We start from the raw sequence: 144,179 nt of genomic DNA on the forward strand, positions 1-144,179 counted from the left end.
CAGGGATGAAACAATTCAACCATTCAGAATCCTGTCCCTGAGCTGAAAGGGGTTTCCTTGAGTGCAGTCTCTTCTCATATTCACAACCGCTTGGCGAAGGAGATGTTATTATATCCACATCAGAGATAAAGAAGGCTTGGAGAGTGAATTCAAAATGTCCCCACAGCCAGAACTTCGTAGAACTGACTCTAGCACTTTGCCCTCCCTGATTCCAGACACCAACCTGGAAGCTCTGTAATGTGGACTGCATACAAACTTTGACAGTGGTGGATCAGGGTTCAGATCCCTGGTGCTCTGCTAGCTCTGTGACCTTAGCTGGCCTGCATGATCACAGCATTGTGAGGAAAGGTGCTTATGTTTATGCACCGCTAGTCATGCACCTTGCTCTGAGCTAAATGCTTTCTGCAAGTTATCACATTCACCCTTCACTCTAACCCCATCATGTAGGCACTATTATAAGTCACAATTGGCAAATGAGAGAAATAGTCTGAAATAACCTGGAAAAGGGCCCAATGCATGGGAGATATTCAATAAATATTAGTTCTCCTTCTTTCCATATACAGATCAGAGCACGGTGTTAAGTCCTAAACAAGTCTGTGTTTCATAATATTGTCCTGGGAAATCTTCGGAGTGGTCCCTTTTCCTAATGAATATGCCGCCTCCTCCAGTTTTTCTAAAGGCTCAAGGATTGCTTGTAGAATACTACGGTGTTTATTAATTTTTTTTTTTAAATGGCCAGAATCCCTCCCACTTTCTTGAAACCATTTTGTGCATGCTGTGGTTGTGGCCATGCGTGAGAAACAGCAGGTGGTGCCAGATGACAGATGGTGTGGGAGCCCGTTTCCCGGTGGGAGGGGGCGCGAGCGGGCGGGCGGGCGGGCGGACAGCTGCCGGGAGCCCGCGCGCTGGCGCCTCGCTCTCAGAAGCTCGCTATCCAGACGCACGCAAGGCGCTGTCCTTTCAGCACCACAAGCTCCGGCTGAGGAGGCAGGACTCCTGGCCGTCCTCCTCCTCTTCACACTGGTTTGAATCTGCTCCGACCCCCAAGAGTGCTGCGCGGTAAGTAGGCATTCGTTTTTGCTGTAACCACTCCCCAATATCCTCCAACCCTTGCCCATCCCTTTCACCCCGACAACAACCCTATTTTGTCTAATAACGTTCCAATCAGCGGGATTGACCAGAAAAATTCAGTTGTGCTGGGATTCTGGGGGTGGGGTGAGAACACGGTTTGACTTCCAAGGGAGCTGGAAAGAAATAAATGTGATTTGTTTATTTAGTTGGCAATCTTGGAATACGGGGGTTGCTAACTTTCCGTGGAACCAAAAAAAAAAAAAAAAAAAATGGCCCTTTGCTATTGAGGAAATGGAGGCATTCCATGGCTGAATAACAGGATCAGGTTCAAGCCAGTCCTTTTTTGTTTTAAGAAATTGTATCTCCTGTACAACCTACATGTTGTGTAAAAGGGTATACTACACATAGAGGCATTGAATGTATTTATTGTATTTTCAGGAGATTAATGGGGAAAAAAAACAAAATATAATAAAATAGCAATCAAGGTGGTAAGGTGAAATTTATCATACTGCAGGATGACCCAGAATAATAGGACTTTTTTTTTTTGTCGCTAAGAATTAGCTTTCCACTGAGATTATGTGATTATGTTAGCTGTGGTGTCTTGGCTATATTTTTAAGGTTGTATATTTTGTGTGTAAGACTGGGATTCTCCTTGAGTTTCTCAAATTTGAAAGCTGGTAAGTGCCATTGGCAGGTGGCATTTCTTGATGATTAAAGAAGTTTTCCTGGATAATAGGGATCATGTCAGGAAATCTAGTGGAAGATCCATGCCTGATGTCTACGCTGAAGCTGCCACAGTGGAGCTGTTGAGGGCAGCGCTGTCTTCTTCGTCGCCAGCCCTCTTTCCTGCCTCACTCCCCACTGTAACTAGAATTCTCCTGCTTGTCTTAGGTCTGGTCTGGGAAGAAAGGCGTCAGAATGGTGAAGCTGAACAGTAACCCCAGTGAGAAGGGAGCCAAACCACCTTCGGTTGAGGATGGCTTCCAGACCGTCCCTCTCATCACTCCCCTGGAGGTTAATCACTTACAGCTGCCTGCTCCGGAAAAGGTAAAGCAGGTGCTCTGTTCCTCATCAGCAGCCCCTGTGCTCCCCTCATCTCAGGAAATAAAGCAGAAAAAAAAAAATTCCACCTCCCTCAAACCCTTTCATTCCCTTATCGGCCAGATACGTTCCCTTTCTTGTAAAATGTAGTTATTCCTCCTAGAGACATGGCACCTCTTACGTTATTTCAGATTTATGGTAAGTGCTTGTTCATGTTTTTGTTCACATACGCAGGCAAAAAAATTAATCTTTCGTTTTAAAAGTTTTATCATAGTGAATGAATACTAATACGCTTCTAGATTTGAAGAAAAAGAAAATGGTCTTGATTATTTGGGGAAGATGTTTTAAAAATTGACTGTTACAAATCTGAGGACAGAGAATTGGATGCAGTCCAACAAGCATTTAGTTTGCACCTGCTAAAGCCCTGTTCCTACCCTGGAAGTTGGTTATAAAAACACACGTTACAAAATCCCTCATCATTATAAGACTTAAATTAATATAAAGCATCATGGTAAATGCAATGCCTGAGCATTATGAAGATTGTGAGATCACTGGGGTGGAAACAACTAAATTCTGTTGTGGCAGAGAGGGAACTGGGAGGACAGCCGAGGTCAGCTGCAGAGGGGAACATTTGAATTTGGCTTTTAAAGGTGAGTAAAATCCTCCCAGGTAGGCCATTGGAGGGAAAGGCATTTAAGGCAAAGGGCACAAGTGTGCAAAGAATGGAGGGCGTTTGGGAAATAGCATGACTGGAATAGAGTGTGTTTTGGGGAGGCGTGGCTGGAAATGAGTGACTGGCTGATGGCACATCTCCTGACATGGGAGTAGTCGATGAAGAATGGAGGTGAGCATTTATACAAAAGTGGGGGAGTTATTCTATGAGCACAGGTGGGAGAAGTGATATTAAGATCCCTCTGAGAGAACTTGGGATTTTATAATGTGAGCTTTTGCATGCCATAAAAGATAGATTAGGAGGCAAATGATGAAGTTCCCTAGCTGAAGAGTGAACAATGGATCATTCCATTTGTTTGATTTTCTCATTGGCATCTCTAGGAGGGCATTGTGTGTCTTAACCAATTGGCTCTATCCAATGAACAGAAGAGAAGCCAAAGCTAGATAAAGGGCCTGGCTGATTGGCTGAGGGTTGAGTCATCTGTTTTGAAAGTGCAGAGGTTGTCAATATGAAAATATGCATAGGGGTTCCGGAAATAAAGAATCACTGAGCCATCCTGAGAAACTGATAAGGCCTTTTGAAAATAAAATTTGCTAACAGGCAGTTAGTGCTAAAGAAATGTGAAGGAGTAATATTAATTGGGTATTAGTTACCTGTATAGCAGAGGTTCTCAGTTTGTGACTGTATATTAGCATTAACTGGGGAACCTTTGAAAATCTTGATACCTAGGCCACACCCCAGAACAATTATATCAGAATCTCTGGGGGGTGAGACCCAAGCATCACTATTAATTAAACCTTCCCAGGTGGACTCCTGTGTGCTGCCAAAGTTGAGAACCACTGTGCTAGATGCACAATACCTGGGGATTATACATCCATCCACGTTCTCAGGCAAATGGTGGAGGAGGATCAGAGAAATTTTATGATTTATTGAAACCCACAGAGGAGTAAGTGGCAATGCTGGAATTTGATTGCAGATGTAGTGGAAATTGAGGAGAAGCAGAGGGGATATTTGCTCAAGGTTTTGGGAAGTTTTAGGAAGAATCTTTCCCCTTTAGTCTCAAGGATCTTTACGTCCCTAAGAGGCATGCAAGGAAAAGGGACTGTGGTGAGGTTACCTCTCCCCTTAACTCTACACACACCTGCGGGTCATTCAGAGATATCATGGTCTCTGTCACCCCTTACTCCTCACCCCATGTCCCACCTCCAAGGACTTCTTTCTCTCCTTGAGACAAGAAATGTGCCTGATAACCACTAAGCCAGTCCAGATGTGCCAGAAAACTGCCCCAAAGCCTGAAGAAGATAAGTACATTATAGACTTGCATGCATGGGAAGGGAAACCAGTGCATCCTGACGGGTGAGAATCTGTGAACGGACACATCCCCCGGGGCACCTCTCAGACTTTGGCAGGTGTTCTTGACAGAGTCTTCATGCAGGTGGACCTCAGTGTCCTCTGTGCAGTGAGGAGGACCACACCTACTTCATGCTAGTCGGGGCAGTGTTAGATCTGGCCTTATATAGACAGTGCCTGGCACAAAACCAACCGTAAGAGAATAATAACTTATCATTTTCATGTGCTACTTGGGCTAGATTCTAAGTCAGAGGTACACACATACACACACACACAGAATTTTCTTTCATCCTTTCAGTAGTTAATAGGATCTAATAAGGGAATTGCTCCTTTAATCCAGTTTTTAAAGATGATGAAACTCAAGCATGGTGGTAAAAGTCACTTCCCAAATCCCAGAGTTGGTAAGCCTCCTGGAGAACCCAGATCCCAGGCAGTGCTGTTCTAGAAACTTCCACCTCAGCAGGAATAGGGGGCCAGCTAGCTCAGCCTCAGCCTCCTCATGGGTAGAGGGGGCACTCAACTTTACAGGGCTTTAGAGAAGGCGAGGAGAGGTCTGGCACATTTGTCAGCTCTCTCATTAGGTCCAGCCACATGGTGAGGGTTTAAAACTAAAAAGGTTATTGGAAAGACGTATATTAGACCCCAATATATTGACTTTTCTTCCTAAAAATGTAAAATACAGAGTGTGCTTTGGCATGTAATACTGACAATTATTTCTATATTTGTCCACTGAATACTCTTTGTATGGAATGTGAGCTTCTGGGGGAAAGGTTTTGGAGGCTAAGTGGAGAGGCTGAGTATGTCTGAAGCTCTTGCTCTGGGCTAGAAATGGGCCATGCAGGGCATTCACAGCTATGGTTTCAGTTAATCTTCCCAGAAATCCTATGAGGTGGGTGTTAGTGCACCCATTTCACTGGTGGGGAAACTGAGGCTCAGATCAATAGACTTTCCCAAGCTTCACAGAGAGAGTGGAAGAGCTGAGTTTGGAAGCCCAGGGCCCCTGACACCTTGGTTTCCCCTTCTGCACATTGCTGCCTTCAATAACGAGAAGCTTCCCACCCCAGGCAGTGCTTCCTCAGACTCTACATCCCTTCATCTCTGGCCGAGGCTCCCTGTTGCGCTGTCTTGGACCTGCAGGTGAGGCCTGGGGCCATCCTGGAAAGAGGGCATCATGGACTCCAGTGCCCCCCCACCCCCCAATGCTGGAGGAGCTGTGCCTGTCTTGGGAGAGGAGGCCTCTCCTAAGGTGGTTGTTCCCCACCTCTTCCATCACTCTGAGCAGTCCTCCACACCACACCTATGGTAGTGCCCCCAGAGTTGTGATCAGTCCTTCTCCCTTGGAAAGCCTTTGCAGTGCTCCCCACAGGGTAGAGTCCTCCCCACAGGGTAGAGTCCTCCAGTCCTGACCTTGACACTCCAGGTCCTCCATCACCTGCTGCACCGGCTTCCATCCCTACCACGTCTCACTTGGTACCTTGAACACCAGCGTGGCAGAGCTACCTCGAGCCTTTGTTCTCAACCAGGGGTGAGTCCCCTCCCCACTAGAGGGACGTTTGGCTGTGTCTGGAGACACTTTTTGGTTGTGACAATGGGGGGCTGCTTTGGGCCAGAAATGCTGGTAAATGCCCTACAATGCACAAAATGCCGCCCCTGAAGAATTGTCCTGCCCAAAATGTCTACAGTGCTGAGGCTGAAAAACCAGCCCTGGAATTTTCCATACTTTCCAGGGTGTTTCTTGCTCCCTCCTCCTTGCCCAGGCCATTCCTTCTGCCCAGAATGCCCTGCTTGTCCCTTTTCCTGTCTGATAAGCAGTGGTCATGGCAGCTCTCCTGGACACCCTCCCTGGCCATTCATAATCATAGCAAAGCTTATACTCACTATGATGGAAGGAACTCACTCATCCAGCATTTCTATGGGGCACCTTCTACATGCTGGGCACTATGTTAGGCTATACATACACAGCCAGGAAAAATCAGGCATGATCATTGCTTTCATGGAGCTTCTAGTCCCAGTGGGAAAGAGGGTCTTCAAACAGGCCAGCACACAAATAGAAGTTCAGAGATGCAACTTGTAAGATGGGCTATTAAGAAAAGAATAAGGTGCTAGATTGTAAAGGCTAAGACTTAAGAGGGCTTAATTATGGTGGAACAGTGGTCAGGGAAGGTCCTTCTGCAGAAGGAGCCCTGGCTGAGAGCTGGAGAGTGGGTAGGTGAGGGGGGTAAGGCAGAGGGGTCAGCATGCGGACAGACCCCGAGGGGAGAAGAAGGGCAGTCAGGAGGTCGAGTTGCCTGGGTGCGCTGAGTGAGCGGGAGGGATGTGGTGCACGAGGTGCAGTGGACACCAGTTCATGTGGTACATTTTTGGAAGGGCTTTAAGGAAGTCGAGTAACAGAATCAGATTTCCCTTTTAGGAAGACCCCTCTGGCTGCTGTGGGCTACCCTACGGCCTGATCTCTTCTTCCTCCTTTCTTCCAATCCATCTTCCAAATGAGGCAGCACCAGAGAAGTTTCCCCCAAATAGAGGCTACCGGGTTTCTAGCTGCACCCTCCCCTCCATGAGTCGGGGAAGAGAAGAGTGGAGGGCAGGAGATAACTGGAAAGTCTCTGCTGTTTGTGATTGGCGATAGAAATGCGGAGATGGACAGATTGCTTATGACAGTGCTGGGTCAGCCCTGAGGAGCTTTTCCCGCTGGGCCTGAGGGTCCTGGCTCTGTCTCATCTCTGTAGCCTTGGTTCTGGCATACGGTGGGAGACCGGAAATGATGGCTGAATGAGACCCCTGGCCCCTTGCCTAGTGTAAGGGTAGGCTTAGTTAATCCATTTAAATCTAAGCAGTTTGGTAGCTCTTTCTGGGCCATGGGAGCAAACTCTTGAGAAGTTGGAACACCAATCTGTAGATACCAAATTCCAGGATGTGCCTTTGGTTTATTTACGTGACCATGATAACCCAGATAAGTGCACAACCCCTCTATGAGGTCATGACCAGTGTGTCCATATGAAAACAGGCTCAGATGAGAAGTAAAATACTATCCTAGGACACACCAAAAGAAAACAGTGCAGCCAAGATCTGTACCCAGGAGTCTGGGAAATGCTGGCTAAAGGATGGTTAGTCCCCTGAAAGCAAGCCAGATAGGCACAACCCTCCTGGCAAAGGCTCAGATGAATCATGTATTCAGCAAAGCCAGCTGCGAGGCTCTAGGCAGTTTGTTCCTTTCCTTTCTACTGATTACTAAATCTTTACACGTCCCACAGGAGGTTGGCTCACCTGCTTGTGGGAGGAAAGGAATGCAGACATTAAAAGATCAATTATTAATGTTCGGCACACTTCACATTTTGTGTGGTAGACCACATGTGCTTTGTTGTCCTAGAGGCTTGTATTCAAATCTCAGCTACAGTATTCATGTACTGTGTGACTTTAGGCAAGTTGCTTGGTATCTCTGGGCCTTTTTTTTCTTTCTGTGAAATGAGCATAATAGCTACCTAACAGGGTTACTGTGAGAAAACAAGTGAAAATTATCTAATGACACAAACATGGGGCTCAGTGATAGTTTCCTTTCTCTCCTTGGATATTCAGACTGTGTCTCCCTAAAGTGATATTTTTGGAGGATGACTATAAAAGTAAAACTTGCTGAGAAGGATGGGATAATGGTGGAGGTTCAGGGGCTCGATGGGAAAGAAAGGAGCGAAGGAGATGCTGCTCCTGTCACTGACTCCTGCATGCCTTCTTGGTCTTTGTCGTGGCTTCACCAGAGGGTTTATTTTTCTCCCTGATACACAGGATCAGAGAACCATCAGTTTTTCCCTGGGAAGCAGAAAATGCTCATCCCTGCAGATTCCAGGATGATAGAGTCCGCTTGTTCTGCTCTTCAGGGGCTCCCAAGAGACAGATTGTGCATCACCCCAAATTGGAGCAAAGGCTCTGACTAGGTGATTCCAACAAATAGAAAGTGACCAATGAGCAGGTTAAAAATTCTTTGTAATTTAAAACATAATAATTTTAAATGGAACATAACATTTTACATATCTGATTGGCAATAAATAAATAAAGTGATAATGCCTGGTGTTGCTAACGCTAGGGGAAAGCAGATCTTCCTGTTGCACTCTGGTTGGTTATATAATTTGATGCAGTGGTTTTTAGAGGGTATTTGGACATTGCTTATAAATTAAAGCTGCATATCCCATTTGATTGGTATGTTGCTACTGGCGGCAGAAATTTATCCTATGGATATATTTTTCAAATCTGCAAAGCCATATATGTATGTGGAGATTGGAGTGGTTAAACAAATGTTCCATGAGACTGAAGTGGTTAAATAAACCGTAGTGCATGGATGTGGAAAAGTAAGCAATTGTTATAAGGATGAGACAGATTTGCTTGTGTTTGTGCTAATGTGGAAAAAGCAACAGACACATTGCTCCTTTAAAACAACTTTGAAGAATGTAGCATGGAGCCCCATTTGTGGAAATATGGGTGTATGTTTCATTCTTATAACTCATAAAACAGTCTTGAAAAGACACACAAAAAGCCATCGAATGGTTAGGGACTATGGATGGGGTGGTTAGGGACTACAGATGGGGTGGTTGGGGCCCATTTGAAGACTATATGTATGTATATACATATAATTCTACAAGTTTCATATTTATTTTTTTTACCATGAGAATATATCAAATTATATATATATATATATATTTAAAAATCACCTCCATTTCACAGATGGTGAAGCAATCTCAGAGAGCTGCAGTGCCTTACTTGCTTATGTTCGCGCACAGAGAGACAGTGAGCCAGCGAGCCAGTGTCCCTGCAAATAAAGGGTGGCCTATATAAGGGCGCATGCATTGTAACAATGCAGTTGGAATTCGAATCCTAATTCTACCACCTACTTGCTGTGTGACCCTAAGCAAGTTTACTAACCGCTCTGTCCCTCTGTTTTCTTGTTAAAATGAGGACAGTAGTATCTTCCTTTAAGAAGTGTTTACAGGGTAAAATGAGAAAATGCATATCGAATGTTTATCACAGTACCTGGCACAGAGTAAGTGCTTAATGCAAGGTTGTTGTCATGATTGTTGTTACCATCATCATCATCAATTCAGTCCCATTGTCAGGATCATTTTTCTTAGAGTGCACAGGGGTGCAAGAAGGGTTGAACAGTGAGGTGGGCTGGGCTTCTGCCCTGTAGAGAATGGGTCTGGATGGCAGAGCTATGGCCCTTGCTGTAGGGACTCCAGCCCAGGCAACTAGCCTCTGCTCAGAGCAGGAGCTGGCAGTCCCTGTAGGACCCAGTGAAGAGTCCCTCATCTTCCCCAGCTATATGCCTTGTCACAGAGTTGAAGAGTCAGAGACTCTCTGGGCTAGTCCATCCATATGTGGCCTTCCTGGCCAATATTCCATTCTGCCCTGAGAAATCAAAGGCCCAGCAAGGAAAAGAGATTTGAGCCCACAGAAAGCGCCCTGGACTGGGAGTCAGCAAGTCCATACTGGAGTCCTTGCTGAGTGACCGGCAGCAAATCCCTCCCCTCTCTGGGCTTCCATGTTCCCATCTGTGGATTGGTGGGACTGGACAATACTACCACTAATGTTCTTTGAACACCTATATCTTACTTGTGTTCTGGGCCTAGTACCAAACTTCAAGGGCCCAGGGAGAGACTCAGACCCAAAGAGAAGGAGTATGAGTTGAGGAGTGAGGTGGTAAATGGGAGAAGGTTCCCAGCTATGTACCCAGGCCCCACTAGGGGTAGCTTTACCTTGTCTCTTTAGGTGCAGGATTCACTCATTAGGGCATTCATTCAATAGCATTGATAGAGCATCAGGTGCCACAGGATCAGAGTTTGAGTGCTATGATTTTTGAATGATGACCTTACTAGTGGCAACTGATCTGAGCCAGAAGCCCAGGCTCAAGCCTTGAGTCAGCCCATTAGTGGTTATGTGAGGTTGTGCAGTCATTTCTGCTCCCTGAGACTCCGGCTCTTGTTAAATGGGGATACTCTCTCCTTCCTCAGAGTGATTGAAAGGATTGGCTGAGATATAGGATGTAAAGCTTTTGGTACAGTGCCAGGCACATAGCAGGTACCTTAAAAATTATAGAAAAGGGCATCATGTTCTTCAGTTTGAATACCAGCTCAACCGCTTACCTATCATTTGATCATAGGCAAGTGACTGAAGTCTCTGAGGCTAAATTTCCTCATCTGAAAGATGGGAATAATAATGATCTTACAGCAGAGATGTGAGGGTCAGAGAGAATGCTACAAGTGGGGGAATGGGTATGAGACTTTGTGAGTACACATGAGTAGCACTGTGTCTGGCACACAGGAGGTGCTCAGAGGCTAGCCCTTCATTGTCCTGCTCCTAACTTCTTTCTTTGCTGAAAGAATGAGCTGAAAGGTACAGCTTAGATCTATTTCTGGCCTGTGCCAGTCCAGCTCATAAAAATACAATTATGCTCCTTGTCAGCACTTCTGCACTTTTATTTATTGTTCCTGCCAATCCTAGAGCCTCTTTGTGTGGGAACCTCTTCATTATTGATAATCCTGGGAAGTAGTATTTTAAATTTTTATGATCTATACTTTGCGCCATCTGAACCAACATGTATTATCTGGCCTTGCCAGCGAAGGGGGAATATATCCAGACAAGGGGTCCTTTCGGGATGAATAATTTATCCCATTTTCACAACGCCAATTATGTTAAATTATGTTCTTCATATCAACTGCCAACAGAACAATAGGGACTGATGTATTGATATGAAAAGAAAACATTTATTTCTGTGCCTAAATTCAAAACCATATTTGAAAACCAGGAGTTTCATTCTTCCAAGTATCTATAAAGCCCTACTTTTAATAAAAACAAGTAGAAAGAATTTTTCCTCCCCTCTTCCCACTTTTTCATTACATTTCATATATTAATCAAGTAGCTCAGAGCTCCATTTCGCTCCATTTTTTTTCAACTGCAGAAAATAGAACCTTTTTACCAAATTTGTTTTCTCTTTTCTCTCTTTTTTGCATAAGCAAGCTGATTCCTCCAAGGTACAATTAATAATGATTGGCTAACATTTCTTATGCTTTCTCCTTCATAGTACTAAAAAAAGTCACTGTTACTATGTCTCCTTTTATAGAAAGGATCCGTTTCTGGCACCAGTCCACGGGAACAGCACACCACGCTTCATGACATGCCCAATAGCTGGTTGATTCCAGTAACTGTAGGGCTGTTTTTTCTTGCTTTCTGCATCTCTCTAGTGTATCTCCATTGTGCCAGAGGCTTCTCCTCTACTTGTAATGCCTGCCTGGAAAGCCACTCTCTGGCTTATAAACCTTCTTTAGCTCCTCACTGATCTCAAGTCCATCTTTAACATGCGAGGCAAGGCATGCAGAGCCTCGGCTTACCCCTCACTTCACCTGCTGTTCCCAGTCCACTCAGAACTACGTCTTTGTGGTCCTCCCAGGTCCAGCCTCCTGGGTGTCTTCTGAATGTTTGCTGGCTGGTGCTCTCTTAGTCTAGAAAGCTCTTTTTATTTGGATTTTGGGAGGCAAGGAGGGAAGCATGGAAGATGGTCAGAGCAAATGTTCATGGAGAGAGGATGATGCTCTGGACTAGGGCAGTATAACTGGACAAATGGGTTTATTTGAGAGAAAGTTTTGAAGAAGCGGAGACTAGTGGTGGGATGGGTTTGGAGACTGAAGGGAAGGGAGGGATCATGGGAGACTCCTGTATGTGACTTGACATAAACATGGCTTATCATGCTGCTATTTTCTTAGCTAGGGATTACACAAGGAAGAGAATGTCAAGGGCAAGATGGTTGGGGAAGGTGAGTCAGGGAACCCAAGAGCTTTGCTGTGGACATGATAAATTCAGGTGTGTCTGTCCAAGGGCAAACAGCCAGTAGGGTAATCTGAATGCTGAATAGGGTTGGAATTGGAGATATAAATTTGAGACGTACAAGAATAAAGATGGAGCTTGAAGTGATAGGAGTAAGAACCTTCAGAAAGAATTTGAAGGAAAGAAGTATCCCATGACCTAACCCTGAGAAGTTCTAGTGCTGAGGGGTTAAGCAGAGTGGGTGGGACTTGAGGAGGAAGCCAAGGAGGGATGGTCAGTGAGCAGGAAGAGGACCAGGGGCCTGGGAGGAGGACCTCTATGGAGGAGTGAGTGAGCACGCCTGCCAAACCTGACCGAGAGCTCAAAAAAGACCAGTCCAGAGGACTGCCCGTTTGTTCCAGGCAAACAGGCACTGACCTGCTTTTGATGTGGAGAAGGGGTTCTAATAAGCTAATATTTCCTTGGGGCAAAGGTCAAATATTACCTGGGTTGCTTTTGGAGAAAGAATGGCTTAGCTAAAGGGAGGAGCAGATAACTGAGGATGGACATGGGGTCAGGGCCCCCTTGTCTGTCGGCCTAGTTTGAACCTGGTGGTTTGGGAAGTGTTCTGAAGCCAAAAGAAGTGTTTTCATTAGAGACTCATTCAGAGCATAAGCAACATCACTTAGGTGTTCAGGGCAAAGCAGGACGTGGAGGGCTATGACCCCAATTCTACTAAACTCAGCATCTCTCCTATTGCTGTAAAAGGTAATTGGGATACTATATATATGTGTTTGTGTGTGTGTGTGTGTGTGTGTGTGTGTGTTATATGTATGTACTATATATAGCATATATATTTGTTTAGATAATATAAAATTATTTTATTTATATTGAACTTAATATAAATGAAATCACACAGGATATAAAAAATGTTTTGCATCAGATTTCTTCAGTTCAATGTAATGCCTGTGAGATTCACCCATGTGTGTAGCATTGCTGTGTAACATTCCATCTTATGAATAAACCACAATTTATCCATTCTCCTGTTAATAGACATTTGAGTTGTTCTCAGTTTGGGCTATCATGAAAAAAAGTGGTTGTGAATATTTTTGTATGTAGCTTTGGGTGGATCCATCATTTTCTGTGGTGATTTTTTTTTTTTTTTTTTTTGCTGGTGCCAAGAATATCTATTGCTTTTGTTATGATTTTAGTGCTTGGCCATCTTACTAAATTCTAATAGTTTTTCAGTTCATTTTTCTTGGAACACACTTGTATCAGATAGAAAGCTTTTCACACCAAGTATCAGAAAACCCAGCATAAATTGGATTAAGGCCCAAAGAGTAAGATTTGACTCCCCCACCCCTGCCCCATGCCTGCAGGGTTCACTGTGGGTCTGGTTTCAGGCATGGCCTGATCCAGAGGGCAGATGTCATCAGGGCTCACATCCATTTCTGCAGGTTCCTCTTGACTCTGTCCTCTTTTATATTCTGCCTTTGACCTCATCCTGGCTCCTCCTCATAGTAGCAACAAGTGCATCAACTGTTTCAGAATGAGGTTCTCACTGTACAATCTGGAGGAAGACCATACTCTTTAGGGAACACTCATAAAGAGCAAGGAGGCTTCTTCCCCCAAGTTTCCAGTTAGTATTGCCTCATATACTTTGATCCAAATTGGATAACACGTGCATCTCTGAGCCAATCAAATTTTGTGATCAGAAGAACAGTATGTTTTGATTGGCCCAACCTGATTAGGGACCATCCCTACCCTCAAGGAAGGCAACAATTCCACCAAACTACATGGCCATCACATAGGACAGGGCTCTTGAAAGGAGGATTGGGGGCTTTTGATTGAAGAAGGGAATGGATACGAGAGAAGGAACCACAAAATATTTATTATGGCAATTATAGCAGAATGGTATGCCTATAATGGTTATTCATTGTCTCATTTCAGCAGTAATATTTGTTTAGCTTTGTCCCTGTCTCAACATGTTGACTGATGCATGAGGTCTTCTAAATTTACATGGAATGATATAAATGGTCTAGAGCTCTTTGAGAAGTTTTGAGAAAGATGTCTATAAAATAGAAGGGCAGAGGGGAAGACTAAGCAGCAAATGTTTCTTGACATTTGATGTGTGATGCTTGAGATGACTCTGATGGCTAAGGATCTAGAAATGAAGAAGTCTAGTTAAGAGATGGTTGAGATGGACTTGATAATGTGGGGAGGAATTTTAGTTTTTCTGTTTTTATGTAACCAGTTACCAAAGCTTTAGTACTTCAAAATAACACAAATTTATCACCTCACAGGTCAGAAACCTCACAGGTTTTTATAGGTCAGAAGTCCAGTCACAGTTTAGGTGGATTGTCTGCTCAGGAGGGTCTCACAGTTCTCGAGTCAGTGTATCAGCCGGGCTGCATTTTACCTGATGCTTGGGGTCCTTTTCCAAGCTCATGCCAATTATTGGCAGAATTCAGTTACTTGTGGTTGTAGGACTGAAGTGCCATTTTCTTGCATGACCTTACTATTGGCCCAGGTCATTTTCAGCTCCTGGAGTCCACCCTCAGGCACTGGCTGCATAGCCCTCTCCAGCGTGTTGGCTTACTTCCTGAAGGCCAGAAGGAGCCTCTCTCTCCAGTCTGCTGTGATGGAGTTTTAGATGGCATAACATACTCCTGGGAGGGACTGTGCCATCATATTCATGGGTCCTGTCCACACTCTTGAGGAAGGAGATTATATGGGGGTGGGGATAGGGTGCAAAGTTTGGGGACTATCTTTGAATGCTGTCTAGCATAAAAGTCAAAGGCAATTACTGCCCCAAGTTGTATGGGTTACATAGCACACTGACCAGGAAATTCACTAAGCTTAGAAATAGATACTGAGTTGTATTATAATACATGTATTATATATAAATATATAATACATGTATATATAAATATATATATATATTTTTATATATATAAATAATATATGTATATATATATATATATATAAATTTATATATACATATAACATGAAGAATTGGGAGAAGAAATTATGATTTCCAGTCTGTAAATATTTTTAAAAATGATCAGACATCTAAATTTTCTATACATTTCATAACCTGCCAGTTGGTCTAGTACTGTCTCAACAATTTTTAATCATTACAATTTGTAGAGTGTCTTTTAAGTTCACAAAACACTAGTATATTTCATTTGGCCCTTCCCGGAATATTGTGCATTTCTAATAGAAACAGCTAGCCTATGGAGGTCACACAGCCATCTCTAAAGGGCTTCCCTGGTGGCTCAGCTGGTAAAGAATCCACCTGCAAAGCAGGAGACCCCAGTTTGATTCCTAGCTCAGGAAGCCCCCAGGAGAAGGGATGTGCTGTGCTGTGTTTAGTCACTGGAGAAGGGATAGGCTCCCCACTCCAGTGTTCTTGGGCTTCCCTGGTGGCTCAGGCAGTAAAGAATCTGCCTGCAATGTGGGAGACCTAGGTTCCATCCCTGGGTTGGGAAGATCCTCTGGAGGAGGGCATGGTGACGCACTCCAGTATTCTTGCCTGGAGAATCCCCGTGGACAGAGGAGCCTAGCGGGGTTGCAGTCCATGGGGTTTCAAAGAGCTGGACATGACTGAGCGGCTAAGCACACAGCACAGGCTATGGGCTGTGCTTTTGCATTTGCCCTTGTAGTTATATTAGCTCTCAGTTCTTACTTACACATCGAAGTTCATGTGGCACCAAAGCATCCAAATGTGTAGACTACATGCTGTTTCACACTCTTGTTTCTTAAACCATGTGGTTCACTTTGCATAAAATGTCTTGGCTTGTTCACTCACGAAAACTGTATTCATCCTTGAAAGCCTCCTTTTTTAGACCATGCTTGAAGAGCATCACTCTTGAGAAATCCTTGTGTTGTTGTGTAAGGACTGGATAGGGAGGGCCTACAGATTGACATGTGCAAGTCAGGCCCAAACTGCATCTGCTTCAGACATCTATTGGAAAAACATTTGGCAGCACTCAGAGGCAGTGTTCAAAAAAGCATTTATTATTGAATAAACGATGTGAGTGCTTGACTTATAGTGACTCATTTAAGCCTTCTAAAAACCCAACCAGGTAGTTATGGTTATTTCCCCATTTAGTGGATGAGAAAACCAAGACACAGCAGGCTCAGTGCTGGAGTTGGGATTCAAACACATTGTGCGGTCTTTCACCTCCCTACAGTAGTGACAATGTCAGTGTCTGCCCCACAACACAGAATTAAGTGAGATGGTGCCTCTCAAGTGCCCAGTGCCTGCCATATAGTACATTTGCAAAGCGTGAGGGATATTTTTTTACTTGCGGCAAGGAGGCTTCTGTTTTCTTCTTCTTTTGAGCAGGAGATAGAAAAAAATCGAACATTCTCTGACCCCATTCTCCCCCCAAATCCCTCACCCTTGTTTGACTGTATCATTTCTTTGTTTAAGGAAGCCAGGGATCACTTTTTATTTGGAGGAGCAGAATTGAAAGAGGGTGGGGCACAGGTACAGAATTTACATCTGCAAATGAATTCCATGTGTCAGGGAGGGGGCAGTGTTTTCCAAGTGCCACACAGGAGATGTCCAATCATGGAAGTTCCTCCCCTACCCCTTCCTTCTTGAGCTGTATTTTGTCCACAGTATGCCTCAGAGACCTTAAAGAGCATTCTTCATAGAATTCTTGCAGGAGTCCATACACTTGACTATCACTTCTAGGAAAACTCGGGGTGAAAGTTTTCAGTGAAAATTCCGTTAATTTAAGCTCTAATGAGAAGACTGATCACGGTTAGAAGATTGCTTCCTTTGAGCTGTGTTACCTTGGATATGTGACTTGGCAGCTCTGTGCCTCAGTTTCCCTTTCAGGAGAATGGAAATAGTAGTGGTTTGTGGATAAGGTATATGGAGAGCTTGATTTAGCCCTGGCACATAATAAATTATTCCAAAAATATTGCCCATTATCATCTCATTTAACCCTCAAAACAATCTTGTTAAATAGGGGTTACGATTATGATCATTGTCCTTACTTTACAGGTGAGACCCCAAGGCTCAGACAGTTCCTGTGTTCCACATGACACTGTGGCATGCAGCAGTAGTTATTGATTATCTGTGAACTTTCTTTTTTTCTTCCACTTTGCCTACACAGTGGGATGAAGTTCCATAAATGTCTTGGCAGGTTGACAGCTTATCACGAAAAGATATTAGCCACCTCTGCAAAATATTCAGACTTCAGAAAAATAAGATGATACAATAGATTCAATAGACCTTTATATTTCATTTTGTGGAAGTCTCTAAATTAATTTGGAATTAAGTATATGTGCAAAAGTTTAGCTACAAGATGTTCATCATAACTTGCTTAGATAATCCAAATTGTGGAAACAACCTACATGTTCAGCAGTCAATACTGGTTAGAGTAATTGTAGTTACACATACAATGAAATATTAAGGACATCAAAAGGCAAACTGAAATCATATATTTGTCTACATGGAAAAAAATGTTAGTGCAGTGTTGTGTGATAAAATGAAGTGCCAGTCCATTTCACAAAAGTATATTTGTATAAATAGCTAATACATAAATACAATATAATGCATACATATGCATGTAAAAACGTCTGAAAAGGTGTGACCAGAATTGTCACCTATGGTTGTCTCTGTTGGAATGGGAAAATATGGATAATCTGAATTTTTAATTTTCTTGTGTGTGTTTGAGGAAGTGTGTGTTTTCTGATCTTTATGCAATATATAGTAAGTTCTAATTACTAAAAAAAAAAGGAACAGAAAACTCTTCCAAGTATTTATGTGTGCTAACACTGGTTGATCATTTTAGGTGATTGTGAAGACAAGAACAGAATATCAGCCTGAACAGAAGAACAAAGGGAAGTTCCGGGTGCCGAAAATTGCTGAATTTACGGTCAGTGTCTTGATGGTGTAACAGAACGATTGCATATCAGTCACTGAGTCTAGTCAAATAACAAATCTCTGCCTCTTGAGGATGAATTAGCCTCTCTCTTGCCCAGAAATGTTCAGACAATCTGATAATTGTTAAATGTGTCTCATTTCTTCTTTTATTTCTGGTCCCTGTCTCTCTGCCTTTCTGTCACAGTCTCCAGGAAATGTGATGGAAATGTGTAAAGAAATGCAAATTGTAGACAGTGGGTGATTGCAACAAATACAAAAAAGACAAAGGGAGAGAAAAGTTGACTTAGTGGTAAAAAATTGATGGTTGAATTTCTATTTCTTGGTGGAGGGGTTACTAGGAGAACTGAGGAGTATATATCACTGTGATGAATTGCATGAAGTAGCCATGAAACCTACTCTGCAAGGATGTATGGAGGAACCTCAGGAGAGTACCATGGGGAAGTCACGTAGGACTTAGGTGGCTGAGGAGAGCACAGCTTGTGCAAAGGCCCTGAGGCTGGAGGGGAGTTGGACCCAACACTGAAGAGGCATAAGGGCGGTGAATCTGGGCTCTGGGAGAGGCGTGGGGAGCAGGCAGAGAGGAGGCAGGAGGAATGGGCAGAGGGCAGACAATCCTAGGCCTCATATGCTGTATGGAGGAATTTGGGTTTTTAAGAAGAAACCTTAGAAGGACTTCAGGTAACAGAAGGACATGATTACAGTTGGTTTTTAGAAAACACAGATTGGCTTTTACATGAGTAACAGAGTGTAGTGGGCAAGAGGGACCGTGAGGAGACTGTTGGGCTACTGCATTTGTCCACATTCAAACACCAGCAGTGGCTTAGAGAAGGATGGTGAGTGGATTAGAGACCTAAAAGATATTTTGGAGGCAAAATCTGCCATGGAGGCAGTAGAATAAGTGGTTCTGTAGAAGGATGCCGGAGCAGCCTGGCTGGGTTTGAGCTCTTATTTCTGCCTCATACCAGCCATGTGGCCACAAGCAAGTCAATTGTTGCTGTTGTTTGGTTGCCAAGTCATGTCCGACTCTTTCCAGCCCCATAGTCTGTAGCCCACCAGGTTCCTCTATTCATGGAATTTCCCAGGCAAGAACCTGGAGTGGGTAGCCATTTCCTTCTCCAGGAGGTCTTCCTGACCCAGGGATCAAATCCACGTCTCCTGCATCTCCTGCATTGGCAGGTGAATTCTTTACCACTGATCCACTTGGGAAGTCCAAGCAAGTCAGTAAACCTCACTTACCGAAGGGCGATACTGGAAGGTTACTGTGAGGATGATGTACAGGTACATGCAAAGCAGATGAAGTACATGACTAATCGCAGCTACTTTGTGTCAACTGTGGCTCAGGGGCTTTGGACGTGAAAACCGTCCTTGGTTGCTTGTCTGGGGATTGGAGTAGGTATGCGGGTGCATATACTGGTCTGCTTCTGTCCCTGTCTTTCTCCCTGCTAAATCTGTATTAGAGCAGCTGGGTGTGTGAGCCTGGGAGGGAGTACGGCACCTCTGTGTACATCCCCCAGCATGTGGGGCTTCCCTGGATGTTGACCCCCTCTTAGAGGGCAAGGATTGCTTTTATTTCGGACTGCGGCTTTAGTGTCTGGCACACAGCATGGGCCCAGTGAACTTGGACCTGGCCTGAACTGCGTGCAGGTACCTACCTGCAAGGGCCAGCAGGTAGCCATGCGGGGAGGGTGGGAGAATCTTGGTACACAATGTATGGGCACCAGGCCAGGGAGTAAAGCTGACCTGTCCTCCTAGCAGGAGAGATCGTTGGAAATATGTTCAGATTCATGAGCACAAATGTTTACTGCAGTGTTATTCGTAAACTCAAAGCATTGGAACAATGCTTTGAGTTTTCAGCAACTTTCTCATGATTCCATATGTAAGGCCACATGCATAGGATGGACTAGTTCAACAATTTTTTAAGAACCACTTTTACGGGGTGAGTAGTTTACTCTGAATTATGGGCTCATGAGATATTTTCTTCTTTCTTTTACTTTCCCAATTTCACAAGAGCATGACTTGTTACAATAATCAGAAAAAAATTAGAAGCATTTAAAAATTTTGCTTGTTTTACCAAATAGAGTGTTACAGTTTTTGATGGAATTAATCCTTATTTAGCAATCATTTAAAATGATGGTTATGAAGACATGTGATAATTTGGGCAGATACTTATTATAGAGGAGGTTGAGTGAAAAAAAGCAGAGAGTAAAATTGTATGTTTTCTATGATTGGAATTATGAAAAAACCACATGTATATAGAGGAAAGAAATGTCTCAGAATGTCATCTGTGTCTGTGTCATCAGCAGTGGTGTTGGGAACACGTTTTGTTTTTGTTTCCTCTCTGTTGATAACTTCTGGTGATGTGACTGTTTTATCATACGGTAAAACATCACATCATATCATGGGGCCCACAGGTCCCTGAGAGGCTGATGTAGTCCTGCGGCCCACGGGTCCCTGAGAGGCTGATATAGTCCTGTTTTTTTTTTTCAAGAGGAACTTTAGCTCAGAGCAGCAATGCAACCTGCTCTCCCAGGAGCAAGTGGCCGGGACTTTCTGTTCATCCACGCGGCCGGCCATAGGTAACTATGGGTTAGAGCAGAGATGAGTCAGCCGGTGAGAAAAAATGAGTAGTTCATCAGGGATCAGGGCCTGTGAAGCCTGCCCCTACCCCACAACTTGACTCATTTGGTCCTGGTGGTGGGAAAAAAGGGTGCTGGGATTCGGGTCAGTCCTTTGTCAGCACTGGTGTGGGTGGAGGGCCCCGCCACTCGGAACAAAGTGGAAGGAATGGAGCAAATTTGTTTGCTTTTGTAAAGCTGTGAGCATCCATTTGCCCAGCTTTTCACTTCCTTAATGAGAGCTCCCCCTGGGCCGCATGGAGGATGTTTCTACTGGGGTGATGGTTGATGCCACAGTCTAAGGAGAAGGCTTGTGGTGCCTGAGAGGAGTCTGAGGGTCTGAGCGTCAGCTGCAGGGGGACTTGGGCATCCAGGTGGGCTATTATGGAGGTGAACTTGCAGGACTTGTTCCTGGTTGGAGAATCAGGGGCTCTATCAGGAGCTCCTGGGTGCTTGGCTTGGCTGACTGGATAGGAGATGGGGGACTGGACAGTGGGGAGCACATTGAGTGGAGGGTATGTGGGTACCATGGGAGAGGTGGGTGGGGGAGGCAGTCTGGCCACCCTTGGATATAACTGGTCTGGGGCTCAGGATGGAAATTGAGGCTAGGGAACTGGAGCTTGAAGTCAGAGAATTCCCAGTTCATTTTAGAGAGCTTAAGGCTGATAAACAATGGCCAGGCGCCCCCTCCAGGATATCATCCATGGCAGAAGTAACCATGGGGATGACAAAGATGCATCAGACCCTCATTCCAGTACCTTCGAGGAGGCGGAACAGCTTGTGACTTCACAGCTCAAATCTGACCTGGGGAGATCAGCTCATAGCAATTGTACCGTGAGAGAGAATGAGAGGAGAGAGCAGGGAGGGAGGGATGAATGGAGAAAGATTGAAAGAATCGCCTGGAATTTTTTTTTTTTTTAACATGAAGGCTCTTGCAGTCATTGCCAAGGATCACCGACTTGTGAGACGTTCATCAGGCTTCTTTGAGAAGATGGGAGCCTGCAGAGAGAAGCCCCACCTTCTTTCTTAGTCCTGGGAGCTGGAGTTTCTTCTGAAGCTGATTTTGCTGTGGAAGGAGCTGTTTGTCCCCAGGCTCACCTGAGAGAAGAAACCTGAGTCTTGCATTTGGAAGCTGTGCTAAGCTGGGGAGAGGTAGTCTAGGGAACACCTGCACTTTGGAACTAGATTCACCTGGCAACTCAGGTCATGTCCCTGTTACCTCTTAGCTTCAAGACCTTGGGAATTCTCTTCACCTCTCTGAGCTCTTGATTCCTTATCAATTAACTGAGACACAGTCTTGACATAGCCCGAAGTGTAAGTTCTTGGAGCACTCTAGTTCTCAACAAATGATCATTTTATTCTCTTCCTGTTCAGATCCCGTTCCTTCATCCTGGGTTCTTAGCTTCCTGCCTAATTAGCTGGATTTTGACAATTGGTTGAGACAGACCTGGTCCTCCCTTTCCTGGCTTTTCCTCTTGGGAAAGTGGCTGGATAAACCTGGAGGAACTGTTCTAAGAGTAGCCAGTTCAATGTCAGAACCCATGGGCTGCCTTGGGCTCTCTGCAGTGACCTCGGGAGCCTCCTCTTTGCCTCTCGGGGAATGCAGGCAGTATTTTTTTGGTAAGTTACTTCTCAACACATCAGTTATAACATGAATAATCCTAGTACTAGTTAAAAATGCCTTTATATCCACTTTTCAGGTTGGCGACAACCTTATGTACTCCTACTCTTATTATTATCAGTACCACTTTTATTATTATATTATCACTACTCTTATTATTACCTCCATTTTATGGATGAAGAGAATGATGCTCAAAGAAGTGTCTGGCCAGGCCACGCAGTGAGGACATTTAAGGACAAGTAAGAACCCAGAACTATGGCTCCATAACCCATTTTCTCTGCTATACCTCGATGACACCCTGCCCAGCTGTGGCTTGCCTGACTTCTTCCCTTTCTGCCCTTTCTCCCTTTCTTCTTTGTCTTTATCAAATTTACTCTGGGCTGCACTGGATGTGTTGCTGGGAGACACACAGAGGTGCAATACAAAAGCATTGCTCTGGAGGAGCTTGCAAACGTGTGGTTTAGACAAGAACATGCCAGCCAACTTCTTGTCTGTGTCCTTGTAGGGTCACCTCCTCTGAGATGCCTCCCCTGATCTTCCAAGTCTGATGCCTCCTCTGAGCTCTGCAGTCATAAGGGGGGCATGCATACTACTGTGCTGTCGCTACTCTGGTACCTTCAGCCCCATTTCAGCCCCTGGTCCCTGGAGGGTAGCGTCACAGTGGCCCACTCATGTCTTCTCAGTTCTCAGAAGAGGGTATAGTATAGAGTGAGTGTCAGGGGTGTTGCAACTTGAGCCCCACCAAGTCTTTTGGGACCGCCTCAGCAGTTTTCATTCCAATCCCTAAGAAAGGCAATCCCAAAGAATGCTCAAACTACCGCACAATTGCGCTCATCTCACACGCTAGTAAGGTAATGCTCAAAATTCTCCAAGCCAGGCTTCAGCAATACATGAACTGAGAACTTCCAGATGTTCAAGCTGGTTTTAGAAAAGGCAGAGGAACCAGAGATCAAATTGCCAATATCTGCTGGATCATCGAAAAAGCAAGAGAGTTCCAGAAAAACATCTATTTCTGCATTATTGACTACGCCAAGGCCTTCGACTATGTGGATCACAATAAACTGCGGAAAATTCTGAAGGAGATGGGAATACCAGACCACCTGACCTGCCTCTTGAGAAACCTGTATGCAGGTCAGGAAGCAACAGTTAGAACTGGACATGGAACAACAGACTGGTTCCAAATAGGGAAAGGAGTACGTCAAGGCTGTATATTGTCACCTTGCTTATTTAACTTATATGCAGAGTACATAATGAATAATGCTGGACTGGAAGAAGCACAAACTGGAATCAAGATTGCCGGGAGAAATATCAATAACCTCAGATATGCAGATGACACCACCCTTATGGCAGAGAGTGAAGAGGAACTAAAAAGCCTCTTGATGAAAGTGAAAGAAGAGAGTGAAAAAGTTGGTTTAAAGCTTAACATTCAGAAAACTAAGATCATGGCATTCTGTCCCATCACCTCATGGGAAAATAGATGGGGAGACAGTGGAAACAGTGTCAGACTTTATTTTTTGGGCTCCAAAATCACTGCAGATGGTGACTGCAGCTATGAAATTAAAAGACGCTCACTCCTTGGAAGGAAAGTTATGACCAACCTAGATAGCATACTGAAAAACAGAGACATTACTTTGCTAACAAAGGTCCATCTAGTCAAGGCTTTGGTTTTTCCAGTGGTCATGTATGGATGTGAAAGTTGGACTGTGAAGAAAGCTGAGCACCGAAAAATTGATGCTTTTGAACTGTGGTGTTGGAGAAGACTCTTGAGAGTCCCTTGGACTGCAAGGAGATCCAACCAGTCCATCGTAAAGGAGATCAGTCCTGGGTGTTCATTGGAAGGACTGATGCTGAAGCTGAAACTCCAATACTTTGGCCACCTCATGGGAAGAGCTGACTCATTGGAAAAGACCCTGATGCTGGGAGGGATTGGGGGCAGGAGGAAAAGGGGACAACAGAGGATGAGATGGCTGGATGGCATCACCGACTCGATGGGCATGAGTTTGAGTAGACTCCAGGGGTTTGTGATGGACAGGGAGGCCTGGCGTGCTGTGATTCATGGGGTCGCAAAGAGTCGAACACGACTGAGCGACTGAACTGAACTAACTGAACAGCATCCATCCTTGATAATGCATCCCGAGTCAGGATTCAGAAAACCTGCCCCTGGTGACTATGACATGGGCAAACTCAGACTGGAGGGTGTCCAGGTACATGGGGAAAGATCCTGAGGGTGCCTGCAGAACAGACCCTGAGCACAGTCAGTGGGGAGCATGCAGAATGCAAGGGACGCATCAGTGCAAAGGGACCAGAGCTCACCATTCCTGTCAGGTGAATGGACACATTAACATGAAACTGGTGGGGGAAAGTTAGAAGTGAGAAGCTGGCAGTTTTTAAAGAGTTGGTGTCTGTGGCCCGTTACTAAAAACAAGCAGCAACAGCACACCAACAAAACAGAAAGAAACAGATACCCATTTGAAGGTTCAGGACTAATATTATAGGATATTGACTTACTGTTCCATCCATTTGTCGATCCACTCAGCGTGAGGCTTGTGCTCTGCTTTCGACCTGACCCGTGGTTGGCACTGTGTAAGATATCCCACTGTATGACCCCAGCACACCAGGCTGGTGAGATTGTCACCCTGCTGGCAGGTGAGGCGAACAGGCTCACAGAGGCCGGGCATTTCCCCCTAGTTCCATGCCCAGGAGGCTGTGGAGCCAGGCTGCACGTGCAGGCCGTAAGCAGGGGCCTTGGCTGCGTGTAAGGGGCGAGGGAAGCTGCCGCCGGGGGAAGGGGAGCCCAGCTACCAGAAATCACAGCCAGGGGCTGCTGCTGGGCCCATCGAGCAGCCAGTCACCTCTTTCCTTCTTCTCTTCCTCTTCTGGCCAAAGGTTGGGGATGTTGGCACTCTGTCTCAGGCCACAACTCTGCTCACCTTCCCCCCAATACTACACAGTGAAATGCCAGAACCAGTTTCCCCAGGAGAGTGGCCACATCTGACAGCTGGCAGAGTCCAGGCCCCTCTCCCCGCTGCAAGACTCTGGGAACCATGCTTTCTGCTCTGGTCTCTGTCCCCACTCATCATCTTCTGGCCCAGCCTCCTTCCAGCTCCCTCTGCCTATTTTCTCAGCCCCCTCCTGCCCATTTTTCTCTCTCCCCAAAGGAAGGCTCTTCCTAATGCGTGTATCCTGTGACGACATTGCCGTCCTTCTGACCATCCCACGGCTTCCACAGGCACCCTCACCTGCCCTAAGTCCTGGTCCTTTCCTCGTAACATATGTCGTATGCCTCCCCGTCTCTGCCCGCCTCCACCATTGGGCAAACTCCCTTCTCATCCCTCAGCACCCAACTCAAACGGCCCTGCCTGGGAAGGCTTGCCTGCCCACCCATGCGCAGTCTGTCCTTCCCCCTCGGGGCTCCCGTACCTGCTGTATAACCCTCCAGTGACAGTGTTGGCATCAACTTTACCTGCTGTGTCTCCCACCGACTTAAGGGTATGTTCTTCATCTTTGCACCCCAAAAGCCTAGTGAATGCTTGGCCACCCTAGGCACCAAATGATATCTTTAATAAATGAGCAGGTAAATGAACAAACAAACAAACAAACAAAAAAAATCCCCATGGTTGATGGAAGAACTCCATGCTGATAAACACCAGAGCTCTGGCTGCCTCATCTCAATATCTTTATTTAAAATTGGGGCCATATCTTTGCTTCTAAGCTTCTTGCTGATGACACATTCTCATAGATATCCTCTTCTTGATATCACCTTCCCCGGGAGGTGAGACCTCTTTTATAGCTTTACCATTTGCTTCTTCCAGTTTTTCATCAAAATCCCAGGGGCTGCCTTCCATTGACGGGATTCTAATATTTGCTGACAGCAGCAAATGGAGATAAGCGATTTTACTTTATTATCTGTTGTCTTGGTTTTTATTGCTCTCTTATTTTTTTAATTTTGAGAAACACTTTAGGTAAGTTATTAAAAACACTGCCTGCTGGGTTAGGAGCAGAGTCATTATCTGGCACAAAGAGAATTTGCATGTGAGTGCTTGGTGGAAAAAAAAGGCTGCAAGAGTGTTTGATGTTTATTATTGCACTTCTGGCTAGGATTTTATTGAAAATCAGAACAAAGATGCAAGCCTGTGTTTATGGCTGGGTGCTTTCTCTTGGCCTCGTGAAATTGTACTATTGGAGTAACCTTGAGAAACATTTATTATTGAGAATTGAAAAGCGAATGCAGCTTATCTATTTATTTATTTTTTTACAAAACGTTTCCCTGGGAGAGAAAACGTCTGTGGCGCTGTCTCAGGTGGAATGTGCTCAGGGTGCGAGGCACACGCAAGCACTGAGTGATTCAATGACAGCTCCACTCCAGAGCCTGATGGCTGGGCTGCTTTTATTGCCAGGTTCTCATTCTCGGTGATTCGAACACTGGTACGTAAATGCTGTAATAAAGCAAGTTACTTGTTAGTAAGTTTAGTATAGAAGACTCCTAGAATTTAGTGAGTATTCTTATTTCCTATGGGACTCCTGAGGGAGTTGGCTGATTTAAAGTCTGCACACGAGTTGTTAAACTGTTGGAAGTTTGTAACCAAGCTTTGGGAGAATATTTATACCACGGAAATGAGCAAACACTAAATCATGCATCACCCTCCTTTCCCAGCCCAGGGCAATTAACCAGCACGCTTGTGTGAAGGGCAATATGGAAAAGGGGAAATCCGTGAGTTGGAGGTTTGACACTGTGGGTTTGTACGAACTACAGCAAGTCATTTCATGTCTCTGAACCTGCATTTCCCAAGCTGTAAAAGGAGACAATGCTGTCTGCATTATAGGCCTGGCCTGAGGACAAAGTGAGGTAACATAAGCGCCACAGAAGCTTCAGAAACGTGAATTTCCTCCTGTCGTCATGATAGTTTCATTTCTGGGAAGCGGGTCGTGCGACTGGATGGAATGCTTCCACCAAGGGTGGGCCGCACTGGGGAGCCACACCTGGCTCCATCTCACTAGGCCCTCCGCCTCAACACCCTGGCTCAGTTCTCTCTCCTCGCCCACCCTTTCCACCAGGCCAGCTTTTGGCCTTCCGGTGCCATCCCCCTTCCCCTTTCCACCTCTGTGTACCTAGGACGGCCATCAGATCTTGCTTGAGACCCTTGGTGGCGCCCACTTCCTGTCGGCAGCAGCGTGAGGTTTTCGGCACGGCACTGCAGGCTGTCCCAAAGGCGGGCCTTGCTGCGTCCGTCTGCCATTCCCTGTGTTCTCAGCGTTCAGACCTCTCCCAGTTCTACAAAGCCCCGCCTCCTTTCACCTCTCCTGGCCTTTGCCCATGCAGTTTCCTCTGGCCTGTGACCCAGACCAGACGTCACCTCCTTCTGAAACTTACCCCTGATTCCCCACGTCACTTTCTCACCTGGAGTCCTAGAGTCCCAGCCTTTCCTGCACCCATCACTCCCCCGAGAGGGCACATTGACTTCACCTGGAGTTCCCGTGATACCTGGTTGGGTTGCTGAAAGTAGTGAAGGGCTTCATAAAGTTTTCTCACATCCCCTGCTGGGATAATAAAAGGAAGATAGATGTTCATGGAAAGTAAAACAAGATTTAAAAATATTATTTTTTTTACTTGATTGATTTCATTGAGCTCTTATTATGTGCTGTGTAGTTTGCTAGTCATTTTCCATTTTATTTTTACTCTAACTCATGAAGTAGGCATTGTTTTTGATGTACAGGTAAGGGAACTGAGGATCAGAGAGGTTAGTTAAGACGCTCAACGTCACACAGCTAATAAGGTACAGAGTCAGGCTTTCTGGCTCAGAGGGGTATGTTTGTCTATGATGTGCTTATATGTTTGTGTGTGTGTTCTTTTGTCTGTATCAGCTTCCAAATCAGGAAACCCCGCACATATGGGGAATTGGCTAAATTAAACCAAACTTCAAAGTGGTTTACTAGAATACTAAAATTTTGCTGCCTATCCCTGTTATTTGCCAAGCATTAGGCCAATTTTTCTTTGGCTCTCTTTTTTCCTTCTCTTTGAATACCCTGTTTGGCCAAGGCCTAAAAGCATTGATCCAAAGGAAAAAAGAGAAGCAAACATTTCCCAAGGGAGAAATGCTGTTTTCCCCATGGCTTGCCATGAGGCTTGCCTCCTGACCCCCTCACACAGTGGGAGGCTTAATCTCCTGACGTGCTCACTCTCTGGGCCTCTGCTGCTGTAATGCATGATTATTTTAAATGGGACTTAAAAAAAATTATGATATTTAAGCTCCTGGAACTGCCAGAGGAAGACAGGTCCTAACAAAGTGATTGTCTGTGCACCACCACGTTCTATAATTATAGGAAAACTAGTCGTCATAGCAACTGCCACAGAGGCCTGGCTTCCTCCCGGAGATGCTGGCAGGCTCCTCAGCTCTGTGATGCGAGCTGCTGCGGGGGAGTCTGTTTCTCCGGAGGGAGTCAGCTCTCTCTCGGGCAGGAATCGTGAACCCGTCCTACGTCTCCACACCCTGAGCGCGGTCTCACTACGCAGTCGGGCAGACCGCAGCCCGAACGCGGGTTTGAGAGCTCCCTGGCTGTGTGAGCACGTCACCCTACCTCTCTGAGCCTCCGTTTCCTCTTTAGGCAAATGAGTAAGCTTGCCACTGCCCGCCTCTGAGGGTTGTTCTAATAGCTGTGTTTAGGATGTGCCGGGCAGAGAGCCTGGCACACAGACACTCAGATATATATATATTAGACATCTTCCCCTTCACCTCTTCACTGTTAGCAAATGAAAAAAGAAAAATATTGAATTAGAGAAGTATGGATGTTTTCATAATCTTTTTTATTATTATTAATTTTGTTAGCATTTGTATCTAGAAAAACAAGTAAATAGAAATTCTAGGCTGAATAATTTATATCAAGGAGAGAGGTGAAAAGAGGGGAGCGAGAAAAAAGCAAATGAATATTCAGCTAGATGAAGCTAAATTTGCTGTACTTTTTCTTATCTTTTTTCTTTAATTTTTATTTTACTTTGGAACATAGTTGGTTAACAATATTGTTTTAGTTTCAGGTGTCCAGCAAAGTGGTGTATCTTCTTTTTCAAATTCTTTTATCTAAAAAGAAATGACACAAATGAACTTACTTACAAAAACAGAAAGAAACTCACAGAAAATGAACTTATGATTGCTGGGGGGGAAGGGATAGTTAGGGAGTTTGGGAAGGTCATGTACTCACTGCTATATTCAAAATGGATAACCAGCAAGGATCTATTACTATAAGTCCTTGTGCTATACAGTAGGTCCTTGTCAGTTATCTTATTTTAAATACAGCAATGTATACATGTCAATCCCTCACTTCCAGTCTCGCCCTATCCCCACTCCTTCCCCACTGGTAACCATTACGTTCCTTCTCTAAGTCTGTGAGTCTGCTTTGTAAATAAGTTCATTTCTGTCTTTTTTTTTTTTTTTTAAAGATTCCGTATATAAGTGATATCATATGATATTTGTCTTTCTGTGTCTGACTTCACTTAGTATGATAATCTCTAGGTCCATCCATGTGAAACTGATATTTAAAATTCCTCCAACATTTTTTTAAAATTGCATTTCTCTGAGGCTAAGAAAAAAGATATCTGATCTCTAAAAAAATTCTAACCTGAGTAAGGAAACCTGGTTTCCAGTCCTAGTCCCTGAGCTTCAGTTTTCTCGTCTGTAAAATGAAGAAATTGGGTGGGGTGGTCCCCAAGGGATCTTCTGTCTGAGATGTTAAAGACCGTGCTTTCCAGCAAGGATGGCTTTGTTCCCCAGGAGACATTTCTGGCGGTCACCAGTCTGTGTGTGTGTCTGCATGTATCTGTGCTACTGGTATCTAGTGGGTTAAGGAAGGCCAGAGATGCTGTTAAATAACTTGTGATGAACAGGACAGCTCCCCACAATGAAGCATTACCCTACCTAAAATACCAATAGTGCTGAGGCCGAGAAAAACTTGGTCCAGGATTTATCACTGTATTTATTGGTCTGAAAATGGGAATTATGCCCCTGTCACCCCACCATGACATGTCAGATTTGTTGAATATTCAGTTTCTTATCCTAGCTGTCTCCTGGAGATTTGAAGCCCTAGAAAAATTAGTAAAGGTAACAACAAGACCTCTCAAGGTCCTAAGGGACTTGATAAAATACAAGATAGTCACTTCTGTGGGCAAAATGAATTCTTTTGAATTTTCTTTTCCCTTGGTACCGCATAACACTTAATGTATCAAAGGTGATTGTTCACGGGCAAAGTAAAATGTACACGATGCAATTTTAAATCCATAAATAGCTTTATTGTTTTTATAGGTAGGATAAAAATAAGTCATGTATATATTTCCACTGCATCCCTCACTTTTCAGCCTGTCTTTGATTTTGACATTCCAGGCCCTAGCCAGTGTCTGTCTCTTCTGAGAGTCATGTGTGACCACTTTTCCCTCCTGCTTAAAGCCCTTCTGAGGCTTCCCCTGGCCTTCAAGGGTGAAATCTAAACTCCTTAGTCTACTGTCCCCGGTCCTCAGAAGCTCTTTCTCATCTCTTCAGCCTCCTCTCCTTTCTCACTTCACACCCCTCCCACCAGCCTAAATTACTCATGGAATGCTGGACAGGGTCTGTCCTATCCTGTGTCCACTCCTCCAAAAGCTGTTTCTTCCACCCTGAATGCTTTTTCTCTCTGCTGTGGTCTAGCATGCACCTTTTCAACTCATAGGCTGGCTCACGCATCCCCTTCTGGGTGTAGCCTGTTCTAACAGCCCCTCTTCTCTTCCCCACTGTCAGCAATGGGCTTGCCCCTTCTTCCTCTAGGACCTCACTCGTTGGGAAGTTTGTCAACTTGATCTCCTCCGTGCAGTTGTTTTCTTAACATGTGTTTTCTATGGCCCTATGAAAGCCTGGACTCTTGAGGACAGACACCACCCTTGGTTCACTTCTGAATCCACTACTATGACTATCGACCCTGGGACCTTAGGGGTCAGTAACTTTTAAAATATGAGTAAGAATTGGATGAAGGTACTCAATGGTACAAACGTCCATTTATAAAAAGATAAATACTAGAGGTGTAATGTACAACTGGATAAATATAATTAACATTGTGGTATGTTATATATGAAAGTTGGTAAGAGAGTAAATCCTAAGAGTATTCATCACAAGGAGAAACTTTTCTTTTAATTTGTATTCATACAGGATGATGGATGTTCACTAAATTTATTGTAGCAGTCATTACATAAGGTATGTAAGTCAGATGATTATGCCGTACACCTGAAACTCATTCAGTGCTATATGTCAATTACATCTCAGTAAAACGGAGAAATCAATAAAGCAAAAGTTTTGGAGATTTTGTGTAGGAAATGTCCAGTGAAGAGGACTCAGATTGCTGGGTAGAGAAAACTTTACACAGATAAGAAGTTGAAGATAATTAAAATTTGCTTTAAACCATAAAAAAATAATACATATAGTACATGCACAAAATTCCAACATAGAAAGACAAAAACTGAAAAAAAATCTCCCGTTCTCTCCATAATCCTTTTCATCCAAACTATCCATTGTCCATGTCTGTGCTATCCAAATTGAAAGCTTCTAGCCATGTGTGGCTATATATATTTAAATTAATAGAAATAAACTAAAATTCAAAATTTAATTCCTGAGCCACACAAGCCACATTTTAAGTGCTCAATAATCATGTGAGCCTCGCAGCTACCATACTGGACAGATTTACAGGGCATTACCATATTGTAGAAGCTCTATTGAATAGCCCGGGAACATCTCCTTATGTTTCTATCCAGAGGCATTTTTTACACATCAGCATATACATATATATTTACATGTGCATATGCACATTTGATATTCTTTTCCTCAGATGAGACCATTTTATATACGTTCTTCTTTACCTTGCTTTTTTTTTCCTCTCAATAATGTGTCTCAGATATCTTTCCACATCAGCACACTGGGCTCCTTTTTATTCTTGTTAGTGACTGTAGACTGAGGAGTTTTGCAATCTTTCTCAATCAGCCCCCCATTGTTTTAGCTTTCAGTCTTTTGCTGCTAAGAGCTCTGCTTCAATAAATTTCCTAGTATGTGTTTTCACACACACACACACACACACACACCCCTTTCATATATTTTTACAAGTATATTTGTAAGGTATGAGAATCTTTATTGTAAAAGCTTCCAGAGTGAACGTGAGTCTTCAATTTTAATAAATTTTGCTAAATTACCTTCCAAAAAGTTCCCAAGAATCTATACACCCTCCTTTGTGCCTACGAATGTGTTTTTCCCCACGTTGCCAGCATCTGTTTTAATTAAGTTTAGCAGTTTCACTGGAAGATTGGATATATTTCCTTGGGATAAACAGTTAATGGAAAAGAATATAAAAAAATGTCTATAGCGTATAATGGAGTCACTTTGCTCTACAAGGGATTGGCACAACATTGTAAATCAACTGTACTTCAAAAATTAAATTAAATTTTAAAGAAAGTTTCATCAACCTGATGGGTAGAAAATGGCTCTTCACCTTTGCTTCGGCTTGTATGTCTTTCATTACTGGTGAGAGCGTTCCTTTTCCCGCATACCAATTGACTGATGCATCCTTCCTGGAACACATCCTACTTGGTCAGACCACTTGCAAATCACTTCCTAGTGATTGGCATGGCCTCTTCCAGAAGCTGAGAACTTAGTCATTCTCACTTATTTAGTATTGTCTCAGTTGTCCTTGGCCTTTTTGTTTTGTTTGTGGTACAACTTCTTTCTTCAGCCTGCAGTATTTCTTTCTTTTGCTTTAACTCAAATTAATCACAGACTCCACAAGGCTTAAAGGAAATTATGGGTACATTTGACACTATAAAAATTAAAGCCTTCTCTCACCATAAACTCATGTTTTCTTCTGCTACTTTTGTGATTTTATGTTAATGTTTGGATTCATCTGGAATTTGTAAACAGTAGAGTAGGAGTCAGTCCAATTTTACTTCTTTTTGAATGGCAGTTTGACAGTTGATCTATGATTATTCCTTAATCCTTCCTCTCTTTGACTTGACATGTCACATTTTTTAGACATTGCATATCCATTTGAGTTTACTTCTCTGCTCTTCCATGGATCTGACAGTTATTTGCTGTCAATAACTGAGACAATGCCAAATTATTTCAATTAATAGTTTTATAATACTTCTTATAATACTTCTTAAAAATCTGTATTCTTCTACTTTTTAACAACTCTCAATCCATTCTTGTACACTTACTTTTCCAGATACATATTAATGTATCTTTAGGTCCAAAAACTCCTGTTAACTTTTAAATTTGGGTTACATGAATTCAAAGATTAACTTGAAGAGGACTACATCTTTATTTAATCTATTTATTTTTAAAAAATTTATATTGGACTATAGTTCATTTACAATGTTGTGTTGCTTTCTGTGGTACAACAAAGTAGGTCAGTTATACATATACATATACATATAACCACTCTTTTTAAGATTTTGTTCCCATATAGGTCGTTATAGAGTATGGAGTAGAGTTCCCCATGCTGTATAGTAGGCCCTTATTAGTTTTCTACATATGGTAGTGAATATATGTCAATCCCAAATTCCCAATTTATCCCTCCCCCCGCTTTCACCCCTGGTGACCATGACTGTTTTCTACATCTATAATTCTATTTCTGTTTTGTACAATTTTTTAGACTCTATGCATGAGATATCAAATAAGATTTAATTTTGCATATGTTAAAATCTCCTTTTGAGGTTCTCAGTTAAACTTTAAAATCATCTTTACAGTTCTTATTAAATTTATTCCAAAGTATTTTACCTAATTTTTGTTGGTATCATAAAAGGCCCTTTTCTGTTACATTTGCTAACTTTACTTTTATTAAGTTATTACTTATACTTAATAAAGATGCTTTGAATTTTGTACTTTTATTTGCCACCACACAGTTACCAATTTCTCTTATCGTTTCTAATAATTTTTCTAAAAATTTGATTCTTTTTCTTTTCTACATATATAATTGTATCTTCTGTCCATAATACTAATATTGCTTCCTTTTTGGTATGTTTAGTTTTCTTATGTTATTTCCTCTTTGAAATTATTAGGCTCCTAATGTCATTTTTTTAATCTAATTGCACTGGTCAGTACTTTAGATCTACTGTTTCTAGCATTTCACCATGTAAATTTTGATGTTTTTTTTCCCCCTCAAAAGCCCTTTCTGCATTTATGGAGATGATCATATGGTTCATTTTCTTTAATCTGGTAAATTATACTGATAGACTTTTAAATATTAATTCACTCTTACATTTCCTATTTGGTCATTGTGTATCACTGAATTCTGTTTGCTAATATATTATTTAAAACTGTTACTTTAAGAATAATGTAAAGTTTTGTTGAGCTTTGTGTGTGTGTGTGTGTGTATGTGCCATTTTTGTCAGGTTAAGGTTATTAGAGTTCTGCTGTTTTTGTAAAGAGAATGTACATGCCTTTTCCTTTCTCCATGCTCTATAAAATTGGAAGAGGCCAAGAAATAATGATTCATTGAGCCTTTTATAAAACAAAGTTAACCCATAAAATCACTTGGCTTAGTGTTATTGGGAGGGTGTGGGTCATTTTCAGTAAATAAGTGGAGAGTTATTAAAAACAAACAAATTCCATTTGTACCCAGCTATCTCTCTAAAGCTTTAAACGGTGACATACGAAGTGCACTCATTGACAGTCTCCTAACTGTAGCTCCCTTTAGTAATTTTTCTTGTAGTGGCCCCGTTCAGTCAACATGTAGACAGTAGCCACCATGTCCCCAGCCTTGAGGAAGGTGTATAGGTGGTTCATGGAAGTACCAGGCACGGCCCTCAATCTAATGTTCCCGGGATGCTGGCACACAGCTGAAACCTCCATTTGTGTGAATTTGATTTGAAAGCAATATCATTTATCATTGAATATTAATAGAGCTCGGGGCGCTGTGTTTACAGATCACCCTTTAGGCACACATTAGTCATCTTTGGATCGAGACTACAACTTCTCATTCCAAGCTGCACACAGAGATGCAAGGAATTGTCTTTCCTTTCTGTTTTTGAGGGGCTTTCCTGGTAGTTTGGAGAAGGAAATGGCAACCCACTCCAGTATTCTTGCCTGGAGAATCCCAGGGACAGAGGAGCCTGGTGGGCTGCCGTCTATGGGGTCTCAGTCGGACACGACTGAAGCGACTTAGCAGCAGCAGCAGCAGCAGGCTGGTAGCTCAGACGGTAAAGAGTCCGCCTACAATGCAGGAGACCTAGGTTCTATTCGTGGGTCGGGAAGATCCCCTGGAGAAGGAAATGGCAACCCACTCCAGTGTTCTTGCCTGGGAAATCCCATGGACAGAGCAGCCTGGCGGGCTACAGTTTATGGGTTGCAGAGAGTGGGACACGACTGAGCGACTAACACACTTTCTGTGTCCGAGCCTGCCCCAGTTCTGACACTGGCCAGCAGTGTGCGTAGCCTGGTAGACCTAACTTATCACGGGCTTTCCCCATGTGAACCACTTCTCTTTACCTCCCTGAACTTCAGGCTTTTTAATCTGTAAGATAGAGGTACTAATCTTGTTTTGTGATACTTAAATGTGACAAGATATGTAAAGTATTGAAATACATTTGGCACCCAGTCATTTTATCTCTCTCTCTTTATTTTTGGTTTTTCCCAAAGTAACTCAGTCCTGGGCTGTGAAGAAGACACTCATGGAATACTTGTTTAGGTCTGGACTATTTTTAGAGCCTTTGCCTGGGTCTCCTACCTCACAGTTTCATCCCCTCCAATTAAATCTCCACCCATCCATCCAATTCATTTTAAAACAATGGAGCCATATCAGTGAATACCAGATATCAAATAGCTGTTAGCTCTCCAATGCTCAGAATAAACCCTTTAGTCTGACAGCCATGCTCCTTCTTGAGCTTGCCTGTGTTTACCTTCTAAGCTTCATCTTTCATGTACCGCCCACACCTCCACATCTTTGCACAGGCTGTCCTCTCTGCCTGAATTACTCTTTCTCCATCTCCTCCCAGGCTGGCTTAGGAGCCCCTTTTCCATCACAGTGCTTTCTCCATCACAGTGCTCGCCTTACCTCCTGAGCTCTCCCGTAAGGGCAGAAGCCACACGTGTCATCCTGCATCCCGTGTGTCTTGTCCTGGCCCTGCTCTGGACCAGATGTCCCACCAGGATCTGTTGTCGGGCACATGATTAGTCTTTGGGTTACACGGTAAAATATGGGTGAGATTTCCCCCATTTCAGTTTTCTGAGGAGCTCTGGGGACACAGTTCTTTAAAATATGAAAACGAGGCAGGAAAATCAATTGCATTTCTTGGCTGCAGGAGACTATGGAAAGCATGACTTTCCGGAGCATCCTAGGGCACAGTGCTATATTGGAGAGTAAGAGGCACCTTCCATTTTAACGTGGATTTAAGCAGGGCCCAGACTGGAACTCACTGAACCATTCAGCTGCCTACTGCTTGAGAAATATAGGAGCAGGGATGCTTGAAAAGCCTTGCACAGCTACTTTCTTCTTTTTAGGCAATAATGAACTGGCTAGGCAGTCTTGCCAATGATTTTACAGTTAAACACCCAGGCTCCAAGATGCCTCCTTCAATAAGTGGAAGGAGAGAGAAGGCTAGAAATATGACAGGGTAAGTAATTGATGGAACAGCTTTTGGGTTCCAGGCACTGGGCTTGCTGCATTTATCATCTCCTTTGACCTTTGTAACTGCTCTGTGATGGGGACATTATTGTAATCACTCTCTTTGAACAGAAGAAAGAAAAAAAAAGAAACAACCAAAAACCAAGAAGCCAGAGGATGAAAAAGAAGTGACTTGTGACTTCCCCATGGCCACACATATTAGATAGGAGCAATTTGTGCATCTTCTGAGCAATCAGTTTGTTTCTATCTTCTGGACTCTTGAATGTTACTGTGAATCCAGTTCCTGTCTTTGGCCTGGCTTCTAAAATGCACCAATGTATTGCACCCTTGCAGCAAGTACAGGCACTGTTATAACACCTGCTTCTGATGAATACCCATCCTTGTTCCATTTTGTTGTTGTTGTTCAGTCACTAAGTCATGTCTGACTCTTTGTGACCCCATGGATTGCAGCATACCAGGCTTCCCTGTCCTTCACCATCTCCCAGAGCTGGCTTAAACTCATGTCCATTGAGTCGATGATGGTATCCAGCCATCTCCTCCTCTGCTGCCCTCATCTCCTCTTGCCCTCAATCTTTCCCAGCATTAGGGTCTGTTCCTGATGTTCCATTACTGTGTTCCTATTTTCCTCATCTGTAAAATGGGGACAATAATTATAATACCTATCATAAAAGACTGCTGTAAAGACATAATGAGGACACCATATAAAATGCTTAGGGCAGAACCTAGCATATTGGGAGCACTTAGCAAATGTTAGTGATTACTAATCATGTAGCCTGTAAGCTCCCTTTAATTATTTCTGGAAAAAGTAGGAGTGTAATGAAAATAAGATGAATGAAACTAGTTAAGGGTGTTTATTTACTAAGCACTGATTTATCTTGCACCCACTGCAGTCAAACGCAGGGGCTACCAAGATGAATCCTCAAGGGCTGGGACCCCCAAGGAGCAAACAGCTCAGTCAAAATTCAAGTCCCACACAAGCTTTCTCAGCTGGCTTCTGGTTTCCCACCACGGAGCCTGTAGCTCAGAGCATCCTGCCCTCTCGGTATATCCTGTCTTGCTTTATTTTCTGTACCCAGGAAGCAGCCCTGACCTGAACCTCACTCCCCAGCCCCATGGTTTCCAGCAATCCTGCAAAGAGCAGCTTCACATATGTGAAGCACATTGACCCTCTGCTCTGGGTCACCAAGCCCAGCTCACCCTGCCAGGGGTGCTGGGAAGACACGGCCTGAGGTCACAGTTGAATAAGCTCCCAAACCAGGGACCCAGATTGCAGCCACTGTAGGGAACTCATTGAAGGAATGTGATTTCCTTAGGTTCCAAGCCTTTGCCTCCTTAATGCCCTGTGGAAAGCCTTGCAGTGTTGCAGGCTGGTTGCGTGTGTGGCTCTATGGGCGATTTACTCATCTGTGTAGAGTCAGAATAGTTTATAAGAGACGTGAACTTCCATTATGTGGAGCCAGGGAGAAGGGACAAAAGGCAAGGGCCTGTAACATGGTTTCCCAGTGAAACCATGGGAAAGTTAATTAAAGCTGTGACTCAACAGACCGTTTTGATGAAATTAAGAGGTCCAGGCATCCTGCTATTTTAGTGACAGGATGTCAAGCAGGTGGCTTTATGGGCAACTGCGTATGGAATGTACTTCAGTAACGATGGCAGTGATGATATCCAGCATTTCTGGGAGCTTTACACCCAGTGTCCTTGGGAGTCCTACCAATGTGCCTGGTAGTGAGTATTATGATCAATCCCATTTTTGCAGATAAGGAGACTGAGGCTCAGAGAGGTGTCCTCACCTGCTGAGGTCACACAGCCAGGATGTGGTGGAGCAGAGATTGGATCCAGGTCAGTGTGGTGCTAGGGCCTGGCTCGCTGTCTCACTGCCTGAAACTGCTTCCCTGTCAGATGTCTGTATCCCAGTCTCTGCAGAGCCACGAGTGGACTGTCACCCACCGTGGACCCTGGACCCTTGGATGCCTTTCATTTTCTTTTTTTTTTCATTTTCTTAATAATAAATAAAAGTCATAATCATTGCAGCAGTAAACAAACTTCATGATCTGTCTGCTCAGAGCCCATTTGCCTGCATGTTGGGACAGATTTGTAGCTACAATCCTTCCCTGTGAAAATAGCAAGGCTTGTGTGACATCTTAATTTACACAGTTTTACTACGTGCAAAATAACCCTGGCAAGATTTGTGAGGCCTTCTGTCCCGGACTGTTTTTCACAAAATGCTGGTGGTTGACCACATGGCAGTGGAAGCTCCAGGCCTCTCCTTGCCTAAAGCCCAGGTGTTTCGAGTAAATATTAGAATGAAGAGGTTCACCCTGGGCTGGTTGTGTGGCCCTGGGAAGTGCCCTCAGGAAGACAGGAATAATAACATCTTCAAGTAGTTGTGTTCAGTTCAGTTCAGTCGCTCAGTCATGCCCGACTCTTTGCGACCCCATGGACTGCAACACGCCAGGCTTCCCTGTCTATCACCAACTCCCAGAGTTTACTCAAACTCATGTCCATCGAGTCGGTGATGCCATCCAACTGTCTCATCCTCTGTCGTCCCCTTCTCCTCCTGCCTTCCATCTTTCCCAGCATCAGGGTCTTTTCAAATGAGTCAGTTTTTCACATCAGGTGGCCAAAGTACTGGAGTTTCAGCTTCAGCATCAGTCCTTCCAATGATATTCAGGACTGATTTCCTTTAGGATGGACTGGTTGGATCTCCTTGCAGTCCAAAGGACTCTCAAGAGTCTTCTCCAACACCACAGTTAAAAAGCATCAATTCTTTTGTGCTCAACTTTCTTTATAGTCCACTTCTCACATACATACATGACTACTGAAAAAACCACAGCTTTGACTAGATGGACCTTTGTTGGCAAAATAATGTCTCAGCTTTTTAATATGCTAAGTTGGCGATAACTTTTCTTCCAGGGAGCAAGCATCTCTTAATTTCATGGCTGCAGTCTGCAGTGATTTTGGAGCCCAAAAAGATAAAGTCTGCCACTGTTTCCCCATCTATTTGCCATGAAGTGATGGGACCGGATGCCTTGATCTTTGTTTTCTGAATGTTGAGTTTTAAGCCAACTTTTTCACTCTCCTCTTTCACTTTCATCAAAGAGTCTCCTTAGTTCTTCTTTGCTTTCTGCCATAAGGGTGGTGTCATCTGCATATCTGAGGTTATTGATATTTCTCCCGGCAATCTGGATTCCAGCTTGTGCTTCCTCCAGCCCAGCATTTCTCATGATGGATGTACTCTGCATGTAAGTTAAATAAGCGGGGTGGCAATATACGACCTTGTGTGGAGATTCAATAAAACAATGCATATAGAGCCTGGGGTGTGGCTTCTAGTAGTTGCTTAATAAATATTAGGTCCTCCTTCTCCATGACCCCCAATCCTTCCTCCATTGTAGATAGTACTTTCAGCTGTTTTCTAGAATGCACTCTAGACCCCTCTAATCCCCACCTTGCCTGACACAGTGTCACAGATATTCTTGGTGCACTGACTTTCCACTGACTTTCCACTCAGCCCCACACCAGTCACACTCCCCAGCTCATCCCCTTAGACCTGGGCACCTCCCTCTCAGAACAAATTGGGAGCATGTGCTGGTTTCAACCATTGCTGGCTGTTTGACCCTGGACCAACCACTTTTTGGAACCATATTTCCTGTTAAATAGGTTTTAAAAGACTGACTTTACAGAGTCATTGAAAGGTTTAGAATGAATAATGAAAGAAAGCATAGTGTTGTATCAGCTGCCCCCAGTTTGAAGATTGAGACATTTTACTTATGGACAGAATCTCTGTATTTTCTGGAAAAAGCAGAACACCAGTCACACGAGGGCCTCATTCCCATCCTTGACAATCGTCAGGGACTGGGCAGCTGCCCCATGTGGATGCGGCACGTCCCCTCCTCTCCCTCCAGTCCCCACGCCTGACCCTCTTCCCTCAGTTACCTGGCTTGCACAGAGTAGGTGACCAGGAAACATCAACTCCTCCCTTTGTTAGGTTGTTTCAATCTAGGTACGCTGGTTAAGGGGCTTCCCAGGTGGCGCTAGTGGTAAAGAACCTGCCTGCTGAGGCAGAAGACGAAAGAGACATGGGTTCGATCTCTGGGTTGGGAAGATCCCCTGGATGCGGGCATGGCAATCCACTCCAGTGTTCTTGCCTGGAGAATCCCTTGGACAGAGGAGCCTGGCAGGCTACAGTCCATGGGGTCACGACTGAAGTGACTGAGCATGCATACATGCATACTGGTTAAGATCTGTATTCTACATTTGCCTTTGTTAATCGACTGATAGAGACCCAACCTTGTGAAGTAAGCCAATCGACTGATAGAGACCCAACCTTGTGAAGTAAGCCCTCAGCTTCTCCAACCTGTATCAAGTTTACTCTCAAAGATCTTAATATCCTCTGATCCAAGTTGAGCAAGGGTTTGCACTTTCAAAATGAAAAAAATGCTTCAGGAGGTCAGAGATTTATCTTCTATGTAAACTGGGCCCCAGGCCCCCGTTTCTTCTTTCTAATGATTATGCCAATAGCAAATTAAATTGGAAAATGAGTTATTGCTTTGGAATGTTCCAATTTAAATTGTACTTTCTCTCTTTCAAGGGTTCCGCTGATATTAATGAATTTCTGGCTTTGGCCAGGTTCACGCTTCTGTACTGCCCCTCCCTCTGTGGGGAGTTGTCCTCTCCGGGTTCTGAAAGAGACCCTTGAATTATTGCTCGTATAAAGTTTGAGGCCACAGATGTTTCATTTTCCCTTTCCTTTCAGAAGGCAATTTACTCGACGGGATCCACTGGGGCCTTAAATAATAGGCTTCTTTAATGGATATTGGGGGGCTTTCATGGGGAACTGTCTAACCAGTATGATACATAATCTTTTTGGTTTGGGATAGAACCTTGTATTCCAAACAGCTAATCTGGTAGCATCCATTCCAGAGGAAGTGAGTAGCACACACAGCCTTGGGACTGATACCTGAGTTCAAAATCTACTTCATTCACTATTTGAATTTACTTAGGCAAATGACTTCGCTTCCTCCGGTCTTTGGTTCTTCATTTATAAAACAGGAAAAAATGATAAGACGTATCTTCTAGGTTTTAAAAATTATTAATAAGAAATAAATTACATAGTTCATTCATTCTTACTGTTCATCTTATCCCTTTCCAATGAAATCGTCTTGCTCATGGGAGCACAGTTCATAAGCAAAACCAACTCCTTCTCTAGGAACTGACCCCAGCTGAGGAGTTAAACAGAATACAAGCAGTAAATAGAACAGATGTTCACCCTCCGGACCTGTCTTGCCATTTTATGGCTGGCATTTCTACCTGAGAGATAACATTTCAATAGAAAGCATTCTGATACATTCACTTAGAAGCCACTTACTGAACACTGCTTCAGACCAAAGCCATGCAGGTGATCTGTATGACCTCATGTTGTCTTCCAAAGCCTCTGGGAACTAGGGATCACTGTAACTCCCATTTCATAGATGAATAAACTGAGCCCTGGAGATGTCACAGAACTTGTCTGAAGTCACCTGGGTAGCAGCAGTAGGCGCTGCCAGTGGAGAAGGTGTGTGTTCTCAGAGTCTGCACTGGCGCTGGTCTGGCTCTGGCTAGCAGTGATGGTTGCCTATTTCATAAACCCCAAAGGAAACAGTTTCTTTTCTTCTGACTAATTCAAACATCCAACAAAAAACACCATACATCTTTGTTTTGGTCCTTCTGGTTCATAGCTGTGTGCATGAGTCTGATGAGTCCCAAATAGGAGAATGAATTCCTTAGCACTGATTGAGTGGATGTGTCTGTTTGGTATGAAAAAAAAAATCGCTGAAATCGTGGACCAATGGGACAGTCAGAGGGCACACGGTTTTATATCCTGAGAGGTGTTCCTTCTTTCTGGGTCCTCAGGACACGTATCTCTGGGCACTGGCTCTGTGCCAGGTGTGTTTTCACTGAGTGATCTCGTATGATCTTTACACTGATGCTCCAAGGTAGTTATTAGGATCCCAGTTTCCAGTTGAGAAAGCTGAAACCAGGAAATGTAAAAAGGGAACCAAGAGGTGGTGGGATTAGAATACCAACATGGGCACTTCTTGCTTCCAACTCAAGGCTCTGGCCACCACCCCATTTTTCTCTCTTTATTGAGACAGAACGGGATGATGGATCCATCTGAGGCCACACTGAAACATACTTGGCTGACCTGGGAATGTGTGTACTTGGAGGGTAGATTCAGCTTCTAGGTGCGACTGCAATGTGAGAATGGTGAACTCTTGACCTAGTCAGCTGGCTGAAGGGGTCAGCCTACACACCCACAGCTGTAGATTGACAAGGGCTGGAGAGAGTTTTTAGTGTCAGTATCCTTCCACTCTTTCCTTCTGAGGTTCCTGCCAAGGAGATCTGAACATAAGGATGGACCCCAAATGGCAGATGAAGAGCTACCTTATTCACCTGCCAGGCATCCGATAATCGAAGAGGCAGCTTCTCCCCTGAGCACAGCTGGGCCTGAGGCTCAGGATGGGAGGCCCAGGTGGTTTTCTAGCTTCTCAGCCTGTTTTTCCCACCCTCACCCTGGGGAGGGATCTCATGCTGATGGATACTCACTGTCCCTGGAGGGAAAACTGAGGTGGAAGGCAGGAGGGAGAGTGTTTGTTCCTAATTCTGAGTGTCGGTCTCACCCAGTGATAACCTTGGTCAAGATGCTGCAGGTGAGGGGAAGGATGGATGGAAAAGAGATGGCACAGGCTCCTCCCATGTAGGAAGAGTGAGAATTTACCTCCATCCTGACCCATGAGGCAAGGAGTCAAAGAAGAGAGATGTTCATGGGGTCTGGGTGCTGGGGGCAGGAAGGGAAAGGTTTACAGCTGGAACCTGGTGCTGCTTTTAAGGCAGAGCGTCTGCAGTAACGTGTAACCTTTGCTGCCAGGCTCTGAAAAATAAGATCCAGGGGAAACCAAAAAGGGGACAGCAAGGGAGCCGTATCAGAGGTCACTGCGGAGGAGGATTCATTAGAAGGACTCACAGGACTCAGGGTGTAGCTGTAGGACAGCTGTGATTTGTTACAGTGAAGGGATACAAAGCATAGGCGGCAAAGGAAAAAGGTGCAGGGATCACGCCAGAGGAAAGCAGGCGGGAGCTGGTGGAGGCCTCTCCTCCGGGAGTCACACGGGACACGCTCCCGTTCCCCAGCAAGGGGTTGTGAGCACACGCATGGAGAGTAGTGGACCAGGGAACTAGCGAGATACTCAGTGCCCAGGGTTTCTGTTGGGAGCTGGGTCACATCAGCAGACTTGCATGTACCCAAGCTCTGGACTCCAGAAAACGCAGTGTTCAGCATAAACCATGTTGTTTGTAGAGTGTAGGCACAGCGAGTCCTTCTTACTAGTTCTGGGACTCATGGGAAAGGTTAGTTGCTCAGTCTGTCCGACTCTTTGCAACCCAGTGGACTGTAGCCCGCCAGGCTCCTCTGCCCATGGGATTCTCCAGGCAAGAGTACTGGAGAGGGTTGCCATTCTCTTCTCCAGGGGATCCTCCTGACCCAGGGATCAAAACTGGGTCTCCCGCATTACAGGCAGTTTCTTTACCATCTGAGCCATGAGGGAAGCATCATGGGAACCGTCCTGTTACCAAATTCCTGGGTGCCAACTAGCAAGTGGACCTTCACAAGGGAAGCAGTCTCAGGCCTGCTATGTTAACTGTGTTCTGTGAAAGCTCCTCCAGGACTCCTGCTAGGTAGGGAGTGTGTGTGTGTGTGTGTGTGTGTGTGTGTGTGTGTGTGCGCATGTATATATGTAGGGCGGAGGAGTGAGGAGGTGGAAGATCGGGTAGAGATCCCTTCCTTCTCATGGACACAAGTAGCGAGTTGAATGGAGGCAGAAATGCTGCCTCCCCCAAACGTGGCCACCTTCTGCACAGAGGCGATCCCTCTGCGTGTGCTGTTGTGTTACTGGCAGGCCTTGGCGCTCAGCCTTGCAGGAATTACAGGAATACGTGGAGAAGCTTATCTGGCTCAGAACCCCCCGCTGGCACCCAAGCGGTGCCACACATGGGAACTTGGAGAAGATGATTTCTAATTTTCCAAACCAATTTTGCTGACCTGATTTTTTTTTTTTATCAGTTCTTCTGCCAAGAAAGAGGATTGAGGAATGAAAGTAGCTTAACAGAACAGGCTGTTTGGGCTGCAGGGCTGGTGTCTCCATGGAGATGAAGATGCAGGCTGCGTCTGGACAAGGCTCGGCTGGCTGCAGTGAGGCAGTGATGCACCTCTGATTGTGGCCAGGATGTGTGTGGCCGGTACCCTGGGGGAGGGGACTGCCTGCCCGTGCTGGGCCTGGCTCTGGGCTGGCGAAAGCAAAGCGGTGTGAGACCTTCGAAGCTCATTCGTGTGCTCTTGGCGCTGAGACCCGGCTGAGAGCGGGGCTGGAGGCTGGTGAGGCACAGTCCTGGCCCTCGAGAGGCTCATGGTGTGGTGGAGCAGGCTGATGGATTTAGAAGTCATGATAACATGGAACAGCATGTGACAGTGGCCAGGATGGAGTTCGGGGGAGCCCAGAGAGACCCCCCTCCTGAGGGACAGGTCTGGGATGGCTTCCTGGGGTGTTGGGGAGACACCCTCCAGGGGAAGACAGTGGACGGGTGTGCCAGCAGCAGAGAGCCTGGGATTGTGTGTGTCTGTGTGTGTCTGTGTGACTGTGTTTCTCTGTCTCTGGGTGTTGGGGTGTGTGTGTGTCTGCGTGTGTGTGTGTCTGCGTGTGTGTGTGTCTCTGTGTGTGTGTGTCTGCATGTGTGTGTGTGTCTGCGTGTGTGTGTCTGCATGTGTGTGTGTGTCTGCGTGTGTGTGTGTCTCTGTGTGTGTGTGTCTGCATGTGTGTGTGTGTCTGCGTGTGTGTCTGCATGTGTGTGTGTGTCTGCGTGTGTGCATGTCTGTGTGCCTGCGTGTGTGCATGTCTGTGTGTCTGTGTGTGTGTGTTTGTGTCTGCGTGTGTGTGTCTGCATGTGTGTGTGTGTCTGCGTGTGTGGTGTGTCTGCATGTGTGTGTGTTTGTGTCTGTGTGTGTGTCTGTGTGTGTGTGTCTGCGTGTGTGCGTGTGTGTGTATGTGTGTCTGCGTGTGTGTGTATGTGTATGTGTGGGTCTCTCTGTCTGCATGTGTCTCTGTGTGTCTGTATTTGCCTGTGTGTGTATCTGTGTATCTGTGCATTTCTGTGTGTGTGGGAGAGGTCTCCTAGGGTCACAGCGGTTGGTGTTGTGGGACAGGTAAGCAGGACCAGAGGATCAAGGCAGTGCAGTGCCAAGGGACGAAGAAGTGTTTTAGGTCCATTCAGACCTGGCTTCTGGGTCTCGCTCTCCTACTGACGGCCTGGAAGTCCTGACGGCTCTACAACCTCTGCACCCTCCATCTCCTCGTCTGAGAAGCAGGAATATGGGCAGTACCCACTTTATGGGGCCCTGGGTGGGACTGAGTGAGACCCCCTTTGTGCTGAATATCTGACGCTCAGGGATGTACGGTCCTTGTTGCCTTCTGTTCAGAAGCCAAACAGAGGGTGTTGGCCCTTGTCTTGATCTGACTGTAGGCTCCAGGTCACCTGCATCCAAACCTCCTGGACTTAGGTTGAAATGCTGATTTCTGAGTGTTGCACAGACCAAAGGAACCCAGATCTCTGGGTGCAGGGCCCAGGACTAACACCTACTTTCAAGGCCCCGGAAGCTGAAAGAGCACCGCCCGCTCTCGAGGGGCTGTTGTCAGTCTGGGAGGTCAGGTCCCAGGTGACGTGATGCAGTGTAACACACAGTGGTCCTTGTGCTGAGGAAATAACTGAATTAAACTTAACTCTAGTAACGTGCAACCATAGCAACAGCATTGGGGGCAATAAGAAGCATTAGTTTATCATTTTTGCCTTTACATGACTGACTTGTCGTTTGCAGTACTCATCTTTGTTGCACTTCATGCAGTTTTGTGCAGCTTAGTGTAATGATTTGGAGTCATTTTGTAGATGAGAGACCTGTCTTGTTCTGGGATGGCCTGGACTCGGCTTGTGATGAAGTTCTACGTGATCAGAAAAAGTTGGATGGACCACGAATGGGTAAAATGAGAAGGAGCAGGGGGTTCAGGACTTATGCAGGGAGTCACGTGGACAGAAACAAATAGTAAGCACATAAAAACGGACTTGAGATGGTGGCAGAGTCATAACGGGTGTTTCTCTTCTTGGAGATCCTCTTGGATCTCCGAGACATTTTGTTCTTCTATCACAATACATTTTTAGTCAAAATAAACTCTAACACAGTTATAGATTTATTGGTAGAATACATATGGTTAGGTAGCTGGCTTCTGAGTTAGCATTCATACCTTCCCCACAGATTTGCCAGAACACAAAGTGATGTGTCTGTGTTCACTCTGGATGCTAACTGCGATCATTACCTTAGGCTGAAGTGAAGTGAAGTGAAGTTGCTCAGTCATGTCCGACTCTTTGTGACCCCATGGACTGTAGCCTACCAGGATCCTCTGTCCATGGGACTTTCCAGGCAAGAATACTGGAGAGGGTTACCATTTCCTTCTCCAGGAGATCTTCCCGACCCAGGGACTGAACAGGGTCTCTCGCATTGTAGGCAGATGCTTTACCGTCTGAGCCACCAGGAAAACTGGCTTGGGCTAGGCCTATGCTTTAGGGCTTCAGGCACGATCAAATTCTATTTCACAACAGCTGGTGGAAAGAAGTAAGCTGAAGATTTGAAAAGGCAATCAACTTGCCCAGGGCCAAAGCAAGTAAGAGTCGGAGCTGGACTTTAAGACGAGACCATCTGGAGACTCTACTCCATTCACTGTTTGGTGCTAGGGAGAGGGATAGGAGAGGGTGTCATTTGGGCAGAATTTATGGATTCGGCGATCCTCTCGCACTTTCTACTCAAGCCCTTTTGTCAGGATCTTTGGGGCTGAGCCAGGAGCAAGGCGCCGGGTGGCCTAATTCTGTCTCTAGAGGTTCCAGCTGTCACATACGGAAGATGAATATCTGTCGGGCAGCTCTGTTTTTATCTCTCCACAAAGTTTTATTTCTCCGATGTGAGTGATTCTATTGCTTTGAGGTTTCCAGGGTTTGCATTCTTCATAAAGAAGGACGGTTTATTGGGTATCATGGTGCTGAGATGGTGCAGTACATGAATGTTAATGAAGTTCATGTTTCTTAGCATAATGAGGGTCCTAGATCAGCGCCGTGGCTTGACAGACAGTGGGAGAGTTTTTTGTTTTTCTCTTCTCTCTTCCTCACTCCTGGGGTTTCATGTCTGCTGTGACATTATCTTCCTGGAATAAGTTTACCGTACACATCATCTTGCTTCATTGCACTGTTACAAACAAATGCAACTTCAGGACAGAGAAATATTTATCAAAAGGTCTGTTAAGGTAGTGTTTAGGGTTGAGGGCTTCAGAAGCTGATATTCCAAAATTCCAATCAGGCTCAGTTACTTCAGTAACCACCTGAGCTCAGACAAGTAACTTTATGCCTCTGTGCCTCAGTGTGCAAAGCTGTAAAATGGGTGTAATAATGAGGCTTATAGGGCTATCATGAGGATTAAAAGAGATATTATATAAGAAGCACTTGATACAGTACCCAGTACCTTACTGAGCAGTCAATAAGTGACTGCTAGTATCGGTTAAGCCCAGGGCCAGGACAAGACCAGGTAATTTACAGGCATCATCTCATGCAATCATCACACCAATCTTGTGGGGTGGAATTTTTGTTTCCATTCAACAGAAGAGGGAATAGGAATTCAGAGAGAAGAAGCATCTTGTGGAAGGTCACAGAGCTTATCAGAATCTGAAGCAGAATGGGAACCTTCTTGGGATGGGGCCACAGCTACTGCAGAAAACTGCATGGACATTGCCTAGAATGGCAAACCTAGTTCTCTCAGCCATCAGAGGAGTTTCTCATCTTTTCAGGGCACAGCAGGCAGACAAGGAGTTTGCTTCATGGGAAAAGCTAACCATTTCCCAGCATCAGACAGACTGCCTCAGATGGCTCAATGCAGTGATTTTATCCGGTTACTCCGTCAGGTGTGGAACAGTTAAAAGGGGCCCTAAAATTCACTCAAGGTGGTACTTTGTGCCAAAAATGAAGAAAGAGGTGTGGAATCAGAACGTGGGATGGGAAATCTGATCTGTGCCAAGTCATGAGCTGGACCACAGAGGCAAACAAGGTACAGTCTGGATAGTCATGACACAGTGGGCTGAGTGCTCTGTGATGACGGGAGAGCAAAGTGTGGTGAGAACACAAGTTAGCAAGGGGAGGCTTCCTAGAGGAGGTGAGATGTTGTGGGTCGGGTTTTGAAGCATGAATAGGAGTTCTGCAAGGGAAAAAGGGCTGGACATGTATACAGGAGAAATCTGCGTTGAGAAACGGCAGCCTTCCTGAGTGGTTGGAGCCCTTGAAGTGTGTGCTGAAGAGCGTGGCAGATGACACGGCAGGAAAGGGGATCACACATCTGTAGCCCCTACGCCAGGCGGTGTGGGAGGGCACCAGGTTAGCTTCCTGGGGCTGCCACAGCCAGTTGCCACACACTGGATGAATGCAACAGGAATTGATTCTTATGCAGTTCTGGAGATCAGAAAGTCAAAATCAAGGTGTTGGCAGGGCCAAGCTCTCTCTGAAGCCTCTAGGGAAGGATCTGTCCTTGCCTTTTCTAGCTTCTGGAGGCTCCAGGCATCCCTTGGCTCGTGGCTGCATCACTTCGCTCTCAGCCTCTCTAGCCCCACGCCCTTCTCTCCTCCCTGTGTTTGTCTCCCTCTGTGCGTCTCATGTAAGGGCACTTGTCCTTGGGTTTTGGGGCCCACCTGGACTGCCCTGGATGATTTCATCTCAGGATCCTTAGTTTAACTACATCCATACAGACCTCTTTTCCAAGTAAGATGATATTTGCAGATTCTGGTAATTAATATGTGGACCTATCTTTTAAGAGGTCATCATTCAACACACTACAGGGCTTCCCATGCACCATCTGATTTAATCCTCAGAACTCTAAGGGGCAGATACCATTACTAGTCCTCTGAACAGAAGTGGACACTTGTTGAAACAGATTAAAGGTAAACTTTAGGAGAGCAGGGACGTCCCTGCCTCAGCACTCTACTCTCAGCATGTGGAATTCTCTGGCACATTGTAGGTGCTCAGTTAATATTTAGTGAATAAATGCTTTATCAGGAACATATCATAGACTAAAAACCTAGGCCATACTTCATAGAGATAGACTTCTGACTGTATTACTTAATTATCTGTGTTACCTTGTGAAAACAATATAACCTCTCTGTACTTTAGTCAAAAGAAATGAAAAGGTACTACCTTATGGGGCTGTTGTAAGAATAAAATCATATACAGTGATGAGAAGAGTGCCTGGACACCAGTGCTTAGCAAACGGAATGTGAAGTATTACTGTACCTTGTCTCTAGGGAGGGGAGGGATACGGGTGGTGGTTAAGTAGAGTGCTCTGGGAGAATGTCTCAGGAGCTGTGAGCAGATGGGGCAGTGGCTAAATATCACCTGAAGACTTTGGGGAAGAGGAGAAACTTGGCCTAAGTCTAGAATGAACAGGGGCTTGATGGACTTGGGAGGGGAGGCTGACCTTCAGGGCAGAGGGACCAGTAGGCGCAAGAGCTTGGAGGTGGGGAAATGAGCATGCCATCAGGCAATAGAGGAGGGGTCATCGCAGAAGGGGCATGCTGAGCTTCCACCAGGAAGGGCCTTGTCTGCTGCGTAAGGGGTTCAGACTTGACCCTGTAGTTGTGACAGCTCATTCACGCGAAAGCCACATGCCGAGGTTGGTTCGTTAGAAAGTCTGGGGTGTTCAGGAAGCCAGGAGGCTGGAGCTCAGGGAAGCATTGAGGAAGCCGATGCATGGATGCTGGTCCCACCCAGGGAAGTTATGATGAAGATAGTGGAGAGAGACAAACACACCATGCTGGAGGCAGAAGCTCTGGGAGCTGGAGGCCGACCAGGGTGGGGTTCAAGGAGACCAGTGAGTGATGGCAGGATCGGCTGCAGGAAGGCAGGTTCCAGAGGCAGGTGGGCAGAGTGACTTCCCACCATGGCTGAGGCAAAGACACCAGGCTGGTTCTGGCATGGTGAGTTCAAGGTGTCCTTGAGGACATTGGCCAGACTTATCTTTTACTAAATGTGGGACCTTAAGCAAATCACCTTACCTCTTAGAGCCTCAGTTTCTCCATCAGCAAAACGGGGTTAAGAATTCTATTTGCTTCATGTGATGGTGGTCATGTTAATATACAGTAAGTTCCCAGTATTCCTCCTATACTTTGGGTACCTGATGCAAAGAACTGACTCGTTGGAAAAGACCCTGATGCTGGGAAAGATTGAAGGCCGGAGGAGAAGGAGACGACAGAGAATAAGATGGTTGGATGGTATCACTGATTCAATGGACATGAGTTTGAGCAAGCTCCGGAGTTGGTGATGGACAGGGAAGCCTGGTGTGCTGCAGTCCATGGGGTCACAAGGAGTAAGACACGACTGAGCGACTGAACTGAACTGACTGAATTTCCCAGTAACTCCCAGCACCTCTTGTTACTATGACAACCACTACTGCTACTGTTACCATTCTTTGGAGTGTGGACCACTGAGAATGGGCATGATGACTGAGGCGTCAGCACACCTTTGCCAGAGCACCTGGCTGCATGCTCTGTTGTAAGTTCCTCCTCTCTTCTCTCATTAAGTGAAAGTCACTCAGTTGTGTCCAACTTTTTACAACCCTATGGACTGCCCACCAGGCTTCTCTGTCCATGAAATTCTCCAGGCAACAAGACTGGAGTGGGTTGCCATTCTCTTCTCCTCTTCTCTCCTTAGTTCAGTTCAGTTCAGTCGTTCAGCCATGTCTGAATCTTTGTGACCCCATCGAATGCAGCACGCCAGGCCTCCCTGTCCATCACCAACTCCTGGAGTTTACTTAAACTCATGTCCATTGAGATGGTGATGCCATCCAACTGTCTCATCCTCTGTTGTCCCCTTCTCCTCCTGCCTTCAATCTTTCCCAGCATCAGGGTCTTTTCAAATGAGTCAGTTCTTCGCATCAGGTGGCCAAAGGATTGGAGTTTCAGCTTTAGCATCAGTCCTTCCAATGAATATTCAGGACTGATTTCCTTTAGGATTGACTGGTTGGATCTCCTTGCAGTCCAAGGAACTCTCAAGAGTCTTCTCCAACACCACAGTTCAAAAGCATCAATTCTTTGGTGCTCAGCTTTCTTTATAGTCCAACTCTCACATCCATACGTGACCAGGGGAAAAACCATAGCCTTGGCTAGATGGACCTTTGTTGACAAAGTAATGTCTCTGCTTTTTAATATGCTGTCTAGGTTGGTCATAGCTTTTCTTCCAGGGAGTAAGCTTCTTTTAATTTCATGGCTGCAGTCACCATCTGCAGTGATTTTGGAGCCCAGAAAAATAAAGTCAGCCACTGTTTCTACTGTTTCCCCATCTATTTGCCATGAAATGATGTGACCAGATGCCATGATCTTATTACTTTTCTGAATATTGAGCTTTAAGCCGACTTTTTCACTTTCCTCTTTCACTTTCATCAAGAGGCTCTTTAGTTCTTCTTTGCTTTCTGCCATAAGGGTGGTGTCATCTGCATATCTGAGGTTATTGATATTTCTCCCTGCAATCTTGATTCCAGTTTGTGCTTCATCCAGCCCAGAGTTTCTCATGATGTACTCTGCATATAATTTAAATAAGTAGGGTGACAATATACAGCCATGACATACTCCTTTCCCTATTTGGAACCAGTCTGTTGTTCCATGTCCAGTTCTAACTGTTGCTTTCTGACCTGCATACAGATTTCTCAAGAGGCAGGTCAGGTGGTCTAGTATTCCCATCTATCTCAGAATTTTCCAGTTTGTTGTGATCCACCGAGTCAAAGGCTTTGGCTTAGTAAAGCAGAAATAGATGTTTTTCTGTAACTCTTCTGCTTTTTCGATGATCCAACGGATGTTGGCAATTTGATCTCTGGTTCCTCTGCCTTTTCTAAAACCAACTTGAACATCTGGAAGTTCACAGTTCACGTATTGCTGAAGCCTGGCTTGGAGAATTTTGAGCATTACTTTACTAGTATATGAGATGAGTGCAATTGTGCGGTAGTTTGAGCATTCTTTGGCATTGCCTTTTTTTGGGATTGGAATGAAACTGACCTTTTCCAGTCCTGTGGCCACTGCTGAGTTTTCCAAATTTGCTGGCATATTAAGTGTAGCACTTTCACAGCATCATCTTTCAGGATTTGAAGTAGCTCAACTGGAATTCCAACACTTCCACTAGCTTTGTTCCCAGTGATGCTTCCTAAGGCTCACTTGACTTCACATTGCCGGATATCTGGCTCTAGGTGAGTGTTCATACCATTGTGATTATCTGGGTCATTAAGATCTTTTTTGTATATTCTGTGTATTCTTGCCACCTCTTCTTAATATCTTTTGCTTCTGTTAGGTCCATACCATTTCTGTCCTTTACTGTGCCCATCTTCACATGAAATGTTCCCTTGGTATCTCTAATTTTCTTGAAGAGATCTCTAGTCTTTCCTAATCTATTGTTCTCCTCTGTTTCTTTGTATTGATCACTGAGGAAGGCTTTCTTATCTCTCCTGGCTATTCTTTGGAACTCTGCATTCAGATGGGTATATCTTTCCTTTTCTCCTTTGCTTTTAGTTTCTCTTCTTTTCACAGCTATTTGTAAGGCCTCCTCAGACAGCCATTTTGCTTTTTAGCATTTCTTTTTCCTGGGGGATGGGCTTGATCCCTGTCTCCTGTACAATGTCATGAACCTCCATCCATGTTCATCAGGCACTCTGTCTATCAGATCTAGTCCCTTAAATCTATTTCTCACTTCCACTGTATAATCTTAAGGGATTTAATTTATGTCATACCTGAATGGTCTAGTGGTTTTTCCTACTTTCTCCAATTTAAGTCTGAGTTTTGCAATAAGGAGTTCATGATCTGCGCCACAGTCCACTCCCGGTCTTATTTTTGCTGACTATATAGAGCTTCTCCATCTTTGGCTGCAAAGAATATAATCAATCTAATATCAGTGTTGGCCATTGGGTGCTGTCCATGTGTAGAGTCTTCTCTTGTGTTGTTGGAAGAGGGTGTTTGCTATGACCAGTGCATTCTCTTGGCAAAACTCTATTAGCCTTTTCCCTGCTTCATTCCGTACTCTAAGGCCAAATTTGCCTGTTACTCCAGGTGTTTCTTGACTTTCTACAGTCCCTACGGGACTGGAATAGGACATCTTTTTTGGGTGTTAGTTCTGGAAGGTCTTGTAGGTCTTCATAGAACCATTCAACTTCAGCTTCTTAAGTATTACTGGTCAGGGCATAGACTTGGATTACCATGGTATTGAATGGTTTGCCTTGGAAACAAACAGAGATCATTCTGTCATTTTTGAGATTGCATCCAAGTACTGCATTTTGCACTCTTTTATTGACCATGATGACTACTCCTGACTTCTAAGGGATTCCTGCCCACAGTAGTAGATATAATGGTCATCTGAGTTCAATTCACCCATTTCAGTCCATTTTAGTTCGCTCATTCCTAAAATGTCCATTTTCACTCTTGCTATCTCCTGTTTGACCACTTCCAATTTACCTTGGTTCATGGCCCTAACATTTCAGGTTCCTATGCAATATTGCTCTTTACAGTATCAGACCTTGCTTCCATCACCAGTCACATCCACAACTGGGTGTTGTTTTTGCTTTGGCTCTGTCTCTTCATTCTTTCTGGAGTTATTTCTCCACTGATCTCTGGTAGCATATTGGGCACCTTCCGACCTGGGGAGTTCTTCTTTCAGTGTCCTATCTTTTTGCCTTTTCATGCTGTTCATGGGGCTCTCAAAGCAAGAATACTGAAGTGGTTCTCTCCATAACCTATGCTCAGAAGTTGCAGGAGGAATCTTGGGTAAGTCTTAGTTGAAGCTATCCCACACCTTGGTTCTTTCCAAGGTTAAGTGTCTTTAGTTTGAGCCTGTGTGTGGGTGGTGGAAGGGGTTGAGACTAGTGACTGGAGAAGAACAGATGTTACAGTGCCCCATCCCATCCCATGCGCATACAGTGTGATTTGTGGCAGGTTGCATATCTTTGGGTGTGTGTCTGGGGAGAGGGGTGCGCGAGCACGTTTGTGTGTGTGTGTGTGCACTCTGGGTATTAATTCAATTCAGCATTTCTATTCAGGAAATGCCGGTCCCCTCATGGAGTCAAGGTGCCGGGCACAGAGGAAAAGGATGAGATTGCTGGCTGCCCGAGGCACTCCCAGCAGGAGGCTAGAGGCTGGCAGGGGAGGCCTGGCTGAATGGGATGTGTCCAGGAAAGCACCGAATGGAAGCGGGAGGAAGCTGCTCCCCCGGGTCGGAGGAGGTGATCGTGGTCTCCACAAACCTGGCCTCCCCTCAGGGCTCTCTCCCCACCTCAGGCAACTCCTCCTCCCAGGCCCTGAGCTCCTCTTCCGTTTAGGCTTTGAGGCTGAGCCTCAAAGGCGGCTCTGGCCCAGGGGGTTCTTGTGTGGGGCTCCCCCTCCTGCCCCCGCCCCCTTATCCAGGCTCCTCTCCTGTTCACCATCCAGACCCTGCTCGGGTTTGGTTTTGTCATTTTTTAATCAGGTGATTTGCTTGTTCAGCGTCTGACCCTTCCTTGCTCTGCACTCCCCACATGCTGAGGGAATGAACGGATGAGCAGGGAGAAGGGGAGCAGGGAGGATCACATCTCCAAGGAAACTCTCAAATCCAGCGCCAGGAACTTGTTTATTTCTAATCCTGGGCTGTTGCATTCGAGAGGTAAAGCCAAGGGCTTTCCACCATCTGCAAGCAAGGAAGTTATATAAACCGAGCCAATTGATGTTGAAGTATGGCCGGCTTTCATGCTCAGAGGCTCTCTGTGGGGAAGGGGAGGGGCTTCTCTCCCAGGTCGTCTCGTCTACCCACAGCCCCCCGGGACCAGGCACTGGGACCTCCCCCTTCCATGAGGTTAATCCCTCTGAAAGGGAGAGTGTAGCTGCCTGCAGGGTGCCCTATGGAGACCCACCTTCAGGAAAAATCTCAGTCTGGCACCAGTCAGAAACCTCAGTGGTGTTCCCATCCCCCCACCCAGTAGCCAACACTGACTCGGTCATTAAGGATGAGAATCCAGACTCAGCTCAAACGTCCTCCTCCTCCGCAGAGTCAGCCCCTCCTCCTCCCTCTTCATATCACTCTCCTCACCTCCCAGGCCTCCTCAAGCTGTCGACCCCTTCCACTCTCACAATGCCAGGTCTGGTCTCAGCATTTAGATCATGCCCTGGTACATCAGCCTCCCCAGCAGCCTCCCTGCCTCCAGCCTTGCCCCTCCCAAATTATATATGCCTCTGTGTTCACTTCCCCCTTTTACCATCTTTCTGATCCTGTCAACTTTCCTGCTTAAAACCTTAAGGGGCTCTCTGTCAGCCTGGAGCTAAAGCCTAAGTTTTAGCCCGGCCCTTCTTTACCTGTTCTCTCCAACCCACCCACTGCCCCAGGCCCGTCTCCCCCTCACGTCCATCCTCTGGAGCAGCTGTGACAACCCGTATGGTGTTTCTCGAACAGCTCCAGTCTGCTCTGTGGCAGATGCGGCTTCTGCTGCTCAGACCCTTCTTCCTCCCCTGCCCTGGCATCCCTCCCTGAAGTCATTTCCGGAGTCACCTCCCCCAGGAGCCCTTCCCTGACCCCCCGCCCCCAGGCTGGTGAGGTCCGGTGGCCCCCCGGGCTGGTGCCCTCCCTCATGGCGCCACGCTTGTGCTCCAAGTGCCTCTGTCCTGGGCCCGTCTCTCCCTCGCCCTGTGGCCTGTGAGACCTCGAGGGAAGACTGGTGCCCAGCTCACAGCCCTGACCTCGCTGACCTCCACAGGCCCCTAAGCGATGACCGACCTCGACTTGTTTCAGAAGTTACCAAGGTTCAGTGTGGGGAGGCAGGCTTATCTTTGCCTAAAATGGCCTCCCATCCCCTCACTCTGGGCTGCGGAAGGCATGGCAGAAGTGAGCCTTGCTCGGGAGACTCCCCTGGGGTGGGCTGCTCTCCTGGCGTCCCGGCCAGCGTCAGACCCTTGACTCCTGTGGCCGTGCGGCGCACGCCCGCCCCACTCTGTGCCGCCCCTTCTTGACGCTTGCCTGCACATGGCAAACACCATGGGACTCTGAAATCAGTCTGGACGGAGCCGGGTCAGGATCGTTTAAAGCACTACCCAGGTGATTCTAAGCTCGAGACCCCTCAGACCCAGTCATCCTGGAGGAGTGGTTCTCATGTCTGGCTGGACACCGACGTCACCTGGACAGCGCCTTGGGCCCACCGGCCCTGACCTGACAGATCGGAGCGCACCGCGTGGTGGCCGTCCAGCCATCTGCCCTCCCTGTCTCCTTCTTCCCTCCCTCTCTTGTCCTTTTCCAGAAACACGTGCTATGCTCTGCTGGTCGAGCCTGAGTGCTGCGGTGAGTCAGACACTGCCCCTGCTGGTGCGGCTGTTAGCTCAGGGCCGTTAGGAATGAGAGAGCCCCCCCACCAACCCAAACACAAAAAGAAACCCACCGTAAGGGAACCTGTCCCATGGCCAGCCTGCAGGGCCTGCACCAGCTCCCAGCAGCTTCACCGGGCTGCCGGGGGCCAGAGCCGCTGGAGACGCCTGTGCTGGAGTCTTGTCCTGCTCCCGAGTCACAGAAAGGCCCGGCTCTCTGCTCACAGGCTGGAGCCGCGTGTGGCCATTAGGATGGGGGGCTGTCCGTGGGTTCTCCCAGACCCTGCATCAGGCTGGCGGTGGTGGCAGGGTGGGCAAAAGCTCTCGACTTTTTCTTTGCAAGTTCAAGGTCTGCACGCCCGTGGAGGTGCCTCTGAGCATGTCTGTCCCAGTCTTGGGGGAGCTCAGGTGACGGGGTGCTTGCAGGAGCTTCAGGTCCCTTTGACAGAATCAGCCGGAGCTCGGGGCATGTATTTTAAAGCTGAGGTAGGAGAAATTCCTTGGTGGCTCAGTGGCTAAGATTCCACACTCCCAGGACAGGGTGCCTGAGTTTGATTTCTGGTCAGAAAACAAGACCCCACATGCCATAACAAAGACTGAAGATCCCATGTGCTGCAAGTAAGACCCGGTGCAGCCAAACAAAGCAAAACGCTGAGGTAAAATCCACACGACGTAAAGTTAAGAGCGTTAGAGTGGAAACTCCAGTGGCACTGAGTACGTTCACGGTGTTGGGCTACTGTCACCTCCATCTAGTTCTGAAATGCCTTAGTACCCCAAAAGGAGACTCTGTCCCCGTCAGCAGGCATCTCCCCCGCTCCTGGCAACCTGCGGTCTGCCCTCTGTCTCTATGGATTCACTTATTCTGGATGTTTTATATAAATGGAACCATAGAGTATGTGGCCTTCATTTAGCATGTTTTCAAAGCCCACCCACATCTATATGAGAACCTCGTTCCTTTTTATGGCCGAATAATAGTCTGTTGTACAGATAGACCACAGTTTGTTTATCCATTTGTCAGTTGATAGACATTCGGGCTATTTCTACCTTTTGGTTACTGGGAAGACTGTGCATTTAAAATCCGTTATGTCTGTGCCCCAGATGCCTGCTCACTGGGCGCTCCTAGGTCCCCAGCGTTGGGCAGTGGTCTTGGGGGTCTCCTGTCCCTGTAGTAGTCATGCCATCCCTGGGGGCCTAAGTGGGATATGCATCTCTGGGGCACCTCTTGCTACAGTTCTGGCCCGTGACTTCTCTCTCTCCACAACTTGCCGGGGGACTCCAGTCTGCACGCTGTACCATCTCCCCCCTCAGCTGCCACACACCCCGGCCCTGGCCAGGAGGCTGACGAGTAAGCAACAGGCCGCAGCAGAGAGCTTGGAGAGGGGTCATGGAGAGGGCGGACAGCATGTTGTGTGCGCAGTCACTTGGAAATGAATTTCACCTGTCACCATATAAAAGGGAAAAATGCTTTTTCTCTGTACCCTTGCTTCTGACACCAAACGTGTGGTTTTTTCCCCACACCATGCAATTCTCCAATTCTTGGTGGAGGCTGACTGAATTCCCTATGACTTCACTCAATTCTGACATTAACTGTCCTACGTTAGCACACACCCCACAGGTCAGAGGCTCAGTCCCACAAGCCTGCATCCACTCAGATGCCACTCGCAAATCTCAGGCTATAAACTGGGGCTCTCCACCACTTCCCCCACAGGCTCAATGATTTGCTAGAATTGTTCACAGACCCCCGGAGAGCACTTTACTTACTGTTACTGATTTATTGTGAGGGATATTAAATGATACACATGAACAGCCAGATGAGGAAATACATGGGGCGAGGGCTGGAAGTCTCCTGAGCAAGGAGTTTCTGTCCCAGTGGAGTTTGGGGTGCGCCACCCTCAGGGGCATGGATGTGTTCTTGTTTACCAACCTGGAAGGTTTTAGAGCCCCTTCAGTTGGGTTTTCTGGAGCCTTCATGATTTATTAAAGCATTGGCCATTGGTGGTTAATTTGTTCTCCAGCCCCTCTTTCTTCCCTCCGAGGTGAGGGAGGCAGTTAAGTTACAACCTTCCTATCAGTGGTTTCTTCCCCAGCCTTAGGGGCCTTCCAAAAGTCACCTCATAACAAAATATAGCATTAACTCAGGTATAGTTGAAAGGGGTTATTATGAATAATAAAAGTTGCTCCTTTCACTTTTATGAATTGGAATTATTTCAGGAACTGGTCACAAAAACCAAATATTAGAACAAAAGATGCTGCTACCCTTCTCTTCTCATGTAGGAAATTATAAGGGTTTTAACTCCGTGCCAGGAGCTGGGAACAAGACCAAATAGATGTGTTTCTTATATCACAATACTCCGCTAACCTGAAACTTCATACCCACATGCAGAGGAATTTCATGGACAGTGTCTGCCCATAGGATTCAAATGATTTCATCCCATATCCATCTTCCTCTTTTCCTCTTCAGATTCCTTCCTTTCAGGATTTATAGCTGCTAACATATGACTCCTTTGGGAGCAATGCAGAATCCCATCTCTTCTTGTCCTTATAAACCATGACCTGAGGTGGGAAGGAGATAGGATAGGGACCCCCCCCACCCCAAGATGATTTTATTTTTCTTCCAAATCAAAATAAGCCTTCTCTCCATGACAGGAATTCTGCTATATTTCTAGGTCAACTGACTCAAAAGGCTACCAGCTTTGAAAGTAACGTAGAAAAAAATTCTGTGTATAATACTCAGAGTCCAGCATCAGGGAGGTTACCCTACCACTTTGCACACAGGTGGTGGCATGGGGCCAGAGCAAACCTGAAGTTGCCTCTGAAATTAGCCACTTCATCCTTTCCAGTAATGCCTGATGGTGCCTTTGGTTGGTTTGGTGTTGTATTTTTTAAAAGCTTGTTGATAATGGTCAAGAGCTGGGCTTTCACTGTGAGCAATTTTGGAGACCATTAGATGCTTCTGAGCAGAAAGAGGATATGACTTGACTTAGATTTTGAATGGAGTTCTCAGGTTACTGTGTGAATGCACATAGAGGTCGAGGAGGCCGCTACTGAGAAGGCAGTTGCAGTCCCACGGTAAGGGGTGATGATGGCTCTGGCCCCAGGGAAGCTGCCTGAGAGCGTAAGCAGCGATTCCATGATGCATGTGTTGGAGGCAGAAATGATAGCTTCTGCTGGTGGCTGGGAGGTAGAGCGTGAGGAAAAGAGAGTCAGAGAGAACTTCAAATTCTTTGGCCTGAGTGACTGCAAAGGTGGCATTGACTTTTTCTGAGATGGGGAAAGTATGGGTGGAGCAGGATGGGAGGGGAGCAGGGGTTTGAGAATGCAGTTCAGGTGAGTATTAGACATCCAAGTGGAGGCAGCATAAGCTTTGATATCTGAGATTGGAACTCAGTAGTGGCAGGGAGGTGGTGATCAAAGGCAGAATTACTGAAAGTGATGGCTTCATGATCAACCCCTGCCAATACAAAATTAACAGGGAAAGTACATGGGGAGGGGAACGGACCTCACACGTGGGGCCAAGACGGAGCTTCCGAGAATATCAGAAGACGGAGACACCAAGGCTCAAAGATTGCAGGTTGGTGACGGAGCTGAGACTGAGCTGGTTCTTGGGGTCCCTGGTCACCCCCTACCTTTTGTAACATACCAGGCTTCCTACCAGCTCCAGGTTTGGAAGGCTGCGTGTGTGGACAGAAAGCAGGAAAGCTGAGGCTAGAGCCTTCTGTTCTGTGTTTCTCCAGGTCACCATCCTCGTCAGCCTGGCCCTAGCTTTCCTCGCCTGCATCGTGTTCCTGGTGGTTTACAAAGCCTTCACTTATGACCACAGCTGCCCAGAGGGGTTTGTCTACAAGGTAAGGGGCTTCTGGCAGGGGAGTGGCTCCCGATGACCGTCCAGTTCAGTTCAAGGGTCAACATCTTTTCACTGGCATTGAAATTCTGGGTATGGTAACCTCCCTGCAAATTGTTTAAAACGTAGTATGTGTCTGAAGAAAATGGAAACACTCATTTGAAGATAACATGCACTCCAATGTTGATAGCAGCACTGTTTACAGTAGCCAAGACATAGAAGCAACCTATGTGTCCATCAATGCTGAATGAATAAAGATGTCACGTGTGTGTGATGTATATACACACACCTGTTTTATATCTGTTATACACACAATGGAATACTACTCAACCATAAATTAGAAAGAAAATTTGCCACTTATAGCAGCATGGGTGGACTTGAAGGGCATTATACTAAGTGAAATAAATCAGACAGAGAAATACAAATACTGTATGATATCACTTATATGTGGGATCTAAAAAATACAACAGCCTAGTAAATGTGACGTAAAAGAAACAGACTCACAGACGTAGAGAACACACTTCAGTTACCAGTGTGTAGAGGGAAGTGGAGAAAGGCAAGATAGAGGTAGAGGATTAAGAGGTATGAACTCCTGTGTATAAAATAATAAGCTATAATGATAGCTTGTACAGCATGGGGAGTAGAGAATATTTTATAACAACTATGAATGGAGTATAACCTTTAAAAACTGTGACTCCTGTTGTTATACACCTGAAACTTATGAAGTATTGTAAATCAAGTATACCTCAGTAAAAAAGAAAACTTTATGCACTCAATAAAGGCATTGAAATATGTTTTTTTAAAAAGTGTAAAGAAATATAGAAGTAACACCAAAGCAAAATTGATGGTGGCAATCTAAAATTATTTTCACTCTCTAAAATGCTGTATATTTACAATACATTTTGATGTGAAATTATAAAATCACAATTAAAAAGCCCTGTGTGTGGCAGGAAGTTTTCAGGCTTTCATGAAGCACTTGGCCTCCAGTAGGCAGTAGAGGGCGCTCTCCAGAGTGTGGGAAAGGGAGGCAGGCTGGCTTAGGACTACAAGTCAGAAGTAGATCACTCCGCCTTGGGGCGATCCTGGTTTAATGGCTGATTCCTTGTCCCTGCAGAGATGTGAAGACAGGGAGCAAAACTTCTGAGGTGGCCTCTCCCGTCTTGCAGCTGGGCCTCCTCCTCCCCCAATCTGATCGCACGCCTTCCCTTCAAAGACAGAACTGGCTGCAGGACCCCCAGCCCTCCCCCCGCCCCTCTGAGCCACAGGTTTCTCGCCTGCAGTGGGCACCCATGATGTCTGCCCACGGGATTTTGGAGAGAATTTAAGTAAAATCAAGACAGCAAAGGGCCTGCTAGAGAATGGGCTGGCAATAACTGTTAGAGGTAATAAAGCTAGAATCTAGTTCAGAGTTGACACGAATATTGATAAGTTACCACTTACTGAGTACCAATTAGATGTCACCTTCCTTCCTAGACATTTTCATAAATAGTATCTCAGTTGAGCTGTCCACCCGTTCTGAAAAGGAGGTTTCATTGCCCCCATTTTGCATCTGAGGAAACGGAGATTAAGGGCATTTTGTCTTGAGAGTTTTCCAAGACATCACTGCTGTTACGTTCCAAAGTGAGAGAATCAAATGGGGAATGTTCTGCCTTAAAAACACATGTCTTTTTGTTCTGCTACATCACTTCCTAAGATGACCTTCTTAGGCGTTAGAAGCTGGAGTCCTGAAAGACTAGCAATCACTATCGGTATTGGGTGGTCAGTAGGAGACAGTGGAATAAACTATGATGTGTCTGCATATGGAATTCCAAACAACTTCAACAGTGAGTAAGGGGGTCTCCAGACACGGAGAGAGAATACCCTCCGGGATAAGAGTGAAGGAAAAAAGGTGCTGTTTTTGAGTGAGGAAAGGGAAAGTGAATGATGTTTGCCTATATTTTCAGAAAGAAATTCTGGAAGGATAAATTAAAAAAAAACAACAACTAAGAAATATAGTGAGTCAGGTGGGCAGGGAGGGAACAGAACAAATAGGAATGAGGAGCCAAGGCTTCTCTGGCTTTATCTTGATATGCATTTGTCCTGGATGTGTGTCAGTGTTTGACATGTTTGTAAAAACTAAATTTAAAAAAAAGTCCTGAAATTAAAACCAAGCTAAAATCCAGCTGTATATCAAGTTGAGGACTAAACTTATCAAGAAAATAATTGCTCCAAATGACTGCATAATATAGTATACTGACTCTATGCCCTCAGTGGAATGTATTCTAAGGACACAGAGAGCTGCAGAGAAATGATACAGTCAAAATTCAGTAGTCTGTTACTCATCATATTGCTGTTATTTTGGGACCACTGGATTGATATTGTAGGATAATGCAAATATATAATTACATGTTGCTAGGAACCAAGGCTTTGATATAAGAAGAAAGAGTAATTAATATCCAATCAAAGAAAAGAAATGGACAGCAATTGGCTACAGGCAGTGGTCCAGTGAAGCAGTTAGGGGCTGGGTGAATCAGCCAGGTAAAGAGCTATCAACAGTGTCCAGTGTATCCCTACAGTTAGTAAGCAGAAGGCGTTGACCTTGAATTAGTATTGGCATCAGTTTCCTCCCTCCTTCCCTCCCTCCTTTTGCTTCCTTTCTTTCTCTCTCCCTCCTTCCCTTCCTTCATTTCTTCTCCTTTTATTGAGGTTTAATTGACATATAACATTGTATCAGTTTCAAGTGTTCAACATAATGATTAAATATTTGTAAATACTGCAGAATAAGCACCACTGTAAGTCAACATCCATCACTCTGCATAGTTACACATTTTTTTCTTGTGATGAAGAATTTTAAGACCTACTCTCTTAGCAACTTTCAAGTATCCACCTCAGTATTATTAACTGTAGTCACTGTGCTGTACATTACACCCCCAGGACATGCTCATTTTATAACTGGAAACTCGTACCTTTTGGTCCCCTTGACCCATTTCTCTTACCCCTTCTCTGCCTCTGGGAACGATTCCAGCATCCGGTTAGTTTCTTCTGGCTTCTTGTAGGTGGCAGCTTTGATGATGGTGATGGTGATGACATGAAGGAAGGTCTGACGAGTACCAGGCCCAGGCCAGATGCCATCCCCTGCCGGCTGGCTGCGAGCCAGGGATGGCCCGGGCCCCCAGATGGGGTGGCCTCATTGCAGGGCAGGTGGGAAGCGTTCGCTGAGCTCCTCCTGACTGTCTCTCTCTTCCCCAGCACAAGCGCTGTATCCCGGCCTCCCTGGATGCTTACTACTCATCCCAGGATCCCAGCTCCAGAAGCCGCTTCTACACGGTCATCAGCCACTACAGCGTGGCCAAGCAGAGCACCGCCCGGGCCATCGGGCCGTGGCTGTCAGCAGCTGCCGTCATCCACGAGCCCAAGCCGCCCAAGACCCAGGGCCATTAGAGGCCCCCGCCCAGCCAGCATGGGGAGTGGGGAGGGGAACCCCGCTGGCTAAGCCGAGCTCCAGTTACAAGACAACACTGTACTCCTGGGATATGGGGGCGGGGGTGGGGCCGGGGTGGGTGGGGGGAGCTCACCGAAAATCTCGTGCACTGGAGTTGTCTGAATCAGTATTTCTTTTTGTCCTTTGGTATCGTTGATTCGTCCCCGAGTCAGGCCCATGTACAAAGGCATGTTTCGTGTTGACTGTTCCCATATAAGATATTTTCAAAGCCACTGCTTATTATTTGTTAGGAAAACTTAAAAACAGGAAAGGAGAGAAAGAAAACGAACATGGAAGTCGTAGACTGGCTGCATCTGGAGTGTGTTGAAGGGTGGTGAAGAGCATAGACGTCCCGGGCGGCTCAGACTGGGGGAGATGGCTGCTTCAGGGTGGGCTTCGGAAGGTGCAGAATGCGAGTGAGGCAGGCGGTCTGCTCGCTTGGCCTCTGGCCTGCAGAGGAGGAACACTGAAAGTTAGGAACTGTCAAGTTAGGAAGAAGACTGAGTTTGGCATTTGTAAGGCCGGGTCGCCCACAACCCAGAGAGAAAAGCCTCAACCATGTGTGTTTTGCAAAGTGAGGATAAATTTGTCTGTATGGGCATCGGCACGGGGCTTGGGCTGCGGATGGGGATGCAGAGGATAGAGGCGAACACTGAACAGCGGGCAGGCTTTCTTTGCCTTTCTCTTGCGTTTCTAGCCCTACACTGGATGCTTTCCACGGTTAGGAGATGGCAGGGGTAGAAAGAGGAGGAAGGAGGGACTGCAGGATGAAGAAGGCAGGACGGGCAGGTGACGTTTGGCCAAGCTGTAAGCCCCGCACCCAAGTTTAACGTTTTTGTTGGTTTGTTGTTTCCCGAAATGATAATGACCAGGAAGAACATGAAGGGTCGTGACCAGGTGACAGCCAGGGAGGTTTTTGATTGGGTCTCAGCAATGCTAAGTCATTTTTTCTAAGGGAAACTGAGAACCGTGGCCGTCTCGTGCACACTTCACTGTGTTGACAGGAGCACAGGCCAAACTTTCCCATCTGCTTCTAGGAGCTTCTGACCAGGAGGCGACAGCTGGCATGGCCCAGGCCACACATTGCCTTGCACCCACATGAGGCACTCCCACACAGCTCTGCCACTAATGTTTTGGGGAGATCCCTTCTGTGTGGTGTTTGCTGTGGGCCCAGCAGAGCCAGAACTGGCTGGGAGAGTTGGCTATTTGAGATGTGATTCTGTTTTCCCATGAAGCTTGAACAGGGCATTTAAAGGGCATTTTTTCAGTGGCTTGCTATGATGCTGAAATCATCCTACACAACAGCTGGGTAATAAGACTAGCATAGCTCAAACTATTCTGCTAAAAGCTATCATTTGACTTTTCCTCTCCCCACCCCCACCCTCCAGTCACCTCGAGTCACCTGTAAATGCATTTGTCATCTAAAGTGGAATAACAAATTGTCCCTAGCGAAACTGCTGAGCGCTTTATAATTTTGTGGTGTATTTTTGTCAGTAGGTAGCAGAGGCTGAAGTATTTTTTGGTGTAATTCTTGAACTTTTCTGACAGGAAACAAATAAAGATAGATGTGTCTGAGAGTCTTGACCTTCCTTTGCATTTTTCTTCATCTTCTGCTCAGTGAGCCTGGTGGGGAAGATGCAGGGGGCAGGGTGTCCTGTTAGGCTGGGGCTGGAACTGATATGGGGGGACCTCCATCCTCCCCCTGTGGGGCCTGAAATGATGCTGAGGTCAGAGGCAAGGACCAAGAGATGCAGCTGGCTCTTGTCTTGCAGCCCAACATCCTTCATCCTGTGAGCATCTGCTGAGCAGCTGCAGAGGGCCAGGCTGTGCTGGGTATGGGGCACCCCGCCCCAGATGACACGTATTCACCCCCTGAAGTCTGGAGGTAGAGTAGGATGTGGAAACAGACATTGGCATTTGAAGAGTCTGAGATTGCCATCTGGCAGTTAGCCAACAGATTGAGAAGGATGCTGATGACGAAAAGGGATGAGTGGACCCTTTTCATAATGAGCCCACTTAAAGCTTATTATAACCTCAGCAGGTAGAGATTACTGGTCCCCATCTGACAGATTAAGACACTGAGGCTCAGGAGGATGGAGAGATGCCTGGGGCTCTAGCAGATGAGCTGAGATGCAAACTCAGGTGTGTGTGACTACTTTATCCCCCTTGACTGCTTTTATAAGACCCAGAGCAACACTGTCAAGGTTCATGCCTCAGGAAGTCAAGTCACACTTATAAAAGCAAACTAGCTTATTCTTTACCCGAATTAGCATCAGCAGTGAGTGTCAAGGATAGCAAACATTTAACAGCCCCTTGCTACATGCCACATACCATTAGAACTGCCCCGCAGCTCAAATGGGAAAGAATCTGCCTGCGATGCAGGAGAACTGGGTTTGATACCTGGGTTCAGTCCCTGGGTCGGGAAGATCCCTTGGAGAAGGGCATGGCAACCCACTCCGTTCTTGCCTGGAGAATCCCATGGACAGAGGAGCCTGGCGGGCTGCAGCCCAGGTGGTCACAAGGAGTGGGACCCGACTGAGTGACTGACACTGCTGCTGCCCCGTGCCAAGCAGGAAGTGCTTTGGGAGTCTTGGTTCCTGTAGCTCTTCCTCCAGTTTCATGAGTTGGGTACCCCCATCCTCAACACCACTGTCTTCATATGATCATCACCCCCATTTTGAGATGAAGGAGTGGAAGCTCAGAGCAGTGCATCATCTACAGAGGAGGCCTGTCGTTAGGAAGCAGCCGATTCCAACCCACACATTGAATACCAGTGTCTCAACAATGGTGCCATTCTACCAGCCCATCTCTGCACTTTGCTTGGGAGTTTCTAGTGTGTGTTCACAACTCTTCTCAGACTCAGATGGCAGGCCGTTGAGGGAGAGGCCAGGAGTGACTGGGGACAGAGATGAAGGCTGAGGCTCCAGGCTCAGTGCTGCCCCTGGGTGGTGGCCGTGCAGGCATGGCTGGGGGGATGGAGGAGGGGGTCACCTGACGCCTGCCCTTCGGGGCCTCACAGACTGCTGAGCACGAATGGGCCTTAGACAGCCCCACCTGCAACCGCAAGACCTGAGAGTGCGGTTTCAGGGCCCAGTGAGCTGGGCAGGCAGGGCTCTGGGCTGGCCTCCCACTTGCAGAGGCAGCCTCATCCATACGGCCAGTGTGTAAACACCCACTATTTTTCTCAATTACACAGAGTCAGCTAAAGACTTAATGAACACATGTTCAAACATTCTGTCATAAATGGATTTGCCACTCCATTGCCTCAAAAAAATAAACCGAAGCTATCTTTTCTCTGGAATGAGCAGGCTCTGTGAGTGTGTGGCTGAAGGAAGCGCGCACGTCAGGGACAGGAGGCATGGCAGAAATTTCTGGTTTGAGGAGAGGCCTGGGGCCATGTGCTATTCCTGGCAGAGTCAGAATTTTCTCATCAGGAAAAACAGGAGGATGCTTAACTCCTCCTACAAATGCCCAAAGAGTGGGAGATTAGTTCTAGGAGAGTTTAATCATGTGGGGTTTGGTTGGGGGAAGCTGCTCTGGGTTTTGGAGGGTGGGGTCTCGCAGGGCTCTGCTGGCTGACAAAGGGTTAAGCCTGGAAATGGTAAAGATAGCTCTTTGGTTCATAGAACAAGCTCTGTTTGGGGATTTTGCACTTTTGAATCTGCTCACCAGCAGTGGGGACCTCTCTCAAGACGCTCACAGTCTGTGGGAAGGGCAGGCACTCATCCCACGTGTGCACAGGTGGGAGCTGGCGCAGAAGTTCTCAGGAGGGGAGAGCGTGGCAGTGGGATGCCAGCAGGGGCTCTCGGAGGAGCTCGACTTCGACCTCAGCCTTGATCCATTACGTTTTGACAGGGAGAAATCAGAAGGTGCAGAGAAGACACCCCGGACTCATCCCACAGGCCCTGGGAACTGCGTCATTAAGGTGCTAAGGGAGACGGCCCAGGGCCGGGAGGTCTCCCCGCCGCCAGCGCCAGACCCCAAGGTTAAACAGGCACAGGAAGCTGTTCCACTGCCCTGGGGCTCGTGGTTCAGGCCGGGGGCCAGGGAGGGAGATAAATGATGATACAGTTGCTGCACTTTGGGGAGAGGCAGGGATGGTGCCTGGGGTGATCCCAGCCATCAGTCAGGTCTGAAGATATGAGGGAAAGGTACATTTTTCTGGCAAATTGAAAGACCACTTGTCGGAACTGCTGTCAATCACTTTATTTCCACCCCCTCACCCCTACAATGTGCTCTAATCCCAGGGGGTCTCTTCTGGAGGAAGAGGAAGAAATTCTCAATCACTTTCTCAACAAGTACACAACACAGTCTCTTTAGAAAAACAACATGCCCAAACCGTTGAGGGAAAAGGGTTGGTTTCCATGGCAACATCAATGCCAGGAGAGGCAGTCTGGCACGGCGGGGTGTTCATCTGACTCTGCTCTTTTGTCAGAAATGATGTGTTTCAGAGAACCCAGCCCCAGAGATCACGAGTCCAAGTTGCCTGGAGAGATGGCCACGGCCCTCTCGGACACCCTGCTCCTTCTCGTCTCCTCTCTTTCCGGATCTGTCCTTGTCTTTGTCTCTGCCTCTCTGTCTCCTTCAAGGGGGCGGTCTGGAGGTGTGGACTGGTGCTGTAATTTATGCTTCAATTTGAGGTTGCTGGTGAGCACTGTGCTGGGTTTGGGTCCGGTGTGGGGTTGGGTGTGTGGTAGAGAGCAAGACAGCTCAGAAGGAGCTCAGAAGAAACATGGCATTCAAATTCTGCTCCTCTTGGCTCTGGGGCCTTGGTTGGTTCCCTTCTTCTCTCTCTAAGCTGCAGTTTCCCCATCTCTAAAACAGTGATAATAATTTTTATCTGCCTCTTTTTGCAAAAAAAGCAATGAAATAATATATAAAGTTCTACCTATAGCAGGCACTCAATAAGTTGTAGCTGCTGTATCTTGAGTCTCTCTCAGACTCAGTTTCCTCACTTGTAAATTGGAGTTACTCATAAACAACCCCTCCCCCTCAGAGGGTTGCTGTGTCTTGAGACAAGGCAGTGGCTGTGAAGTGCTCATAGCAAAAGTCAGTTACCTCCCACCCGCCCTCATTTACTAGAGGAGTCTCATTGCTTCTCACTGTCCTTTTCGTGGACAGTTAGGAAATGATGGATGTATCGCAGTCCATGTATGCACAGACACCTCTCTCTCTTTCTCTCTCTCCATATTGCTATCTATCTACCTTCTATTATCTATCATCTATCTCTCTATCAAAATCAGATATACATTTATACCTCTGATTTCAATGCAAAACCAAAGGGTGTATTCTACCATCCTCTCTCTGCTTGATTGTAGCTTCTTTTTCTGATAGTGAGAAAGATGACTCTGTTATTTACAACATATTTACTTACTTTTTCATCTCTTGTATACATATAAAGTCATTTCAGATATGTGACGTTTTTGACATTTAGAATTTCTGACATCACTAGAGAGATGTTTTGAGTAATTAATTTGGTATTTTAGGATATACCATCTTGCTTTGTGTTTCATTGTAAAGACGTATATGTGTTAGTTGCTCATTCATGTCCGACTCTTTGCGACCCCATGGACAGCATCCTGCCAGGCTCCTCTGTCTATGGAATTCTCCAGGCAAGAATACTGGAGTGGGTTGCCTTTTCCTTCTCTAAAAGTCGTAAAACCACTTACTTTCTAAATGCTAACATTTTGGACAGAATCAGTGTATTGTGTTGGAGCAGGAAATGGCAACCCATTCCGGTATTCTTGCCTGGAGAATTCCATGGACAGAGGAATCTGGCGGGCTGCAGTCCATGGGGTCGCAGAGAGTTGGACATGGATGAAGGCGACTTAGCACAGTGCATTGTGTTATATTTAAGCTGAGTTTCTCAGGTCTCACCACTTACACTCAGAGTAGTGACAGGGTTTTAATAGCAATAGCACCTTAAATGTCATAGACACTTGCTCCCAACTGCTCATGGGATCTTCTGCCCCCTTGTGAAGACCCCTCTCCCCAGCCGAGGTGGACTCTCGCATGTGCTGGAGAACAGGTGTGAACCTACTGGGCTCGGTTCTCCACTGAGCTCCATGGATGTCCAGGACTTTTTAAACTGATGGACAAGGCCACTGATGCCCAGGGCCATGTATTACAGTTTCCTCGGGCTCTGCTGGTGTAAGGAGAGACGACGTCCTCTTCCCTTCGTATTTCACTCTGTTTCTGGGGCCCACCTAGGACGGCTGTGCTTCATGTGCCCTACAGAGTTTAACCGAATGGCTCATTCTTCTGCTGACAGTGCCTTTACCTCCTTCACACTCTACCTGGGACCCCAGCATGAATCCATGCAACTGCACTAAAAGGCAAGTTTGAGGAAAAGCTGTGACGCTGGGGTTGGAAGTAATTGGCCACCCACCATAACTGTTCTTATCTGCGCCTGTAGCAGACGATGACTCTATCGCATCAACTGTCTTCCTGAGCCCTGATGCAGCCATGTCATCTTCCCTTACAACAGTTCTCCACATCCCACTCTCATTCACTTTGATTCTGAGTGACAGAGATCACTGGTTCTACTGAAAACCCCAGGACTTCCTTCCATAGCCTGGAGTTGTCACCAGGATGGCCTCAATTGGTAAGGGGCTCTCTTTCCCAGACCCTCATTTCCAAGCCTGATTAGATACTAGTTTTCAGCATTTGAACGTGAATGGAAAGTGGCAGTGATGTGTGTCCCTCCTAGGATGGTGCTTGTAGGCAGGTGACACAGCTTCTCTAATCTCTCTTCCTTCCCTCTCCTCCCTGCTCTGTGATGTGGTGAAGCTGAGGACTCCTGGGGGGATGATGGAGATGCAAGGTGGGAGGAGCCCGGATCCCTGAATCCCCAGGTGGACGGCCATCTGCCTACACTGGGCTATTATATGAATGAAAGAGAACTTCCAAGATTTGGGGGTCTATTTCTTACAGTAAAAAGAATTACCATGACCAGTACAGGAAATCTGTTTTCCATCTGGCACCACCCTGTATTTAGGATAGGTTGTGACAAAGGCCAGGCACTCCTGCGGGGTCAGGCTTGGGACTCCAGCTCCATCCCCAGGTGAGCTCTCTCAGGGAAGCTCCCCAGCCTCCAAGCCCTCTCATCCATCAAACTCTTTTCAGTCCACACCTCCGGACTCATTTTTTCTGTGATCTCCCCAAACTGGATAGGATTCTCTACAGCAGTCCCTGCCCTCCCACACATACCAGTTCTGCCTGTCCCAGTGTCACAGAATGACTGCAACCTATTTTTGTCATCAAATTACTTGTCAGTGGTATCCTGGATGGGTGACTGAATGGATGGGTGAAAAAAATCAGCTCTATGCCAATAACTTTTACATGTCTGTTTCTAGTCCAGATCTCTCTATTGAGACTCACTCCAAGTATATTCTTTCTTTCTGGTCCTTGCTAACTGAATATCCTTGCGGGCACTTCAAGGTCAAAATGTCCTTTAGAGCCTTCATCATATTTCCCCCAAAGATGCTTTATGTCCCATGTCCTTTGAGTGGGGTGATGACTTCACCAGCTGCTCTGCTTTCTAGACCCAGGTGGCAGTTTTAATGTTCCCCTTTACATCAGTGAATATTGGATTGGCTGCTAAGTTCTGACCATTCCATTTTCAAAGTGGCTTGAGTCGGCCCCTTCCTTTGTCAGAATCTGAGTGTAGGTCCCTGACCTTGACATCAAATGCCCATCACAGTCTGACCCCCGGCTGCTCTCACCCGCTCATGCCTTCCATGGACCATGCCCCCCCAACCATGCACACTCAGTCCCACTGAACTGGGGCTTCCCAGCACCCACAATCTCATATGCCCTGTGAGCTGGGGCACTATGATGGAGACTGTTTCACTTTTTTTTGTTATTCCTTCTTCCATTCTTCTCACCACGCCCCACTAAATTGATAATTGTCTTTGTGCTCCTTTCATGGGAGAAGGATGAGGCAGCGAGGAAAACAGAAAGTGCTCTCCTGACCTTCTTGCATTTGTTTCCAAAATCCATACCACAGAGGGGAGATCACTCCTAGGTACACATGAAGTGTCTTGAAGAAATACACAGAAAATCTGTCTCATTCCAGAAAAGATTCTCTTGCCTGAAGGCAGCAGGGGATGGAGCAGAGAGGTTGGGGATCTCAGAGGGAGGAGGGGCCCTGCACACAGCTCTCCAGGAGGCCCCTCCCGCCAGGGCACCATGGCCCTGGAGAGGAAAGGGAACTGCGTGTCTGGGAGAGTGGTCAGTCACCCAGGAGACTGTCGGGGCCCACCTGCGGCTCCAGAGTAGACTGAAGAGATGGTCGAAACGGGCACACTGTGTCTCCAAGAGATGCCTCAGATCACAGGACCAGACTCCTCGCAGGGCTGAGGCAGCAGCTCCTGCTGGTGCAGCAGAATGAGGGCTCAAGGTAGGAGTTCATTGAGTTTTGGGAGAAAAGAGAGACCTTGCCCCCCTGCACTTTTGGAGTGAGGTACATCCCCTCTCTGCCCTTCTCATCATCTTCATCTCTTCGTGGTTTAAGGTCTTTCTCATCAGCCTCGTGGTACAGACTCACTCTGGCTGGATGAGCCCCTCCTCCGGGCCTTAAGAGCTCCTTGACTATTCCTCTATTGCACCCCTTGCTTTATAATCATTTATACACTCAGGAGAATACGTGGTCGGTATTCTTCTTCTTTCATTTCATAGGTGAAGAAACAGGCTCAGAAGGGTCAGTGCTGGGTTTGCCCCTCCCTGCTCTGCGGGCACCCTGGCCCGGAGTCTGTGCCTGCCCTTACCACCCTCCATCCTCCTTGCGGCCATCTGCCATCTGGTTTGGAGGCCCCTGGTCCTGCTCTCCTACAAGATTTCAGCATCCACCGCATCTCCACAGGCCAGCTCTTTTCCCCGCAGCTTTAAACAAACACATTTGATTAGGAGGATGTCTCTCTCTATGCCAGCAATTTATTCCCCTCCATGCAAATTTTCCCACTAATTAACAAAGAAAAAACAACACAATTCAGACCAGTGAGCTCTTGAAAGGGAAAATTAGGGCGCTTTCAGCAAATTGTGGCATCCAGAGTCCTGGGCTGGGAGTCAAACAGACTTGGATTTGAATCCCAGTTTCACTGCTCTCTGCCCACCAGCTCTGGACAGGTCACTTCGCCTCTCTGAGCCTCACTTTCCTCAATTTTGAAGTGGTGCTGCTGATCCCTACTCCACGGCATGGCTAGAAAGTTCATTTGAGAAAGAATCCAGGTGTTTGGGGAATTCTAAGGTACTCTGGCAGTAGGAAAAGAATAGTCCTTTAGATTAAATTGCAGAAAAACACACAAGTGTATCCTCTTAAGACCCTAGAGCATAGGGTCCCACTGCGGAAAACTTACCCATATCTGGTTGACTCTGCTGTGGACTAAAATGTGTCAGTCAGTTCAGTTGCTCAGTTGTGTCTGACTCTCTGTGACCCTATGAATCACAGCACGCCAGGCCTCCCTGTCCATCACAAACTCCCGGAGATTACTCAAACTCATGTCCATCGAGTCGGTGATGCCATCCAGCCATCTCATCCTCTGTCGCCTCCTTCTCCTCCTGCCCCCAAGCCCTCCAAGCATCAGGGACTTTTCCAATGAATCAACTCTTCGCATGAGGTGGCCAAAGTATTGGAGTTTCAGCTTCAGCATCAGTCCTTCCAATGAACACCCAGGACTAATCTTCAGGATGACTGGTTGGATCTCCTTGCAGTCCAAGGGACTCTCAAGAGTCTTCTCCAACACCATAGTTCAAAAGCATCAATTTTTTGGTGCTCAGCTTTCTTCACAGTCCAACTCTCACATCCATACATGACCACTGGAAAAACCATAGCCTTGACCAGATGGACCTTTGTTGGCAAAGTAATGTCTCTGCTTTTTAATATGCTGTCGAGGTTGGTCATAACTTTCCTTCCAAGGAGTAAGTGTCTTTTAATTTGATGGCTGCAGTCACCATCTGCAGTGATTTTGGAGCCCAAAAAAATAAAGTCTGACACTGTTTCCACTGTCTCCCCATCTATTTGCCATGAAGTAATGGGACCAGATGCCATGATCTTAGTTCCCCACCCCACCAAAAAAATGATTTATTACATGCGAGAGCCCCTAGCATCTCAGATTGTGATCTTATTTGGGAAAAGGTTCATTAGTGAGATAACCAAGTTAGAGTAAGGTGGCCCCTAATCCAATGTGACTAGTGTCCAAAAAGGAGGAGTTTGGACACAGAAACGCACACACGAGGTGAGCACCTGTGAAGGCAGAGGATTGGAGCAACGCATCTACAAACGAGACACACACAGACGGCCTGCAGATCTCCAGGATCCAGAGAGGGGAGGGGACAGATTCTCCCTCATGGCCCAGACCCCGTCAACCCACCCTGATCTCAGGCTTCCAGCCTTCAGAACGATGAGGACTGTATATTCCTGTTATTTTAAGCCACTCAGTCTGTTGCCCTAGCAAACTAATACAGACCTCAAAGCTGTGCCCTTTCCCTGAACTGCATGTAACAAACTATTCCCTGTGTAGTTGTTGCTGAAAATAAGCAGAACTCTGGGGGCTCTGGGGAACAGAAGTCTTTCTGGGTGACCCCCATTTCTTTTTTTTTCATTTGTGTCATATTTTATTTTTCTTCTTTCTTTTTTATTTTTTAAATTATGAAAATATGATAACACATTTACAGGAGACTTGGAAAATACAGAACAAAATTACATACAGTTCCACTATATATTGCAATTTTTTAAGTAGATAAATTAAGATTTTTGGTTGTAATTTGAATATCAAACTCTCAAAAATTAGTAGAATGAATAGACAGAAAAGTAGAAGGATATAATAGACCTGAAAAGCACTAGGAACCAATTCAACATAATTAAGATTTATACAATTTTCAGTACATAGCAGGATACAAATTCTACTCAGGTTCCCATAGACTATAGACCGGGAGACACCTGAACATATCCAGGAACGTAAAACAAGGTGCAAAAATTTCGGCCTAAACGTATTGAAATGATACAGAGTCGGTTCTTTTAGGAATTATGTTAGAAATCCATATCAAAAGATATTTGAAAATAGCCCACATATTTTCAAGTGCAGTGTGATGTTTACCAAGAAAGATCTTTGACTTAACTGTCAAAAGCCTCAATGAAGTTAAAAACTGAAAAAGCAAAAAAAAAAAAAAAATTAAATTAAATTAAAAAAAAAAAAAAAACTGAAAAAGCACAGAGAGCGACTGCAGAGAATAAGTCATTTAAGTGAGAAGTTAATGTCAAAGATACTTTAAAAAACCATATATTTGGAAATTAAATGTCTACATTTAAATGATGGATGTGTCTAACACAAGGAAATTTCCACAAGGAAATAGAAAATGTTTATAATAGAATAAAAATGAAAAGAGAATTCACCAGAATTTGTTGTAGGCAGTTGAAGCTTCTCAATGCAGCTAAATACAATATGGAATCTTGAATGAGTTATGAAAACAGATAATTGACACTAGTATAAAATTTTGTGAAATGTCAGCAAAATTTTTATTTAGTTAATAATACTGTATTACATGTTAACTTCCTGTTTGTTTTTTTTTTTACACCATAGTATTTCTTTATAGTCTTAGAATTTGATTAGAAGTTTCAAACCTCATTCAAACTTTTTTAAAATTGGTGAAATTATAAGCTTTTAGACTTTTAGCAGTAATACTAGATGCCAGAATAAATAAAACTATATTAAGGTTTTGAGTGAATATAAATTAGAAATCTAGCATTCTTTTCATACTAAGTAAAAGAAGTGGAACCAAAATGTCATAAATTTTTTAGCTAAGCAAAGATTCATGTTTTCTAAAATATATATTCTATTATACACACTATATATATGTATACAAAAGATTTTCTGCTCTACTTGATAAATAACAATAACAACAACAAAAAACAGATGGGGAAATTGGAAAACATAAACTAAATGAAATGAGAGCACTGAATATGAAATAGAAAAAGTGAAACAAACTAGATAAAAGATAATCAGGTAGTCCATTTATTTTAAAACATGCCTCCTGATTAGAGTCATATCTGGAGATTTGGAGGGAAAAAACAATACCTGGGCATTTTTATTTTTCAAAAAATGCCAAGCTAATTCTAATTGCATCTAGATTTTAAAACGTGATTATGATTTTTTCTATTAAATGATAGTTTTAGTGATATAGAATTCTATTATTTTCTGTTGACCAATCATGATACAGTGGTATTAAAATGAATAAATGTTACATAATCACAACAGTAAAAGATGTTTATCAGTTTTCACAATCAATAGTCAGACCAAAAAAGTAAAAGATAATTACAATTGCAAGTCATAATGGAAACATAATTAACCTAACAATACAAAATAATTACATAAATTTGAGGGGTCAAGTAGAGTGATGTGGCAAGTGGAAATGCATGCATAGATGTGTTTTCATTCATCCAGCCAGTCTATGTCTTTTTGTTGGTGCATTTAATCCGTTAACATTTAAGGTAATTATTGATATATATGATCCTATCACCATTTTCTTAATTGTTTGGGGTTAATTTTTTGTAGGTCTTTTCCTTCTCTTGTGTTTCCTGCCTAGAGAAGTTCCTTTAGTATTTGTTGTAAAGTTGGCTTGGTGATGCTAAATCGACTTAACTTTTGCTTGTCTGTAAAACTTTTGATTTCTACATCAAATCTGAATGAGAGTCTTGCTAGACAGTCTGTTCTTGGTTGTAGATTCTTCCCATTCATCACTTTAAATATATCATGCCATTCTCTACTGGCTTGTAGGGTTTCTGTTGAGAAGTCATCTGATAACTTTATGTAAATTCCCTTGTGTGTTGTCATTTTTCCCTTGTTGCTCTTAATATTTTATCTTTGTCTTTAATTTTTATCAATTTGATTACTATGTATCTTGGTGTGTTCCTCCTTGGGTTTATCCTGCCTGGGAATCTCTGTGCTTCCTGGACTTGGTTGACTATTTGCTTTCACATGTTATGGAAGTTTTCAGCTATTATCTCTTCAAATATTTCTCTCTCTCTTCCCCTTCTGGGAACCCTATAATGTGAATGTGAGAAGATAACCCTCGTCCAAGGTAAGGAGCAGTGGCTGTGCTTTGCTGGAGCAGCCATGAAGAGCTACCCCACATCCAAGGTAAGAGAAACCCAAGTGGGATGGTAGGTGTTGCAAGAGGGCATCAGAGGGCAGACACACTAAAACCATAATCACAGAAAACTAGCCAATCTGATCATGCCATGTGGGGCCACCCATGCTGTGTGGGGCCACCCAAGATGGTCGGGTCATGGTGGAGAGGTCTGACAGAACGTGGTCCACTGGAGAAGGGAATGGCAAACTGCTTCAGTATTCTTGCCTTGAGAACCCCATGAACAGTATGAAAAGGCAAAATGATAGGATACGGAAAGAGGAACTCCCCAGGTCAGTAGGTGCCCAATATGCTACTGGAGATCAGTGGAGAAGTAACTCCAGAAAGAATGAAGGGGTGGAGCCAAAGCAAAAACAACACCCAGTTGGGGATGGGACTGGTGATAGAAGCAAGGTCCGATGCTGTAAAGAGCAATATTGCATAAGAACCTGAAATGTGAGATCCATGTTTCAAGGCAAATTGGAAGTGGTCAAACAGGAGATGGCAAAAGTGAATGTCAACATCCTAGGAATCAGTGAACTAAAATGGACTGAAATGGGTGAATTTAACTCAGATGACCATTATATCTACTACTGTGGGCAGGAATCCCTTAGAAGAAATGGAGTAGCCATGGTGGTCAACAAAAGAGTCCGAAATGCAGTACTTGGATGCAATCTCAAAAATGACAGAATGATCTCTGTTCATTTCCAAGGCAAACCATTCAGTATTATGGTAATCCAAGCCTATGCCCCAATCAGTAACGCTGAAGAAGCCGAAGATGAATGGTCCTATGAAGACCTACAAGACCTTTTAGAACTAACACCCCAAAAAGATGTCTTTTTCATTATAGGGGACTGGAATGCAAAAGTAGGAAGTCAAGAAACACCTGGAGTAACAGGCAAATTTGGCCTTGGAGTACAGAATGAAGCAGGGCAAAGGCTAATAGAGTTTTGCCAAGTGAATGCACTGGTCATAGCAAACACCCTCTTCCAACAACACAAGAGAAGACTCTACACATGGACATCACCAGATGGTCAACACTGAAATCAGATTGATTATATTCTTTGCTGCCAAAGATGGAGAAGCTCTATACAGTCAGCAAAAACAAGACCAGGAGCAGACTGTGGCTCAGATCATGAACTCCTTATTGCCAAATTCAGACTTAAACTGAAGAGAGTAGGGAAACCACTAGACCATTCAGGTATGACCCAAATCAATTCCCTATGACTATACAGTGGAAGTGAGAAATAGATTTAAGGGACTAGATCTTATAGACAGAGAGCCTGATGAACTATGGATGGAGGTTTGTGACATTGTACAGGAGACAAGGATCAAGACCATCCCCAAGAAAAAGAAATGCAAAAAGACAAAATGGTTGTCTGAGGCGACCTTCCAAATAGCTGAGAAAAGAAGAGAAACTAAAAGCAAAGGAGAAAAGGAAAGATATTCCCATTTGAATGCAGAGTTCCAAAGAATAGCCAGGAGAGATAAGAAAGCCTTCCTCAGTGATCAATGCAAAGAAATAGAGGAAAACAATAGAATGGGAAAGACTAGAGATCTCTTCAAGAAAATTAGAGATACCAAGGGAACATTTCACACAAAGATGGGTTCGATAAAGGACAGAAATTGTATGGACCTAACAGAAGCAGAAGATATTAAGAAGAGGTGGCAAGAATACACAGAAGAACTGTACAAAAAAGATATTCATGACCCAGATAATCACAATGGTGTGATCACTCACCTAGAGCCAGACATCCTGGAATGTGAAGTCAAATGGGCCTTAGAAAGCATCACTATGAGCAAAGCTAGTGGACGTGATGGAATTCCAGTTGAGCTATTTCAAAACCTGAAAGATGATGCTGTGAAAGTGCTGCACTCAATATGCCAGCAAATTTGGAAAACTCAGCAGTGGCCACAGGACTGGAAAAGGTCAGTTTTCATTCCAATCCCAAAGAAAGGCAATCCCAAAGAATGCTCAAACTACCACACAATTGTATCCATCTCACACGCTAGTAAAGTAATGCTCAAAATTCTCCAAGCCAGGCTTCAGCAATACGTGAACTGAGAACTTCCAGATGTTCAAGCTGGTTTTAGAAAAGGCAGAGGAACCAGATATCAAATTGTCAATATCCGCTGGATCATCGAAAAAGCAAGAGAGTTCCAGAAAGACATCTATTTCTGCTTTATTGACTATGCCAAAGCCTTCAACTGTGTGGATCACAATAAACTGTGGAAAATTCTGAAGGAGATGGGAATACCAGACCACCTGACCTGCCTCTTGAGAAACCTGTATGCAGGTCAGGAAGCAACAGTTAGAACTGGACATGGAACAACAGACTGGTTCCAAATAGGAAAAGGAGTACATCAAGGCTGTATATTGTCACCCTGCTTAGTTAACTTATATGCAGAGTACATCATGAGAAACGCTGGGCTGGAAGAAGCACAAGCTGGAATCAAGATTGCCGGGAGAAATATCAATAACCTCAGATATGCAGATGACACCACCCTTATGGCAGAAAGTGAAGAAGAACTAAAAGCCTCTTGATGAAAGTGAAAGAAGAGAGTGAAAAAGTTGGCTTAAAGCTTAACATTCAGAAAACTAAGATCATGGCATCTGGTCCCATCACCTCATGGGAAATAGATGGGGAGACAGTGGAAACAGTGTCAGAGTTTATTTTTTGGGCTCCAAAATCACTGCAAGTGGTGATTGCAGCCATGAAATTAAAAGACACTTCTTGGGAGGAAAGTTATGACCAACCTAGATAGCATATTGAAAAGCAGAGACATTACTTTGCCAACAAAGGTCCATCTGGTCAAGGCTATGGTTTTTCCAGTGGTCATGTATAGATGTGAGAGTTGGACTGTGAAGAAAGCTGAGCACCGAAAAATTGATGCATTTAAACTGTGGTGTTGGAGAAGACTCTTGAGAGTCCCTTGGACTGCAAGGAGATCCAACCAGTCCATCCTGAAGGAGGTCAGTCCTGGGTGTTCATTGGAAGGACTGATGCTGAAGCTGAAACTCCAATACACTGGCCACCTCATGTGAAGAGTTGACTCATTGGAAAAGACCCTGATGCTGGGAGGGATTGGGGGCAGGAGGAGAAGTTGATGACAGAGGATGAGATGGTTGGATGGCATCATCGACTCGATGGACATGGGTTTGAGCAAACTCCGGGAGTTGGTGATGGACAGGGAGGCCTGGCATGCTGCGATTCATTGGGTTGCAAAGAGTCGGACACGACTAAGCGACTGAACTGAACTGATAATGTGAATGTTGGTGCATTTAATGTTCTCCCAGAGGTCTCTTAGACTGTCTTCACTTTGTTTATTTTTTTCCGTATTCTGTTCTGCGGCAGTGATTTCCACCATTCTGTCCTCCAGGTCACTTATCCGTTCTTTGGCCACAGTTATTCTGCTATCAGTTTCTTCTCGTGTATTGTTCATCTCTGTTTGTTTGTTCCTTAGTTCTTCAGGGTCTTTGGAAAACTTTTCATTCATCTTCTCCATTCTTTTTCCAAGATTCTGAATCATCTTTATTATTGTTATTATGAATTATTTTTCTGGAAGTTTGCCTATCTCCATTCCATTTAGTTGTTTTTCTGGGGTTTTATCTTGTCCCTTCATCTGGGACATAGTCCTCTCTCTTTTCATTTTGATGAACTTTCTGTGATGTGGTTTTCCTTCTGTCAGCTGCAGGATTGTGGTTCTTTTGCTTCTTCTGTGTGCCCTGTGGTGGATGGGTCTAAGAGGCTTGTATAAGCTTCCTGGTAGGAAAGACTGGCAGTGGGGAAAACTGAGTCTTGCTCTGATGGGCAGGGCCATGCTCAGTAAGACTTTAATCTGATTGTTTGCTGATGGGTAGAGCTGTACTCCCTCCCTGTTAGTTGTTGGGCCTGAGGCAACCCAGCCCTGGAGTCTACAGGTGCTATGGTAGGGTTAATGGTGACTTTCAAGTAGGCTTTTGCCAGAGGGCACCTCCTGGGACTGCTGCTGTGGTGCTCCCATCCCCACGGTGAACCACTGCTGACCCACACCTTCACAGGAGACCTTCCAACACTAGCAGGTATGTCTGGTTCAGTCTCCTGTGGAGTCACTGCTCCTATCCCCTGGGTCCTGGTGCATGCAAGAGTTTGTTTGTGTCCTCCAAGAGTGGAGTCTGTTTCCCCCAGTCCTGTGGAAGTCCTACAATCAAATCCTGCTGGCCTTCAAACTCAGATTCCCTGGGGTTCCTAGTTCATTTGCTAATCCTCAGTCTGGGAAGCTTCATGTGGGGCTCAGAACCTTCACAATAGTGAGAGAATTTCTTCAGTATTATTTTTCTCCAGTTTGTCGGTCACCCACCTGGCAGGTATGGGATTTGATTTTATCATGATTATGTTCCTCCTGACTCATTTGAAAAGACCCTGATGCTGGGAAAGATTGAAGGTGGGAGGAAAAGGGGACAACAGAGGATGAAATGGTTGGATGGCATCACCAACTCAATGGACATGAGTTTGAGTAAACTCTGCATGTTGCTGATGGACAGGGAGGCCTGTCATGCTGCAGTCCATGGGGTCACAAAGAGTTGGACATGACTGAGCGACTGAATTGATGTTCCTCCAACCATCTTGTTGTGGCTTCTCCTTTGCTTTGGACATGGGGTATCTTTTTTTGGTGAGTTCTAATGTCCTCCTGTCAATGATTGTTCAACAGCTAGTTGCAATTTTTGAGAAGAAGATGAGTACACATCCTTTTTACTCTTCCATCTTGAACCAATCTCTACCCCCATTTTTTGATTACAGGAAATAGGCTTCATTCAGCCTCCATGACCTTCCCTGAGTTCCCAAGGGCAGGTTCAAACAGTTGCTAATCAAAGAAGGGAGGGGATACAGAGACAAGAAAGAAACAATCAAGAAACAACAGTGCAGCCTTGGGGTAGGGTCCTAGTCCCCCCATCAAGGGATGATCAGGGGATGGTCATAACAACATCGTTGAGCTGTTTTGCAGATAATGAAGTCCCCACTAGGTAAAAGAAGTTAACTGTATGCTGTCCAGAAGCATGCAGACCTCAGACTGGTTGGAACCAGAAGATTGATGAGGCTAATTCCAACTTATCCCACCACCAACCAGTCAGAAGAATGTCCATGAGCTGACCAGACCCTCTTTAAACCATTACTTTGAAACTCTTTACTACCTTCTCCAGGTTGGGACACATAGTTTTGAGAACTTTAGCCCACTGTGGCCCACTGCATGACAAAGCAATAAAGCTATTCTTTCTACTTCACCCAAAACTCTGTCTCTGAGATTTAATTTGGTGTCAGGATACAGAGGCCAGACTCAGCATCATTACAGGAAATAAATAAAAAGTTGAGTGATCCACCCCATTCAGTGTTCACTGATCACTTCCTGTGTGCTAAGTCTCTGCTGCTGCTAAGCTGCTAAGTCACGTCAGTCGTGCCCGACGATGGGGTACATAGACGGCAGCCCACCAGGCTCCCGTCCCTGGGATTCTCCAGGCAAGAACACTGGAGTGGGTTGCCATTTTCTTCTCCAGTGCATGAAAGTGAAAAGTGAAAGTGAAGTCGCTCAGTAGTGTCTGACTCTTAGCGACCCCATGGACTGCAGCCTACCAGGCTCCTCCGTCCATGGGATTTCTCAGGCAAGAGTACTGGAGAGTAACCAGTGACATATAAACTGCAGACTTTGCCTTCAAGGAGACAGTGTGTGTGTGTGTGCTAAGTTATTTCAGCCGTGTCCAACTCTTTGTGACCCTGTGGATCGTAGCCCACCAGGCTCCACTGTCCATAGAATTCTTCAGGCAAGAATACTGGAGTGCGTTGTCATGCCCTCTCCAGGGATCTTCCCAACCGAGGGGTGAAACCCAAGTCTCTTACGTCTCCTGGACTGGCAGGCTGGTTCTTTACCACTAGCACCGCCTGGGGAGCCCCTTTACAGAGACAGTGACAGATGCCAAACACATACAGCTCCGAAGGGATGCTCTTTCATCCCTTGAGGTATCCCGGAGTCATACAGGCAGTGCTCACATGACCTGGATCAGCTGCTTGGGACTTTCAGATGGGAGGACCTGGCTCTGCCCTTGTAGAGCTTCCAGATTGACCCTTGTAAGACAGGAGGCAGGGTTACAAACAGCTTGGAGGGGTTTGTGGGAAGGGAGTTTGCCACAAACTCTGATGCTGGGGGTTCCACAGTGTGTTGAGGGGAGCACACTCCACAGATAATAACAACTGTCATGGGACTTCTCTGGTGGTCCAGGGGCTTAGACTCTGCACTCCCAGTGCAAGGGGCCTGGGTTTAATTCCTGGTCAAGGAACTAGATCCCACATGCTGCAGCTAGGATTTTGCATGTGACAACTAAAGATCTCAAGTGCCATAATGAAGACCCAGTACAGCCAAATAAATATACAAGTAATAAATATATATATTAAAAAAACCAAACAGGTCATGTTCTTTAAAAAGAGGATTAAAAAAAAAACAAAAAACTGTTGCATCCCCCCACTGCAGCCCAACCATGAGTTTGCCTACAGAGGGAAAAAAATATAAGAGAAACTTCATTTAGACTAGATGAGCTGGAAAACAAACTCTCTCCCTCGCATATTTGCTGTTAGCTCTCCAACACTTTTATAATCATGAGCTAGATAAAATAGCATCAGCCATTTGGACTTGAGATCAGCCAAGGTGGTTGGCATATAATTGTGTTTAGAAAGAAAACAGGAAAATCTTTTAAAGGCATTATTGTATCTTCTCCAGCGTGAGAAGTGGTGCTTTTAATTAGTTGTTCTTTGACATTTTTCTCAACAGCACACATGAAACGGTGGAGCTGGGCTCGAGCCAGCCCTGCAGCCAGATCCATTCTCTCTCTACATTTCCTAAACAAGCAAGGGGCCACTGTTGGTGGGAAAAGCTCTTCATTGGAGGGAGCACTGTCCTCAGAGTGGAGGTGGCAAGTGGGATTTAGACTCAGCGTTGGTGGGAAGCAACAAGCAGTACTTTTTGGTTGGACTTTAGCCTGCAGCCCCTTCCTGCAATTCTGGGAAGAACGCCTCTTTCGATGGAGGCCTGTGGAATATGAATGGGCTGAAAAGAGCACCATGTGATTCTGTTAGTCTCTGACATGTGCAGACTTTCATCAAGGCCCACCAGGCATCTTTATGGTGGCTAATCAAATCCTTTGCAAATGGATTTCCTTTCCCCTCAGTAAAGGGGCAGCTTTATCACTTCCTTCCCCTAATGTCATGCGATAGGGAGAATTCAGTTCTCCAGACTTCCTCCTGAAAAGAACACAGTAGCATTTATTTGGAAGAAGCACCTTGAGAAGCCAGTTTGGATGAAGGGTGACATCCCAAGGCAGGAGTCTTGAGAAAATTTTCCTTCAAATCCCCCTGAAATGATAATAATTTTGAAACTTTATTTCTTTTTGCACATTTTTTTTCAGGTTGATAATGTAAATTCTTTTAAGTGACAAGTTTAAATGGTTGTAAAATATATAGCTTACTCTTCATTGTATAAGTATTTTATTAAAATCCATTTTCTTTGAAATCTTGAAGCTGCACATTTAGTGCTTTCAACTTTGAAAAATGGCAACCTAAATTGGAAAATCATTTACTGAAACCATCAACCAACTCAAAGTGTTTGAAAGGAAACATCTAACTTCCTTACTTAGTTCAAATAAACTTGACCATGAGATAACTATTGCACTTCTGAATTCTAAGTTAGTATATAAAATAGATAACCAACAAGGACCTACTGTATAGCACAGAGAACTATACTCAATATCTTGTAATATACTCAATATCTTGTAATAACCTATAATGGAAAAGAATCTTAAAAAGAATATACATATATATATATACATACACATGATATATATTTATATTATTTCAAAGATATAAACTTGAATCACTTTCCGTACACCTGAAGCTAACACAACATTGTAAATCAACTATATTTCAAAAAAATTAAAAAGGAAAAATTATAAGTTAGACAGAGACAGATATTTGAATCAAGTTAGAGGGCTCCTGCAGCTTTGGAGCTCCTCACTGCAGGGCTTTGCTCAGGGACTCCTTCACTTGGGAGCTGGCCTTCTGGACTCTTTCCCCTTTCCTTGGTCCTGGAGGTGTTTGACCTTTGTAGCAATAATACCCTGGAGGAGAAGTAAGCTTTTTTTTTGTGAACTGCGAGAGGCATAACTGTGAAAGAGAAGGTGGGAAAGATCAGGCAGATCCTGGAAGTGACCTGAAGGCGCATTTTACAAACAGGGCTCTTGGAAGCTGAAGATCTGATTTGAGTCCCCAAAACATACCTGAGTCTTTGTTTTCTCTCTGGGATCTGCTCCCCACCCTGGTTTGAAGATCGTCACATAGTATAGGAGGAAAAGGGACTGATTAAAATTTGCTAAGGGAGACTTTCCAGCTGGTCCAGAGGTTAGGACTCCACACGGTCAATGCAGGGCCTGGCTTTGATTCCTGGCAGGGAATTGGATCCTGCTTTCAGCAACTAGAGATCCCACATGCTGCGACAATCTATCCCTGGTGGTTCAGAAGTAAAGAATCTGCCTGCAATGCTGGAGACTGTCCATCTCGGGGTTGGGAAGATTCCCCTGGAGGAGTGCATGGCAACCCACTCCAGGATTCTTGCCTGGGAAATTCCACAGACTAAGGAGCCTGGTGGGCTACAGTCCATGGTGTAGTAAGAGTCAAACATAACTTAGCAACAAAACCACCAAAAGCATGCCACAACTAAGACCCAGCACAGCCTAATAAATAAAGAAAGTAATCAATATAAAAAAAGTTTGCTAAGGGGGACTTCCCTAGTGGTCCAGTGGTTAAGACTCCACCCTCACACTGAAGGAAACATGAGTTTGATCCCTAGTCAGAGAACTAAGATCCCGCATGCCACACAGGTGTGGCCAAAAGAAAAAATTCTAAGAGGTTCATAGCTTGGTTAAGACAGCTGGGGACTCCAACACAAGCTAAGCCTAGCTCTCTGGGCAACACCTACAACCCTGTGGGGGGCGCTGCCAGGGAGACCATTCACTGCACCAGCTTCAGGTTGGGGAGCAAATGGAGAAACAGCCCGGAAATACCCTCGTTTCAGGCCCAGAGGGTCCCCTTTTGGTATTAAATAGGCTAAACCTCTTTAAAGTTAATAAGATAAATATGCTCGAACAAATGTTAAAGTAGTCCACATGTATAAATCTCTTTCCTCCCAAGAAATCACTGTCTAAATTCAGAATGGAGACTTCTTTCTCTCAGCCCCATCTGGTGTCCTGGTAGTAGTGTGGGATTATTCTGAGCACACACGGAGAATCAAAATCCTGCCACATTATGAACCCTTTAAACAGAGGAGAGAGGTCTTGGGGATTCACGAGGCCCTTGTGCAGTTCCTATCACCTGCTCCAGGAGGTTGTAAAGGCCTCTCTGTACATCATCGGCCTGAGCTGGACCCTCCTTCCTCCAGTTCATCTTCCTGAGAGGCCACCAGGGTGATCTTCCTTTTGCAAAATCTTAGGAAGTTTTTGGGAGCATAGAATGATTTAGCTACATTGTAAAACATTCTGGAGGTTTTTTAAAAAATAAAACTAAGCATATCCCTACTCTCTGACCCACAGTTAAATTCCCAAGAAATACAAAAGCACATGTGGATACAAAGACTCATGTAATAACATCCATAGCACTGTTTTTTAGAACAACCAAAACACAGAGGACAGCTCAGGTATCCATTTGTAGCAGGATGGCTAACCAAGCTGTGATCTATCCGTATAATGGAAGATGACTCAAGAGACAAAAAGAACGGCCCACTGAGACATATGATAACACAGGGGTATCTCAAAAACATTTTGTGAGTGAAAGAAGCTTGCCTCAAAGAGTACCTACTGTCTGATTCTGGATATAAAGTTTTGCAACAATCAAAACTAGTCTCTAATGATAGAAATCAAGACAACCGCTGCCTCTGTGGAGTAGGTGGGTGTGGAGATTGATTCAGAAGGGGCAAGAAGGAAAGTTCTGGAGTCGATGGAAATGTTCTGTGTCTTGATAATTGCTTGCATTTCATAGGGGTATCACTTGTCAAAACACAAGGGGAGTTTTAAGATTTGTGCATTTCACTATACTAAATTTTATCTCAAAAAGATACTGAATGCTGAATGAGTGCTGAAATGTTAAGGAGGCAGAGTGTTGATGTTGGCAACTTACTTTGAAATGTATCAAATGTGAGATGGAGTAACAGAGAGCCAGAGGGGGTGGAGAGATGGAGAGGCATGTGATGGATCTGTAACAGCACTAATCTAGGTGGCCGGCATGTGGCTGTTCACCTAAAACTCTTTCAGGGTAAGCTTGTCCTAAGCGTCGCCCTGTACGCCTTAGCACGATGCTACTTAACAGGTGTTTTGCTCACAGAGTCATCATGATGATCTTATGAGGTCTCATCAGCTTAGGTTACAGAGGAGAAAACAAAGGCTTGTGATAAATTCATTTAGTCGGTTAAGTGTAAACCTGGGTCAGAGCCCAGGCCGTCTGCCTCTAGCACCCACCTTCCAATTCTCTTGACAAGCCCACAGTCCATTATTTAGAGGTCAGTCCCTCTTTTCAGTCCTGGGAAAGAAGGTTGGAGAAATCTGAAATGTTTTCTGTCCTCTCGCTGTGGATCAGGAGGCATCACAGAGGCGGACTGGCTCCCGGGCAGTGCATCTTGTTCTCTGACATGGTCCCTGCTATTTCTCCTTTGAACATTTTGATTCTGAGACAATGACTGTTATGGGTTGAACTGTGTCTTCAAGAAATCCATATGTTGAAGTCCTACTCCCCAGAACCTCAGAATACAATCTTCTTTGGAAAACAGGGTCTTCCCCAGGTGTTGCAACTGTGTGATTTTAACCATATGATTCTGAAAAAGGTAAAACTAAGGGGACAGTAAAAATATCAGCCAGGGCTTAGGGAGGAGAGGCAATGAATAGGTAGAAGATAGAAGGGCTTTAGGAAAGTGAAGCTACTTTGTATGACACTGTAATGATTGATACATATAATTTTACATTTGCCCAATCCCATAGAAAGTACAGCAACCAAAGTGAACCCTCAATAAGCTCTAGACTTTGGGTGAAATGACATATGCCAGCAGGTTCATCAGTTGTAAGGAGTGGACCACTCTGGTGGGGGATGTTGATAGTGAGAGAGATGATGTATGTGTGGGCACCAGGGCTATGTGAGAAATCTCTGTGCCTGCCATTCAGTTTTCCTGTGAACCTAAAACTTCTAAAAAGGAATCCATACCACATAGATGGCATTCTATAGACAGCAATATCAATAGTGTTATCAATAACAAAATATAGTTAAAATAAAAATAACTTGTAGGGTAAAAAAAAGAAAATAGGTTCTTTCCAGATGATCAGGTTATGGTCATATAATCCATTATGGTTGGTGTCCTGATAAGAAGGGGAAATCTGGACACAGAGACAGACATGTCCCAGTGAGAATGCCCCGTGGATATGGAAGCAGAGATCAAGGTGACACACCCACGGGTCAAAGAATGCTGAAGATGACCAGCAAATCTTGGGACACCAGGAGAGAGGCACAGGATAGGTTCTATCTCACAGTCAACATGTGGGACCAACACACCATCTTCCTCTCAGAAGATGCTATGAAATAATCAATTTCTGTTGTTTAAGACACCCAGCTTGTGGTACTTAGTTATTGCATCCTTGGGAAACTAATACCGTATCTAAGCAATTCTTAGTCCCAGGTCATTTTACTGTGTGACTTGCTTCAAGAACCATCTCTCACACACACACACTCAAGATTGTGATATTACATGTTTCACTGGCTTCTTAAAGAGGATATGGCTTAGAAATATGTTCCCAGAGAACCTCAACTCTGATAGCATTGTGAAGGTCAGGGGAAGACAAGATTTGATTTATAGAAAAGTATTTTACAAGTGACCTTTCAGGAATAAATCTATACATGATATACTCCTGAAAAGATTCTGGGAGTGAAAATAACTCTGCCTAATAAAACAATAAGGTTTTCATTGTTTTATCCTAACTATTCATATACCTGTAGAAAAAGTAGTTCATGCTCATTTAAAATAATGAGACTTGTGGATGAATAGAATTTTTTTTCCCACCTAAAGGAAAAGAATTAGGGCAAGTTGTCTTCCTCTGTCCCTTTTTTCTACCATTCTTCCCTACCTCAACTGAGTTCCCACAACTTGTTTGGCCCTGTGCTAGCTGCCTGTGACAGTGTGTGGCAGACACCATTCATAAGTGACCCATGCATTCCCTCCATGGTACAGAGTTGCTGCAAGGAATTAGCTGCTGAGCTTTGGACTACATTTCCCAGACTCTCTTGCTTTTAGGAGGGGTTCCTATAACCGAGTCCTGGACAACTTCTTCAAGCAGGTGATGCACACCATCTCATAAGCCTGGTTTTTAATGGTTAATTAGAACCCCTGGGCCCCTTAGCTGCAAGTACATCATTTTGTTGTTATGTGTTTGGTTGCCATGATCAGAAAACTATTAATACATGTAGATAAAGGAGAACAAATCTATCAGAGGGAGAGAGAAGGGATTTATTTGAACACTAGCTTTTTTTTTTTTTTTTTTAGATTTTTAAAAACTTTTATTAGAGTATAGTTTCATGACATGGTGTACAACAAAGTGAATCAGCTATACTTATACACATTCCCCTCTTTTTTGGATTTCCTTCCCATCTGGGTCACCGCAGAGCTTTGAGTAGAGTTCCTTGTGCTGTACAGTCGGTTTTCATTAGTCATTCATTTCACACACAGTGTAACGTATATATATATATATATATATATATGCCAATCTCAACCTCCCAGTTTATCCCATCCCCCTTCCCCTTTGGTGTCCATATGTTTCAGAGCCACTAAGGCAGGAAGTCGCTTTTAGGAAGTTGGAGAGAAGGTATGAAGTAACACTGAATGACTCCAAGAAAGGGCTACGTTTTCTCCAAACCTCTATGAATCCTGATTACATTGAGAAGAAAGTCTTAGGTTAGGTCCACTCTGTCTGATAGCATTTCTTCAGCACGTGATGGTGCCAAGTGAGCATTTACATCCTTTAATTTCTATTAAATTCACTTCCATCATTACTTCTAGGTAGACAAATAAAAAGTATTGAGTCAACTGAGAGAAGTATTAGAAAATCGTAGCGGATTGGCAAAAGAATGTGATCAATATAAAAAAAAAGTGGTGTTTGAGTGCCCAAACACTGATTTTTGTAAGGTGATTGGGAAATATAAGAAAGGCAGATCCTAGGTCATCCTAGGGGGCTGGACCTCAGGGACAAGAGAACGGGGAGGACATTTCTGATGTGACCCCCCCCCCCCATTGTGTCCTACTTCTGCTTCTCTCCACACACCTATTATATTTTGGGGTCATCCTGAAGCTTTATCACAGCAGGAAATAGTCATCAACAGTTCCCAAATTTGATAGCCACCTTGGAAGAGATTGATTGATTTGCTCTGAGGCCCCATTTCACTTGCCTTAATAATGAGATCACTGGTTCAGCGAAGCCAGGTGCCCTCCAGTGACTCAGTCATGTTTATCCATGAAGGGGAGATAACCCTGAAGGCATGCGATTGTCTCAGCAGTCATCATCTGCTTGGGACCAGGAGTAACCCGGGAGGAAGCGGGGCATTACTGACAAACCATAGAGCAAATCTGGATGAATCTGACATTAAAATGGAGGATTCTCTCTCAATGAAAAATTGCACCAGAAAAAGTTAACATACAAATGACAGATTCAGTGATGATCTTTGTAGTATGTCATATCAACAAATTCAGTTCAGTTCAGTCACTCAGTCGTGTCCGACTCTTCGCGACCCCATGAATCACAGCACACCAGCCCTCCCTGTCCATCACCAACTCCCGGAGTTTACTCAAACACATGCCCATCGAGTCGGTGACGCCATCCAGCCATCTCATCCTCTGTCATCCCCTTCTCCTCCTGCCCCCAATCCCTCCCAGCATCAGGGTCTTTTCCAATGAGTCAACTCTTCACATCAGGTGGCCAGAGTATCGGAGTTTCAGCTTCAGCATCAGTCCTTCCAATGAACACCCAGGACTGACCTCCTTCAGGATGGACTGGTTGGATCTCCTTGCAGTCCAAGGGACTCTCAAGAGTCTTCTCCAACACCACAGTTCAAATGCATCAATTTTTTGGTGCTCAGCTTTCTTCACAGTTCAACTCTCACATCCATACATGACCACTGGAAACACCACAGCCTTGACCAGACGGACATGTGTTGGCAAAGTAATGTCTCTGCTTTCTAATACGCTATCTAGGTTGGTCATAACTTTCCTTCCAAGGAGTAAGCATCTTTTAATTTGATGGCTGCAGTCACCATCGGCAGTGATTTTGGAGCCCCCAAAAATAAAGTCTGACACTGTTTCCACTGTCTCCCCATCTATTTCCCATGAAGTGATGGGACCAGATGCCATGATCTTAGTTTTCTGAATGTTGAGCTTTAAGCCAACTTTTTCACTCTCTTCTTTCACTTTCATCAAGAGGCTTTTTAGTTCCTCTTCACTTTCTAAGGGTGGTGTCATCTGCATATCTGAGGTTATTGATATTTCTCCCGGCAATCTTGATTCCAGTTAGTGCTTCTTCCAGCCAGTGTTTTTCATGATGTACTCTGCATAGAAATTAAATAAGCAGGGTGACAATATACAGCCTTGACGTACTCCTTTTCCTATTTGGAACCAGTCTGTTGTTCCATGTCCAGTTCTAACTGTTGCTTCCTGACCTGCATACAGGTTTCTCAAGAGGCAGGTCAGGTGGTCTGGTATTCCCATCTCCTTCAGAATTTTCTACAGTTTATTGTGATCCACACAGTCGAAGGCTTTGGCATAGTCAATAAAGCAGAAATAGATGTCTTTCTGGAACTCTCTTGCTTTTTCGATGATCCAGCAGATATTGGCAATTTGATCTCTGGTTCCTCTGCCTTTTCTAAAACCAGCTTGAACATCTGGAAGTTCATGGTTCACATATTGCTGAAACCTGGCTTGGAGAATTTTGAGCTTAACTTAGCTAGTGTGTGAGATGAGTGCAATTGTGCAGTAGTTTGAGCATTCTTTGGGATTGCCTTTCTTTGGGATTGGAATGAAAACTGACCTTTTCCAGTCCTGTGGCTACTGCTGAGTTTCCCAAATTTGCTGGCCTATTGAGCGTAGCACTTTCACAGCATCATCTTCTAAGTTTTGAAATAGCTCAACTGGAATTCCATCACATCCACTAGCTTTGTTTGTAGTGATGCTTCCTAAGGCCCACTTGACTTCACATTCCAGGATGTCTGGCTCTAGGTGAGTGATCACACCATTATGATTATCTGGGTCATGAAGATCTTTTTTGTACAGTTCTTCTGTGTATTCTTGCCACCTCTTCTAATATCTTCTGCTTCTGTTAGGTCCATACATTTCTGTCATTTATTGAGCCCATTTTGGCATGAAATGTTCCCTTGGTATCTCTAATTTTCTTGAAGAGATCTCTAGTCTTTCCCATTCTATTGTTTTCCTCTATTTCTTTGCATTGATCACTGAGGAAGGCTTTCTTATCTCTCCTGGCTATTCTTTGGAACTCTGCATTCAAATGGGTATGTCTTTCCTTTTCTCCTTTGCTTTTCGCTTCTGTTCTTTTCACAGCTATTTGTAAGGCCTCCTCAGACAACCATTTTGCCTTTTGCATTTCTTTTCCGTGTGGATGGTCTTAATCCCTGTCTCCTGTACAATGTCACAAACCTCCATCCATAGTTCATCAGGCTCTCTGTCTATCAGATCTAGTTGCTTAAATCTATTTCTCACTTCCACTGTATATTCATAAGGGATTTGATTTAGGTCATACCTGAATGGTCTAGTGGTTATCCCTACTCTCTTCAGTTTAAGTCTGAATTTGGCAATAAGGAGTTCATGATCTGAGCCACAGTCCGCTCCTGGTCTTGTTTTTGCTGACTGTATAGAGCTTCTCCATCTTTGGCTGCAAAGAATATAATCAATCTGATTTCGGTGTTGATCATCTGGTGATGTCCATGTGTAGAGTCTTCTCTTGTGTTGTTGGAAGAGGGTGTTTGCTATGACCAGTGTGTTCTCTTGGCAAAACTCTATTAGCCTTTGCCCTGCTTCATTCTGTACTCCAAGGCCAAATTTGCCTGTTACTCCAGGTGTTTCTTGACTTCCTACTTTTGCATTCCAGTCCCCTATAATGAAAAAGACATCTTTTTTGGGTGTTAGTTCTAAAAGGTCTTGTAGGTCTTCATAGAACTGTTCAACTTTGGCTTCTTCAGTGTTACTGATTGGGGCATAGGCTTGGATTACCATAATACTGAATGGTTTGCCTTGGAAATGAACAGAGATCATTCTGTCATTTTTGAGATTGCATCCAAGTACTGCATTTCGGACTCTTTTGTTGACCACCATGGCTACTCCATTTCTTCTAAGGGATTCCTGCCCACAGTAGTAGATATAATGGTCATCTGAGTTAAATTCACCCATTCCAGTCCATTTTAGTTTGCTGATTCCTAGGATGTTGACATTCACTCTTGCCATCTCCTGTTTGACCACTTCCAATTTGCCTTGAAACATGGACCTAACATTCCAGGTTCCTATGCAATATTGCTCTTTACAGCATCGGACCTTGCTTCTATCACCAGTCCCATCCCCAACTGGGTATTGTTTTTGCTTTGGCTCCATCCCTTCACTCTTTCTGGAGTTATTTCTCCACTGATCTCCAGTAGCATATTGGGCACCTACCGACCTGGGGAGTTCCTCTTTCAGTATCGTATCATTTTGCCTTTTCATACTGTTCATGGGGTTCTCAAGGCAAGAATACTGAAGCAGTTTGCCATTCCCTTCTCCAGTGGACCACATTCTGTCAGACCTCTCCACCATGACCCGACCGTCTTGGGGGCCCCACACGGCATGGCTTAGTTTCATTGAGTTAGACACGACTGTGGTCCTGTGATCAAGTTGGCCTGTTTTCTGTGATTATGGTTTTAGTGTGTCTGCCCTCTGATGCCCTCTCACAACACCTACTGTCTTACTTGGGTTTCTCTTACCTTGGACGTGGGGTATCTCTTCACAACTGCTCCAGCAAAGTGCAGCTGCTGCTCCTTACCTTGGACGAGGGGTATCTTCTCTCGGCCGCCCCTCCTGACCTTGAACGTGGAGAGTGAAAGTTGCTCAGTTGTGTCCAACTCTTTGCGACCCCATGGATAGTCCATGGAATTCTCCAGGCCAGAATACTGGAGTGGGGAGCCTTTCCCTTCTCCAGGGGATCTTCCCAACCCAGGGATTGAACCCAGGTCTCCCTCATTGCAGGCAGATTCTTTACCAGCTGAGCCACCAGGGAAGCCAATGGTATGTAATAACTCCTACAAATCAATTTTTTAAGACAGGATTCAATAGGACATTAGGCAAAGGAGAGGAATGGAAGAGGAAATTCATATGGCTAATTAGTACATGAAGAAGGGCTCAAAGTCACTAGTAATGGGGGAAAGTGAAAGTGAGAACAACTGTGATCACCAGTTTACGTGTATTACTTTGCAAACATTAATAAGCAAATAATTCTACATGCTGATGGGCATGTGGGAGACCAGAACTCCCCTGCTTAGAAACGGGAACATCAATTGGCAGAGTCCTTCTGGAAAATGCTCTGAAGCACTTAGCATAATGAAGCCTGCATATTCCATACATCCCCTTTAGCACATTCTTAGGTTTACAGCACAGATAAACCACTTCTGAGGTCTGCAAAGGAGCGTGTCCTAGGACAGTCATTGCTAGGATCTGAATGGAAGAGGAAGAGAGGATGGAAAGCAACTTGAGTGAACACCACTGGGGCAAGAACAAGTGAAATAAAACAGATGCCCGCTGGGAGATTCTGCAGAAGCCTGAAACCTCAAACCACGTATATTTATAGTTGCTTAGAAAGGTCTCCATGCAACACAACAGAGAGAGAAGGGAAACCAAATGAACTTCATAACATGATACTATTTATTTAAATTAAAATGCATTTTATACAAAGCAACCTTACTTAACTGATAGGAATCAATGTATATTTAATGTCACATATGAGATACCTTGGGCTTCCCTGGTGGTTCAGATGGTAAAGAATCTGCCTGCAATGCAGGGGACCCAGGTTCGATCCTTAGGTTGGGAAGATCCCGTGGAGAAGGGAATGGTAACTCACTCCAGTGTTCTTGCATGGAGAAATCCATGAACAGAGGAGCCTGGTGGGCTATAGTCCATGGGGTCACAAAGAATCAGACACGACTGAGTGATTAACACAGACTACACACACACACACACACACACACACACACACGGGATACATTAAGCTGAGTGCTGAGGTGGGTAATGCTCATAAAGAATCAGGGAGGAATGAGAGAAAAGTAAAACAAAGAAAAATGCAGACCATCAGAATGATGTTTGACTGCTAGCTTAGGTGGCATAGAAATCAGAGGAGGGAGGGGGGTCAGAGGACCTAGTCAGGGCCCTGTTGTAACAGTCTGGGGGAAAGAGGATAAGACTTGAACTAAGCACATAAAAGGGCTTGAGGAATGTCAGCTGATTTAGGAGACATACATGACGAGGCAGAAATGATGAGGCGTGTGCCAGATTAAGTATGGCAGAGAGGAATAGGGAAGAGTCTAGAATATTCTTGTGTTTCTGGGCATCTTAGTGACAGTGCTGGCACTACTATGACAGGGAACCTGGGAAGAGAACCAGGTTTGGGGTGAAAAAAAAGAATTCTATTTTGGTTGTCAATACATGATGGTGCATTCATGATGAAGTGTGTGTATGTTTCATCGCAGATAAAGATTGGGGCAGTCCATCTGAGCAGATTCCCTGCCTAATCCTACACAAGCTGCCATGCTAAATTAGCTTCTTGTAAACAAAAACAGTTAGGAGGCTTAGTCAAACACATTTCTGGACTTAAGAAGAAAGCAAATCATATTTATACTCCAACGAAGGTTAGAAAATTGGGCAGACCCAGACTGAATCCAGTGCTTTTATTTGAAATTTGAACAGAAATGCTGAAGTTCATTTTTAAATCTCAGAGTTATAAGCCAGGATTTGTGCAAAGTATTTTATTCCCTATTGACTCCAAATCATGGGGAATATCAATATTTTAGGGCTCTCATAATACAACGCCAGAGTTTACTGAAGGAAATAAATACTCATGGCAATGAAAAAAATTTCCTTTTGCAATCACCCCATTTACGTAGCAGTAGGAAACCAGAAGGGCGGGGGACCAGGGGAATAGGGATTCGAGCATCTGTGATGGCTCTCCCCATCTACAGCAAGAATGGCTTTCAGGAACACTCATCCATGTGGGATGTAGTAGACTCCACAAGCGTCCTGCTAGATTCAGGGATTAGAAGGCAGAGATTCCACGAGAGGCAGGGGAAAGGCCCAGGCTCACTGTCTGGGTTCCGATTCTGCCACAAACTCCCCAGGGGGCCTTGGGTGAGTCTCCTCAGGTCTATTGTCCTTGAGTCTCATGATTGCTCTTTTATAGGTTAAATTGGTTCAATGGTGAGGTCTCCGAGCTTTCCCCCTGCTTAGATCCAGTTCCCTTTGCTCCACTCCAACCTTCTAGTCTCTAAAAACACGTTTCACAATTGACTCACACGCATGAGATGCTTTATAGACAATTCCCCACCCACCATCTCCCTGGGCCCCCCAGCACAGCGTCCATAAGGCAGCTGACAAGGTTACGTCTCACTTCCTAAGTGACGAGCGTGGGGCTCAGAAAGGCAAAATCACTTCTGGAGGCTACACAGCCAAGATGTTGGCTGCTTCAGTTGGCTTCAAATACCCAACGTCCCACATCCCAGTAACTCCTCACACTGGGGCGCTAAGTCATCCCAGGGAAGTATAGTCTCAAATAGTCTCTTAAATATACTAAGTATGGTCTCTAAAAGTGTGCCTCTCATTTTTCAAATCTTGCGCTTTTGGTTTTTTTAAAGATTTTTTTTTCTTGTGGACCATTTTAAAAGTCTTTATTGAATTTGTTACCATATAGTTTCTGTTTTCATGTTTTGGATGTTTGATTGAAAGGCATGTGGGATCTTACTTAGCTCCTTGACCAGGGATTGAACCTGAACCCCCTGCATAGGAAGGCGGAAGTCTTAACCACTGGACTACCAGGGAAGTCTCTGTACTCTTGTTAAACAAGATACCTTACTGTATGTTCAGAGAAGTGGTCCTACCTTTCTTTCTGTTTCTTGATCCCACTCCCCATCATCTTTACCTCTGCTTCCTAGGAGATTCCTGGAAATCTTGAAACATCTTTGTAAAGTTTAGCTTACAATTAAAGCGCAATGGCAGACAAGACATGAAAGCAACCTAAATGTTTACTGACAGAGGGATGGATAAGAAAGATGTAGTACATATATATAATGGGATACTACTCAGCCATAAAAAAGAATAAGTTAGTGCCACTTGCAGCAACATGGATGCACTGAAAGTTTGGAATGAACATATATACACTGCTTTGTATAAAGTAGATGAACATCAAGATTCTGCTCTATAGCACAGGGAACTATACTTAAAATTTTGTAACAACCTATAAGGGAAAAGAATCTGAAAAGAATCACTTTGCTGTATATCTGAAACCAACAAAACACTGTGAATCAAATATACTTCAAGGAAAAAAAAAGAAAGAATGGCAGCATCTGGCTAGCAGTTCATGAAAGCATTCCTTTTTCCTCTTCCTTCCGCCCACAAGCTAGACTTCACTTCCCAGCCTTCTGTGGACAGGCCTGGCTCAGGGACTGAGTTCTGGCCAGTGTAATATGGGCGCACCACTTCAGGTCTGCACCGTTAAATTCTCTCTGCTCCTGATCCTTTATTCTCTTTCACTATCCTCCAGGTATAGAGAAAGCTCTGAAGATCTGGAGGAGGGTTTGGAAGGAGCCTGGATCCTTGAGTCATTGCTTAGCAGGGAGCCACTCTGGGAGACAATGTTCTTGGGGCTCTCACCCTTCTGTATGTCTTGTGAGCAGGCGCACTGACCATGTGGGCTCCAGACTACTTTTTTCAAGGATGTTTCTGCAGTGAAAAGCTCTGGAAGATAAAGATGGTGTCTGCCTCTGGAGCAGAGGGCAGGTTTGTTTGCTGCCTTTAGAATAAAGATAATACTTCCTTCCAGGGCAAAGGTCAGGTAGACTTACCACCCAGGCCACAAGGCTTTGGTTCCAGAAGCATGGGTCTCCCCAGTCAATGTAAGCTGGCTGTGCAGCACCTAACTGGCTGCCATGGGCTTGGGGGCAGGGGGAGCCCATGTGAACGTGACCCTCGGCTTGTCCGCCTCTCATCCAGAGTCCTGTGCCTTCTGCCAGCAGCCATGGAGTGGTGGCAAGCCAGCTTACAGCCTCATGATTCTTCCTTACTACCCAGGGAACCTACCACCCAGGAACACGCACTTTGGACTTCCGTGTGAATGAGCAAGAGACTTTCTTATGATGATCCACCAAAACGTGGGGGCTGTTTGTTACAGCAACTGGCCTGTTCTGACACACACAAAGGATCTGAAAGGACTCTGCAAGACGGCCGCCTGCTTAGCACTCTTCTAGCCTAGAGAGAAAGGCAGGGAGGCATGACTGTGGCAAAGGCTGAGAAGTTGAGCATCGTTGAGTTCAAATTCTGGTTCTTTCCAGACTCCATAACCCACTGGGTGTGTGGCAGAGCTTGGTAAGTTTCAGTCTTCCACCCCACCCACTGCAGAGACCAGAGAGGCAAAGAGATGCCCCTTTCAGGGGGCAGACAGAATTCAGTCCTTGGAGCCACTGCCGTAGAGCTGGAGGTCACAGGAGGACCGTTTGTATCTCTGAAATGCATTTGAAGTCAGGGGAGGCAAACACTTCTCTAGTGGGGAGATGAGGTCTTGAATTTTATAGCCTTTGAGAAAAGATTATTGATTCATATCATCAGCAGGAAGGTAACAGCTGTTTGGATCCAGGCAACAAATCCCACCAGACACTTTTGAGAAGGTTTTAAAGGCAAATGTCTATGGCTGAAATTTCCAAAAAACAGCTCTCATGGGTCTTCACCTTTTCTCCCAGGCCAGCCTCTATTTTCCAGCATACAGATACCTGCTAATTTGGGCCAGAGAGAACTCTGAGGTTATCCACACTTGCAAGCTTAATTGCATCCTCTAAAGATATGCTGAAATCCAAATCTCTGGTAATGGTGAATATGACTATATTTGGAAATAAGTAATCAAGTGAAGGTCATTAGTGAAAAAAAAAACAGTTAAATTGTTATTAGCTCAGTTGTTTCCGACTCTTTGTGACCCCATGAACTGTAGCTCACCAGCCTCCTCTGTCCGTGGAATTCTCTAAGCAAAAACTCTAGAGTGGGTTGCCATTCCCTCCTCCAGGGGATTTTCCTGACCCAGGCATAGAGCCCTCATCTCTTATGTCTCCTGCATTAGCAGGCAGATTCTTTACCACTAGCACCACCTGGGAAGCCCAAGGAGCTACGAAGATTGCTATCAAATAACCAGAAGCTTGAAAGAGGCGAGGCTGGATTTTTCTGCTTTCAGAGAGAGCGCAGCTCTGCTGACACCTCAACTTTAGACTTTTAGCCTCTACATTGTGAGCCAATCAATTTCTGTTTTGAAACACCCAGTTTGTAGGACTTCATTACCGCAGCCCGAGGAAACTGAGCCAGTACGGTGATCTTCCTAAAACATCAAGTTTGATTTATGGTGGCTCCTAGGGCATGGAGGCTAGAGTTCAAATGCCTTCTTATCCCTGCAACATCTTTTCCAATCACTACCCACACCAACCACCCTGAATTCCAGCCACAGCCATGAGCAAGCCAGACTCACACGTCTGAGCCTTTTGCCCACAAGTGCTCTTGCCTGCAAATAGTCATTATGCCCCTACTTTATCAAATCCCATCAATTCTGGGCCATGTTTCATTCATCTCATCTCCTCCCACTTTTCCTTTGGTGAACTTGGCTCTAGCCACACTGATCTGCTTTGTCCTCTTTGAACTTGCCACACTGAGTCCCGACCTCTTGGAAGATATTCTGGCATGAAGTCTTGGGCTGAGTTTCATGCATTCAGCCAGTGTTACCCAGCCTGCTGCAGCCACCGCCCAGCTCTGTCTCCAGCTCCTTCCCAGCTGTCTTTTTCTCATCCTCAGAGAAATAGCTAACTTTAAAGCCTTTCCTGAGCAGACTATCTAAGTCACTCACTCCACTGATGTATTTCCATCACAGCACTTATTGTTAACACACACGATTTCATTCATTTATTGTTTTTACATCCTTACTGCTTATCTTCCCTCACTAAAATAGTAAGGCAAGGACCTTGTTTATTTGGTCCCATATCATGTCAGACATCACTTTGCCAACAAAGGTCTGTCTAGTCAAAGCTATGGTTTTCCAGTGGTCATGTATGGATGTGAGAGGTGAACCATAAAGAAAGTTGAGTGCCGAAGAATTGATGCTTTTGAACTGTGGTGTTGGAGAAGACTCTTGAGAGTCCCTTGGACTGCAAGGAGAGCCAACCAGTCCATCCTAAAGGAAATCAGTCCTGAATATTGGTTGGAAGGACTGATGCTGAAGCTGAAGCTCCAATACTTTGGCCACCTGATGCAGAGAACTGACTCCTTGGAAAAGACTCTGATGCTGGGAAAGATTGAAGGCAGGAGGAGAAGGGGACAACAGAGGAAGAGATGGTTGGATGGCATCACCGACTCGATGGACATGAGTTTGAGCAAACTCTGGGAGCTGGTGTTGGGCAGGGAAGCCTGGCATGCTACAGTCCATAGAGTCGCAAAGAGTTGGACATGACTGAGTGACTGGACTGAATTGAACTGAACTGTTCATGTCTCCAGTGATTAGAACAATGTCTGGCACGCAGTGCACCTTAATACACAGACATTGAACAAGAGGGTCTATTCCATCAAACATATAGAGCATTTACTTTTGTGGGGGGCATGGTTTTAAATGCTTGTTTAATTCTATAATGATCCCAATGAAAAAACAGAAGTTAAGAGACTCAGCCAAGGTCACACAGCTGGTAAATGGGCAGAGTTGAGATTTAAATGGAGAGCTGGCACTCTCAACCATGTTCTATGCCACCTCTTGGGAGAAGGAAGGAAAGAAAAAAACATGGTTGAAGTTATTTTTTCCTCTGAGACTTCTTCTAAAACTCTTCTCATGTGCTTGCCTAGGGCTCCTGCCAGCCCCTGGGCAAAATTTAGCCGTAGTGACCTCCGTGTTACGTAATTATTGTGACTATAATATAAAAGGCTAGGTTTCCATCTCTCTTACTAGAGTGCATGCCCCTAGAGAGCTGCTCCAGCCTGCTTTTCCCACACCAGTGCTGAGCACCGGGTCTGCACCCAGGCCTTGCTTGCAGATTCCCCCCGACTGCCATCCTCTGCCTTGCCTGCGTGTTTCTCATCCTCCTGTGCCCTGTCTGTGCCAACCTCGCTTGCCTCAGGGCTACGGCACACACAGTCTTTTGCACAGGATGCCTTTTCCCTCCTCTCCTCCTGGTTCAGGGCCCTTGCCCCCTTGATGTCCCTCACCTCCTCCAGGAAGGACTCTCTGGTTTCATAGATTGGCGTGGATGCCCTTGTTGTGGGGGCTCACACCATGGCACCAAGGTCACTGGGGGCCGCTGTCTGTTGACCCAGCTGCCTCCCTCACCAGATGGGCAGCGATGTCAGGACTGAAGTCACATCCTAATTATCTCTGTATCCTCCAAGTCCAGAATCCAGAGCAGAGCAAACATGGAGTGAGGGAGGGTCATACAACACCAAAATCTCTTTGATTTTCCTTTCAGCCGGTACCTGTCTCTTGGGTATCCACGGTGTGCCAGGTGTAGCTCTCACGCTTGCCATGTGAGAACTCGCTAATCCCCACAACAACCCAGAGAGGACGATGCTGTTTCACTCTCACTTGATAGCTTTGGAAACCAAGGCATAGAGACGTCATGTGACTCGTCCAAAGCTGTTCAAATAATACAAAGCAGGGTTGACTTTCAAACCCAGACAGCTCAAGAGTGCACACTCTCAGCTACTAAACTAAGTTTGCAAAAGTCCAGTAAGCTCTCTAGGAGCTGCCTCAAACACAGTTTCCTCTGCGGCGATGCCTTCTCCGTGTGCTGGGGTAGCCCTCTGGTTGACTGGCCGGACTAGGACAGGATGATGCCAGTCATCATAGCAGCATCCCTGGACCAGGCCCTGAAGCCTCCACTCCAGCTCCGTCAGGAGGCTGGGTGTGAGGTAAGGCTCCAGCATGGCTCGCATCACGCTTTTCAACAAGCACGATCTCTCAGGATGCTTAAAAGTGTGGATTTGCAGCTTCTCTTGCATCCAGGTGTCTCAAATTTACAAACTCTAAGGTCTTGCCAAATATACATATTCCCTTTTTCATTCATTCATTCATTCATCCATCCATCCCTTCATCCTCAGTGATTTATTGCGGCTTTACTATGCACCGGTCAGTATGTAGAGGGCTTTGCAGACCTCACCTCATTCAACCCTCTCGGCTCTCATGCAGATACTGTCACCTCTGTTTTCAGGAGCAGAAACTGGAGGTCAGGGGCTTAGCAGCTTCTCCAAGGTGGTGGAGTTGGGGTACCAACTCAGATCTGCCTAACATCAAAGCTTCCAATGAATGGGCCAGCGAGACCAGTGAACGAATCATTTACTCGCTGAGGAAGGAAAGCTGGGCACCTCCCTATTTGGCTATGCATTTGCTTAGCTGCCCTCCCAGCCTCTTCCTTTTCAGGGCTCCTTCACCCCTCCAGATCTTAGGCTCCACTCTAGGAAGAAGCGGGGGATTATTTGAAAGGTAGTAATTTCCAGTTATTCCCTCATTCATCAAATATCAAGAGATGCTAGTAGGTTCTAAGAACTCTGCTTAGTGTTCTAAGGGCTCTATTAGAAGTCTCTAGTACTCATACCAGGGTCATTTTTAATAATGACCATGAGGTTTCTGAAGCAGAGTGAGGCAGGGGACATCTTTGATAGGTCTTCGCTCTTTCCTGCCACCATCCTGGCAACCCTTCTCCAGCTTTAGCCATTCAAAAACGAGGATGCTCTGCTCCTCTCTCCCCTCCCCTCAGCCCACCAAGCCTGCTGTAATTTCAGTTAACCTACTCACACATTCCTATAGACATTGGTCCAGTAAATACACACTCACTGAGCATCTCGGCTATGTAGTGAACAAGATAGACAGGGGCCCTACCCTTAGGGAGCTTACATTCTAGTGGGGGAGGCGGGATCCTACTTTGGGGGGGAGATTTGTGAGGAGACTAAAGCTGAAGGAGGAGGAGCTGTGGGAACAGCCAAGGACAGGGTAAGTGAAAGGAGGCACAAGTGACTTGGAAGCCCCAAAAAGGAAGCGGCTGGAAGGGAAGCTGCAAAAAGGAGAGTTTGCTGATCCTCATCCTAAAGAGAATTAATCAGCTTTCCACCTGTGTGCCTGCTGCATTGTGCTTCTTTCTGTTCAATCCTGTTCCATATGGTAATTATTGATTCATGTCTTTGCTTTCCCAATGGAGCTCTGAGTGCTTCTAGGTCAGGGACCATCCAACAGGTGGTTAATAATAGTGCAAGCCTTACAAACCTCACAGGGTCATTGGGAAGCCTTTAGCAAAGTTTCTGAAACTGTAAACGTCCAATATACTTTAATTATTATCGGTAGTAGCCTAGTGCCCACCAGCCCAGTTATGGCACAGAGAAGGGAGTCACTACTGTTTAAGTATGCCCAGAAATGAAGAAAGCACATGAGCTGGTCCTACAGAAAACTGTAAAGGCTGTGGATGGGTTGCCCCCAACTGGCTGATGATTTCTGCTTTAAGGAGAATACGCCTACTGAGAATCCTAGGCCACACACTTAGTGCAAGAAACATCATTTCTATCATTTATATTAATTCTATTTTTAGTCCCCATTCTAGGGTGGTGGACATGATCAAATATTCCCCTGCTCCTTCCTAGAGTGCAGCCTAAGTTCTGGAGGAGTGAAGGAGCTGGCTAATCTGGTTTTTGTCAACATCCATCAATATCCAGGATTCCACCTGACTGACCCTTGGTTAGTTGCCAATATGGGATATTTATTTATCCAGTATGTATTCACTGATCACAAAGGAACATCAGGTACTGTCCTAGGTTCTGGGGATACAGCCATGAAAGAACTAGACAAAGCCATGCTTTCCCAACTTACAGAGATTGGGTTCTCAGGTAGCGTCTGAGCCAAGACATGAATAAATTAAAGGAGTCAGTTCTGTGCCTGCCCAGGAGCATTCTAGATCATGTGCAAAGACCCTGAGCTGGGGGTGAACTCGGTGTCTGAGCAGCGGCTAGGAAGTAGAGTGGCTGGTGCTGAGTGAACACAGCGGACGTGACTGGGAGATAAGCTCTCAGGGGCAGGCAGGTGAGACCTTGCAGGGCACAGAAGGAATCTGCTTTTGTGCTGAATGAGGTGAGATGGTGGTGTAGTCTGAACAGAGGGGTGTCGTGATCTAACCTGTGGTTTTAGGGAACACACTGACTGCTGAGGTCAGGAAAACTGTAGTGGGATGAGTGTGGGAGTAAGCTAGGAGGCTCATGCAGCAATTCAGGTGAGAGATGATGTTGGCAGGGGCTAGGGTGTGAGGGTGGCTAGAAGGTCAAAGTAGAAATAATCATGATGGTGGGAAAACCCCTTGTGTACTTATGTTTTGAAAGATCAGTCTGAGATTTTCTGACGGGGTGTGTGTGTGTGTGTGTGTGTGTGTGTGTAAAGAGACAGATTAGAAAGAGGGAGACAGAGAGACAGAGGGAGTAAGAGACAGAGGAAGGGAAGAATACGAGAGGGAGAGAGAGACACACAGAAGAGAGCCACTGCCCGGCTTCACTCCTTCCAGGCCTGGGGCATAAACAAGGGCAAGAGAGGCATAAATTTCCCCCTCTTCTCTTTTCCAAATACAGACTCATAAACCCTGCACCATGCTTCCTGCATGACCTCTCCTGTTGATTCTCCAGAGCCAATTTTGGGAGTCAGTAGAGCACACATCTGCCATGTCTGTCTCTTGGTCTTCCTGTTTGGATGACCCAAATTCCCCACAAGGCCGTGCCAAGACCTCCAGTCTACAGAAAGGTCAGTAGAACCTAGAATGTGAACTAACTCCAGATGACTATCTAGAGACATCACTCTGAGACTTGTGTATCTGTTCTCTGCATAGAGTAGAGGATTAGCAGCCCAGGACTCCTCTCCCCTTCCCCTTCCTTCTGAAGGAAACGTCTTGGCAGTGAGAGCCAAGGAGTCCCTTTAGCCAACCAGCCAGATGGTTTGGATGGAGGAAGAGTAAGTAGATGCAGCGGGGGAAGTTCTGAGTCAGATGAATGCAGCTCTGCCATATGCTAGTCATTCTCTCTCTGAGCCCCAGTATTCTCATCTGTAAAATGGGGATGATATCCTCTTCCTGAAAAGTTGGCTTTGAAGACACAAGGAGATAATGTAGTGAAATCACTTTATAATCATAAAATGCTGTTCGTAGATGAGCTGTCACTCCTGGTGGCTGATTGATTAGCTCAGTATGTTTGTCTACTTGTCCTGAACTGACCAGTAAACTTTAGAGCCTGAGCAGTGGCTTTGGGGGCTTGGTGACCACAGCAATATAAAATACTAGTCTCTTCCCAGCACATGACCTGTGAAAACGTTCCATAATAAGAAGGAGGTGTGTGAGGATAAACTCTGCCCTATGCCACCACTGCCTCTATCTTTGAAGATGATCAAGTGAGGCTGTGATGCCTGGTGCCATGACAGCCACCCTGCAACTATGAGAAGGACAAGCGAACTCAAGGCGTATTGCTCTAGCTCACTAGCACTGTTGAGCTCATATACTAACCCTGGGTCACTTTCTGACTTTTTTTATGAGAGATAAATAAATGCTGTTAGTACAGAAACCAGAGTCACGGCACTTTCTGTCACTTCAACCGAAAGTCACTCAGTGGTGTACTCCTGGACCATCATCACTTTCAGTCCCATCATCTTCAACTTCCCATTAAGCTCAAGCTCTTGTCCATCTTTCCAGCTGGTCCATCTCTCTGTGGCAGGTCCAAGAAGAAAGCAAAGAGGAGTCTGCTGCCTGAGATTTTTCCCTTATCTAACTTTGTATGACCCCCAGAAAAATCATGTCAGGTAAAAGTGACCATGGCAGACTCCAGTCACACTTACCACTTTACTGTATTAATACCTCAACCCTGAATCCTGATAGTTTCTGACTCAAGCTCTTTGTTCTTGTCATACCCTCTTCCAGTCACATGGCCCCATCTGCATACAAATGGAAGGTCCCTCTGTGTCTAGGAAACCAGAGAGATGGGTTGGGTAATTTCCCAGCCTGTCTTCTCTGCGGTAGCTCTACACAAGCCCACCTTCATGGCTCGACCCTCTGTCAGATGGCAGGGACATCTCTGTACTATGGGTATATCACTGGGACCCCAGCAGGAGACTGTTCTGCTGCTCCGCACCAAGAAGGACATGATTTGTCAGTCTTCTCAACAAACCTCGATGGAGTAACACTTGTTATCGGGTAGAATACTTGGAAATGGAAATGCAGGTATAGAAGTGGATGTCACAGTGAGCAAGATGACACTCATCCATCTACTCACTCATGCATTCCATGAATATTTGTTAAGTACCCACGCTGTGCCCAGTGATGAAGAAATGGCCATGGCCTTTGCCACCTGGTGGCATGGATCCATGTGGTGGATCTGCTATGTTTGGTCTTCATTTACCAGTGTGACCCGGTGTGAAAAAGTCCACCTCTGACTCGCAGTTTTCTCATCTGTAAAATGAAGATGATTATATGTCATGATTCAACAATCTTGCACAGAAGGCATCTAGGGTAATAGCACTCTCTTGGGTATTCAATAACTAGGATTTTTCCTTCCCTTTTAAGAGCTTGGACCGTCTGTTCTGAAATTCTCATTTTAAAGCCAAAGGTTTTTCCAACAATTGGTGCCAGAAAAGAGGGAGCAAAGCAGGTCAGAGTTTGCATTTGCACAGTCTCAGTTTAATGTATGAAAAGGAAAATCGTGCCTGAATCCAGGAATGAGGCAGGATTTTAAAGAATGTTGGATGTTAACCTAACGAGCACAGAAGAAAAAAGATGATTTGTTCTCTTTACTATTAACACTTAGACAAGACAGAATTTAGCAGCAAGAAAGATCCCCATGGAGGTGGACTCCAATAGCAATGTCTTGGGACTGCAGTCTTTGGGACTGCTATTATACCAAACCACCAACTCTGTGTGTGTGTATGTGTGTATGTGTGTGTGTGCTCAGTCACTTGTGTCCAACTCTTTGCAACCCCATAGACTGTAGCCTGCCAAGCTCCCCTGTAACTGAGTACCTTATAAATGACAGAAACATGTTGGTCATATGTCTGAAAGCTAGAAGTCCAAGATCAAGATGCCAGCGTGGTTGCCACCTTCCAGGGAATGTCCTCTTCCTTGTTCATAGCCCACACCTTCGCTCTGTGTCCTCCCATGGTGAGAATGGTGAGGGAACTCTCTGGAGCTTCTTTTATAAGGGCACTAATCCCACTCATGAGGGCTCCACCCTGAAACGCAAGGTCAGGACCCAAACACTTCTTCATAAGAGCAATATGGTGTTCAACACATTGTTGAAAAAAAGGAAAGGGAAGTCGCTCAGTTGTGCCTGACTCTTTGCGACCCCATGGACAGTAGCCTGCACCAAGCTCCTCTGTCCATAGGATTTTCTAGGCAAGAATACTGGAGTGGGTTGCCGTTTCCTTCTCCAGGGAATCTTCCCAACCCAGGAATCGAACCCAGGTCTCCTGCATTGTAGACAGACACTTTACCATCTGATCCACCAGGGAAGTCCCAAAAGCACCTTCCAAAGGCCCCGCCTCCTAATATCATCATCTTTAGGGGTTAGGGCTCCAACATATGAATTTTGAGGGGACACATTCATACCATAGCAGGCAGCACAGTGCTGTCCCCTGCTACTTTCTTTTCTTCCCCTCTTTCTAAAATCCGTGCCCACTGAGTCTTCTGGGAGGTGGTGATGTAAGGTGAGGAGCTTGGCTTTTAACGTCAGAAGAATCTGGGTTTGATTCCTGACACAGCCTTACTTGTGAAAAATTGAGCAGTTTCTTCAACTCCTCTTAACCTTTTTCCTCACCTGTGAAATGGAGAAAATAATGCCCGTCTCACGGACCAAGCTAACAATGAACTAAAAGTATCTGGCACATAGTAAACATCAACATATGGTTCTATCTCCTTCTTTTTTACCTCTGGAAGCTTGACTAGTCACAAAGAAGCTGAGTTTTTCATGTAAAAATCTCTCAGGTTTTCGAAGTTCCTAATTTTGTTCTCACGCAGACTCCAGACATTCTCATTCAGGCAGCATCTTTAGCCCCTAGTGTCTGCCCTGTTCAAGAGGTTCCTCCTCTCCGCTGGACCCTTCCCGCTCCTGGACACGCCCCTCTCCTGGACCCTTCCCGCTCCTGGACACGCCCCTTTCCTGGACATACCCCTCCCCTGGACACGCCCCTCTCCTAGGCCTGTCCTTCTCCTGAAACCACACCTTCCCTCTCTTGGACCAGCCTCCTCCCTGTCCACTGCTGCGTCCAGTCTCTTACTACCTTCTCCTCCCCACTGCACCAAACTGATCTGCCTAATTGTAATTGTATCCCACCACGCTCCTGCCCAGAAGCTCTCTGAACACCGCATTGCTCTTAAGATGAAGTGCTTGGGTCCTAACCTTGTATTTCAGAAACAGGTCCCCACCCCACCCCCACCCCCAGCCCCACTTCTCTCAACGGAGCCTGCAAACCCTCAGCTGCAGCCATAATAACAAAATGTCCTACCGCCAATGCATCCCCTTGTTCCACACCCTGATTCTTTGCACACAGAGCTTCCTCATCCACCTGGCTAACTCCTACTCACCCCTCAAGGCCCAGCTCAAGTCTGGACTCAGGGAAGCCTTCCCGGACACCTCAGGAGCAGAGTTCCTGCTTTTTGCATTGTTCCTACTAGTCCTTGTTATCTGTTATCATGGTCCTAATCGCTCTGGATTGATACCATCTTTATACTTGTCTTTTACTCCTCCACCGGAGCTCTATGGGTTCAGAGATTACACTTTGTTCTCCACTTATTTATAAATTCATCCAACTAACATAGATCCAATATGTCTTATGGCAGGTCCTGGGCTGGCACTGGGAACTGGGTGTTCTAGCAGGAGAGGACAGCTCGGGGAAAATAGATAAAGAGTGTCTGATGGTTATAAGCAGAGAGAAGGAAATACATTAGCAGGAGGACTAGAGAGGTGGCCTGTGTTGGGATTATGTTGGGTGATCTGGGAAGGACTCTGGTCTACCACAGAAGGTTCTAGAATGCTTGCTGGCAGAAAGGAGGAGGGGGAGGGGGATGGTGGGAGCATGTCCCTCTCTTGGGTGCACATGGCCTTATGACTGGCTCATTAGTGAGGAGTCTAGTGAGTGCCACCTTGGTCAATATTTTTGCAGAATGACAATTCTCACTTTGGATTGGCATCTTCATAAAGTGGACAAATGCTTCTCTCTCTCACCACAACCACTGTGATCAACCCACGGTGGGAAGAACCAGCGCACAGAGGCTGATGGGGAGTGAGTGTGGGTGCTACATCAGAGAAGCTCCAGAACAATTAGCGCTGTGTCACAGACTCATAATAACGGCAATTATGATAAAAATAACCCTTGCCATCTGCATTCAGCTTGCCATTTCAAAAGTACATCCATAACCAATATTGTATATGAATCTCCCTGCAGACCTGTGAACCAGGAGCCCTATTCATGGAAAGGGAGAGGCTGGAACTGACAGCAGTGAAGTGGCTTCTCCAGGGTCATGTGCTGGACCGAATATCCAATCCAGGGCTCTGATTCCAAAATCTGGGTCCTGGGAGGGCTGTCTTGAGAAGTGGTAAGCTCTCCATCAGTAGAGTTATGCAAGGAGAAGCTAAGTATCCCTAAACAAGGGAATAGAAGAGGCAACAGGGTGAGAGGTAGGCTGTGTGGCCTCTTCTGCCCACTCTCAAGTTCTGGCTCCTATTGTAAGGTCGTGCAAACATCACATCACCAGATTAAGGTCCCCCTGCCTCTGGGAGATAACCAAAAAGAGAGCCTGCCCTCTTTCATGCTTTAATTGTATGGTGTTCAGTTCTTCCTGCTGGGTGAGAAAGAAGATCTGAAAGCTAGCTTGTGTTTTGGCAGATGAACCCAAAGTCTTTGAACTTTAATATCTGATGGGTCTCACACAGATGCCAGAATCTCAGTTCTGCACATTCTCCTGTTCTGACACCCAGGACAAAGGGCCAGAAGAGATGACTTTCCTGATAACTACTGCCTAGGTCACTGTTGGGCTCACAGCCACAGCCAGCCACCTCTTGGGGCATCTGTTGGGTGGAGGAGGGGATAGACCAGGAATTGTCCAAACAGACAAGTTCAAGGAGGGTGTTGATGGTAGAGCTCTGAATCAGAAGTCCTGAACCATGGAGCCAGGCCTTTCCTGCTTTCTGGTGCCACGGCCTTTGTGACATGTCAGCCAGGGGATGCTGGAGTCACCCAGCCATGATTGGGTGGCACTTTCACTTGCTCCACGCCTTCGGGGACTTCTTTCCATCTGTAGGCATCAGAGGGCTGTTGGGGCAGCTGATGGATGGTGTGGGACAAGTGCTACACCCTGAAGCAAAGCCAGGCTCCCGCTTCGGGGAGAGCTCCTTGGGTTCCCATGACCCTGATGCACACGTGGAAGTATGTTCTAAAGACAGAGCTTCAGAAACTGGCCACAGCCAGAGCTCATTATTTTGGAAGAGCCTGAGGAGGTGAGAGGAGGGGCCAGATCGCCAAATGCCCCTGAGCAGCAGCTTTAAGTCTGATGGAGCAGGTTTGTGTCCTGGCTCTGCAGCTTGCTCCCTGGGGCACCTTGGCCGTAGCTCTCAGAGCTTCAAGTCCACCATCTGTCCTTGGAGAGGATGCTTCTGCACATGAGCATTCACGCACACAAGGCACTCAGCAGAGTGAGAGCTTGGCAGAGGACTATGGTTACCTATTATTTTATTGTTATTGTTATCGTTTTTAGGGTAAGCATCACTCTACAGGAAAAGGCTGAGAATCATCAGGCTGAAATTTTTTTCTAAGCAGAATAATGACATTGAATTCCAGCAATCACAGAATATAGGCTTTTTGTGAAAGATCTAATAAGCTGAGAACAACTGTGCAGATATTAGGCTGGTGATTTTTTTTTTATATTTAGCATTTAATATGGATGATATGGGCTTCCCTCTTTGGGAAGCTGAATTCCCAGAAATTCTCTTATCTTTTGCAAACAATAACAGTGTAACTGAAATTAGTTGGTCTTCCTATACAGAAATAGTCTCTGCTATGGTTGAAAATTTGAGGTAAATAGAGTATGGTGTGGTTTGGTATGTTTCCATATTTGACAAGTGTTAAGGAAGCAAGTAAAGAATCAGATGGGCTTCTCTGGTGGCTCAGTGGCAAAAAATCTGTCTGCAATGCAGGAGACGCAGTTAAATCCCTGGATCAGGAAGATCTTGAGGAAAAGGAAATGGCAACCTAATCCAGTGTTCTCACCTGGGAAATACCATGGACAGAGGAGCCTGACAGACTGCAGCTCTCGGGGTCACAAAGAGTCGGACGTGACTTAGTGACTGGAACAACAAAACAATGGAGAATATTGAAGGATGTTGTCCCACAAACTATCAAGTATAGCCAGTTGTATTTAAAAATAAAATACCAAAAAGTTGTTCAGTGTTACTCAGGAGAATCACACCGTGGAAATGAGAGTCTTTGGAGTTGAAAAAGAAACATTTCATGATAAATAATAATAGAAACTACAAGAAATACTGATAATTATTGAATGTTTCACATAGGCCAGGCACTGTGATAAACAGTCACTAGTCACTAACTCTTCATATTTTCACACTATCCACAAGTACAGATGAAGAAATGGAGGCACAGAGAGGTTAGACGATTTACTCTAGGGCATCTTCTTAGTATCCATGGCTGTGGAGAAAATCACCCTGCAACTTGGCACCTTACAACCAACCTTGAACCCCTCAAGGCTTCAGGGGGTCAGGATTCCCGGAGTGGACTTGCTGGGCGGTTCTGAGTCAGATTCTCTCATGAAGCACTAATCCAGGGGTTGGCTGATACTTCAGTCATCTGAAGGCTTGATGGATAGCGGGACTGGCTTCCAGGATGGCTGTGTGTGTGTATCTGTGTGTATCTGTGTGCAGTAGGCAGCTGGCATGGGGACTAGGTAGTGGGATCTTGCAGGTCCTGCTGAGAAGTCTGGGCTTTAAACTGTGGTGGGTAGAGCCATATATGGTTGAAGCAGAAAGTGCCAGGATCAGACCTGGCCTTTGGAAGGAGCTGTGGGGTGGAGTGTGGGTGGGATGCCTTCACCGGTCAGGGGTGAGCACACACCAGCCGGAAGACCAGGGTCAGATGTGAGTCTGATAGAAGACCCAGGAAGAAGGGTGGGGAGGGGGCAGTTGTTGATTTAGTGAGAGGTCTGAAGTCGAGGAGGGAGGGAAGGCCCACAATGACACCTACTTTATTCCACGTGGCTTCCCCGCTGGTGCTGATACCATCACGGAGAGGACTCAGGAGGGCGAAGAGCTGGGTGAGGGATGGCGAGGAGCCCAGTTTTGGTCTTCTTGAGTGCAGTGCAATTGCTCAGTCATGTCCACCTCTTTGCGACCCTATGGGCCAGAGCCCGCCAGGCTCCTCTGTCCATGGGATTCTCCAGGCAAGAATACTGGAGCGGGTTGCCATTTCCTCCTCCAGAGGAACTGGAGAAGAACCATCCTGAAGACAGCACACACAATGCCCACAGGGTACTCTGGCCAACAGTGGCACATCAGCAAATCTCAGTCCCCTCCTGGTACCAGGCAGTCCAGGGGATGGTGAGAGGGGTGGGCCCCTGGGGAGAAAACGGGAGCTAGAACTCAGGCTGGTCCCTGCCTCGAGCTAGAATCTGGATATCCTTGATTCCCCTCACCCTCCAATGAAGGCCCTGCTCCCACCAGTTCCCAGTGATGGGCCGTGAGTCAGCTCCGCTGCTGCCTTTGTTTTGACGGGTTCTTGATGTGGCCTGACTCCACAATGATGCAGAGGCTGATGCTGTTGCTAGGCAACTGAGCTACAGCACAAATCCTGTGAGGCCTTTCTGCGACTCACCCCTCAACCCATACCTGCTGACAGTGGCTGCTTTGGAACTGGCTATAAAACGGGGAGGGATTCACCTGAAGTCCAGGGGTATATTGGAGCAGTGGGTGTTTACGTGCCTGACAGGGAGGCAAAGGGGCAAAGGTAATACTTCTGATTACCTCCCACTTGTTCTGTGCCAACCACTGTCCATAGATCAACTCATTTAATACTTTACAACAGCTCCAAGAGGCTTCCCAGTTGGCACTAATGGTAAAGAACTTGCCTGCCAATGCAGGAGATGTAAGAGATGCGAGTTCAATCCCTGAGTTGGGAAGATCCCCTGGAGAAGGGCATGGCAACCCACTCCAGTATTCTTGCCTGGAGAATCCCCATGGACAGAGGAGCCTGGCGAGCCACGGTCCACACGGTCACAAAGAATCAGAAACAAATGAAGCGACTAAGCATGCACACGCACACACATGCAACAGCTGAAAGATGAATGTTACAACTACTCCCATGTTACAGGTGAGAAATCCAGGATCTAGAGAGAAAAGTGGCTTAGCCATGTCTGCCTAAATATTAATCTGAGATTTAAACTGAGGCCCCTTCTGATTCCAGGGCTCATGAGTGGAAGAGAAATTCAACCTTGATTTCTTGCCTGATTTTAGCACTCCCTACTCCATCTACCGTCTTTAATTCATTCTCTGCAAAGCAACCAGAAATCAGATCTGTGCTCCTGCTAACAGCTCACCCACACAGCCTGTACGCTCAGGACACTCCTTAAATTGAAAAGCACTGCTGTGTGTGGCCTAAAGCTGCTAGGCCCTCTTTGAAGGGATGGGATGGCTTGGTGAGGCTTCCCTTTTTTATGCTTCCTCCTCCCTCCTTTTTGTATTTGCTTCCTTTCCTCTAGGCTTCATTGCCTGTTGATTGCCTGGAGTAGGTAACGTCCCCCATCTTGCCTTTGGGAGTTCTTCCTTCTGGTTTCAGTTCAGACACCTATCCTCTCAGCAGCCTGCCCAGAGGCAGACAGGGGGGCCTTTTGACTCCCAGGTCCCCCTGCAGCCCACTCTCTGCCCATTCACAAGACTCTCCTTTCCCAAGATCTGGGATTCCATGTCTCACTCACACTCCATCTGCTCCAATATCTGGCCCAGGCCCTGGCATGCAGGAGAGGCTTCAGAAATCCCTTCTGAATGAATGGAGAGCCGGAGACTAGATGTTTGAATCTGGGAAGTGAGCTTCCCGGGGCTTGTACTTTTACAGTCATTTGGGGGAAAGCTGAACATTAGCATTCAATCTGCTGCTCTTCTGGGCCAGACCTTCTGCTGGGGTCTAGGGCCTATCTGAGGGTAAACACTTAGGTTGAACAAGTAACCCATTTTGCAGGTGAGGAATTGAGGCTCAGAGACTGGAAGCAACTTGCTCAAGACTAACAAGATGTAAAATCCCAAACCTCTCTGGTCCCACAGCTCTGCTGTGAATTTGCAGGTCTCTCTGAAGAGCATTTACAGTGAAATGGAGCAGAAAGAAGAGCACTGACATTTTCACGAATCTGCAGTGTTTCCAGACACTTTTGGTGCAGAAACAATACCTGCCAGAAAAGGAAAAAAACAGACCCGAGGAGGGAGCTGAGGGGTGTGGGGAAGAGTGGGACTAGGGGGCTACAGGAAAGCACAGGGAATGAGCAGAAGCTTTGTCCTGCAGAGTCCCGGCCCCTCCCCAGGACACCAGGAGTGCCACTTCCCATCCTCCTGGAGGAGGCAGGTGGAAGGGAGGCGGGCCCCTCAGGGTCAGACCCTCGGGGCCATTTGTCCCACTTCAGGGCAGCATCAGAGACAAGGTTCTTTCTCTATGACCTCCATGAGCTCCTCTGATCTTCACAAAAGGAGGAATTATTATCCCAAGTTTAGAGAGGACATGGAGTCCCATTCATTCATTCACTCATTCATCCAGTGGGTTTTATTGAGCACCAGTTGAGTCATATCCACTACATGAGGCTGCCTCATAGACACTGCAGACTCTCCTCTTTCAGGTTTCCCGTTTCCATAAGCAGCTCCCCATTAGCCCACGATGAGAACAATTCTCAGTCCTTCTCTTCCAAACCCCAGTCATTTGTGTCTGCTGCTTCTCTGCTGATATGTGCTAACTGAACTCTCTGTTTCCAATACCTGCCCTCCGATCCTAGTGTTAGCTGCTCAGCTGTATCCGACTCATTGTGACTCCATGGACTGTAACACACCAGGCTCCTCTGTCCATGGGCTTCTCCAGACAAGAATACTGGATTGGTTTGCTGTTTCCTCCTCCAAGGAATCTTCCCGACCCAGGGATCAAACCCGTGTCTCCTGCATTGCAGGCAGATTCTTTACCATCAGAATGACTGAATCAGTCTCCTGATTGGTCCCTGCTTCCATCCCTCCGCTTTGCCGATCACAAACTCTACCACATCCCACCCCAATGGAAATCTTCTGTGGCTACCTGGATCCCTCAGAAGGTCCTGTGTGCCCATGATGGCTGGCCCTCTGCCTGCTTCTCACCGCACTCATGACTGCCCCAGGGCCTTTGTCTTTGTGATTTCCCTGTAACACTTCACTCCACATCTGCACGGTTGACATTCACGCTGCAGCTCAAGTCACTGTCACCTTGAAGGCTTCCCGAGTCTTCACCGTCAGTCACATCACCCTATTTATTTATTGTAATATTTAATTTATTGTCTTATTTGTTTTTACCCTTCCTTACTATGATGCAAGCTCTATGAGAGTATGTTCCTGTTTTCAGCACCTAGAACAATGCCAGATGTGTTTCTCGCAGGGTGGATGCTCTGCACAACTCTAGAGGACACAATTCACATCACATCTGTATGAAGGATGCTCTGGAAAAGAGTAGTGCACAACTTGTACGACTGTACATCACAGGCCTAGGGTTACACTAGTGAAAGTGGACATGGTCCCTGATCTCACAGACTCTACACTTTAAAAGGCTTACTTCAACAATTTGAGACTTTTATAACAACACATGCCAGACACTTCACATTTATGACATACATTTTTCCTAAAAGTCACCATTTTACAGATAATGAAATGGAGGCTCAGAGAAATAAAATGATCTGCTTTAAGGTCACTTGCCTGATAAACGGAGGCTTCCCTGGTAGCTCAGTTGGTAAAGAATCCACCTGCAGTTCAGGAGACCCCAGTTCAATTCCTGGATTGGGACGATCCCCTGGAGAAGGGATAGGCTACCCACTCCAGGATTCTTGGGCTTCCCTGTAGCTCAGACGGTAAAGAATCCACCTGCAATGTGGGAGACTTGGGTTCGACCCCTGGATTGGGAAGATCACCTGGAGGAGGACAGGGCAACCCACTCCATGGACAGAGGAACCTGGAGGGCTGCAGTCCAAGGGGTCACAAAAAGTCAGACATGACTGAGTGACTAAGAACATACACACCTGATGAGAAGCAGAGCCAGGACATGCATACTTTTCAAGCTAGTAGCAAAGTCCAGATCCTTGAAGATACAGAAGATAGGGGGTCGTTGTCCTGACAGAGCTTGCTGTCTTCTTGGGCTGAGGCCTGCTCTTTATTGTTAAGTTAGCATGTGTCCATCATGATAATATGCAGTTTATGCACATTTTTCTTCCCATGTTTGAAACCTCACAACAATGAGGTCTAGAGACCTAAAGAGGAGCAAAGACTTCCCCACGGTCACATATACTGAGAGGAAAGGCTTGGATTGGGAACCCCAAACAGTCTGTTTTCCTGGTTCTTTCTACTTTGTGACGCTGATAGGGAATGATGATAATTAAATATGGCAGCTGCTATAATTGAAGGATGAACAGGATGCTGAGGAGCAAAAAGGAAAATGTCTAACTCTGCTGAGAGTGGTATGAGAGTCACAGAAAGTGGCCTTGAAACAAAGAGAAAGTTTCCAGGCCAGCTGGAGCATTCCCGTGAAAGGGCCAGGCTTACAGCCATCGTTAGTAGCGGCACGGTGATCAGAAGGCAGACCCCCTGACTCTAAGGCCAGCCCTACGCTTAGCCCAGGACCCCAGATGCTGTTGACATTCGTCTCCCTTCACCTTTCTCTTCTCTCCTTCCTCCCCCCAAACAAGGGGTTCATTAGACAACAGCTGGAATCAAAAAAGTGGGTGATTTCCTAACCATCTAAGCTCAGCTGAGCTCATCCACACTGAAAATTCCTGGTTCCATTTCTTTCCAGGTTCATCCATCATCCAAATAAAGGTCTAGAAATGCATCAGTAGCAGCTGGGACTTGAGGGAAAGGGGGTGTTAGGTGACTCTGCTTCCAAAGATTTCAATTCCTTGTGAAGATTTCTCTGCTGTGACATTATTGTCATGGGTGCTGGGACTCCTGCTTCCATGGGGCTTCCAATCGTCCCGTCCCCTCCATAGATGCCCCAGATGGCTTCCTCCATCCCTTCTCAGCAAATGGCACCATTTTCCACCTTTGCTTATACCAGAGAGCTGGGCATATTTACCCCTCATTCAGCCAGCATTCTCTCCACAATCCACTTCATCTTCAAATTTTGTTAATTCTGTCTCCCAGTGAATCACGGCCCTGTGCATGGCCCTCCACCCTGCAGGTCTTTTCCTCTGAAGTTCTTTCCAGGATGGGATGCTGCTGGCACAGAGCCAGTTATAATCCTTGGAGGAGCTGCTGTCACAAAGCCTTGGGCATGAGGTGGAGAGAATCACTAGATTCTGAGGGTGGGACCAAAGGGGTGGGATTTGAGTTGAGCCTGGAAGGTTGGGTGAGGAAGTGGTCACCAGGCTTACAAAACAGCTGCTGACAGAGGGCCCCAAGAAGCTCTAGAACCAAGCATGATCTATCCTGGCCCCACTAGCCCTACTCCGAAACAAAGAGAAAGTTTCCAGGCAAGCTGGAGCATTCCAGTGAAAGAGCCAGGCTTACAGCCATCGTCAGAAGTGGCACAGCGATCAGAAGGTGTAGAGAAGGCACAGCCCGGACAAGGTTCTACGAGTGGGCAGAGGGTCTGCAGGGTGCCCTGATGTCCTCATCTATAGAGTGGGTGGAATCCTACCTGCCCTGCCAGGTCTGTGGGAGGGTTGAAGAGGCTCATGGCTGACTGCATCCTGCTGGAGATGAGGAGAGCAAAATGGTCATGGTGTGAGACCTCCGGGCCAGGATGTGCGCATAGCAAAGCATTTCCTGCTGTGGAGGGTGAGCTTGGGAGTCAGGGTCTGAATCCCCCCTCCACCAGTCACCTGTGGGTGGCCCTGAGTAAATTAATCGCCTTAGTGCTTCTCACCATCTCCCAGATCAAAGAACACATAGAAAATGCACACATTTTTGTCTGTTGTGCTGGAGACAGATGAGTTTGCTCAGTCAGGACTCAATGCCAAGGATGTGCAAACTTTCTCAGAACACCCCTAACTCAACAGGGGCACCTTGGTGGGAAATGCAACATGCCTCTCTGAACCTCTGGCTCCTCGTCTGTAAAACGGGGATGTTGATAAAAACAGAACTCCCCTCCTAGTGTCAGAGAGTTGCTCAGTTCAGTACAGTTCACTCACTCAGTCGTGTCCAACTTTTTGCAACCCCATGGACTGCAGCACGCCAGGCTTCTTTGTCCATCACCAACTCCTGGAGCTTGCTCAAACTCATGTCCATCGAGTCGGTGATGCCATCCAACCATCTCATCTTCTGTCGTCCCCTTCTCCTCCTGCCTTCAATCTTTCCTAGCACCAGAGTCTTTTCCAATGAGTCAGTTCTTTGCATCAGGTGGCCAAAATATTGGCGTTTCAGCTTCAGCATCAGTCCTTCCAATGAATATTCAGGACTGATTTCCTTTAGGATTGACTGGTTGGATCTCCTTGCAGTCCAAGGGACTCTCAAGAGTCTTCTCCAGCACTACAGTTCAAAAGCATCAATTTGTTGGCACTCAGCTTTCTTTATAGTTCAAATCTCACATCCATACATTACTTCTGGAAAACCATAGCTTTGACTAGATGGACTTTTGTTGACAAAGTAGTGTCTCTGCTTTTTAATATTGTGCCTAGGTGGGTCATAGCTTTTCTTCCAGGAGCAAGCGTCTTTTAATTTCATGACTGCAGTCACCATCTGCAGTGATTTTGGAGCCCCCCAAAAATAAAGTCTGTCACTGTTTCCAGTTTCCCCATCTATTTTCCCATGAAGTGATGGGACCAGATGCCATGATCTTAGTTTTCTGAATGTTGAGTTTTTAAGCCAACTTTTTCACTCTCCTCTTTCACTTTCATCAAGAGGCACTTTAGTTCTTCTTTGCTTTCTGCCATAAGGGTGGTGTCATCTGCATATCTGTGGTTATTGACATTTCTCCCGGCAATCCTGATTCCAGCTTGTGCTTCATCCAGCCCACCATTTCACATGCTATGCTCTGCATTAAGTTAAATAAGCAGGGTGACAAATACTGCCTTGATGTACTCCTTTCTCAATTTGAAACCAGTCTGTTGTTCCATGTACAGTTCTTACTGTTGCTTCTTGACCTGTATACAGATTTCTCAGGAGGCGTGTAAGGTTGGCTGGTATTCCCATCTCTTGAAGAATTTTCCACAGTTTGTTGTGATCCACACAGTCAAAGGCTTTGGTGTAGTCAATAAGGCAGAGGTAGATGTTTTTATGGAATTTTCTTGCTTTTTTGATGATCCAGTGGATATTGGCAATTTGATCTCTGGTCCCTCTGCCTTTTCTAAATCCAGCTTGAACACCTGGAAGTTCATGTACTGTTGAAGCCAGGCTTGGAGAATTTTGAGCATTACTTTGCTAGTGTGTGAGATGAGTGCAGTTGTGCGGTAGTTTGAACATTCTTTGGCATTGCCTTTCTCTGGGATTGGAATGAAAACAGACCTTTTCCAGTTCTGTGGCCACTGCTGAGTTTTCTAAATTGGATGGTATATTGGGTGCAGCACTTTAACAGCACCATCTATTAGGATTTGAAATAGCTCAACTGGAATTCCATTACCTCCACTAGCTTTGTTCATAGTGGTGCTTCCTAAGGCCTGCTTGACTTCACATTCTAGGATGTCTGGCTCTAGGTGAGTGATCACAGCATCGTGGTTAGCTGGGTAGTGAAGATCTTTTTTGTATAGTTCTTCTGTGTATTCTTTCCACCTCTTCTTAATATCTCTGCTTCTGTTAGGTCCATACCATTTCTGTCCTTCATTGTGCCCATCTTTGCATGAAATATTCCCTTGGTATCTCTTATTTTCTTGAAGAGCTCTCTAGTCTTTCCCATTCTATTATTTTCCTCTATTTCTTTGCATTGATCACTAAGGAAGGCTTTCTTATCTCTCCTTGCTATTCTTTTTTCTCAGCTATTTGTAAGGCCTCCTCAGAGAACCATTTTGCCTTTTTGCATTTCTTTTTCTTGGGGATGGTCTTGATCCTTGCCTCCTGTACAATGTCATGAACCATTGTCCACAGTTCTTCAGGCACTCTGTCTATCAGATCTAATCCCTTGAATCTATTTGTCACTTCCACTGTATAATCATAAGAAATTTGATTTAGGTCATACCTGAATGGTCTAGTCGTTTTCCCTACTTTCTTCAATTTAAGTCTGAATTTGGCAATAAGGAGTTCATGATCTGAGCCTCAGTCAGCTCCTGATCTTGTTTTTGCTGACTGCATAAAATTTCTCCGTCTTTGATTGCAAAGAATATACTCAATCTGATTTTGGTGTTGACCATCTGGTGATGTCCATGTGTCGAGTCTTCTCTTGTGTTGTTGGAAGAGGGTGTTTGCTATGACCAGTGCCTTGTCTTGGCAAAACTCTACTAGCTTTTGCCCTGCTTCATTTTGTACCCCAAGGCCAAATTTGCCTGTTACTCCAGATGTCTCTTGACTTCCTACTTTTGCATTCCTGTCCCCTATGATGAAAAGGACATCTTTTTTGGGTGTTAGTTCTTGAAGGTCTCGTAGGTCTTCATAGCACCTACAAGAGAGGTTCATAGAACCTACACAGTTGCAGTGAGGATCAAATGAGAAAATCTGTGTAAGTGCTTCCCACCCCAAGAAGACTTCAATAGATCATTACTGTTTTCCTTGTCTATTCCCTCCCCTTACTCTGTCCTGAGGTGCATCCATCCCCTGGCCCTGCTCTGCCTCAGTTGTCTTCTGATGATTGCCAAGCATGTCCTCACATCAGTGGCTCAGCCCTTCTTTCTCAGGGAATGACAGAGCATGACTCTGGCTTATGTATCCAACCCTGGTGACTCTGATGCATTCTAAGCTCACCTGACTCCAAGCACCTCACCAAGTTCTGTTTCTGGTCATGCCAAGTTGAGGCAAGGCTCCTGACCATGACAGGGTATCACACACACACACACACACACACACACACACACACACACACACACACACACACACACACACACATGTAGGTGAGAGGGAGCAAGCATGTCTGAATGGCAGTCTCTTTGCGTGATCCTACTAGATTCTCTCAATATCCCTGTGGGGTCACTACAATTATAAACACTATTTTTTGCAGATATGGAGGCAAAGTCTGGGATATAGGCAGGTACTTGCCTTTTTCGCACAGCTGCTAAGAGGCAATGATAGCTCACATTCAGATCTGTGTACCTTCTGAGTTGAGTGGCCATCATCTGTCCCTATTACCATCCATCCATCTATCCATCCATCTGTCTATGTATCCACCTGCCTATCTGTCCATCCATCAATGCAGCCACCTATCCATCCAACATTTGACAACATTTACCAAAACCATGTCAGCACTTAGGAGGCCCTGATTCAGGGTTCCCTGCCTCTCTCTTAGCTCCTCTATTTTCTTCCCTTCCTTGTCTGGGTGAAAACCACCTGGTTTCTTTACAGCTTCTCCAAGAGGCCCACCAGTTCCCTTCTCTGGGGCATCACATAGGCCAGGAACATACTCTGCCTGGCTGGCATCTTCTCAGATTTCAAGTTCCAACTTAAATGTGCCCTCTCAGAAAGGTAGCCCCACGACCCTTTCTAAAGTAGGTTCTTTTTCATTATTCCTATCATTGAATCATTGATAGGATTAATTTCCTTCCTACTCATTGTCATAATGGTAATTAAATTTAATAATGTGATATTTAATAATGACATTAATAGCCACAACTTATTGAATGCTCATTATGTGTCAGGCACTGTTCTATTACTCCACATAATAGTATTACAAATAGCATCATATAATGTTATAAGGCTGTTTTAATCCTCACAACCTCAATTTTATAGGGAAGTCTGGTGTGCTGCAGTCCATGGGGTCACAAAGAGTCGGACACGACTGAGCAATTGAACTGAACTGATTACTACCTCCATTTTACAGATGAAGAAACTGAGGCCTAGAGAAGTTATGTTTACTTATCTTTGAGATTATTATCTTTCTCTCCAGCTTTACTGTAATCTTCATGAAGGCGCAGTAATTGCCTAGCTCATAGTAGGTGCGCATTACATAGCTGTTGAAAGAATGAATTCGAAGCTCTGTGTTGGGTGTTGGAGAAGAATGAGACACAACAAGGTAGTTCTGTGAAAGGTGTTCATGTGTATAATTGCCCATGGGATCCAGAGGAGGGGGGAATCCATGATACCCATGGAATCCATGGAATCCATGAGGGAGGGCTTAGAGGACTTCATAGACAAGACAAAATTTGAGCTGGATTTAAAAAATAAACTTCTTGAGGTACAATTTATATACACCAAATTGCATCCATTTAAAGTTTAAAATGCAGTGAATTTTGACGGATGTATGCATCCATATACTTGTGGAAAAGTGTTACCATCAATACACAGTGTTATTTCTATCATCCCCCTAAGATCCCTCATACACTTGTCCAGTCCATGCCTCCTTCACCCACCCCACAGTCTCAGAGAGCTGACGATCTGATTAATATACACTAGTTTGCCTTTCCTAGGATTTCACATAAATGGACTCATGCAGAATGTGTATGGGTACTTTCAGACATCATAGTGATTTTTTTCTTTAAAAAAAAAAATAAGGTATGATTTACATAGAGTAGAATTTACCCTTTTAGTGTATGCCTCTGCAATGTACATTTTGACACATGTTTAGAGTTGTACAACCATAACCACAATCAAGATAATAAACAGTTGCATTAATCATCCCTCAGAGTCCTTTAGGCCGCTTGTAGTCAACCGTTCTCCCACCTCAGCCCCTGGCTGCTACCGATCTGTTTCTGTCCCTTTAGTTTATATGTCCAGGGCTTCTTTGGTGGCTCAGCGGTAAAGAATCCGCCTGTGATGCAGGAGATGCAGGTTCGATCCCTGGGTCAGGAAGATCCCCTGGAGAAGGGAATGGCTACCCACTCCAGTATTCTTGCCTAGAGAATTCCAGCACTTTGAGACCCCATGGACTGCAGCCCGCCAGGCTCTGCTATCCATGGTATTTTCCAGGCAAGAATACTGGAGTGGGTTGCCATTTTCTCCGTTACTTTCTTCCTGACCCAGGGATTGAACCCACACATCCTGTGTCTCCTGAATTGGCAGGTGGTTTCTTCCTTAGCAGGTAAGAGCCACCACACATGGCTATAACATGCTATGGAAACCCCTTTATTTCTGAGTATACTCTTCACAAGGATGTTGATGTTTTTGTTTTAGCAGTTAGTTAGATTCAGACTGTCATCGCTGGCTTACCTGTGGGTGTGGTCAGTCAATTGCCAGGGCGGTGTTTCACCCTTAACTGGGCTGTTTCAAGTCTTCCCCAGGCATGCATGGTTCATAGGGTTGGCCAGACACGTGGGTAAACTTGACACTCAGAACCTGGGAATCCCCCTTCTAGCTCGCTGCTTTCCTAGATTCCTCCCCTCACTCTCTGGTGGGCTCTATCCACTGGTTCCTCGGGTCAGAAAGATGGTTTTCTATCACCACTCTAAGATCACAGCCCACCCCCAGACTAAAGCTGCAAGAATGGAGAACTCACTTTGCTCCAGTCTTTGCTATGTTTTGACTCTCCTCCAAAATGTGTCTGCTTTTGATCAGTCTCCAGAGCCTTCGATGTAGTTGCTTTTTGTATTCTGTGCATAGTTTATAGTGGTAATTTCTGGGAGGACTGATGTTTGCTAGGAGTTAACTCATCACATTCAAAGTAGAATTCTGGGCTGGATTTTTAAAGGAAATGGTGAGAAAAGGGCATCTAAGGCAAAAGGACCAGCGACTACACAAAAAGGAGGGAAGGAGGGAAACAATGTGATAAGCTCAGGTCTCCCTATAATAGCTTTCTTTTAAATGAATATACAAGAGAAAAGGCTTACAAACAGATATAGCTACAGCTTTTGGCATCCCTACAGCCTGCTTTTTCCCCTAGAGAGAGGAATTGAGATCATGAGTGTTTTAAATTCTTCTTTCTGAATATAGACTGAATCCTACCACACACATTCTCCTGTACACAGTCCTTCAACTAGCAGCTTGAAGGGTAATGACACATTCTGGGCCCACGGTTAGAGACGAGGTTTGGAAACATCCTTCTGGCACCCAGAGAGTGTCAAAAGAAATATATAGTTTCCTGTCTCTTAAAGATTCCTTGCAGATTTCCATGACATGAATTTATCCGGAAACAGACTGGCAGTCAGCTCAATGTCGATGATTTAAAACATCTCCTTCTTTGGACCTCTATCTTCCACACATCTTTACCCACCCCAGAAAGGCACATGCTTCAGAAAAGCAATGGTCACAATGATCAATTCTGTGGGCTGAGATTCTGAGATGTGATGAAAGCCTGCTACATTTCATTCTCAGGAAGCTCACAAATGTGCCATTGCAGAGTGGAAGGCAGAAGTGAAAAAAATTTATTTGACTTCTGTATTTCTGACCTTAGTTACAATAAGCATGGAAAAGCAAAATTTTTAATGGGCAAAAAAAATGGCTACTGTTTCTGCTCATTATTTTTTAAAAATAAAGGAGGAAGTAACCCTAGCAGGTTGTTTCTGCTCAACACACATCTGCCTGTCATCCTGGGACAGCAGGAGATCAGAATGGTTTCACAAAAGACCGATGTAATGTTTTATTTATGGTAGTGTTGACTGATTTTGCTTTTACCAGTTAGAAATTACTAGGAAATGAATGTTCCTCTGTGTGTGTCTGAAGAAAGCTCTTTTCCCTCTTTAACCTCTTCTTGTGACAGTTGGTGCTGAGGCTGCAGTGACCTCAGCAGGTTAGAAGCCCCGGCCCCTCTCTTTCAAGGTGAGTAAAGGATGCTGCCTCCGATCCTGAGGCAGGGGCGCACACACACCTGTCCTTAGGTCAAGGTGATGAGCTCTTAGGAGGGTGGGGCCAAGAACTGGAGGGACTCCCTGATCCAGTCACATACCCTGTGTGTCCTTGGGGGAGGCAGTTCAATTCAGTTCAGTCACTCAATCATGTCTGACTCTCTGCTACCCCACAAACTGCAGCACGCCAGGCTTTCCTGTCCATTACCAACTCCTGGAGCCTGCTTCAACTCATGTCCATTGAGTCGGTGATGCCATCCAACCATCTCATCCTCTGTCATCCCCTTCTCCTCCTGCCTTCAATCTTTCCCAGCATCAGGGTCTTTTCCAATGAGTCAGTTCTCTGCATCAAGTGGCCAGAGTATTGGAGCTTCAGCTTCAGTATCACTCCTTCCAATGAATATTCAGGACTGATTTCCTTTAGGATTGACTGGTTGGATCTCCTTGCAGTCCAAGGGACTCTCAAGAGTCTTTTCCAACACCACATTTCAAAAACATCAATTCTTTCAGGCTCAGCTTTCTTTATAGTCCAACTCTCACATGCATACATGACCACTGGAAAAACCATAGCCTTGACTAGACGGACCTTTGTTGACAAAGTAATGTCTCTGCTTTTTAATATGCTGTCTAGGTTGGTCATAGCTTTTCTTGCAAGGAGTAAGTGTCTTTTAACTTCAAGGCTGCAGTCACCATCTGCAGGGATTTTGGAGCCCAAGAAAATAATATCTGTCACTGTTTCCCCATCTATTTTCCATGAAGTGATGGGACCGGATGCCGTGATCTTAGTTTTCTGAATGTTGAGCTTTCAGTCAGTTCAGTTCAGCTCAGTTGCTCAGTCGTGTCCGACTCTTTGCGACCCCATGAATCACAGAACAGTTTAAGCAGAGCTTTAAGCCAACTTTTTCACTCTCCTCTTTCACTTTCATCAAGAGGCTCTTTAGTTCTTCACTTTCTGCCATGAGGGTGGTGTCATCTGCATATCTGAGATTATTGATATTTCTCCCGGCAATCTTGATTCCAGCGTGTGCTTCCTCCAGCCCAGCGTTTCTCATGATGTACTCTGCATGTAAGTTAAATAAGCAGGGTGACAATATACAGCCTTGAGGTACTCATTTCTCTATTTGGAACCAGTCCATTGTTCCATGTCTGGTTTTAACTGTTGCTTCCTGACCTGTACACAGATTTCTCAGGAGGCAGGTAAGGTGGTCTGGTATTCCCATCTCTAAGAATTTTCCATAGTTTGTTGTGATCCACACAGTCAAAGGCTTTGGCATAGTTAACAAAGCAGAAATAGATGTTTTTCTGGAACTCCCTTGCTTTTTCTGCAATCCAACAGATGTCAGCATTTTGATCTCTGGTTCCTCTGCCTTTTCTAAATTTAACTTGAACATCTGGAAATTCTTGGTTCACAAACTGTTGAAGCCAGACTTGGAGAATTTTGAGCATTACTTTGCTAGTGTGTGAGACGAGTGCAATTGTGTGGTAGTTTGAACACTCTTTGGCATTGCCTTTCTTAGGGATTGGAATGAAAACTGACCTTTTTCAGTTCTGTGGCCACTGCTGAGTTTTCTAAATTTGCTGGCATATTGAGTGCAGCACTTTAATAGCATCATCTTTTAGAACTTGAAATAGCTCAGCTGGAGTTCCATCACCTCCACTAGCTTTGTTCATAGTGATGCTTCCTAAGGCCCGCTTGACTCCATATTTCAGGATGTCTGGCTCTAGGTGAGTGATCACAGCATTGTGGTTATCTGGGTCATGAAGATCTTTTTTGTACCGTTCTTCTGTGTCTTCTTGCCACCTCTTCTTAATATCTTCTGCTTCTGTTAGGTCCTTACCATTTCTCTCCTTTGTATGAAATGTTCTGCCCATCTTTGCATGAAATGTTCACTTGGTATCACTAATTTTCTTGAAGATCTCTAGTCTTTCCCATTCTATTGGTGGAATATCTTGGGGGAGGCAGCTAGCCAACTACTCAGAAGGCTTTCCAGGACCTCCTCCAGGGCCCAGGGAAGATAGAATGGACAAAACCCAGTTCCTGCCCTGGGGATACTTGCAGGCCTTTGGGCAATCCCAGAGTCCATGCTCACTTTGTCTAGCGAGAGAAGAGGTTGTCTTCTGCGGCAGGAGGAGAGGGGATCCCCAAACAGTATTTTTACTAAACTCAGCAGCAGGTCACCATCAGATACCCTGTCTGCACCCCAAACCCTCCCCCTCAAAGTCTCCACCTATCACTACTATGTGGTTCAGGCAAGTCATTTCCCCATCTGAGCCTCATTTTTCTCATTTGTAAATGATGATACATAATATTTCCTTCTTAGGGTTGTTGGAAAAATAATGAAATAACTCAGGTGAAGTTTCTGGCATATAGTAGGCACTCCACATGTAGTTAACTGCTATCTATCTATCTTCATTGCCCCTTTTATCCTCACTCTTATCACAGCACTCTATCTGACAAGAGCTTCAGGTTCAGACTCTGATTTCCACAAGGCGGCTCCTGGGTCACCCTCTCCTCTGGGACCCAGCTCCAGAGCAGGGGTGGGGAAAGTCCAGCCTGCCTCGTTTTTCTGTAAATAGGGTTTTACTGAAGCACAGTCACTTGTTTTCTTGTGCACTGTCTCTGTTACAATAACAGCACTGAGTGTGTAGGTGTGACAGAAACCACGTGACCCACAAGACTTATGTATTCACGATCTTGCTAGTTACAGAAAAAGTTTGCTGACCTCTGGCCTAGAACTATATCTATGACCTAAAAGAGAGATGCTCATACATATTTGTTTGGAGAATAAATGAATGAATGAATTCATGGTTCAATGTAACTATGTCCTACAGTCTGGGCACCATGGTAATGGATTAGCTCAATTGGAATTTTCCTTTAGTTAGGGTTTTTTTTTCTTTCTTTGCAAGTAGGTTCTCTTCATTGAGCTAACTGGTATTTAAAGCTGACACCCTGATTATTAACTTCATCAGAACGTGGCTGTGTGGGTGGTGAAGCCCCAGGGAGAAGAAAACAAGAGGAAGAATAAGCCAGGAAGAGAGAAGAGGAGGCGCGGAAAGGAGAGACACAGACGCCCCCATTACCCTTCTGTGCAGCTGCTGCTCGGGCTCAGGCCCTGGCCAAAATGAGCTTGGACTGGTGCGGTAGCCCAGACTGGCCCACTGGATGCACATGGGAGGTCTTTGTTGAGTAAATGAATAAAGTGGCTGTGGATCACCAGAAAGAGCACCGGAACACAGAGACCCAGTTTACAGTCCCGGTTAGCCAGCTGAGCACCCTCAGAGGCCTGTGGACCTCTCGGGTCCAGGAGGAACACAGATCCATCCTCACTCTGCTTCCCCTGACGGAGCACAGGGCTCTGGGTGGCTTCGTGGGCACCGGGAGGAAGACCACTCCTTGACGGAGCAGCAGCTAGGTGTGGGTGCCGAGGGGGGCACTTCATGCATTGTTATTAATTCACACCTAACCAGGGAGGAGCGATCACCAGCCAGTTTTTACAGACAGGGAAACTGAGGCTGGGGAACCTAAGCTGCTGGTCTTTTCTTGTCTCCTGGAGCAGTATGACCTGGGCTTCCCCCAAGGAAGAGGAGGGAAGGGGAGTGACATCCTCAAGCCCAAGAGGTGAACTTCTTGTCTGGATAACGAACAACAGATTATAACAGGACTGGACAGGTTACTGAGAGCATGTCAGCCCATCATCGTCATTCAATGAAATAACACAAAGATACGAAATAGAAGCCCTGCTACCATTTTGGGCCAGGCACTCTAGGACTTGCTTTGACATCCGTTGCTTTGCTAACCTCATGTGATGATGTGAGGGAAACCAGGTCATCCCCCACTCAACAGATGAAGAAACCAAGGCACTGAAATGTTGAGTGACTCATCCAAGGTCAGGGCCTGGGGCAGGACTGGGATTGGAACTCTCATCTGGATGACTAAGCCTCTCCTTCTGCTACTCACTTGTGGTTGAGAAAGGGTTTGCTTTGTTTTCTTTCCAGAGAAAAGGTCTCCACTTAGTGCTTCAAGGGGAGCATGATTGATGACGATAATTATAATATGGTACAAGTATGATTTTCAGTGCTGTTGAGTTCAACGCCACCAACACAGCCCAAGCAACCTGATTCTTTTGAAGGAGTTGATAATTAGGTTCTTATAATTACACACCCTGTTCTCCTGGAGATAGAAAGCAAAAATAGGCTTCTTAGGTTGAGGGAGAATTCTTGACTAATTGTCAGAAACGACTATTTTAGCTGAACTGGGGAAAATGTGAAATGTGAAAACATGCCTTGGGGGGCTGGAGGATGTGGAGCGTATGGCCAATGACTCTGCATCTAGAAGGTTTTTACTTTTAATGACTCTATAACTGAAACACAAAAAGGCTGAGGCAAGGCTTAATTTTAGATTGGATTTTACTGCATACAGCTGGTGCTAAAGGCAAGTGTGGGATGGTAGTGTGTCTTGAGGTGCAGTGAGCTGTGGGCTTGGGGGCTGCATGCCCAGCACGTGTTCCCCCTTATTCGAGTTATAGATCTTCATTTGGGGGATGTTATCCAAAAATCTGGGTTTGCCTCTTGCTGGGTGTGGAGCCAAAAGGCACAACTGAGCGAAAGAACAGGAGAGGAGAGTATATTACTTGCAGCAAGTAAGAATGCTGGAGAGTTTTCCCAAAGCAGTGTCTCCCCAAACAGCAAAATGGGGGAAGTTTAAGCTAAGGGAACATGTATATCCATGAAAGGACTTGGGCAGTTGACAGAGTCCAAGCTTTAGTTGATTGCAGTCAGGAAGGTCCGAAGAGATCAACATCATCATCTCTTAAGTTCCACTTGATCTGCATTCTTTTGTTCCCTTAAGATCATTAGTTACAGAGACCTGTCCAAGGGCAAGCATCATGCCCAGGTTTAGATCACAAAATGACTTAGGCCAAAAATCCGTCTCTAATGTCAAGAAAGCTACGCTTGGCTCTCTCTTTCCGGGGACCCCCTACCCTCGTTGCTTACAGGGGCATACGCCTCCCCCACTTGCAGTTCTTGGTTGCAAAGAATCAAATTCTTGGATTTAGCCAAACAGTGCTTTGAGGTCTTCTACTGCTCCAGTGATCTGGACAAGTGAGCTGTCCTCGGGAAGCCTCAGGTTCCTAATCTATATAATGGGCACAGAGATTATATTATGCCTGTGTGGTGGGACTGCTCTGAGGGTTTAAAAAGATCCAATATGCCTGACACAGTAAATGCTCAGAAATGTTAACTCTCCTCATCATTATTACTGCTTGTCATGGTTTATGCAATTATAGTCACATTCGTTGAACTGTGAAGTCAAACACAGGCACGTTTATTACAACTCCCTTTGAAGATTTCAGCTGTCACGGCTTCCTTGTTGGGGGCTGGGCACATACCTGTTTCCTTATTCTGTCCTCTCTTCTTGATACCTCACCTTCCTCCTGGTATCTCTACTTATTTCTGGGCTCTCATCAGTTGAATGGAAGGTCAGTGGCTCTTTTAGCATCCCCTGTTTTGGTGGCAGGGGACTCACCAGTTTGGGAAACAACGTCGGTGCAACCCAGGCAAGGATGGTAAGGGATGTGTAGGGCAAGGTAGGTGGTTGACAAGATGTCCTTACAAGTAAGGCCAAACTGCTGCTCTGAACAATAGCCCCCGGGGCTGGGAAATGCTCTCTGGGGCTTAGTTCGCCTTGCCTGGGCCCCTCCAGCACTCCCCTTGATTCCCCTTCACTGTCCTCTTGGCTGGGCTCAGCTTCTCCGTGTGCAGTCGCTGCTTCAAGCATGTCTGTGGGTGACCAGCTGTCCCGGCTTGCCTGGGCTGAGAAGTTTCAGGGGCTCAAAGAATCTCCTGTCTCTTCTCCTGTTCCTGGTGCGATGCTGACTCTTCTCTTGGACCCCTTCACCCTGGGTGTGTGCACAGCCTCCATCTTGCTTGCTTCCTCCCTTCCTCTCTTCCCTGCTCCTCAGCAGGGCCCTGGGAAGCCCCATTCCTAAAGAGGGATGAGAATTCCTCCAGATAATAACCCACATCTCCTGAGCCTCACTATGGTCCAGTTCTGCGCATATTACACCCTTTCACCCTCACCCCGCCTGGGAGAAGAGGCCTGTCATTGTTGCCATCCTATAGATATGAAAAGATGCAGAGGTCTAGGAAGCCTGCCAGCCAGCCAAGGGCACACAGCAGGTGACTCATGAAGCTGAATTTGAAACTCAAGTGTGTCCTGCTTAGCAGCATATGTTGATCTACTTCTGTGCACCCTGCCTCCTGCTGGGAAGGAATCCCAGGCGAACAGCAAAAGCTACTGTGAATCAACCTGCAAGACCGTGGTCAAGGCTCCTCAGCATTGTCTGTTCACTTCCCTCTAGTGCAGCTCCATCATACATCAGATGCATCATACAATTATTGCCTGGTTGTTGGGTCATAAAATTCAAAAAGCGTTGATGGCATGTCTGCTACGCTCCTGGCACGATACTGAGTGTTTCACCTACATCACTTTATTTAGGCTTTATAAAATCCCCAGAAGGTAGATGTTAAAAAGTCAATTTCATAGATACAAAAGCAGACTCTGTGATGCTAAGTAATGGTCCACATGGCATGGTTGGCAGCGGGCAGCGCCGGACTCTGTCCTCAGGGCTTTGGAGGAAGAGCTGCCTCTATGGGGTATTCGTTGCTGGCAAGTATTCCCTTTTAAGTTCTCAAGAAGGTTATAAACTCTCCCCAGGCACCAGACACCACTTAGGTTTCTCTATCCCCCCAGGCTGTTTTGGCTCAGTCCTAAGTACAAAGTCCATGCTCAAAATGACACTTTGAGTTGATACTTTCACATGATCACAAAACAAAAACAAACAAAAACTGTGTGAGCGGCTCATTTTCTTAGTGGAGGAATTAGTTCCAATCTCATAAAAGTCTGGAGGGAAAGGAAGTGGTTATTGGGCAGCTGGTCTCTGCGGGGCACATTTGATCACTCTATTGTCCTGGAACAGCAGGAAGGGAACATGATTATGGCCATTTTGCAGATGAGAAGACAGAGGCCCAGGGATGTTAGCTCTCATTCCCACAGTCTCATGGGTTGTAGTCAGACTGCTTCTCTTTCTTCTACATAGGATTTTCTATTCTTCATCTGCGAGGCTGCCTCGCCCAGAGCTTTCAGCTCAGTACAGAGTGAGCCAGTTAACGAGGTGCCTGTCAATCTCCCTCCTGGGGGGCTGTGTATGGCTGTGACAAAGTCCTCAGCCCCTACTGGGACACAAAGCATTGTGACTCTGCCTGGCAGAAGCTCTTGTTCATTAAGGCTTTTGGGAAAGCTCAATCGATGGTGGTTTTTTCTTCAAGCAATCAATATTTTTGGTGAAGCAAAACCTTGGGAAAGAAGCCGCTTAGCACCAAAGCTTGGCAGAAAATTAGAAATTCTCCTTGAGTTTGGTTGTGGAAAGGAGATATAGGAAATCTTTAGTTTGATGAATCCTCAGCCAGGGTGTGTTGGGGGAATTTATGAGATCAAGCTCGAGGAAAAATGCAAATTCCGTAACTGCAATCCTAGAAGCCAGGAATAGTGTTGGCTGCAGAGTCCTGACTTGTCCTTGACATGGGGATTTGGGGATTACATTATTCAGGAAATGAAAACTCAGGCTCAGAGGAGGAAAATGGCCCGAGGCCTACAAGATAAGGTGGTTTAAGTTTTGTTAAAAAAAAATTCTGGGGAGAGAAAATGGGACTTGCCCATCAGGAGGGAGGAGGGCATCTTGCTCACCATGCGGCTGCTGCTCAGTCGCTCAGTCGTGTCCGACTCTTTGTGACCCCATGGACCCCACAGACCCCACCCTCATACCCGCCGGCTCCTCTGTCCGTGGGAATTCTCCAGGCAAGAATACTAGAGTGGGTTGCCATGCCCTCCTCCAGGGGATCTTCCCCACCCGGGCATCACTTATATTGGCAGGCAGGTTCTTTACCTCTAGCACCACCTGGGAAGCACCTGACCACAGGAGGTCAGAAACCACAGGGCGAATCCACAGTGGAGTCTTACCAGGACAGGTCCAGGCTCACTGAGGGCACAGATGCTCAGCGATGGGCAGGGCAGAAGAAGCTCCTCCTTTTCTGTTTGCCGAGAGTCCACGTCTTCAGAATTTGAAACTGGCCACACTTGGTGGACTTAAAGACAGAACATGTGACTTCCTGAGCTCACCCAATGAGTTTATTGAGTGCCCACCATACATTTTTCCAGGTCCTAGGGATGGATCAACAGGAAACAGGATCCAGTCCCTGTTCTCCCTCATTCTAGTGGGAAATAGTTTGCTTTGTGAGAATATTTGTGACATAAAAGGCTAGGGGGTGAGACAAAGGATGGATATTCAGAGGCGGCCACATGGTTTCCTGCCTCTCCGTGGTGGGGGAGGGAGGTGGTGCATGTGGCTCAGGTGCACTGGGACCACGGCCTTGGCAATCCAGTTTCTGTGCCTGATGTGAAAGTCTGATGCCCCCCATTGGGCTGGATGAGTCTTGGGAGTGAGGAGATAAAGCTAGGGAATCATAGAAGGATGAAGCCCACGGTGAAGGCAGTTCCAGGAACCAGATGGTCATCTAAGTGAGGGCCAACTTCTGAGGGCCAACATCTGAGCTTGGCCCAGATGGAGAGGTGGGACTGGCTCCCGATATTCCAGACTGTGTCTGAAGACAGTGGGCAGGCCTGGAGCATGCAGAGGGTGAGTCCAGAGAGCTTCCTGAGCTTCCCAAAGCTCCTGGTCAGTTTTGTAGGCACCCAGGGTCTTTTCCATGGTGTATCATGGAGTTGTTGTTCTTTTTCTCCCTCCTGGAAAGTTATCATTGAATGTATAAAACTTTAAATATGCACAAATACGTTATCAGTGTCAGTTCAGTTCATTTCAGTTCAGTTCAGTTGCTCAGCCACGTCCTAACTCTTTGCGACCCCATGAACTGCAGCACGTCAGGCCTCCCTGTCCGTCACCAGCTCCCAGAGTTTACCCAAACTCATGTCCACTGAATCAGTGATGCCATCTAACCATCTCATTCTCTGTTGTCCCCTTCTCCTCCTGCCTTCAATCATTCCCAACACCAGGGTCTTTTCAAATGAGTCAGCTCTTCACATCAGGTGTTCAAAGTATTGGAGTTTCAGCTTCAACATCAGTCCTTCCAATGAACACCCAGGACTGATTTCCTTTAGGATTGACTGGTTGGATCTCCTTGCAGTCCAAGGGACTCTCAAGAGTCTTCTCCAACACCACAGTTCAAAAGCATCAATACTTTGGCGCTCAGCTTTCTTTATAGTCCAACTCTCACATCCATAGATGACCACTGGAAAAATCATAGCCTTGACTAGATGGACCTTGGTTGACAAAGTAATGTCTCTGCTTTTTATATGCTGTCTAGGTAGGTCATAACATTCCTTTCAAGGAGCAAGTGTCTTTTAATTTGATGGCTGCAATCACCATCGGCAGTGATTTTGGAGCCCAGAAAAATAAAGTGAGCCACTGTTTCCACTGTCTCCCCATCTATTTCCCATGAAGTGATGGGACTGGATGCCATGATCTTAGTTTTCTGAATGTTGAGCTTTAAGCCAACCTTTTCACTCTTCTCTTTCACTTTCATCAACAGGTTTTTCAGTTCCTCTTCACTCTCTGCCATAAGGGTGGTGTCATCTGCATATCTGAGGTTATTGATATTTCTCCCGGCAATCTTGATTCCAGCTTGTGCTTCATCGAGCCCAGCGTTTCTCATGATGTACTCTGCATATACGTTAAATAAGCAGGGTGACAATATACAGCCTTGGCGTACTCCTTTTCCTATTTCGAACCAGCCTGTTGTTTCATGTCCAGTTCTAATTGTTGCTTCCTGACTTGCATACAGGTTTCTCAAGAGGTAGGTCAGGTGGTCTGGTATTCCCATATCTTTCAGAATTTTCCACAGTTTATTGTGATCCACACAGTCGAAGGCTTTGGCGTAGTCAATAAAGCAGAAATAGATGTTTTTGTGGAACTCTCTTGCTTTTTCCATGACCCAGCACATGTTGGCAATTTGATATCTGGTTCCTCTGCCTTTTCTAAAACCAGCTTGAACATCTGGAAGTTCATGGTTCATGTATTGCTGAAGCCTGACTTGGAGAATTTTGAGCATTACTTTACTAACATGTGAGATGAGTACAATTGTGTGGTAGTTTGAGCATTCTTTGGGATTGCCTTTCTTAGGAATTGGAATGAAAACTGACCTTTTCCAGTCCTGTGGCCACTGCTGAGTTTTCCAAATTTGCTGGCATATTGAGTGCAGCACTTTAATAGCATCATCTTTCAGGATTTGAAATAGTTCAATTGGAATTCCATCACCTCCACTAGCTTTCTTCGTGGTAATGCTTCCTAAGGCCCATTTGACTTCACATTTCAGGATGTCTGGCTCTAGGTGAGTGATCACACCATTGTGATTTTCTGGGTTGTGAAGATCTTTTTTGTATAGTTCTTCTGTGTATTCTTGCCACCTCTTCTTAATATCTTCTGCTTCTGTTAGGTCCATACTATTTCTGTCCTTTATTGAACACATCTTTGCATGAAATAGTCTCTTGGTATCTCTAATTTCCTTGAAGAGATCTCTAGTCTTTCCTATTGTTCTCCTCTATTTCTTTGTATTGATCGCTGAGTAAGGCTTTCTCATCTCTCCTTGCTGTTCTTTGGAACTCTGCATTCAAATGGGTATATCTTTCCTTTTCTCCTTTGCTTTTTGCTTCTTTTCTTTTCACAGCTATTTGTAAGGCCTCCTCAGACAACATTTTGCTTTTTTGCATTTCTTTTTATTGGGGATGGTCTTGATTCCTGTCTCCTGTACAATGTCATGAACCTCTGTCCATAGTTCATCAGGCACTCTATCAGATCTAGTCCCATAAATCTATTTGTCACATCCACTGTATAATCATAAGGGATTTGATTTAGGTCATACCTGAATGGTCTAGTGGTTTTCCCCACTTTCTTCAATTTAAGTCTGAATTTGGCAATAAGAAGTTCATGATCTAAGCCATAGTCAGCTCCCGGTCTTGTTTTTGCTGACGGTATAGAGCTTCTCCATCTTTGGCTGCAAAGAATATAATCAATCTGCTTTCGGTATGATGATTTCAGTCTGATTTCTGGTGATGTTCATGTGCAGAGTCTTCTCTTGTGTTGTTGGAAGAGGGTGTTTGCTATGACCAGTGCGTTCTCTTGGCAGAACTCTTATTAGCCTTTGTCCTGCTTGATTCTGTACTCCAAGGCCAAATTTGCCTGTTATTCCACTATTTCTTGACTTCCTACTTTTGCATTCCAGTCCCCTATGTTGAAAAGGACATCTTTTTTGGGTGTTAGTTCTAAAAGTCTTGGAGGTCTTCATAGAACCATTCAACTTCTGCTTCTTCAGCATTACTGATCAGGGCATAGACTTGGATTACCGTGATATTGAATGGTTTGCCTTGGAAACGAACAGAGATCATTCTGTCATTTTTGAGATTGTATTCAAGTACAAAACAGATCAAAATGAGACCTTTCTCCACACCCCGGTTCCACATTCCAGTTTCCTCCCCAAATGTATCCAGTGTGAACAGTTTCACATCTGCCTTCAGTCTGTCTTCAAGTCTCTTGTCTAGGCATCTAAATACAAAGATGTACAAACGTACCTAAAATGGAATTATATTGTGCCCTGATTTACCATTTTTCACTTTACAATATATATTAGAAAACTTACTATGTCAATAAGTACTCTTTTAATTATTATTTAATGATTATATGTCATCATTTTAAAACTTTCATACTCATCTCATTACTGAGATGGCCGCATGCTATCATAAGATGAATTTTTAAATGTATTTAAGTTCATTTATATATTTTCTATTTTGTTTTATTAATTTACTGTCTATCCATTTTGATCCTCTAAACACAGTTTTATATGAATAGCTTTATAGTATGTTTTTAAATGTGATATAGCAAGTTTTGTATCATTGTTCATTTTGAGATGTTCCTATTAATTTTTATGCATTTTTATATCAAGTTTCATTAAAAATCATGCTCAGATTAGGATTAGAATTACATTGAATATAAAGATTATGTGGAGAGAATTGGCATTTTTACAATCTATCTTCCCATCCAGGATTAAAATATGAATCTCTATTATTCAAGATTTTTCATTGTTGTTAACATTCTTTTCATAAGGTTTAATAATTGTCTTCATTTAGGTCTTCTACAGTTCTTATTAGGTTTATTCCTAGCTTTCATATGTATGTTTGTTTTTCCTTATGAATGAAAATGTTAACACTATTCTATAATTGATTATTATGTAGTAAAGGAAATTATTAAATTTTAAAAAATATTTTATAGATATCTACCTATTCCTCCTTTACTATTATTATTAATTCTTTTATTTCTTAGCTAATTTTCTAGGGAAATCATAATGCTGCTTACAAATAATAAAAATTTTCTTTTTTTGCTTGAAATTTTAATTCCTTAATTTTTTCCTTGCCTTCATTGCAGTGGCAGGACCTTGAGTAAAATGTTATGTAGCAGGGTAATATAGGGAGTATCCTTACCCTGTTCAAGTCTAAGAGGTAATGCTTCTATGTTTCAATCTAATGTTTGTTAAATACCAGCTATTAGGTTGTGACTTTATTTCAGCAGAAACAGGTTTTTAATTTTATCATGTGCTTTTGAAGCATCTACTGGAAAATATTAGATTATTTTATTCTCTCATCTGTTGACCTGTAGAACATATTGATTTTTCTGATATTGAATAGTAAATATACTTGCATTATATTTGCTGTGTTAATATTTTTTTACCATGTTTATATTTCTGAGTGATTATGGCCTGCTGCTGTTGCTGCTAAGTCGCTTCAGTCGTGTCCGACTCTGTGCGACCCCACAGACGGCAGCCACCAGGCTCCTCCGTCCCTGGGATTCTCCAGGCAAGAATACTGGAGTGGGTTACCATTTCCTTCTCCAACGCATGCATGCATGCTAAGCCACTTCAGTCATGTCCAACTCTGTGCGATCCCGGGGGCAGCAGCCAACCAGGCTCCTCTGTCCATGGGATTCTCTAGGCAAGAGTACTGGAGTGGGCTGCCATTTCCTTCTCCAGATTACAGCCTACTATTTCCTTTTTTAGTTTTGATATCAGGATTTTATTCAGAGCCTAAGGAAAAATGATTCTGCCTTTATTCTATGTTCTAGAATAGTTAATATATCATAGGTAATATCTACTTTTGAAAATTTGGTGGAACTCACCATAAATCACTTGAGTTTATTTCCTTCTCAAGAAGTAGTTCTTTGGTTGCTTTTTCAATTTCTTCTGTTTACTGATCTATTTATGCTTTCTACCCCTCCTTGAATGAATTTTAACAATAATTTATTTTTCTAAAAAGTTATTCATTTCATTTAGTTATTTCATCTAGTTATTCATTGACATTAAGTTGTACTGAGCGTTCCTAAATACATTTTTTATTATCACTTTTAGCTATAATTCCTTGTCTTCTCTCATTTGCAAAGTTATTTTATAATATCTTCTCTCTGTTTTTTCTGATAAGGGTTCCCAGATATTGTCTATTATACTGGTCTTTTCAAAGGACCGTCTTTGGCTGATTTTGTTTTGTTTGTTTCCTATCTTATTAATTTCTGCTGTTATCTTTTTTAATTGCTTGTTTTAGTTCAGAGAGTGAGTTACTTTGTTCTTTTCTGCCTTTTTTAGATGTCCTTTTCTTCTCAATCTTTGTGGTTTTCTAATAAATGGATTTAAGGCTATAGATTTTTCTCTGAGTGATGGACTGGCCAGAGATATTAATGATGCCATAGCAGATAAGACTAGATACTGCTAACCCTCCAGCATGACTGGATGATTATGCCATGAGCCCTTGTCATTGGCCCACCATCAGATCAGACTTGTTTATATCACACAAATCATGTTCCAACAACTTTGAAGAGATTTTCAGATTGAAAAGTAGCTCATCCTGGCACAGTCTCTTGTTGGTTTAGCTTAAAACAATTTTCATTGTTGCATTGAAAGTCACATTTGCCTGCTCTCTTCTTTCCCCTGTCCATCTGTGTGTGTGTGTGTGTGTGTGTGTGTGTGTGTATGTGTACATGTACCAGTCAACAATCTAAAAGTTCCTGAGCATCTACTGTCAGCTCAGATTACTTAATGAACCGGATGTAGCATCTGTCTTCAAAGTGTTCACAGTCTAGCAGTAAAGACAGACATGTAAGTACGTAATTTCAGTCAGTGAAGTGAGTGCTGTGTGTCTGAATAGCTTAAGGGCTGAAAAGAAGGACAGGCTTCAGTCTGCGTGGAGGTGGGCAGGACCAGAAACCAGGGAAGGCTCACAAGGGTGATGGCACAGACTGAAGTTGGGTGGTCAGTCAGGACTTTTATGTGGCTCCTGGGGAAGGGTTCAGTTCCAGGCAGAGGAATCAACTAACATAAAGAAAAAGAGGTCGGAGGGCACAGGGAATATTTGGTTAACAATGCGCGGCGCAGTCTTCAGGGCTCTTTCTGGGGGGTGAGGCTGGAGGGTGATGGTGGACCCACCACGGAAGGACCGGAGGCTGATCCTGAGGAGCCTGGACTCTGTCCTGAGTGCACGTGAGACGTCGTGGCCACACCACGTTTGCAGAGACTCTGACCTCAGTGAAGTGGGTGTTGGGGGGAGAGGTGGAGGCTGGGGAGACCAAGGCAGAGGAGGCTCAAGTCATCCCGCCGGAAGATGGCGTGAGCGTGGGTTCCAGAGACACCTGGGGCTGCTTCCAGGTTTGTGCCAGCACACCTGGCAGAAGGGGTGGAGAAGGAAGAAAGCGTTCAGCAACCCTCTTCTTCTCCCACAGACAATTGGCTCGTAAATCTGGCGCTGATGACGTGATCGCTGTTTCCCTGGAGAGCACGCTGGCAGGCACATCCGCCTCCGTCGGGCTCTGACATGGGCTTACATCCCTGCCCCGCCCCCCCTTATTGACCTGCGACCTGAGGGGCTGTTCGTCTTTCTCAAGCCCAGTTTCTGCATTAGGAAAAGAGGTGGTTGGGAGGGTTCAAGGTGACGGAGCATGTGGGGTCCCTATTGTTAGATCATGCTGTTCTCCTTGAGACATGAGCATCTATTTTCCAGTTCCTTGATGGGGCACTGAAGTACATTTTATTAATTTTGTTTTCCCCCTTGGAAAAGAAAAAACTCAGTTGATTTGATATAATGAGATGGTTTGTATATTTTGTTTAAGAGGAGAGAAAAAGACTGCTACAAAAAGAGCTTCTGCCCCGCAGAGCAGTCCTCTTAGAGGAGGCTGCAGCCTGACGCCCTCCCTTTGTCTGCCGCCTCCCCCTGGCAGCCTAATGACATTCCTGAAGGTGGCAAAGGAGAGCTTTGGGTTGCCATGGGAACTGGGTGCCAGCAAGAATTGGAGAATTCTAGCTCTTGAAGGCTGCGGATTTATTCTCCGTTGCTCAGGGAGCAGGGTTGGCTGCAGAGATTGGGGGTGGGGTGGTGGAGATGCCGCTTCAAGTCCTGCCTCTGGCTCTGTTGGAGGCAAAGGAGGCACCAGGGGGCTGGAGCTACTGTCTGGGAGGACCCAGGGCCCTCTGGAGCAACCTCTGCCCCCGTGGTTCTGATCACATCCAAACCCAAACATCAGCAGGGAAGTGAAGGAATGAGGGGTTCTCTTTACAGCCCGTGGTCACCTAAGCCCACCCACAGCATCCTGGGAAGGCCGGGATGATTTAAGTTCCCAGTTGTCTGCCAGGACTTTGGCAGGTGCTTGTCTGAAATGCTGTCATCCCCATCATCTCCAGTTATCACCACCTGAGCCTCTTTACAGATGACCAAGCCCTTCCCGGTATGTAATTCACCAGCTCTTCACAAATTCATCCCACAAATGGAGGCATGGGTTGTGTCCATTGGACAGATACCGACATAGAGGCTCAGAGAGGCCATGTCTGGGAGCCCTAATTCTGGAAGTCTGTTACCCAGGCCCCATCAGTCTGCAGAATGGAGACAGAGCCCCCAGGGAAGAGTGGGGAAAGGCATGTAGGGTGACGAATTATTAAAGTTGCAGCCTCCACAGTGGGATATTCACTGAAGGACTGATGCCGAAGCTGAAGCTCCAGTACTTTGGCCACCTCACGCAAAGAGACTACTCATTGGAAAAGACTCTGATTTTAGGACAGATTGAGGGCAGGAGGAGAAGGGAGCAGCAGAGTATGAGATGGTTGGATGGCATCACTGACTCCATATGGACATGAGTTTGAACAAAGTCCTGAAGAGAGTGAAGGACAGGGAAGCCTGGTGTGTTGCAGTCCGTGGGGTCGCAAAGGGTCAGACACGACTTAGCAACCGAACAACCACAGTGGAAGAGGTTTAGAAGGAGTTCAGTTGCCTCAGGTATCAGCCCAAGGGGTCCCAGTAGGAATGAAGTAAAGCTCAGAGCTTTCCTACTGCTGAAACTGGCCACTATGATTCACGTTTAGGACACTGGCCATGTGTCCTCTGTCCATACATGGCTGGCACTGCAGTTTTCAGCTGCAGAACATACAGGCTCTCTGCTTTTCCCCACCGTCATCTAAAGTCTCCACACCTCACTTGCAAGAGCCTCGCTCAGAAAGTCACCATAGGGAATGGGCCGCTGTTCCACTCCACTCATGTGAGGACACAGACACTCAGAACCCCTCGCACACACACACATATTTACATACACATGGATCTTTCACACATGTTTGCACACGTGCACACACACACACACAGAGTCACACATCCCAGTCCTGCTGTGTTGAGGGTTTGCTGGGCGCCCTGACGCTGGGCACTGAGTGGTCCCGATCATTCCCGAGGCTGCTGTGTGCACACACCCTGCTTCTCCCTACACCTCTGGCCCTCACGCATCGCCCCTCTGCAAACCCTCTCCTCCAAAGAAGCCATCCAAGCATCAGTCAGCGAGGCCTCCTCAGGGGAGCACACAGCCTGGGACTCTCCTAAGTGCTCAGCCCGTCACTTAGAGCCAGGACCAAGGCTTCTGCACTGGGGTTTCTGCAAATCCGCAGGCACCCAGTGCTCCCAGAATCTCACTCACTGGCCCGGCTTCTGTATCTGCTACCCTTTGCAGACGCCCCTCACCCAGGCTGCCTGCCTCTGCTGCTGGGCTGGCTGCCCTGGAATCCTCTCATCCCCTCCCCCTGCTGGCTCAGAGCCCGGCTAAAGTTCTGTGGCCAGAAGCGGGAGAGGTATAAATTCTGGGTCACAACCCAGTAGTTACTCCGAAATCCATTTAGCATAAGAGATTAGCACTTTAAAATGGTTTGGGGTCTAACAAGAAACACAAGATTTTTAAAATTTACTAGATTGGCCAAAAAGTTCATTCGAATTTCAGATAGTACAAGAAACCCAAATGAACTTTTTGGCCAACCCAATACAAAGGCCAGTATTATGTATTAAGACTTATTTTTGTTATATTCAGACATGGATTGTGGTGTAGAGTGTGGTCTGAGAGGTTTCAAAGTGGTGGAGTTAAGTGAAAATTTATCTGCGTTTTCCCAGCTCTCATGGTCCACCTCCGGCAGCCTTGTACGGCTGCTCCCCTGGGAGTTAGCTCTGCCCACACGTGGCTGGCACTGCAGTTTTCAACTGCAGAACATACAGGCTCTGTGCTCTTCCCCACCGTCATCTGAGCTGTGCCTCAGAAGGCTTCTCCCTCCACCCACAGTCACGCACGCCCTCTGCCTCTACCCAGTTTCTCCCATGAAACCCACTCAGGGATCATCCCCTCTCTAAGATTTTTCTGCTCTTCTGTTCTTTTCCCCAAAGCCATTGTTCCTCCAGACCTGTTCACACCCTGGTCATTTTATGTCACAGTCCTTTCCTCCCACCAGACAGAATTCCAGCCAGAAACATACAAGCAGGACTTGCTAGGCACCAGGCACTTTGCAGTACAGTGAACTAACAACAGTTAACAAAGCAAAGTTAGGATCAAGTGGCAGAAACAGAATATAGACAAGTGAGCAAACCCAAAATATGGCTAAGTATCTCACAAAAATGCTATGAAGGAAAAGGAGGGATGGCTACTTTACTTCTTATTGAAATACAATTGATTTACCATGTTGTGTTGGTTTTAGGTATACAGCAAATTTAGTTATAGTCAATATATGTGTTATATATATATATTCAGTTTTATTGAGTATATATATTCAATATATATGTTATATTCAATCCATAGATATATTCACTTTCAG

General features: G+C 45.4%; 1 protein-coding gene across 1 annotated transcript; it reads left to right on the plus strand.

Annotated features, from left to right (window-relative positions):
- Positions 1–869: 869 nt before the first annotated feature.
- Positions 870–66,014, plus strand: NSG2 (neuronal vesicle trafficking associated 2). The gene is made up of 5 exons (XM_043489177.1): positions 870–1,059; positions 1,963–2,118; positions 17,731–17,814; positions 60,871–60,981; positions 64,206–66,014. Exons 2-5 carry the CDS (start codon positions 1,990–1,992, stop codon positions 64,395–64,397), a joined length of 516 nt encoding a protein of 171 aa, XP_043345112.1. The 5' UTR covers positions 870–1,059; positions 1,963–1,989; the 3' UTR covers positions 64,398–66,014.
- Positions 66,015–144,179: the final 78,165 nt, after the last annotated feature.

This window comes from Cervus canadensis, chromosome 16 (assembly GCF_019320065.1).
Source record: "Cervus canadensis isolate Bull #8, Minnesota chromosome 16, ASM1932006v1, whole genome shotgun sequence".
Classification (NCBI taxonomy): domain Eukaryota; kingdom Metazoa; phylum Chordata; class Mammalia; order Artiodactyla; family Cervidae; genus Cervus; species Cervus canadensis.

Bases quoted from the DNA above. Each gene is read 5' to 3' on its own strand.
- NSG2 (XM_043489177.1), top strand. From the start codon at position 1,990: ATGGTGAAGCTGAACAGTAACCCCAGTGAGAAGGGAGCCAAACCACCT. The intron at 2,119-17,730 runs GTAAAGCAGGTG...TGATCATTTTAG, and splicing joins AGCTGCCTGCTCCGGAAAAG to GTGATTGTGAAGACAAGAAC. The intron at 60,982-64,205 runs GTAAGGGGCTTC...TCTCTTCCCCAG, and splicing joins CAGAGGGGTTTGTCTACAAG to CACAAGCGCTGTATCCCGGC.